Source organism: Anopheles arabiensis, chromosome X (genome assembly GCF_016920715.1).
Source record: "Anopheles arabiensis isolate DONGOLA chromosome X, AaraD3, whole genome shotgun sequence".
Classification (NCBI taxonomy): domain Eukaryota; kingdom Metazoa; phylum Arthropoda; class Insecta; order Diptera; family Culicidae; genus Anopheles; species Anopheles arabiensis.
In genome coordinates, this window is record NC_053519.1 from 16,406,321 (window position 1) to 16,517,500 (window position 111,180).

At 46.0% G+C, this 111,180-nt stretch overlaps 4 protein-coding genes and 1 long non-coding RNA gene across 12 annotated transcripts; 3 read left to right on the plus strand and 2 right to left on the minus strand.

The window, feature by feature from the left end:
- The first annotated feature begins 2,224 nt into the window (after nucleotides 1-2,224).
- Nucleotides 2,225-3,082, plus strand: LOC120906631 (HIG1 domain family member 2A, mitochondrial). The gene is made up of 2 exons (XM_040318440.1): nucleotides 2,225-2,348; nucleotides 2,444-3,082. The coding sequence occupies exon 2, from the start codon at nucleotides 2,526-2,528 to the stop codon at nucleotides 2,856-2,858; it is 333 nt and encodes a 110-aa protein (XP_040174374.1). The 5' UTR covers nucleotides 2,225-2,348; nucleotides 2,444-2,525; the 3' UTR covers nucleotides 2,859-3,082.
- Nucleotides 3,067-4,089, minus strand: LOC120906630. The gene is made up of 2 exons (XM_040318439.1): nucleotides 3,543-4,089; nucleotides 3,067-3,469 (listed from the first exon to the last, which is right to left on the minus strand). Exons 1-2 carry the CDS (start codon nucleotides 4,081-4,083, stop codon nucleotides 3,078-3,080), a joined length of 933 nt encoding a protein of 310 aa, XP_040174373.1. The 5' UTR covers nucleotides 4,084-4,089; the 3' UTR covers nucleotides 3,067-3,077.
- Nucleotides 4,090-6,756: 2,667 nt separating this feature from the next.
- Nucleotides 6,757-47,948, plus strand: LOC120905504 (ephrin type-B receptor 4b). 8 transcript variants are annotated; one of them, XM_040316350.1, is made up of 12 exons: nucleotides 6,757-6,984; nucleotides 10,600-12,358; nucleotides 28,893-28,972; nucleotides 33,796-35,156; nucleotides 35,237-35,511; nucleotides 35,627-35,698; nucleotides 37,230-37,334; nucleotides 37,999-38,016; nucleotides 40,135-40,263; nucleotides 40,352-40,818; nucleotides 43,219-44,007; nucleotides 44,085-47,948. In XM_040316350.1, the coding sequence occupies exons 2-12, from the start codon at nucleotides 12,283-12,285 to the stop codon at nucleotides 44,187-44,189; spliced, it is 3,477 nt and encodes a 1,158-aa protein (XP_040172284.1). In that variant the 5' UTR covers nucleotides 6,757-6,984; nucleotides 10,600-12,282; the 3' UTR covers nucleotides 44,190-47,948. The 8 variants fall into 8 exon arrangements, with proteins under 8 accessions (XP_040172284.1, XP_040172278.1, XP_040172282.1 ...); XM_040316344.1 differs by lacking the exon at nucleotides 37,999-38,016 and adding an exon at nucleotides 38,709-38,756 and having other exon boundaries at nucleotides 40,090-40,263; XM_040316348.1 differs by lacking the exon at nucleotides 37,999-38,016 and adding an exon at nucleotides 38,709-38,756.
- Nucleotides 47,949-75,320: 27,372 nt separating this feature from the next.
- On the plus strand, nucleotides 75,321-98,975 carry LOC120906653 (homeobox protein Hmx-like). Its single transcript, XM_040318487.1, has 4 exons — nucleotides 75,321-77,194; nucleotides 95,141-95,256; nucleotides 96,826-97,207; nucleotides 97,314-98,975. The coding sequence occupies exons 1-4, from the start codon at nucleotides 76,215-76,217 to the stop codon at nucleotides 97,624-97,626; spliced, it is 1,791 nt and encodes a 596-aa protein (XP_040174421.1). The 5' UTR covers nucleotides 75,321-76,214; the 3' UTR covers nucleotides 97,627-98,975.
- Nucleotides 87,162-90,453, minus strand: LOC120906654. Its single transcript, XR_005740129.1, has 3 exons — nucleotides 90,337-90,453; nucleotides 88,658-89,343; nucleotides 87,162-88,531 (listed from the first exon to the last, which is right to left on the minus strand). It is a non-coding gene; the product is annotated as an uncharacterized LOC120906654 (long non-coding RNA).
- Nucleotides 98,976-111,180: the final 12,205 nt, after the last annotated feature.

Genomic DNA, 111,180 nt, shown 5'->3' on the forward strand with positions numbered 1-111,180 from the left:
TTTCAGAGCTTCTACACACACCGGCGAGAGAAACCGATTGTCAATACTCTCACAGCCATCTATCACCAGCAGTCTTGGTGTATGTAGAAACGCTCAAACAGAAAAAGAGTAGAAGAATTATTTTTCACAAACTCGCACTAAACTAAAACTATCTCGCTCACAAACTGCTCGAATTTGCTTGGCGGATAGCTACACTGCCGGCACAAGTTGTTTTAAAGTCTACAACAATTATCCGCAGTACGTGACACTCGATATACGCGAATTCGCAGTATGCGAATCCTCTAAGTTTCATGTGGTTTTTGCAAATACTTTAATCCTTTGAACTATTTTATGCTCTTTTTGAATTTCTGTAATGTTCTTTATGCATTTTGCATTAAATTTTTGAAAAAGATGCCTGTTTTATAACAAAAAACTTAAATGCAAAACTCTGTGGCGATATTTTTCAACCCTCGAACCGATAGTGTAAACTATTTTTCCATAGGAATCCGCTATACGCGAAAACGAGATACGCTATTGCGCTCGGTCCCGTACGATAGCGTATATCGGATAATGACTGTATTCCAGAGTTATGCGGTTATCGACTTTCGTGGTTTTCTAAATTTGACAGATCAAATGTCAAATCAGTATACCCAGTAAGACAGCCTTCTGTTAATTTACCCATTCGAGCAGTTTTGTGTCTGTCATAACAGTAATTTAAGAGCAATTTAGCGGTACGAGGTGTTGTTGTTTGTTGTCAGTAAAAAGATATAAATTAGACCAAAATGAGTATTGTTTTAATGATATTTTAGTGGAAGAAGACGTCGGCGGTGTGTTTAAAACTGTAAAATGTAAAAAACAGCCGAGAAATAGTGTTTATTAGTGCTATTTGTGCACCACCTTCTCCGGGTGAAGTGGCTGTTCAAGTCGAGTTTGCTATAAAAAATTCATTGTAACCGTTTGTAAAAGTTAAGGAAAATGATCGAATATAACCAGTAAACTGTAATATAATAAATTTCGTGTTATTTATTAACAATTTAGCCGAAAAACATATAAACAAAATAGAGGAAGGAATAGGATCTGTCAAAACTGCTCGAATGGGTAAATTAACGACTGCTAATTTACCATTAAATTACTCTTAAATTACCGCTAATTTAGCGGTAAGATAGGGGTAAATTAAGTCCGATTTGTCTGACTGGGTAAATTGCTTCAGAGCGTTTCTACATACACCGAGAATGCGGCTGAGAAATTAACTGACAGCATGCTTTGACAGCGACTGACAGCATTTTCGGTGAGAGAATTCTCCTCGGCATGCAAAGAACGATGGAACTGAGAAAAAATTGAATTGGCAGTTTATAGCGATCGATCAATTATAGTTTGCATTTTTGCCGTCTAATAATCGTAGAAATATTATTAAAACTTTTTTGATTTCATTTTAGCGATTAAAATGGATTTTTTGAACATCATTTTAAAAAGCTCATCTCGGCGCTTTTCAGAGCTTCTACACACACCAGCGTGAGAAACCGGTTGTCAATTCTCTCACAGCCATCTCTCAGCTGCAGTCTCGGTGTATGTAGAAACGCTCTCAAAATCTGTCCACTGCAGTAAAAAATACATTTTTGCTAATAAATTTTATGTGCTAGAATATTCTGCATGAATCGCATTTATTAGTGATAAAGTGTATAAAAGTACTAAATTGAACACACATTCCGAGTATCCAATTGTATTTTGGTCGAAAACCGTGAAATTCGACCTGCGCGGATATTCGAGATAGGCCCGTGTCTGTGCTCCATCGCATGCGATTTTATCGCACGTGCCGTCAAACGCTTTTTCGTATAATATTACGATTATTTGGATGATTTTAATAACATAACGACTATGAAAAATTAAGTTGAGATTGTTCCTACAAAACACCACACATTTAGTTTGACAGATAAAATCGGATGCGGCGTCCGACGAAATCAAATTTTTTTTATTCCATCGTACGACGAAATCGCACTTCCGACGTTATCTGTCAAATCTCATATAAAATTTTGACAGGCCTTCCGATAAAATCGCATCCGATGGAGCACAGACACGGGCCTTACGCGGATTCCTCGGGAACGCACAAACCGCGTATCGCGGGCACATACTGCACTAACCGGATAATCGAGGCGGAGCTGCACCTGTGACGTCACGGTATGCGCTACAAAACCGGCGAGTTCGTATGACAGATACAGTGATGCACACAGCAGGCGAAATTGTCCAACCCACTTGACGGCGGCCGCCTACAGCCAAAACAATCCGCTGTCAAAACCACACACACACACACACACACACACAGACACGCTCACAGGTGATTTCGTGTTGATGCGAAATTAGTGCAACTTTATGTAAGCTCGTCGTTCCAGTGCGGCGTTTTTATTTGCAATTTTGTACTCACTATCGTTGACCCTACCATTCCCCGTTTCCTGCTCTCTCGCCGTAGTCAGCCGGAACCGAAACGCAGCGCAGATCAAACCCACTCACCAACGCCCATCAACACCGCAAACGCAGCAGCACATCGAACGATGGCACCAGCAGCAACGGCCGCCCCGGTCGTCGATCTGTCGACGGAGGAGCTGGACTGGATACAGATGCGGAAGGACTTTTCCGGCGTGCACGCGGAAACGACCAAGGAGAAGATGGCGCGCAAGATCAACGAGAACCCGCTGGTGCCGATCGGGTGCGCCGCCACGCTGACCGCGCTCGGCTTCGGGCTGTGGAACTTCCGCCAGGGCCGGTCCCAGATGTCGCAGTACATGATGCGGGCGCGCATCCTGGCCCAGGGCTTCACCGTGATTGCGCTCATCATTGGCGTGGGCATGACGTACGGTAGCAAGGAGCCGGCGGCAAAGAAGTAGACTCCCGGATTTGTTTGTTTTGTACCAAAATTTGTTCGCTTGTAATTTTAATCTGATTGGAATAGAGATGCGGGTGGGAGCAGGGTGCAGGGTGGTGATGGGGCGAGCGGTGGCCCAATGCATTTGCACCACCTCGTAGGTGACCGTTCGGCCCCATCCCCCACCCCCCTCTTTCTCTCCCCCGCTTATGCAACCCGCAGTCGGCGGGGCCAGGGCTAGCTAAATTGAGCCGAGTCTGTCTTCCGTCACTTCGTCGTAGGTGTCGATGTGCGGTGGGTCCGGCGGCCCGAACCCGTCGCCGTCGGCCGGCTTGAGCCACACCAGCCCGTCCGCACCGAGCCGCATACATTCGAAATGCAGTATCAGCAGCGGGTTGGCCCACACGCGCGCCTCCACGTCCAGGCAGAGGTGCAGGTTCTGGCGGGGCGTGTAGACGTCGAACAGGCGCAGGCAGAGGTTCGCGTTCAGCGGCACGTACGGGATCGGCACCGGCAGACAGAGCGGGGGCGGATTCTTGGCCGACAGGGAGCTGCGGTAGATCGGTTCCGCGTCCATCAGCACCTCCAGATCGATCGCGAACTCGTACGGCACGTACGTGAAGGCGGAACAGACTGGGCGGGAGAGGGAAAAAGAGACCGAATAATGGTGCTAAAAAAAAACAATGCCATGGTTCAGCATACTTACACAGCCGATCGAACTCCAGCCGCTCCATGCGCAGCCCGGCGCAGCACGTGCACGTGAGGTCGGCGCACTCGCACCGATTGTCCCGGATCGCGAACTTGGGCCGGTTCGGGCCAAACGTGCCCAGCGAAACGGTCGGATATTTGAACGTGCGGTTGGTGCGCACGCTGTAAAACTCGACGTCGATGCGGCGGCTCTCGTTGGCGGGCAGGGCCACGTGCGACCCGACCCCTAGCGCACCGATCAGCAGGATGGCGATACACCCGCACCGGCTCATTCTTCCAACACTTCGAATGGATTCGAACACCCAAACACCGCCGAACCTGTTCGCTGTTGCAGCAAGACGACGGTACGCAGTGCGGCTTGGTTCAGGAAGCAAATAGCTAAAAGACACGAGACGCTCGTTTTTGTCCGCCCAACTGTCGTGCAGGGTGTTCTTTTGTTGCTGTTGTTGTTGTCTCTCTCGTTTGGTTTTTGGTTTCGATAATGGTATGCATGGAGAGTCGGGTGAATAATTGAATTTCATATTAGGCTGAGCCCGCATGCACAAGCACCGCGGCATCATTCGGGGGAAGATAAACCGGTAATTTCGTTGTGGGTGCCTTTTTTTCTCTCTCTTTCTTCTTTACAGATCCCACGATACTGCTGTTTATGACGTATGGGCGATGTTTTTGCTACTCCCCCTTCCCAAAAAAGGCCATCTAACGAAACCTCATTAACTGGCTGCGAACACGAACCATGGAAAATAAAACTAAAATCGATTAAATATTTTGGGTCACCAGGCGGATGCATCAGGTTGGAGTTTGAACTCAAACATGAACTTGTGTTAATCAGACGCAAGTATCAACTTGATCTCTTCGAATGAAAGTATCCAATGGAATAGAGCCATCTCGAAATCTTTCTTTGTACCGATGGAAGAAACCCCATGTTAACTTTAATTGTTTGATTTTGCAACGACACTATTTAATTTGGATGGAATGGTTACAGGGCTACGCAACGAAATCTCAAATATCCCCTTTAATCTGAGGTGTGCACCAAAATGCCTAACGGATCCCAAAAAAAAAGTTCATTAGTTGACCTGTTACTGAAACTGAGTTCCTACCGGTCCTGGTACTGATGCTAAAAACCTTACCGTACCTGAAAGCGATCACGAACCCATAACGGTTCTGGAATTGAAACAGAACCTATCCCGGCTCTGCAACTGATCCTGAACCCTTATCGGCCCTTTTGACGGAGCCTGGAGCCCTTCCGACTATTGAAAGAAATTTATTCCTGCCCTGGAACCGATTCCGTTCCTATCCCGACCCATTAACTGATTCCCGTATATGTGCTGCGTAGCAATTGACGTAGAAATCAAGCGTACGAATTCTATGCAGCAAACAGCGTAGGACTTATAGATCAATTTTTAAAGAAAAATGGTTGGCGAGATATTTGTTTGGCTGGACAAACTTATTAGGTCGGTCCGTTGGTACATTGGCCCATCATGAGTTCAAACCCCGTATGGACCGTGCTTCTCCAACATACGTGCTGTCCATGCCATGGGTAAGCTTTCCTTGTGTTTACATTAGTTCCTTCGATCCTTTCAAACCCATCGAACCGAGCGAACTCCATTCCCGCTAGCAATAGAAAACTCATCCATCGAACCCAGCGAACCGTAAGCTCGATACAATTTTGACAGTAGTTCGATGGGTTCGCTACGGTGTTGAAAAAACGGATCAAACCATTCCCAAATAGCCAGCTCGAACTCCATAGCTGATTTGAGGCTGTTTAGCGAAAAATCGTTCTAATATCGAACTTTGTGGGTATTTAAGAGATGAAACGGTACTTGGTGGAACCATAAAGCTTGTTAGCAAGCACACGGTACTCTTTGAAACTTTGCGGCTGATTAGCACTATGTGTAAGGGTTGACCATGGAACTTTAAGGCTTGTTAAGAACGTATACCGAACTTGGTGGATCTTTTTAATGCATGATATCGGTACCCCAAGAGCCACAAATCCACTAAACGACCACTAAACGGCTTTTAAACGACTCAAGTTCTCTACCTAAACGGAATATAGAAAGACTTCGTTTAGCAGACGGCAAACGACTCATGCATTCTAAAAATAGCAAAAAAGCTGTTGGCGCTATCTGTTGGTGGGATACCCCAACCAGATGAGCTTCATCGCTTGGAGGAGAGCTTTCTCATTTCCTCTGTACTGTGGTATGGTTTCGCATTGAAGTTATGCATCGCTACAACTAGAACGGCGATACGATTGTTTAAATACTAAACTCCAACGGAAACCCCCAGCACTGAAGCAAGTGAGATTTGAGTAATGGTCGTTGGTGTTGATACCCACGTATCTGACCACACGACCATTCATATAGATTTTTGTTCGGAAAGTTAGAAGGCTATATAGGTCATGATAAGATGAAACTTGTCGAAACACATTGCAAGAAAAGGATAGCAATATAATGATGAGTTGTAATACGCCATCTATTGATGAAACCAATGAAGCTGTGGAGCTTTAATTTTGTTTCTAAGAATATTCAATTTTCCAGTCGTTTAGGCTTAATCTGTGGCACTTGGGTTGTATCTCGGGGACTACCTGTACCATAAAAAGTAATTAGTTTAAAAAATATACAGTCTGTTCCCGAGTTACGCGGTTTCTGCGTTCCCGACGAATCCGCGTAACTCGAATATCCGCGTAAGTCGAATTTCACGTTTTTTTACTGAAATTCTATTGAATACTCCGAGTTTTCGATTTAATGTAGTACTTTTATACACTTTATCATTTAATTGTTATGATTCGTGCAGAAAATTCTAATATTTCTTGCTTTTAAGCGGTTTAAATTTGTTAGCAAAAATGCAATTTATACCGATCTTGAAGCAAATTGTATTGATTTGACATTTAACCTGTCAAATTTAGAAAACCGTGTATCTCCGAATCCGCGTATGTCGAGAACCGTGTAACTCGGGAATAGACTGTATATTTCGTTCATTTCAAGTTCGCGAACCGCGTCCAAGTTCGCCCGGTGTAAACGCGGCTCCTGCGGCGGCTGACAGCGATGCGATCCGATCCGATCCCCATGGAACCGAACCGTTCCGACAAGGCGGCCGGATCGCATCGTACGCCATCCCGGCCAACGGGCAGAAGCAAGAAAAGGAAGAGAGCGAGAGAGAGAGAGATAGAGAGAGAAAGAGAGAGAGAGAGAGAGAGAGATAGCAGAGCAAAACCGTCGCTCCGAAATCGTTCCAGGAATCTCAAGATGGCGATCTGCCGTGACGGGTAACAGAAGCGGTGCCGTGTGCGTTGTCGTCGTGTGCTTAGCTCCGCAGCCACTTGCCCAAGGAAACAGCAAAACGGTTCATTTTCCCACCCGGCCGCCCTAGTGCGTGGGCCCCAGAGTGCAGAGTCCAGCGGTTCACGAAGCGGTGTGTTTCCACTAGCAAAAGCGTTTTCCGTCGTGAGTGTGTCCCTATTTTTTGTATTTTCGTTTTAATGTGCTGACTGGTGCGCGGGGTGCGATGAGAAGCTGCACGTGTAATTTAACGCTTCGCCGTGCGAACGAACGTGCTCAGTAGGAAAGGAAGGGAGAGGTAGAGGGGGTGGGGAGGATATTTGAGCACTTTGGTGTTGTTTCGTGGGCCTTTTTTCTGTCCAAGGGCTGGTCGGTAGTGTAAAGTGCAACGGAATCGTGAACAGTACAGTGGATATTGTGTGCGTCTGCTGTGTGTGTGTGTGTGTATGTGCGGGAGAGAGAGTGTTTGTACGTGCGTCGTGTCCCTAAAGCTTGCGTCGGGGTTTAATCTCTGGCCCGTTTTGCTTCTCTTTTCGTAGCTTTTTTTAAATATATTTTCTTGCCTTTGAAAAAGAAAATTCCTATAAGAAAACAACAACTGCAAGCCTCAGAATCAGTCTGTATCGTCCCTTCCCTCCCCCCGCACAACACCACCCACCAAATTGGTGCTGGATTGCTGCCGCTCCTCCGCTAGTGATGATTTTGGGCTTTTTGTTGGTGTGTATTTTGGGGATTCGCACACACACACACACAGACACATCCATCCACACACCTTTGCGCAAACGTTGCGGTGTGTGAGGTTTCTTCGCCCCGCTGCTGCGGAAACTGCGGAAAATGTGCCTGGTATGTGTGCTGTGTGTGTGTCTCTGTCGTGCGTGTTGTGTTTGGCTTTTTGTGCATTTTACGACTTGTGTGGGTGGGTGAATTGTAATTTTGGCACAATGTTGCTCACTCCCCAATGGGATGCGTTTCTTTTTTTGGATGGGTTTTTGCTCGGTGCAAGTTAAAGTGTGTGCGCGTGTGTGTGTGTGCATCGCTTGTTCAATGGCTCCCGCTAATCCTTTTTGGTGGAGTTTTTTTTTATATATATTTCTTTGGTATGCACGAGAGAGAGAGAGAGAGAGAGAGAGAGAGAGAGAGAGAGAGAGAGAGAGAGAGAAATTGAACGAATGTGGAAGGTGTACAGAGAAGAAAAGGGTAGCAGAACAGGCGAGCCGTGCAATTGCAGCTCAAGCTAAAGCAAAGGAGCAACAGAGACAGCGAGACAATGGCTAGAAAGGTGTCTCTGTGTTCCTCGTGTGCGTGTGTGTGTGTGGACGAAAAATGGTTGCAAAGCAAAGTTTTTATTTTTTCAATCAAATGATAATCACGCAGCAAATGCATTCATTCAAAAAAAAAATCAGTTACAATTTCATCGACTGTGGGGGTTTCCCGTCTAGCGAGACTTCAACTCGTCGTCTCCGTTGTGTTTAATGTTCCCACAAGCTTCTCGTTACACTCGTTCTCTCTTTTCTCTCTCTCTTTTTATCCCTCTCTCCTTTCTCTCTCTCTTTCTCTCTCTCACACTTACATTTTATCTCCCTCTATCAACTACTTTCTCGCTATCTCCCTCTCCCATTCCTGCGTTATCCTTCATGATTTGAGGAGATTTCGTTTCGGTTGTGCTGCAATTTTGTGTTTGTCAAATTGTGTGAATAGAAGTAGACGCACAAAACACAAAAAAAAAAAACACACACACACACAGTTCTTGTGATGGACTTTGTGTGTTTGAAACCATTTTTCCGTTGATTGGCTTGTTGTTCGATGTTTCCACCACTGATCGATTATTGCTTTCGAGGCTGCTGGTGGGGAGATGCATCTTAACCCTTGCTTCCATCCACCCAAATCATCCGCTCAAGTGCACAGACACACACACACACAGAAGTGAGTAATTTGCATACGCTTTTGGCGAATTTTTCATTTTCAAGTGCATTCTTCAAAAAGCCAGCAAAAAAGGGAACTTCTTCCTCTCGCTCTCACCCACACGCCCCCTCATCTTCACACACATCACCTGCCTGTAAGGAATGTGCACACACACACAGCACTGTCCGGTTCCATTGGTGGATTTCGATGATGCATGTGTGTCTGTGTGTGTTTCTCGATTAATTAAAAAAAACAAATCAATTGTCAGAATTGTTTCACCCAAAAATGTCAGTAAATCGTAATTTTGTGTCTAATAAAAAAAACTAAACTCTCGTTCTTGCTGCTAAAATGAAATCCCTTTTGACCGATGTGTGTGTGTGTGTGCATTGATTCGCTGATTTCAAATGTTCAATAGCGTGTATGGTGGGTGTGTATTGGCTGGTCGGTCAGTTCCATTTCTGCCCCCCCCCCCCCCCCTAAGCTTTATCCATCCAGAAGCGTCTTTTATGTTCGTTATTCCACCATTCTCTCTCTCTCTCTCTCTCTCTCTCTCTCCAGTTTTTTTTTGTGTCCACCCCTGTTTTCCCAAATGGACAAACACCTTCACACACACAGGTCCACACGAAAGTATTTTTTCTCTTCTCAACACTTCTTCTCCTTCTTCTTCTGCTTCTGGTTCATTGTCTTCTTGCTTTTGCCGTGCCTTTGTAGGTATGTGTGTGTGTGTGTGTGTGTGTGCGTGTCTCGCCATGAGCATGAGCAGTTTCTGTCTCTTCCCATTTTGTTTCATCACTCCAGCACCACACACACACACACACATACACACAGAGAAACGTATAGAGCGGAAAAAAAACACAACACCTGAAGGAGTGGGAAAAGGAAAGGAAAGGCAAGATATAGCGCAAATGGCAAGCAAAAGACGGAGAGACCGAGAACAGGGGACCGACAAAAAGGGAAGAGAGAGAGAGAGAGAGAGAGAGAGAGAGAGAGAGAGAGAGAGAGAGAGAGAGAGAGAGAGAGAGAGCGATAAAGTGATTTTTGGGATGCTGCGATTTCCCGGAGACGGAGATTCAATTTCCATTAGATTCCAGCGCCCTTCACCCTTCCCCCCGTCCCATCCCAGCCCGTAAAAAGGAATGGCTGGCTGCGTGGCGCTCTCCTATACCTGTGTGTGTGTCTTGGGTTGGAAAGAACGTGTCGATGTACGAAGAAATTGGTTTGGCTGGAGAGAGAGAAAGAGAGACAGAGAGAGAGAGGGATGGTGGTGCTGGACACAGAAGACAACCTTTCCACCACCATCATCCCGGCGGGGCTTTATCTCAGCAAGCATCCATCGTGCTTTTCTGTGTGCGTGTGTATGTGTGTGTTGCTGCTCAGAGAATGCTTTTTAACGTAGGAATTTTTCCGCCTCCGAACACCAACCACCCCGGACGATCTTGTCCTCCCTGCCCTTTGGGAACTGGGTGTTCTTTCTCTGGGACATAGAGAGGGATAGAGTAAGAGAAAGAGAGAGAATGAGAGAGAGGGCCAAAATTTTAACCTATATGAAGCAAGTCAAACGAAAGGTTAATTTTGATGAAAATGATTTGTCATGATTTTGTCGCGGAAAAAAGGCGAGAAAGAGACAAGGCTCTGCAAAACTGTTTTGTAGCAATTGACAGATTTTGCACACCTTTTTTGAAGCAAAAACACACATACACACTTCAATGAAAAGCTGTCTGCTGTCGAAACTGTCTGACACAACAACGGAATTTTTGTTTGCAAACGAATCGTGCGTTTGTGTTTGTGTGCTTTCTTCTTCTTCTACGCTTTTCAAAACCCACATGCCTGCCTGTTTTTCGATTTGTGATTCCCTTCTGTTTTTTTGTTTAATTTTAGGCTAAAACGCACAGTGCACGCGACAGACAACGAATCTCTTCCAATCAACCTCGATAGAGAGAGAGAGAGAGAGCGAGAGAGAGAGAGAGAGAGAGCGAGTGAGACTCAGCCCGTGAGAAGGGGCTAGAGATTGAGAAACAAACAGAACAAAAAAAAGACACGAGAAAGAAACGGAAAACTGGGAAAGAATAAGAAGCACCCGTCCCGTGGAGCCCCGTTTGGATCGTTCAAGTCGTCAAGCAAGGGATTGTAAACGCGTGCCCGCAGCAGCAGCAGCAGCAGCCCCATTTGCGCGGTGTCCTGTCAAAACGACTGAAAACATACCTAAGTACACACACCCAGTCACAGCACACTCTCAATCACGTCCCAAAACCAGCGTGTGTGTGCGTGTGTGTGGTGTTGTGGGTGTCCCGGGAGGAGGGAGGCGCGTGCGCACACCAAACCCTGCCGCCGTGCTCCCCGTCGTTCGTGTGGCGGTGTTGTCCTCCGAAAAGAGAGAAGCGACACACACACGGGTGTGTAGGTGCGTGTGTGTGTGTGTGTGTGGTCCCGGTTTTTCACAATCAAACAGCAAGGCAAACCCTGTCCGCGATCAATCAAAGAGCCACACAGCCATCGGCGGTGCCAGTCGCGATCAACAACACACAGGACGACCGCGTTCCCGAAAAGGAGCCCACACCCCTCCACTCGCACTCATCCACCCACCCCCAACCCCCAAGTTTGCAGCTATCTGTGCGTGTGTACGTGTGTGTGAGTAGTGTGTACGTGTGACAAGCACAGGATGTGTTAGGCTTGGAATTGGTGCGTTGTTTGCCGCTTCAGTGTCCGTCATTACAGTGATTGTGTGATTAAGTGCTTGTGTGTGTGTGTGTGTGACGATGATCACACGGGAAGTGGCGGTGGAAGTGGTTGCTCGGTAAAGCAAAAAAAAATCCCCAAAAAAAAGAAAGAAGAAGCGAAACGGTGGTGTGTGTCCGCTGGGCGGCGGATTCTCCGTCGTGGGGTCAGTGTGTGCGTTGCGCGTGTGAAGAAAAGGTGGTGGGAGCGTTTTTTTGCCACAGCATCATGGCACCGGTGTCGCCGTGTGCAGCAGCGGCAGCAACATCCACACCATCGCGACCATACCGTTACTGTGGCTGGGCCCGTGCCGCTACCAGTGTTGCTGCTGTCTCGCTGCCGTGCCGCAGCAGTAAGACCTTGCGCCCGTCCTGTTGTTGAGCGGTGCTGATCTGCCACCCACACCCACCTCACTCCCACGAAATTTCGCCCTCCCACCTCACCCCACCCCTTGGCTGGGTGGCGGCTGCTCCACGGGAGTGTGTGTGTGCGTGCGTGTGCGTGAGTTTAGTGAGTGTGAGCAGGAGGGAGAGAAAGAGAGAGAGAGAGAGAGAGAGTGTGTGAAAGCATCAATCAAACATTCGGTGAGACGCCGTCCGAAAAGAAACCATTCTTTGAGTAGACACACACGCACCTACAAGGACTAATTTTGTGTGTGTGTGTGTGACCCCAGAGCGGAAGATCACATACCCTGTGACGTGGTGTGGTCCCGGTCGAGTGATCCATCCCGGGAAAGCGAAAAGCAAGAGCCGGGCGGGCAACAGGACGACGACGAGCCACAGTAGTTACCCGTGAACGCCGCGTGCGCGTGTGTGCTCGAACCGCCCCGCCCCTGGAACACGAAATATGGAGCGGTTTCTGTCGCTGCTACTGCTGTGCTACGCTCTGTACCAGAAGTTCGATGGCGTCGTCAGCGATCAGGGTGAGTTGACCATCACAGCCCCGTACAGACACAGTCACCGGTATTGTCCCCGAGGGAGGGGGGAAGGATAATCTCTTTAAATGTTTAAATTTTCTCTTCTTCTTGAGGCTGCGGCAGTGAAGAGGTGATTCGCCACTGACAAAGCACAGAAAGTACGTGAAGCCTTTTCTTTTGCATTTTCTCGTTGCGATGTGGCGATTTTCGTCCGTGGAAGGAGATCTGTGGCGTCTGTGGAAGGACAATACTACAGACCGTTGCCGCCAAAAATTCAAACCTATTCGAATAGGTTGAATGTCATCCGAAACCTGAAATTGGTTCTAGCGTGCATTTCTGACTCAACCAAAACAACGCCTCCAAAGAGTCAACTCTGGGAATCGTAATTTGCTCCAGAAATGGAATCAGAATTGACTCCAGCATTGGAATTAGCTCTGGAATGCGACAATCAGTTCTTGAAATTAAATGAGAAGTTTCAGAGGTGAAACCAGTCCTGGAATTCCCATGAGAATGGATCGTTTACTAGTCAATTTTGAATTCTTTGATACGAAACATAGCATCATTGAACTCTAAAGCCTATACTTCAGAAGTTACCGCAACTGAAGCTTATTCTGATTTCGGAGCCAATTATGATTCCAGAGCCGAGTTGGATTCCGGACCCGATACCGATTCCGAAACCGATTTCGATTCCGGAGCCGATTCTGGAGTTGACTCCTGCTCTGGAATGCTCCGTAAACGGAATCAGAATTGACTCCAGAACTGGAATTTGCTCCGCAATGAAAATCAGTTCTTGGATGGAAATAAGAAACTATAGGAGCGAAATTATTTCGAGAATCTTCATGAGAATGGATCGTTTATTAGTAAAATTTGAATTCTTTGCAGCTATCAATGTGTAGCATCATTGGATCCAACCGCCGATTCCGGAACCAATTTTGGAGTCGATTCCGGAACCAATTTCGGTGCAGATTTGGGACACCTACTGTCCGGAATTGATTACAGAAAACTTCGGAGCTAGCCGGAATTGATTCCGATGAAAACTTTATTTTTTCCCTTCATCACTATACTGGATGATCGAAAAGCATTGCAGAAGGTCATCTGTGTTACGGTCAAGAATGTTCATTATGAGGAAAGAGTCGCAAGACCAAAGGTCTGCGCCAGGGGGACGGGCTTGCTTGGCTTCTATTCCTTTTTCGTATTGCGAACCATCTTCTATACGAGTTTTAACCCATATAGGTCTTGTATTGCAGACGTTAACGTTCAAAATGGTCAAAATGTCACCTATATCTCAGGGTCAAATGCCATGAAAAAGCTGAGTGGCGCGCAAGGATGTTGGCTCCCAACAATTCCAAGGCATTCTATATCTTAAGAGAGCAGTTAATCACTTAAAAAAACCTGTCACGACGGAAGAATTTTAAACTAGCTCGTACCTTTACTGTACCAGTACTCACATAAGCCTCTGCTTGAGACATGGACGCTCATGGAGCGCGTTCGCGAGGAAAGATGCCCCAGAAGGATTTGTGTTTGAAAAGGCAAGCTGTGTCATCAAACGTATCTCGTGCCAGCGACGTAAGAAGATACAATTTGTGCTGTAATCTATTCACGCAAGCATTTTATAGATTTCCTACTGTAAACAAATCTAGAAAAAAGGGTCAGATTGCAGCAGTTGCATTGTGTGATTGGTGATAATTTCGAAAATGTGCGTCCATTTAGTGTCCAAGAAGGATCGGATCCTCTTTCTACGTTCAGCATCAAGCTCTAACGGAGGGTCACCATTGTGTGTGTGAGAGAGAGAGTTAGAGAGGGTGTAAGCCGATCTGTTTTGCATCTGCCCTACTGCCCACACCTTCTCCGCGCCCCGGAACCTTTTTGGAGTTCGATCGGGTCCAGTGCGCATCCACAATTTGTAGAAAACGTGCACAGCGAGTGGAAATTGGGATGTGAGGTAAAGTAATGCCATTTTCCACGGTTCGGTAGCGCTGGAAGGGAAAAGAAGATCACACACGCCTGTCAGCAGCAAGCAAAGCGGTAGTGTGCGCTCGCTGTGGCCGGCATCAGTTTTCATAACGGTGTCAGTTCTCAGATCGTCCTCCCCTTCCAAGCGCGAACCGGAGACTTCCTGCGCGTGCCTTTTCATTTTTCACCTCCTGCAGCGGTGCGCGCGATCGTTTGTTTGCGGTTGCGGTTCGATGGCTTTGTCGGTTGCGTCCTAGGATCTTCTTTCTTTCCCTGGAGATGTGGTCTGAGCAAAAAAAAAAGGAAAAAAATAAGCAAAAATTCATTTGGCACGTATGCAAATTGCCACCAAACGGAGTGGCAAAGAGAGAGTGTATGTGCCTCTAGCTGTATTGAAGAAGCCTCAAATGTTTTTTGGACCTGAAAAGTATGGAAATTCATGTTCGCTCTTTTTTTTCTTTTTTTCTTTTTTTTTGAGGGTCAGTTTCATTGTTGCATACAGCGCTGCAAAATGTCACTGTCAATGTCATAAAAAAATCTGACTGAACCAAATCCATGTCAGCGTCACGTACTCATGTGTGATAATCAGTGGTGATACTCTAAAGGATTGGTGTGACCAATGCATGCTTCGTGACATTTTTGCGACCAACGCGTGGTCAGTCATTACATCATGACTTTTTTTTACTGTGATCAGTTTTGCAAAATGTCACTGACATAGTCATGACAAATTCTGGCTGAAACATAATAATGTCAGCATCATGAGCTCTACTGTGATGATCAGAGGTGAGACTCAAACAGTTGGTGCGACCATCACATGCTTGGTGACATTGTGTGCAACCAACTCTTGGTCAGTCACTTGGTCGTGACATTTTCAGCCGATGATCATCACGATAGTCATGGGAAATATGCGGTCCGTGCGAGTGGTGATAAGCAACAAAATGAGGGTCCCAAACACCGACCGAAAATGTCATGACCAAGTGAGTGACCAAGAGATGGGTGCTTAATAAAATGTCACCAAGCATGTGATTGGTCTACCAACTGTTTGAGTCTCATTCCTGGACATCACAGTTGTGTACGTGGGCTGCCTTCGTGGTGAACATCTCGTGATGCTTATGACATTTTGCAGGTCCCTTTTCGCCCGCTTTCCTTTTTTGAATCCAACAAACACGTGAATCAATTGTCTCGTCGCTATTCGCCGCCCTGTACAATAGAGTTGTCCTTGTCAACTGTGTGTGTGTGTTCATTACAATGAAGTCATCTGCCGGTTTTGTGCACCCCAGGAGGCGACCCGGATCAGAGAAAGGTCCCCTAGGGTCTTGGACAGGAAGATACGCGCATGCAGTCTAATGCCTCTATATGCACACCCACGTACACTGGTCCCTTGTAACACGTGTGTGTGTGTGCGTGTGGTTGGGTTTTTGGGAGGACGCGCAATAAGAAGGTGCAAAGTGATTTATCGTTTGCAATAGTAATTGTAGGGAATAAGTGTTTTCAAAAAAAGGGATTTCAACGCACAGCTTTTACTTTCCGGTCGCATTTTTTCCTTCTAATTTCTATTTTGCTGCTTTGAAGCATTGCTGGTTCGCTTCCATTGTTGTGCGTCCCATGGTGTGTGTGTCCCTATGGTGGTAAGGGTCTCGGGATACACAGATATTTCAGAACGTGAGATCGCTTGCCTGTTCAAGGATTAAATGGAGTCGATTGTATAAATAAAGCATTGTTGAAGCACGATGGTGAGAATAGAAAAAGAAATTAATATTATTATAAGAAGAAGAAGAAGCAGTCGTAGAACAATAATGGATGCACACGATCATCATTATTGAAGAAAGGAAAATGCGCTTTTAACGGATTTTTCATGTTGAAACATTAGAATTAAATTTTATTTTAACGTTTTTTTCACTTTTTGCTTTTTAGCCGATCGTGTGTGTGTGCGTATGTTTGTGCATGTGGGTGGAGAATTCCAACCCCCCTAAAATTTAAAATAAAAGAAAAAATAACTCTGGAATGCCGAACGGACGCTCCAAGATGAAGGAATGAACCCCCCCCCCCTCTTCTTGGGTGGACTTGCACACGCCACATGCTCTTACAGGGTTTTCCAAGGGTTCTCATGGTTGTGCGGCACTTCCTCGACTCTTTCCTATAGGAAGTGAACTTCGTATGTTGGAAATTGGACTCTATGGCATCCTTGTTAGACAGGCTCCTTGGAAATTCCTATTAGATTGGTCCAACAAGGGTGCTATAGAGTCCAATTCGCATTACATAAAGTTCATATCACGTATGAAAGAGTCAATAAAAGGTTCCACAGCTATGAGAACTCCTGGAAAACCCTGTAAACAAAAACTCGACATTTTTCTTATGAAGTATGTGTGTGCACTATCTTCACCACCCACAATGCAGAGAAGGAACAAAAAAAAAAACAAAAAAACACATAAACAGTGCGCACTGGAAGAGATGGGGCCGAACGTGTGCCAGTAATTAACGACAGCCGGACGTAGTTTTATTATTGTTATTTTTCTGACACCTCCCACCAGCCACAGGCACTTTCCCTCGCTGCTTGTGTGTGTTTACGATCATTTTTGGAGCATTTTTAAACTATGCGCGCGCCACTGCTGCTCATTCTTTGCCTTGCCGTGCGTGCGTGCTTTCAGTTAATTCGGGTTTCTTTTTCGTTGCTTTTCAGCTTGAAGTATACGTGTGGGTGGGTGGGGTGGGGGTGAGTTGGATGGTTAGGTACCATTTCTAGGATGGCCCTAAACCCTTAACCCAACCCGAGCTCCTCCGCTCCAGGTTTTATTTTTGGGATTTTCGATGCTATTGCTACTGGTTACTGGAAGTAGCCGGGTGGTGTATCGTTGGGGAGAGTTTTTGTCTTTGTTTGTTTTGCCTTACTCGACGAGAGCGATTCATTCGATTTCTGTTTTTTCCCTTTTTTTGATAATTTTTTTAAAAGTTTATTATCCACCGTGGTTTTGTCGCTCGCTGGACAAAACCAGCAAACCCAGCAGTGCGAGAGTTAGAAATATGTGTGATGAAATATTGATTTAATAAAACCCCTTCTTGGCCGTTCTTGGGTGGCCAGCTGTGCTGTGCAACTCAAACATTATAGAAACAAAAAGAAGAAAAAAAAACTAAATATTTCACAAAAGCGATCCGCCTTTTTTGGACCCCCGGCCATGTCTGTCCAGCTGCTGGTGTGTAATGGCAAGGTTGTGCATGTTTGCACACCGCCTTCACAGTTGGCAGTTTTGAACAAATGTCGGGATAAAATTATTCAGACACTCAAAATAGAGATGCGACAAATGAAGTTTTTGTCGGAATCGATTCCGGCTAGCTCTGCAGTTTTCTGGAATCGATTCCGGATAGTAGGTTCGGAATCAGTTTTCGGAATCGATTCCGGAATCGGCTCCGAAATCGGAATCGACTCCAGAAATGGTTCCGGAATCGGATCCAGAATTGATTCCGGAATCGACTCCGGAATCGGAATCGGTTCTGGAATCGGTTCGGAATCGGTTTCGGAATCGGTTTCGGAATCGGTTCCGGAATCTGGAATCGGAATTAGTTCCGGAAACGGAATAAGTTCCGGAATCGACACCGGAATCGAAGTCGGTTCCGGAATCTAAATCGGCACTCGAATTGGAATTGGCTCCTTAATTAGAATCGGCTTCCAAACGGAATCAGTTTTGGCATCGCCATAAAAATGGGCGCTTGGGTCCAATCATACTACGTATTGATAACCCAAAAAAAAAAATTATTGAAGATGCATTCTCATGAAGATTCCCGGACTGATTTTGCTTCTAGAACTTCTTCTATTTTTTAAAATTTTGACTTTATCTTAGTTTGGCCCTACAGATTGAGAAAAGTATAGTAGTGTTAAGCAAATGCGAACTTTTTGTTTTCAATTTTATCCCGGCAAATGCCCATTGTGCGCGCCGGTAGAGCGAATTAGTTGTGTGCGGCACCGGCTTGAAGCAAATTTTTTGGCTTGACAAAACACTGCCGAGCGCTCCCCACTTTTGCTTTACCTCCGTTGCATCGTTTTGTTTTGCAATGTGTGTGGGTGTGTGTGTGTAGCAAGTAACAAAGCGATGTAAAAAGGATGTGCATAGAGTAGGCAAAGGCAAATATGCTATGCGCACCGAATTTTTCATTATTCATTAGACACAGAGACTGTGTGCCAATTTTTTTTCATCTTCTTCTAAGCACAAAGCATTCTGTGTGTCATTTTGGAAGAAATTGCTGACATTTTTTGTTTGCAGTTCAACATGTTTATAGCACTGCAATTCTACACATTGAAGGTTAAATATTGAATATTTAGCAATGGAAAAATGTTTTCAATTCATACAATTTTCTTGCTTGCTTGATTGGTAGGCTGTACGAAAATGAAAAATAATAATAATAATAAGAAGAAGAAATTTAAAAAAAATCAAATGTCATCCGTTGTGTGTTGACAACCGGTTATGTCCTTCGATTTAGAGTTTCAAATACAATCCGTGGGTCGATGAGTGGCATGGGTGTTTTCGGGAGACATACCGGCCCCCCTCCCCTTCCTGCGTGACCTTACTGCTCATTAAGCGCATTTCAAGTGCTCCTTTTATAAACAAAAAAGGAGCGAAAACGAGCAGAAATTGGGCAGGAAAGTCACGACGATGCTGACGGACGCACACCACCCACATGTGGACCGCCATTTACAGGTGCTTCCCTCCCTCCCCCCCTCCCCCTTCTCTCTGGCACGATCGGAGCTTTTGCGCTCTCAAGTGTTCTTATGCACCAAAAGAAAACAAAAAAAGAAAATGCAAGTGAAAGCGCCGGAAGGATATTTTCGGTTGCTTCCCCTCCCCCAACTACAACCACCCTCAACACTCCTCGCCCTTTGGTTCAACTGATTGAAAGTAATGGTGGGGGGGGGGGGTGCTCAGTTCGTTCAACTCGACGCAACCAAAAAACCATCATGGTGGGAGTGGGTGGTGAGGGGGTTGGGAGGGGGGGGCGGTGGTGTTAAAGTATAAGAAGGCAAAGAAATGCAGACACATACACACATCGACGCGGGCTTTTATTGAGTAAATGCTGTCATTGGGTTGGGGGGGGGGGGGGGTAGGAGGTATGCTTTCGCTTTTGGTGGTGTGCATGCTATTAAATCAAAGGACAATGCTACACTAAACACTGCCCTGGTTTCACCTGGTGGTTCGGTGCGCTTTTCTTCGCTTTTCAGAGGGGGAGGGGGGGGGGAGGCAGTGGGAGAATCATTTTCCATCCTGTTGACATCGAACTTACGGCGGGATGGGGTTTGCTGATGGTAGCAACCCACTTCTTATATACCCTTCCCTCCCTTACTCCCTCTCCCCCTTTTCCAGTCCTCCCCATCCCGACCACCACAACTAATCAGTGCTGGTTTTTTGGTTCGTTGTTTGAGATCTTGATGTTCTGAGTCTCCCGTTTTGGGTTGTGATGGGCTGTGAGGGGAAGGGGAAGGGGAAGAAGGGGGAAAGTTCATTGTAACCCTTGAGCTATTTCTGCTATTTCTCCACGTGCATGTGTGCGTGTCTGTGTGTGCATGCTTATGGTTCGTGCGATAAAAGGGGTTGATTCACCTTTTTTTTGCTTTTTGTGTTTTGGGGCTTGATGACGTCTTTTTGTGCTCGCTTGTGTGTGTTTTTTTTCTCTTCATTTCCCCCCCTATTTTTCGTTGCGCAAAACAAGATCAACAACCCGCAAAAAAAAAAACATATTTTTTGATGATGAAAGTAAGAGCATGTCCTGTCTCCACCCATGCACCTCTCCCCCTTCTAACCCCGTTTCAGTTGCCAGTGAAAGTGAGGCGTCCCCCCCCCCTCCACCAATGAAGCTCTCCCGAAGGGGTGAAGGCACTCGCCGCTTCAACTGCTTGTTGCATTTTGTTGCCCGAGCACGAAGGAAACCTTTAAGTAGCACTCTGCACCAGATCCCGCCCCAAGACTCTCCCCAAAGTATGTTGGAGTTTGGGGGATGATACCTCCCTCCCCACGAAAATATATATATTTCTACATAATATACCTCTCCAGAGGTCGTCGAACACAAGAGGTGAACGAAACTGCGTAATATTTTGCTGCACCAAAAACACTCAACCGCTCTCTCCCTCCCTCTCTCTCTCTCTCTCTCTCTCTCTCTCTCTCTCTCTCTCTCTCTCTCTCTTCACTCCCTGCTGCTCCGTGCAGTCAGTTTTGGCCGTAAGAAAGCTTGCGAGAAAATACGTCTGGACGAATTTTCGGGGGTGGTCCTTTTCACTTTTATTTCAGAAGGGTGGGAAGGGAGTTGGGGGAGAGGTCAAGGGGAAATGAAGGATGCTTTTAGGTAATCGCAAAAGGGTGCTTTCCAGCAAAAGATTGGGGGTTTTTTTTTTTTGAAGCGCTGGCAATACTCTGGATGCTTCTTCGATGTTTGCTTGACTGAAGTGGGTGGTATTCTTGTGTTTTTTGGGTGAGAGGCTTCCAAACAACGAATGTTAATTAGTGAATACTTCTCCGATAGGATGTCTACAACAATTTTAAAAGCTACCAAAAGGCCGCCTCGAATATGTCCTTCATCGACTCGGATTTGCCCAGGATGCTGTCTGTATAATGTGCTCAAATTCATGTATGGAGGTGTGTGTGTGTGTATGTGGAATGTTCTAAACAGTGAATCCCGAGGAACAGTTCCTCAAACAAATGCTACCAAGAATAGAAGTATCATTACTTATAGTTCTGGAGTTCATCGAAATCTTGCAAACAGTACTGGAATTAATGCTGGACGTATTCTAAGCCCAGGACTGATCTCGAACCAGTCCCGATACTGGGATTCCAAATCGAATTCATATCAGATCCTGGATCTCATTTTCTACATAGCGTTGGAAGTCATCCAAAGTTTTCTATAGTCTTCTAGATGACCTTGGAACTGATCTCGAAGCTAGGTCGACCTAGGAATGGATCCAGAATTTACTTCAAACATATCCTAGTTGGGAATATTATATAGTAGTATTCCCCATCGTATGTGGACATTGGAACTGGCCCAGAGCATGCTACGAACTAGAAATTAATTTCTGTCCTAAACATTTGAACTGGTAATGAGTCTGTATTGACTGCTTCGTCTAGGTCCTGGATCGATTCTTCTACCAATATTTGGTCTGGAGCAGGACTCAAACCTATTCAGGTCTTGGAACTGATCCCCAACTTATGTCGACCTTGGAAGTGGTTCAGAACCTGTTCCAAGCTAGGAACTCATCTCCAACCTAAATCAACATTGGAACTGTCCTCAAACTGCTTCGTCTAGATCCTGAAACTATTATTCTATCAATATTAGGTCTGGAACTGATCTCAAACCTATCCAGGCCCTAGAACTGATCCCTTACCTATGTTGATCTTGGAATTGGTCCAGAATCTGTTACGAGCAGTTCCTAGCTCGTTCAATCTAAATCAACATTGGAAATGACCATTCCCTACTAGCAATGAGAATGAAAAAGTGTATGACTTTCAGGCGAGGGGCATGTAGAAGCATGGGGAGACGGTTGGAAATTCGCGGAATTGCTCGGAGGCGCGAGCGTGTTTTGGTTTCTACACAGTTTTTGCACTCACACAATTACACATGTGTGAATGTGTGCGTTCACTTTCAGCCTGCGCGCTCAGTTTGGTTTTCTCGCAGCGGCATGCGGGTATCGGTGTCTCGCTCGCACTAGTGCAGCGAGTGTTCCTCTGTGCGCTCCCCTTCTTGCCACCACACGAAATCGTCAGTTCAGCTCAAGCGTTCGCCGTGAAAGGCTGTGCGCGTGTTAGCCTAAGTCCCGGGCGATCGAAGTTTCGCTAAGTGTTGAAGTGTTGTGCACATTGAAATGAAGCTGCGCTTTTCTTTCACCATTTATCTTAAATGTGTGATATGCGCTGCTTAATTTCAATGTTTATTTTTGCTGTATCGAACATCAACAACGAGATCCACGCAGTTTGACGGCTCTTTGAAATACGACGATTTTTTTATATTAAGAATTTGTGTGATTTTGTGGCAAGATTGTGTGAAGCTATGTGTGAAAATGCCCCTTTATTTGCAATAAAAGTGATAAAATATAAACCAAGTTTGATGTGTTCAAGTTTTTGTTTTGATTCGGGTGTACCAAGTCCGAATGAAGGAAAGCGCACAGCGCGCTACGAAAGAAACGAGCGGGAGGGGTGTCAGTCCAGCGCAGCGCAATTCGCTGGAATCAAGTGGGAGGGTGTACCAGTTCAGCGCTGCGCAAGCCAAAAGAAACGGGAAGGAAGGGGTATGAGGAAAATCCCGACAGACAAAGAGAACGAAATTTTCAGGCGAGGGGTAGGTAGAAACACGCGGTGGGGGTCCGGCCCAAGCACGGATCCGAAGTCCGTTGTTTTGGGCTGAGAATTAAAAATGGCGGATGGAGCGCTACCACGGAGAGAATGCGCTCTCTTGCTTGCCTTTAAAATACACGAGGCGCTCTCGCTGTAAAGAACGCTCGCTCGCGCTGTTTCATAGTATTTTCCTCATACCCCTTCCTTCCCGTTTCTTTTGGCTTGCGCAGCGCTGAACTGGTACACCCTCCCACTTGATTCCAGCGAATTGCGCTGCGCTGGACTGACACCCCCTCCCGCTCGTTTCTTTCGTAGCGCGCTGTGCGCTTTCCTTCATTCGGACTTGGTACACCCGAATCAAAACAAAAACTTGAACACATCAAACTTGGTTTATATTTTATCACTTTTATTGCAAATAAAGGGGCATTTTCACACATAGCTTCACACAATCTTGCCACAAAATCACACAAATTCTTAATATAAAAAAATCGTCGTATTTCAAAGAGCCGTCAAACTGCGTGGATCTCGTTGTTGATGTTCGATACAGCAAAAATAAACATTGAAATTAAGCAGCGCATATCACACATTTAAGATAAATGGTGAAAGAAAAGCGCAGCTTCATTTCAATGTGCACAACACTTCAACACTTAGCGAAACTTCGATCGCCCGGGACTTAGGCTAACACGCGCACAGCCTTTCACGGCGAACGCTTGAGCTGAACTGACGATTTCGTGTGGTGGCAAGAAGGGGAGCGCAGGAACACTCGCTGCACTAGTGCGAGCGAGACACCGATACCCGCATGCCGCTGCGAGAAAACCAAACTGAGCGCGCAGGCTGAAAGTGAACGCACACATTCACACATGTGTAATTGTGTGAGTGCAAAAACTGTGTAGAAACCAAAACACGCTCGCGCCTCCGAGCAATTCCGCGAATTTCCAACCGTCTCCCCATGCTTCTACATGCCCCTCGCCTGAAAGTCATACACTTTTTCATTCTCATTGCTAGTAGGGATACTATGAAACAGCGCGAGCGAGCGTTCTTTACAGCGAGAGCGCCTCGTGTATTTTAAAGGCAAGCAAGAGAGCGCATTCTCTCCGTGGTAGCGCTCCATCCGCCATTTTTAATTCTCAGCCCAAAACAACGGACTTCGGATCCGTGCTTGGGCCGGACCCCCACCGCGTGTTTCTACCTACCCCTCGCCTGAAAATTTCGTTCTCTTTGTCTGTCGGGTTAACTTGCTCCAAACTAGGAATTGATCCCTAACCTATGTCGACCTTGGATCTCGTCCAGAATCTGTTCCAAGCTAGGAACTGATTCCTAATCTTAAACAAAATTGGAACTGGTCATGAACCAGCTCCGAATTAGGAATTGTTTTCCAACGTTATTTGACCTTGGAACTGGTTCATAATCTGGTACGGTTTCTAGGTACTGTTCCTCAAGGTAAGGTCGACTTTGAGACAAGTCATGAACCTGTTCCGGTCCTGAAACTGCTTTGGCTAGGTCCTGGAACTTTTCTACTATCAATATTAGGTCTGGAACTGACCTTGAACCTATCCAGGTCCAGGGTCTGATACCCAACCTATGTCGACTTTGGAACTCGTCCAGAGTCTTGTCCGAGCTAGGAACTGATCTCCAACCTAAATCAACATTGGAACTGGTCATGAACATGCTTGGATTTAGGGACTGTTATGCAACGTCATTTGACCTTGGAACTGATCCAGAACCTAATATTGTTTCTTGGGACTGATTCCCAACCTAAATCAACAATGGAACTGGGCATGAACTTGTCCCGGTCGATATCGAGATTGATCTCAAACCTATACCGGATCCGGGAAGTGATCCCAAATCCATCGCGAAATGATTTCAAAACCAATATTGGTCCTGCAACTGCTGGACTCCAGGATCTACTGGTTTATTGACAGCTGAAAGTTACATTGCAATCTTTGCAATCGATAGCCCCAGACAAACCCAGAAAACCCCTAGCAGCTGCTTTCTTTGTCGAACCTTTGCTCCTCTCCCTTCTTCAGCTCGAGAATGCTTTGAATTATCCAAAAAGTGTAAAAAGAATATTCGGCTAAGCCACAAATGCTGTGCGTTCGCTCTGTGTCAAACGATTTCCCGCAACACAGGGATATGAACTTTGCAAACCAGAGCACAGTTTGAAGGTTCCTACCAAGGCACAGTGCTTGCTGCTGTTGTAATGATTTCTTGGCGCTGCTTCTTCTTTGCCTGCTTGTGTGTGTGTGTGTGTGTGTGTGTGTAAAGGACGTCCGGTAAGATATTGCAGTGGCAGACACCGTAGGACCGAAGTGTGGTGTTGGTAGGTCGGCCAAGCTCCTGCCCCGTTGGAGCCACACAAAACGACGGCGACACAAAACGAAAAAAAACTGGCACTTCAGTCTCTCTCTCTCTCTCTCTCTTTCCACGCGCGCACACAATCCTTTGCAGATTCTTCCCAGTTTTCTTCCCACTCAAAAGGAAACACACACACACATTCCCATGGTCGCAGCAGACAGCAAGTACCGTGCAGCTCTTGGCTGCTTGGGAAAGGGCCACAAAACACGAAAAAAGAAGCGTGCTTTCGGGGGGAGGGTTTGTGGAGATGCCTGAGTCCTTTTGAGTGTCTTCGTCTAGCTTGGAGCTCTCGCTCGCTCGCTTATACTCTCTTTTACTCTCTCTCTCTTTCTTTCTGATAAACACTGACATTCCTTTGACTTTCCTTTCCAAGAAGCAGACGACGGCCAGTAACTTCCCAGCCCCTGCCTCCCCCCCCCACCACTCCATTTCTTTTTTCTCTTTTGGAGAGGATGATTTACCGTCGATTCATCGAAATTTCCTCGCATTTGTTTTTCAATTCGGGGATTAAGGGTTTTATACAACTCTCCTAGAGGTTTTCGCCTTCTTTGTCCCATCGCGATGTGGCAGGGGGGAGTGGAAGCGCGGTTGATGTTTTATTTTCCTTCATTCGTGTTGGCTCGCCGTGTTTTGCGCGCGAAGTGATGAAGGGGAGAGGAGAGAGAATGTTGTGGTTAGAATGCACCAGGAAGTGGAGGGGATGGGGTGGGATGCTCCTTACAAACCACACATAAAAAAGAAAAACTTTTTTAAATTTATTTATTTTTTAAATCCTGTACATAGAAAGCAACAGAACTTTGTCATCAACCTAATGATGATGATGATGATGACGGTTTTGCTACGTGTGCCTGATGGTGTGTTGCACCAACAACCATCCTCCTCCCTTTGGTTTTCTTTCCTTTTCAATGCTTTGCATCATTAGAAGAAGAAAAAAAATACACTCACTCACACACAGACACACAGAAACATGCTTTTCCGATTTTTTTGTTTGTAATTATTTTCTTGAACCCCCTCGAGGAGCCTTTTGTCCGCGTCCGCTACTCCCGCTCATTCGCGCCCACCCCGCCCACGAAAAGGACACCTCTTGCTCCTTTGAGGGGGGGGGGGGAGGGGGTGAGGGGGAACGGTGTGCTTGGAAAGGAGATGGGGGAGGGTTACCAACCGACATGACATTCCCACACATTTGCACAATCCTTTTAGTTGCATGGGGTGAAGAAGGGAGAGGTGGAAGGAAGGGGTGGCTAAAAATTTGCGACAGAAAATGGGTGTGTGTGTGCGTACAGTGGGGCTGGTGTTTGCTTTCGTCGTGTTTGGTACTGTGAGCGGGTGTGGGTTGGTGGGTGGGTGGCGGAGTGGGGTGGGGAGGGATTTACTTCTTTACAGGCGTGGAGGAGGGCGCAATTTCGGAGCGTTCGGGTAGACAGACAGGCGGAGAAGAGAAATGGTAAAGGAAAATCAACCCACTTCGCCTCGGGCGGCGGGTTTGCTTGTGCCTGCTGCTTGTGTGTGTATGTGTTTGTATGCATGTGTATGTGGGGGGAGCAAGTGCATTTTTGTAGCACAAAAAATAAAACGGGCGACTGATTTTTCGTGATTTTTCCTTCGGTTTTTTAGAGTTTCGAAATTTCCCGAAACTCTCTTCTTCTCTCTCTCTCTCTCTCTCTGTCTCTCTCTCTCTCTCTCTCTCTCTCTTCAAATCCAGTTTTTATAGCCGTTCTTACCCATGCCTTTGGGGCGGCGGGCGAAGCGCTCCTCGGCCAAGCCAGCGAGAGATGTGTAGTACTGCCGAGGTCAACGAACGCCGCGGAAAGGATTTTAGGCGACAAGTACCATTGTCAGTTACACTGGCCCTGGCCAGTGGTTGAGGGAGGCTAGTTTTGCCAGACTGTTGTACAGGGCTGACACACATATATCGAGTGACCCTGCGGGGAGAGAGAGGCGTTTGGAAAATTAAGTTCGACGCTTACCGTCGCCAAAAATGTACTACGATTACATTTAGGATTTTTTAAAAATACGTTTTTGTTTTTGCAGAAGCTGTATTGCTCGCTATTATACGTTTAACGTTTAACTTACTGTACGTACGTACTTTTAGAGCATCAATTGGTGCCAAATAGCGACGTTTTGTGCAGCGGTTTGCATACATTTGGGCGCATTCATTAAACTGATTGCGATTGGTAGCCAGAGCTATCACCAAAAACTCCCACATGGACATATCTTGCGAGCAAATATGTAATTCTTTTTTGGAGGTTTGTGTTTTAAACTGGTTTTTAAAGGTGTTATACGTTGCTCAACATGCACCGCAAAACACATTGCATTCTTTTGGGCGTTTTAACATTAAAAAAAATCAGTTTATTGCAGTTCATTGAACCATTTAGTCCAACACACTCATGTACGCCATTACAGCATGAGTTTAATGAATGCGCCCAAATGTATGCAAACCGCTGCACAAAACGTCGCTATGTTGCACCAATTCGTGCAAAAAAAAAAAAAATATATAAAAAAATAAAGAGAGATAAACGAGTTCCTCTAGCTTCCTGTATCCCTGGTGCGTGTGTGTGTGTCTGCTACCCTTTGGAACATTTGAAAATGGCTTTAAAAAATAATAATAAGAAGAAGAACTGCACTATCATCGGTTGGCGGCGGTCACACAGTTGCGAGTGCGTCGACGAGAATGAATGCAGTTTGTGCACCGAGAAATGAAATTAAAACCTTAACGCAAGCCCCAGCGTCTGTCGCAACGCATCTCATTAGCGCCGTTGTGGGCAGAAGGGGGGGTTTGGGAGGGCTGGATAGTGCAACGGAAGTGAGGTAGAGCAGCGGACGGCAACCTCGCGTGTTTCCATTAATAAAAACTGCCAGAACCCCTAAACAAAGCGTACATAAACATGTACACACACAGACACGCGGAGGACATACACACGTGCACATTGCGACTGTGTTGTAGTGATGGGAAACATGAAGTTTTTGTCGGAATCGATTCCGGATAGTAGGTCCGGGATCAGTTTCCGGAATCGATTCCGGAATCGGCTCCGAAATCGGAAACGACTCCGGAATTGATTTCGGAACTAGTTACAGAATCGGAATCGGCTCCATAATTGATTCCGGAATTGGCTCCGGAATCGGAATCGGCTCCGAAATCGGCTCTGGAATCGGCTCCGGAATCGGCTCCGGAATCTATTCCGGAATCGGTTCCGGAGTCGACTCCGGAATCGGCACCGGAATCGACTCCGGAACATCGGCTCAACGGATTCGACCGGGCTTTTGATAAATTATCTAAATGACCCGCATACACTGCAGCCGGAGCGCGAGCTACATCCAGCACGGCTTGCCTGTCCCGTACGTGTGCGTGAATCCCTTTTAGTGGATTCACAAACACGCACACCAGGTGTACGTCCTGCTGGAGGTAGAGTTGAAGTGTGCATTTACTAGATTTGTTTAGCGGTTAACTCGACGAAGCGTGAAAAGCGCACACAACACGGATGACTCCGGGCTGCTGCTGCTGATCGTTTTGATTTCAACCACGAATGTGGGATGACGCACGGTCCCACGGAGGGAGGTGGTGGGAGGGGTGAGTGCAACCGATGCACTTCAGGGAAGGCAAACGAGGTATGAGAAGCTTTAAACCTCGAGCCAAAAGCAGCAAGCACCACCATATGCCCCCATAGTGCGTCGACTTTAAAAAAGGCATATGGGAAAACACGTCACGTCAAAGAGACACACACGGGGTTTACAATCGATCGTAAAAAAAACAGGACGGCCGCTTGGATTTGTTAACAAAAAATCCACTTCCCGTCATTGTTTTTTCTGCTAACCAAAAAAAACCCAAAGTGTCTAAATTTAGGAAATTTGTGTTAACAATTTTTGGTTTGGCTTGTTTTGCGCAATCACTTATTCGTTTTTTTCTCTATCTTTTATTCTTCTTGCAGTGGTATTGCTGGACACTACGAAGGAGGCGACGCTGGAGTGGACCCGCTACCCTTACGGACCGCAGGCACAAACGCCCGGGGTGAGTAGCTTCATGCATGGAGGTTTCTAAGTTGTACTGTCGCTACGATTAGACTTTAGGACTTTGGAGCTACGATTATATACAAGAACAATGGGCGCTATAGGCATCCTTAACATCCGACATGACAGCACGAGAACAAAGCCAAACCCGAGTGCATATTGGATTGTGACAGATGACTGCAATGGGATTCGTAATTATTTTGGAAAAATTAGGAAAAATTAGCTTGGATTTGGATTGGACGCTGGGAATGAGGGAAATGACAGAAGTAAAAAATGATTACAAATAACCATACAGTGAAATCGCCCTTGAGGGGTGAATCTTCACCAGAATATGACGGGTCGGTTAAAATGTTCAGCGCAAAGTAACAATTCACCTTGAAGAGACCCCATCTTATAGAGCTTTCACTGTATATAAGGCTATTATTTGGTCCTTCGAACCGGATTCATCGGATATGTGACGCATTTTTGAAATGGGTCGGTAATGAATCTTTGAAATGATTCAATGGATCTGAATCTTGGCAGAAAAGATTCATCAATCTATAAGATTCACGAATCTCTAGTGATTGATGAATGTCGGACGCTCATAAACCTCGAACGATTCACGAATCTCTACATGGTGGTCGTGCCAGCTTACAGAGGCTTTCGAGACTTCTTTTGATTCTGATTCATGAATTGGAATTAATCTTTTTAATGATTCAATGGATCTGAATCTCGGTTGGAAAGATACATAAATATCAAGAATTCATAAAATTTAAAAGATTCTCAGGGGATTCGGCAAGATCCCAATAGGAGGTGTGCAAATTCTTCAAATGCCGTTGTTGTTGGCGCTCTCTCGGAATTGATGTATGCAAATTAAAGAATAGGCACGAACAAAGCAAACGCGTTAGAAAATGGTGTATGGGGAGGGGTAGAACGAATGAATTGGCTCAAGTTTACGCCACCGTGAAGGCGGCCGGCCGCGCGGTGGCTGTTCTGCAAACTCGATGAAAGATAGCCGGCGACGACAGCGCCACTCTATTTAGAATTAGTTGAGGCCGACCCCTGGAGTATGATGGGGTTGCCCGACACGGGGTAGGGGTTTTACTGCTCTCGCTTCTTTCTTTAACATCGAAATGCAATCCCTTCGAAGTGTGTGTGCGTGCAATAAAGGTAAAACAAAGCAAAATGCCTCTCGGCTTGTGTTTCCTTTTTAAATAAGGGGTGCCTCCCCCGTAAGGTCCAAGAACGGCGGTTCGTCTTCTGCTGGTCGTTAATACATGCTCCGGAATCTTCAGAAATGGCGCCATGAAGGCAGGGCTCCTGTGTGGGTTTGAGGCTATCAGCAGCATAATTTGACTCTTAAAAGTTAACCCGCTACACTCCATTCTTCCTTTTTTTTGACACCCGCTTGATCCGATGCTTCGGGTCGGTGATCCGGTCGGTGATCTCCAGCGCTTTTTCCCCATAAAGGAAACCAAATTATAAGCAATAAAATATTGAAATAAAGAACGTACGAGAGAGAGAAAGAAAGAGAGTAAGAGTTCGGTCGTCGTTTTAAAAGACGACCTCCCAAACGGCCACATTTTGTGCCTTTTTTGTGTTGGTTAAATCTTGTGGCCAACCGGCGGGGGAAAGAAAATGCGTCAACAAAGAGGAAGGTGAGCATACAACGAAGCAAAACATGTGTGTGTGTGTGTGCTCGCGCATCTTGATTTGAGCCTTTAGGCATCATTAGGCTTAGGCCTTGTTCGCTTCTTGCTGTGGAGTTAATTCTAACCTCTCCAATGACGGCTCCAGTGACGGAATTTGGCGAGAAACGATGAAAAAGGGCAAACCAACAGGTGCATATGTTGCGGGCGCAGAGCGTGTTGGGTTCGATTTTATAGCTCCTCTTGTGAACGGTCTTTTCCCTCGCCACATTTCTCGTTTGGCCAATTGCCACGAATGCTGCTCGCAGGTCTTTCTCGCATTCCTCTCTGCCTGCTGCTGCTAATACTCCAGCGGGCCATCACATAACCTGTTTTGTGTCGCTCGTGGCACGACAGCAGCGGCGAACACTCTGCCCCTCGCTCACTCTCTCTCTCTCAGTCTTTCTGCATCGCTTTTTTTAATGGACGTTAAGATCATGTGAGCGTCTGCGGCTTGAAAATCGGAAACATTAGAAGGCTCCGGTCTCGTCTGTGCGTGTCCGGTCTGTGTTGTCGTCTGTGTGGTGGTGACATCGGGTGAAACCCCAAAATTATCGGGCGCGCGCAAAGCCGTCAGGCCTCTTTTACTGGACGCCGCTAAAGCTAGTGGCACGCTTTAATGTGTCGTCGTGGTGGGGATGCGCAGCAGTTTTATAGACTTTTGGAGAGCGCGGCGAGCGGATTAGAAACTGCCCGATGTCATCAATCCGCCCCGGCGGAAAGGTTACCAACACGCGCTACCAACGGTGGCACTCCAGGCGGCGGCACTCGTTTGGTTTATCTTTTAGTTTTTTAGAGTTACTATTTTTCCTTTTATTGGTTAGATTGAGAGCTTAAGCGATTTGGAGTGACTGGCAGCCGTTTAAAATTGTGGAGAAATTAATTATGTCATTTGGTAAAGCTGTCGGAATATTGCCTATCACAAGTTGGGAAGCCTGTGTTGTATCGGTTGGTCTTTTTTTATTTCAAAATTCCTCCAGTAAAACCAAAATTTAACGAAAACACTCAGTTACGGTGTTTATGGATAAACCCCCCTCCCCAAAAGTGGACGGATGATTACTGAAGCAATTTTCATAAATTTTGATTGCGGGACAGATGGGTTAAATTTCAATGCCATTGTTATTCCTTGGAGTACACGGTACTTGGACTGAAAATTTCACATAACCCGCGACCCGATGGTATACCGAACATTGCAGCGAAAAGATGCGCTGACGGGGATATTTCCTGTGCTGTGGAATTTCTTATGGATAACTATCATAAAAAAGTGCCTAAGCATGATGCTACAAACTATATCTTTGCACCTTTGCAAAAAGCTTTGAAATCGCAATCTACGACGTTCTGGTAATGCCTTGTATGTATAACTGAAGGACAAGAATGTATTCTGCAAGAATAGCGAACGTCACTTCGAAACCATTCACCAAATTTTCTGGAGTTCCCCAAGGTAGCAACTTGGAGCCTTTTATGTACACTCTATATACACGATGTGACTCATATTCTCTCAAAACATTCTGTCTACTTCATGCTGATGTTATTAAACTTGTTTTTGTAGATATCAGGTTTTAATTTGATTGTTTCGCGCTCTAGAACCTATGCAGCACTTGGTGTTCGGCAAACCAACTAACGCTCCTTGAGACATCACTATCCTTTCGCTACTCTATAGCTAGCAAAGCCAACAGGATATGTTAGGATTTGTAATCAGGCAAATATTTGAGATAAAAGATCCAATATGTCTGAATGTATTGTGTTCCGGCATTGGAGCGATCCATTCTAGAGTTTAACTTAGTTCTTTTTCTTCCCATACTGCGATGTCTAGGACGACTAGGATAGAAGTGATGTGCTCTTTGGAGCGCTCCCACGACTCCTATCCGACTCTTGCTATTGTCCGATTCCAACTCCGGCAAAATCCGAACCACTAGTTCCGCCCGGAGTCGTTCGGAGTCGTCCCGAGTTGTTCAGAGTCGTCCGGAGACATTCGGAGTCGAAGTCGGAGTCGTTCGGAGTTGTGTGGAGTCGTCCGGAGTCGTCCGGAGTAGTTTTGAGTCGAGGTCATCTAGAGTCGACCGAAGCAGAGTCGGAGTCGTCCAGATTCGATCGGAGTCGACAGCAATCCGTTTACTTCATGGAGTTTTGCAGTGTTGGTGCTTTCATTTTCAAAAGTAATTTGTATTTATTTGCCAAAAATATTTCCCTGAAATGAACTTTAAACAATTTAATTTCAACAGAATGAACATCAAAGAACCACCGAACCCGGGTAATATAAACGTATATTAATATTGGGGAAAGCTTTTTGAAAAATGCTCAGAAAGACATCAGAATTTCATTGGGCCGTCAAATGTTTACTATTAGTTGAACAATGTTCAAAAGCAGCTTAATTTTGTTGACTTAGGATCGAAAAAGGTTTAAGTAAGTGCCCCTGCAAACCAATGCAATACACTTAATGGCTAATAAACAATAATAAGTTTAATAAACCTAGTGTACTTCTATACATAGAGCAATGAATAATTGTATCATTTCTGGTCAAATGTCATATTTAATGCTCTCCCAATTCTTTGTTGAGTGCATTAAGGTTGTTCATAACAAAATGGCAATAAATAATCGCCTAAAGATATACCATCCGCATCACACAAACGCTGGTCTGCTACAAATTGAGCGCTAATTAACGAACGACCAGTAAAATGAAGTAATCTCTTCATTATCCACTTCCAGCTGTCAAAACTATTAAAAAAAACCACAACGGACGATGATAGCGGAATGAAAACGAAAAGGTTTATGGCGAGCCCGTTAAATGTGCATTTTAAAATCATAAAAATCAATTAAACACACCCCAGCCGGTGCAGCATTAATTGAAAAGAGGTTTTAATGAGACAGATCGATCGCTTGGTTGGGTCGCTTGGGGTTTGTTAAACTGTTGCCTAGAAACAATGGGGTAGTGCGTGTGTGATATCGTTTCGCCCAATTGCCGGTAGGCGCGTACAATAGATCCAATTAGACGATCGAAGAAATTAATTGATACGCACACTGCGTAAGAAGAAGTAATGCTCTGGGGGGAACGTGTTGACAGTATGCTTTTGAACACTTCATATACGAGGGGACGATGGGGTGGCCGGCTGCTAATGACGTTGCGTACTAATGCATTGTTTTTTTTTTTCCTTTCCAGTGGGTGGAAGAGTCGTTTACCAACTTCGTGAAGGGTATCAACTGGCGCAGCTACGTGGTGTGCGACGTGGCGTACAACAACGTGAACAACTGGCTGTGGTCGCCGTTCATCGACCGCGGCCCGGCCAACCGGCTGTACATCGAGATCCACTTCACCATCCGCGACTGCTCGCTCTTTCCCGGCAACGCGCTGTCGTGCAAGGAAACGTTCAGCCTGCTGTTCTACGAGTTCGATGCGGCGACGCGCGAACCGCCGCCCTGGCAGCCGGAAAGCTACAAGCTGATCGGGCGGATCGCGGCGGGCGAGGGCCGCTTCAACCAGAACTCGGACGTGGACATCAACGTGGAGGTGAAGAGCATCGCGGTGACGAAGAAGGGCGTGTACTTTGCGTTCCGCGACCAGGGCGCCTGCATCAGCGTGCTGGCGGTGAAGGTGTACTACATCACCTGCCCGGCGGTGACGGTCAACTTTGCGCACTTCAACGAGACGCCGACCGGGCGCGAGGTGACGATCATCGAGCAGCAGATGGGCGTGTGCGTGGAGAACGCGGAAGCGTACGAAACGCCGACCTACCTGTGCAAGGGCGACGGCAAGTGGACGATCCTGACCGGCGGGTGCCGGTGCAAGGTCGGGTACGAGCCGGACGCGGAGAAGCAGACGTGCAACGTCTGCCCGGTCGGCAAGTTCCGGTCGGCGGAGGTGCGCACCTGCACGATCTGCCCGCTCAACTCGAAGACGAACAAGGTCGGGTCGCCGTACTGTCCGTGCCTGAGCGGGCACTATCGGCATCCGCGCGACGGCAAGCACATGCCGTGCTACAAGCCGCCCGGCCCGCCCACCAACCTGACGCTGCTGTTCATCGACCAGACGAGCGCGATCCTGTCGTGGAACGCGCCGCAGCGGGCCGCCGACGAGCAGCTGGACAGCAAGTTCCGGAGCGACATCGTGTTCCGGGTGCGGTGCGCCGCCTGCACGTCCAACGTCGTCTTCAACCCGTCGAGCGAAACGTTCAACGATACGAAGCTGACGCTCACCAACCTGGAACCAGTCACGACCTACACGGTGCAGGTGCACTCGCAGCACGGCGTCTCCTACCCGATCGTCGCCCCGGACCTGGGGGCGGGCGGCGGTTTGCACGGCGGTGGTGCGGGTGGCGCCGCCGGACTGTACGAGAACGGCAGTGCGGTGGTGGCGGGCGGCGGCAGCGGGTATCATGCGACCGAGCCGCCGATGGTGGTGATGGTCAATGCACGGGCCGGCGGGCCCGGCTCGTCGTCCGATCTGGACGACATCAAGACGGAGTTTGCCGAAATCACGTTCACCACCGAGTCGGCCATCCTGAGCACGGTGTTTAACGTCAAGTAAGGCGTCTCGCGCGTCTTTGCGTGGTGCGAACAATCAGTAATTGCTGCTTTTTCTTCCCTGTGCTTTGTTTCCACAGAGTGGTGCAGATCACGAACAAGGAGGTCGACCTGGTGTGGGACAAGCCGATCCACAGCGACTCGCCGATCGAGTACTACGAGGTGCGGTGGTTCCCCAAGTCGGAGGTGGACGCGATGAACAAGTCCGTGCTGAGCACCAAGGAGTCGAAGGTGCACATCGGCGACCTGCTGGAAAACACCGAGTACGGGTTCCAGGTCCGGTGCAAAACGCTCAACGGCTGGGGCACGTTCAGCAACATCGTCTACGCCCAGACGCACCAGAGCGTCAGTCCGGGTAGGTGATGGGACCCCTCCCAAAAGGGCCCCATAGCTGTATTGTGCTGGTTGATCGATTCTTTCTCTAACCATGTGTATGTCATTTTTTCTTTCTATTCCACCCACCCGAACAGTGTACGATGACTCGTTCCAGATGCGTATCGTAGCGGGCACTACTGTGACCGTCGTGTTCATTTTGGTGTTGGGTAAGTGGTGCAGCCAAATTGCGGCTCGGATGTAGTACTAGGTGTAAACCAAAATAGTACAACGTTAAACGATTTTGTCATTGTAGTGGTTAAAGTAAAGCCCTAAAAGTACAAACACATAATTGCATATGACTTGATGAGATAAAATTACAGAATTAAAAGAGCATTTGCTATGTTCAATTGCAAATTGTACGTTTGATTTCACTACTATTGAGCAACATTAGAGACGTTTGCATCGTTTTAATTTTTGTACTATTTTCTTGAATTATAATCGTTCATCGGATTTGGTTAATAAGTTAAGTTATTACTCGACATTGCCAATGTACAGAGAACTTCGATATTTCGCTCTATAAGACTGCTTTCGACAAAGCTGAGATATATCGTCCATTTTTGGTCCTTATGGACGCTTTTCGTGGATTTTGCTAGACACTACTGGAGGTATCGCGTTCCAGTACATCCTCACTTAGCTCGATCTGACTAAATTAAAAGTATAATTGGGTTCTCAAAGTACCTAAGGAAGCGATTCCAATTTTTATTGAAGGTTTCATTTTTACACACGTGCGAGTTTTCATTCTCATAGTTGGGTTTTAGTTGATTTGTCAACTAATACAAATATAAATACAATTTGCAAAAAAAAAAAAGATCACAAATATCTCCAATTATTTGTTTTGCTCCCTGAAAATCAAGACTTTTTGTTGATTTATACAACGGTTATTATTGGAAAACATAATTTAATTGTAAATACTCGAGTGGATGTTATGTATTTCGTACATAATCTATAAGATTCATGAATCCATTAAGTGTTATAAATCTCCAGGAATTCATGAAATCTTTAGAGATGTATGATTTAAAAAATATTGATTTGGAGCGATCCCGTGGTACAGTGGATAACTCGCACGACTTAACAATATATGTCCGTCGTGGGTTCAAGCCTCGCATGGACCATCTCTTCGTAGCAAAACAAAAACTTTCCGGCTGCGTGGTACTTGCCAAGAAGTCTCGAAAGCCTGTATAGGCCGGCATGATCACGTAGGTTGTTTCTTCAAGGAGAAGGATAACAAGAAGCTTAAGCTTTGAAGCTTTTCTTTTTTTTTTCTTTTTTTCGAGAATCATGAATCTTTCTAGAAGAATGAATCTTTCGAGAAAAAAGTATCTTTCAAAATTCATGAATCTTTCAAGAAACCTGAATCTTTCAAGAAACATGAATATTTCGAGATTCATGAATCTTTCGAGAAACATGAAGCATTCGAGAAACATGAATCTTGCCAATCGTGATTCTGATTCATTGAATCATTTGAAAGATTCATTCGGATTCATGAATCAGAATCAGATTTACCCTACACTAGTACCGAGGTCAAATTGGAAAATGGTATGTGAAAACGTGTACTTTAAATTTACTCCGAGACTCCAATCGATAGTCTCGTCTAGAGTTGGTTGCAAACGAACGGAATTGCTGCTAAATTCCTTGTTCCTCTTGCTTTACACTACGCTTTACTAATTCGTTTGTTTTCCATTCTTCTGTTTTTTTTAGTGATCGTTATAACGGTCGTGTTCCTGCGCTCGAAGAATCACGACGAGATAGACAAGAAAACGAACAACCATCTGCCCTTGCCGATGGATTACGCGAGCAACGAAGGTACTGGGACCGTTACCGTGCGGCCGTTGTCGATAAACACCCACCATCCATCCTGCTGTGTCCCCTCCGGTGTCCCATTCCCCCCACCGCCTCTTGAACAAACTGTGAAACCGGCCCTATCCTTTTTTCCCCACATCCTGTTTCCCTTCCAATATAACTTCATCGTATAACTCCTGTGTGAGTGTGTGTATAGATATACGTGTGTGTGTGTGTGTTGCATGTGTTGCGCTCTAATCTGAAGGACGCGCGATGGGAAGAAGCTGCGCTGGCGGCGGAACGTCGCGAAACGGTTTTCCGTTTCCATTTGCTCTTTCCCGCGCAAGGCTCCGGCCGCTGTCGACAACAAAGGCAAAGCATATTATAGTCGGCGCCCGGTTTGCGTTTGGTGCGCCCCTGTAGGCAATATGGAGCTGCGCGAGAGCCCTACCCGCGCGGCGCAAACAACGTTTCGCGCCCCGAAAACGAGGAGAATAACTTTTAACACTTACTTAAACGAACGAACGATTAAGCTACAGTTTCATGTGTTTTCTCTCTCTCTCTCTCTCTCTCTCTCTTCCTTTCTTTGTCTTCAATTTGGCATACACACCATCATTGCAAAAAATTACATCACGCCCATCACGCGCAACTGAATCGAAAACCAAACAAAATACAAAAATACAAAAAGGACTCGTAGTTACCTATAGTAAGTGTTAAAGTTTTTGCGCAATTTTTTTATTCTTCGGCGCTCAACTCTCTACCATTTTCTGGTTTGCTTGTGTTGCAAAATCGTAGACCTTTGCTCGTTTCGACCACCTTGTTTTGGTTGGCACCTTTGTATGGTTGTCGCGCTAAGCAGTTAAAAGTGTTGTAATCGCTCTCTTGTTTCGCATTTTTTTTAGAATCTGTATTCTGTATTTTTTGGTTTTAAAAGCAGCAAAATATTCGTTTCCATATCAAATAAGCTTCATAATTTGAGTAGCGAGATGTTTTAGCGCTGCGCTACTGTATCCCACCGTTGTTTAGTTGTCTCAAAGCGTTATCATGAGTGTGTGTGTGTGTTTATGCGTGTGTTAGTTTTACTGTTTTTGTGTATTAGCTTTTTCAAGTAAAACTTGTGCTAAAATGTTTGTTTTTGTTTCAATAATGATGCACCCATCGCTGTTTACCGTTCGCTCTCTTTTATTCTCTCTCTCTCTATATATCTCTCTACGTCTGCTCTTATTTATGTTTATGTGTGTGTGCGTGTGTTACTGTCTACTCATTTTGTAACAGTATTTGTTGTTTTCATCCCTATCCCAAATTACACCATGTATGCTCTACCACCCACACATTTGTGCGCTTTTATTATTTGTTTTTATTTTTTGATCCAACAAAACCACCTTCCTTTTGTTTTAGTTCACGCAATGGACACGACCCCGATAGTCAAAACGATGAAGAGCAATGGTAAAGATCGACCTCTTCGTTATTTTTTGCGTTGCTAGTATTCTAAAGGCCTTTTCGGTTGATTTCAAATAACTCTTCCAAATAACGCATAGAACAGAACGTTGTCCGGTTGGGTCCCGTAGGGTCTCTGTCTGTTTTGCTTTTTTGCCATGCTAATGGTGCTATTTTATTTAGCTCTCAAAATGGTTGAAAATGGTTCTAAGGTCAAGTAACGATGTCACCTCTCGACGCTCTGTCCCTTCATGCGGCGGGGGTTTGTTGTTGTTTCTTTTGCTCTTACTCACAATTAACATGTTAATGGAGAAGGTTTCTAACTGCGACCGTTGAAGATAATTAATTACGCACTGCCCCATCACACTATCGAGGAAAGCAAGAAGAAAAGCTGGGTCCGCTTTTTCTGTATGATCAACTCTAGTTTTTTTTTTAATTTCATTTCACTTTGCGTGCTTCTCCTCCTGGCTCTGGCTCTTTTCATCCTTACACCTGCGCTAGCCTAGTTTCACGCTTAAATTTAGTTTAGTTGCGTCCTGGCCTGCCATTTCCTGTAGGTCTTGTTCCGAATCTGACTGCGCTTGCTCCTCGCCATTAACCCCATTACCAAGCCAAACCACCACCCGGTCCCCAAATAACACCAATCCCTTTCTCACACCCGAGAATACCACAGAAAAAAAAAAACAAAAACAAAAAACCAAACCACCAAACGCTTTGTAACTAATTTGCTTTCTTTATTTTTCTTTTTTTCTTTTCTTTTCACCAATATTTTTGGCTGTGTGTGTGTCTGTTTGTGTATGCTTCTTCGTGTATGATTTAAAAACTGCCTGCCTCTACTACGTTCTGTGCCTAAAATTGCCTAAAACCTTTAAAATAAACCCAAAAACAAATGCTTCCTGCAATCAAAACTCGCTCACTCGTCTAAAAATTGGGGGAAAACCAAACACTTTAAAACACTAAAATATGCAACCTTTTATCACGGCACAAACCCCTCATTCTCTTGCTGTATTCTGCTTTTTTGCGTATTGCTTTGAGTACCATTTATTTGCTGCTGCGTTTGCTGTTTACACCCACACCTTTCTTATTGCTTTCTGTGCTACGTTTGTGCCCTTTGCCTTCTACTGCCGTATGTGTGTATTGCTTGCTGCTGTGGTGGGGGTACTTACGCGTTACCTAATTTGGCCCTGTTTGTTTGGCTGTGTGTTTTATGCTTTATACGCTTCCGAACGCTAACCCACGGTGGTGGTGTCGGTTTGCTATTTCTTTGGTGCATTCGCGTTGCGCCGCAAACAACGAACATAAACGAAAAAAAAACAAAAAAAAAAAACAAATCAAAACAAAGGTGGCTCATACGGGTATTACCGTCAACGTCGTAATAATTTTGCAGTGACCACGCCGCTGTTCGGTACCAGCCGGAGCTACGTCGATCCGCACACGTACGAGGACCCGAACCAGGCGATACGCGAGTTTGCCCGCGAGATAGACGCGAGCTACATCACGATCGAGGCCATCATCGGTACGTACGCGCGCTGACCCTTAAAATTGCGAATGTCTTTTTAAAACATGCTCCCTTCGTTTTGCTCCTCCCTTCCGTGTTTCGGCAGGTGGCGGCGAGTTTGGGGACGTGTGCCGCGGCCGGCTGAAGGTGCCGCCGAACTTTGTGCAGGAGATAGACGTCGCGATCAAGACGCTCAAGCCGGGCTCGTCGGAGAAGGCGCGCTGCGACTTCCTGACCGAGGCGTCCATCATGGGCCAGTTCGAGCACCCGAACGTGATCTTCCTGCAGGGCGTGGTGACGCGCTCGAACCCGGTGATGATCATCACCGAGTACATGGAGAACGGCAGCCTGGACACGTTTCTGCGCGCGAACGACGGCAAGTTCCAGACGATACAGCTGATCGGCATGCTGCGCGGCATCGCGGCCGGCATGACCTACCTGAGCGACATGAACTACGTGCACCGGGATCTGGCGGCGCGGAACGTGCTGGTCAACTCGCTGCTGGTGTGCAAGATCGCCGACTTCGGGCTGTCGCGCGAGATCGAAAACGCGAGCGACGCGTACACGACACGGGTAGGTGTTTTTGTTGTTGCTTTGTTTGTAGCGAAATTTGGGGCAAGTGTACCGCACCCTTAAGCAGTTCATGTTATAACTCGTTAAAAGCTGTTTATCAAAAATCGATTTAACTCGCATAGCTATTTTCAGTGGAAATAGAGCAAACAGAAATAGAGCAAGAGTGCCACTCGTCATGACGGCCACACACTACAGACTGACTCCTAATATTCTCAGTCATTTTGTGACTCAGGGTATTTTTGGAGTATTTGGAAACTACGTATTTCAACTCCCCAAAGTCAAAGTGCTTAAAGAACTGTTCAGGAAGGCTCAAAGTTAGCACATATCTAGCAATGGGGCCCTTCACGATTCTAGTCAGCTGTTTTATATGGAATTTGACAGTTGAATTGGAATTTGAATTTGATTGAAATGACATGTCAACACTCCATACAAAACCACACACAAAACTAGCCTGTGAATTTCAGCCTAGATTATTTTAGCCTCAAAGCTAGAATTAGATTCGAGCACCTGCTGGAAAAATGGCAAAACAAGGGTTTTTTTTTAATTATGTCAATGTGCATTACTGTCACTGGCAACCAAAAAAACATCATATTCCAGGCAACCGGGCTACCCGGGTAGCCAGCGACTTTGGAGGCTTATAAATTTTGAATGCGTAATCCAATATTGGTGCAATATTCTGATGAAATTTAGATAAACTAATGCAATTTCTAATACTCAGCCGTACCAGCGAACTCGTTCGACGAGAAACATTCGTCGCTCATGAGTGGACAGGGTTGTACCACTAGGTTGGCCAGTACAAAGTCTATACGGTTTTCTAATTTTTGATCTAGAGCTATGAAATGAGTGAAAATGAGCGTCGCGGCGAACGTTCCCAGGAACGAACGAGTTCGCCGGTATGGCTGACTGTGTATAGATTGGTTCAACTCGCTGCCGTTTTTTAGTTATAGCTTTTCAAAGTTGACAGGATTTTTTTTGAAAAAAAAAAACCAAATGTAAAAAATTTATTTTTCAGTACTTTACAAAATTTTCACAGCATAATGACTCTAGCAGTTTAGAGAACTGTATGTTGCAAGTCTTATATATTTTTTTTAGATTTTTTCTATGAGTCATAAAAAAGATAAAGGAGTTTTGATTTGAATAAAAACCGTTACATCACACCTGTCATAATAATTTTGTAAAATGCACATCTGCGACAAATGCAAAAACTTCATAAAATTGTCTCTGTTGGTATCTTATGTTGATTATACATTGTAAAGAGACTGAATTTAAACATTGTGTGTGAAATTTATTTGATGTTGGTGTCTTTCTACCAGCATCGATCATAACGTAACGGTTTTTATTCAAATGGAAACTCCTATATATTTTTAATTCCTAGTAAAAAAAATCTGAAAAATTTATAAGAGACGTGCAACATAAAGTTCTCCAAACTACTAGAGTCATTTTGCTGTGAAAATTTTGTAAAGTACTGAAAAAATATTTTTTTTACATATTGTATTTTTTTTCCAAAAAATTCTGTCAAGTTTGAATAGCTATAACTAAAAAACGGTAGCGAGTTGAACCAATCTATGCACAGTTATAGAAACTGCATTAGTTTGTTTAATTTTCATCGCAATATTGCATTGATATTGGAATGCGCATTCGAAAGTTATAAGCTTCCAAAGTCGCTGGCTACCCGGGTAGCCCGGTTGGCTGGAATAGGGGTATTGGAAAATTTAATTCTAAAAATCAGGTTAATTATACTCAAAAAAATCTGCGAAAAGTTCCAGTGAAAGATGGCTGTGGATTACACACATTTTCCGAATTTCAAGTCAATCAGATTCCTAGAATCAGAGAAATGAGCAATCAAAATCGATTTGGCTACCCGGGTAGCCGGTTGCCTGGAATAGGGTTAAAGAGATCAGGTGGTGGAATCTACAATCAAAGTGTATGTAGTCCAGGTGGTCTCATGGCATGTTTTTATAACCAAATTGGTCACTTTTTGACAAGACGGGTGAAATCTTTTGCTCAAACAGGCTTCCTGGTAGCTTGACGAATATACAAAACTCACAAAAATCAGCCTTCAAAATACATACACCTTGCGATAGGCCCACCTGTATACTATACCCACTATGATAGCTGCTCGAAAACTGCTATACAATAGGTGACCGCTAACTGGATGTGTTTTACTGGAGTATTCTTTAACTGGAAGTTCGCTAACTAAAATGATTCTCAGTTAAAAAACACAAAAATGTCAAAACATGAATCATCCGGTATCTTACGAAGAGAAACTCGCAAAATAGCAAATGTGCATTTTTCTCACAAATACGCTTGGAAAGAGGCGTTGTGGCAATTGGCCTTTTCCATTTCCAAGTTACTTGAGTATTGTTTTACTTATTTTCCCCCATTTCTCCTCGCTTGCAGGGTGGCAAGATACCGGTGCGCTGGACGGCGCCAGAAGCGATCGCGTTCCGCAAGTTCACCTCCGCGTCGGACGTGTGGTCGTACGGCGTGGTACTGTGGGAGGTGATGTCGTTCGGCGAGCGACCGTACTGGAACTGGTCGAACCAGGACGTGATCAAGAGCATCGAGAAGGGGTACCGGTTGCCGGCCCCGATGGACTGCCCAGAGGCGCTCTACCAGCTGATGCTCGACTGCTGGCAGAAGCAGCGGACGCACCGGCCCACCTTCGCCAGCATCACGCAGACGCTCGATAATCTCGCGCGGCAGCCGCAGGTCCTGCTGACGACGCGCAACTCGCCGGACAACCCGGTCGCCCGCATGGGCACGGCGGCCGGCGGCGTCGGCGACGATCTCACGCAGGAAATGCTGGCGGCGGCGGCGGCGGCAGCTGCCGCAGCAGCAGCAGCGGCCGCCGGTAGCGGCGGTATGGTCGGCGTGATGGGTGGCAGCTCCCAGCAGCAGCAGCAGCTACAGCAGCAGCAACAGCAGCAGCAGCGAGCCGCCACACTGATGATGGGTGGCGGCAGTGGCACCAGCGAGCGCGTGCTCAACACCGGCAGCAGCATGACGAACGTGCCCGGCTCGATGGGCACGCTCGGCTCGACGGTGGGCGGGCTGAGCAACACCGGCACGATGTCCGGGCCCGGCAATCCGGGCATCTTCATCAGCACCGACCTGTGGCTGGAGGGCATCAAGATGTCGCGCTACTCGCAACACTTTAAGGAGGCAGGTCTCGTCACGGCCCAGCAGGTTAGTTGATGGTGGCACCACCGGTTCATTGCGGATTTATTAATTTTTTCCTTCCTTCTTCCCTCCTTGTGGTGCAGCTTTCGCGGCTAACGGCTCAGCAGCTCAGCGACATGGGCATCACGCTGGTCGGGCACCAGAAGAAAATACTCCACCAGGCCCGGCAGATCGATACCATCATCTAAAGGCGCGCATCCAGCAAACCGTTACACACCACCACACACAAACACACACACACAAACACAGTTCCAGACCGATCATTCCGTGCCCGCGCGCGCACACACACACACACAGAACCCAACGGGGGAAGAGCAAACCGCAGTAAAGCGGGCGACGGGACGGAGCACCACGTTCACAGGGACTCAAGCACACTCATAGGACGTTGTTAAAATAGGGTCGCTGCAAGCAAGTGCACAGCGCGCATGGAATCCATTTTCTATCAAAGCGATGTTAATTTTTGCAAATTCCATGAACTCTTTAGTGGAGCTGCTCTATGCTGTTTTATGCTTTTATTTTATGCGAAGCTCGAATTTTAGCGTTACCTTATTGTGTGGTCGGATACCCAAAGGTTCTACTCATGGATGTCTGTAGCATTTGTATTTTTTGAGTAATATTTTTGCTTCTTCATATTGATTGAAGTTCTTAAATTTGTATTACGAAAATTAATTGCCGTTTATTTAATCAAAGTGTAAATGTTAAACGTATTATGAAGTTGAAAAAAATTCTGCGTATCCATGACAGTACCATTAAAAAAAGAAGAAAAAAAAATCATTTTATTCATGATCCAAATCAACCTTCCAATACAGGGTTTTCCATGAGTTCTAATAGTTGTGGGACACTTCCTAGACTCTTTCTTATAGGAAGTGAACTTCATATGATGGAAATTGGACTATATGGCACCCTGTTTGAAATTCCTATTGGATTTGTCGGACAAGGGTGCTATAGATTCCACTTCACCTTAGATTAAGTTCATTTCAAGTAAGAAGGAGCCAACAAAGTATCCCACAGCTATGAGAACCCCTGGAAAAGCCTGTAAGTACATTAAGTAGAGAAACATCAACACGGCAGCAGCCGCCAGCAGAGCAATCAGGGAAGTAGGTGTAGGTAACATCGTTTTGATAAGAAGATTCGATTGTCATCCGCCAGGGGAACGCGCAATTTTGGCGCGAACGAATACTCACATCATCCAACGACACGAATACTCACAAACCTCAGCTCTCAGCAGGATCGGCGACCCAAACAAGGCGCCCATCCTGTTTCTAGCCATATATATAAATGTGTATAAAATAAGAACGACGACTGCGAGCCAGCGATCGTGGTGTGATTGTGCCCTACTTAACCCCCCCCCTCCCTCCGCGCCCGCAGCCTACTTCAAAATGCGGGCGGCAAAGTGGTGGTGCGTGTGTGCGGGCGGCTTAGTTTTGTTTTCCATTTTAATGTTTTATCTTACACGGGATTGTTTCTTTTTCTCTGTCCACTCCGTTACAAACGGCCGCCAGGGCCAACCGCATTTATAGTTACGGAAAAATAGCTACGCCGAGCCCCGACAAGCGTATTTCGCATTTAATATGAAACATAAAGAAGAAGGAGAAGAAGAAGAAAAACAAAAAAAAAAACTGATAGACAAGTGAGAGTCGTAGCAGGTAGCATCCCTCGACCGCTCGATGCACAGGCCCGATGGGGGAGGACGTTTAAGTTTTTTTTTTTTAACACAAAGCGAAAAGGCTGCTGCTGTCCTTTGTCTTGTTCTGTGTTCTTTCGTTTTTCTTTCTTTTTTTTCTCTTTGTTTTAGTTTTTGTTCAAACTAGTACGTGCTCTCAGTGAACTTGTGTTACTTAAGCGTTGGCATTTTTTTATTTTAAATTATACCTACTTATACATATATATATATATATATACATATACATACACATATACATATTAGCTGGTATTCGAAGTCCTTTTGCAATAGCAAAAAAACAAACAAACAAACAAAAACCCATTGCGGACAGAGACTGACTTCACTGACTGAGGGGAAGGTGTAGAAGAAGACGATGGAACGATGGGGAAGCGTGTGTACTATATTTTTTAGTAGTGGAGTGGAATAACAGGCTGGAAACGAAGAAGGGAAGGGAAAGAAGTTGTGCGAGAGAGTAGTTTTAGCCTGCGAGGTGGGGTGCAACCGGTGAGAGCAGATATGAACAGTAACAGTATGACAACGTGGACGTGTGTGACTGGAGGAAGGAAGGAGTAGAGGGAAGCCATGTTATCAGAGAGAGAGAGAGAGAGAGAGAGGGAGAGAATGATAGAGAGAGAAAGAGAGCGAGAGGGGAAGGTGGTTACATCAACAATGTGATTTTTATACTCTGTAGTAATTAGGTAGTCGGCTTTTAATTTCAGAATATTATTTTTTGTTTTTTATTTTAAATGTTAGTTTCGTAAGCGCCCGCCGAACAACAAACAAGCAAAACAAGAAGAACAGAATGGTGTGTCGCCTCTCACACCCCACCCCCTGTGCGCTTTCGGGTGGTCTCGGGAGCGCTACATCAGTGACCAGTGATTGCCAGGGTTGTCGCCCAGGACCCACACCCCGTGTTTGTTTTGTTTTCTTTGCTCACACGCTCACAATGCTGTGTCGATGAGGTTTCTGGCGCGTTTGAACAGCGCCCGACATCTTGGAGAGGGGAGAAAAATGAAATTTGGGGGAAAAAACAACCAATCCCGCACAGGGGGCGATGGGAGCGCCTTCCCATTTGCGCATTTTCGTTGTGTATAGAAGCATATGTGCATGTATTTTAACACCCCTTTTTTAAACTGTATTTTTTATACGCATTTTAAATATAAATATATGTAATTCCAGGCAAAGAAATGCTGCCACTGCGCGAGAATAGGGGGAAGGGACGCATCTCGATTACACACATTCAAACAATCTGTTTTACACCGAATCAGTGAGAAACACGATCATCTAGGCGGATGGGGTTAAGGGTAGGAGTAAAGTGGGTAAAGTGGGTGGTTTTTGCTACACGCGAGACGTTGCTTGTGGGGTTTCTTGTCGTGTAAGGAATAGCTTAATTGTTCATTTGTGGACCCCCCACGCCTCTGTGGGAGCGAGAAAGAGAGGATTCCAAACGGGAGGACAAACTGTTACCTTCCGAACAGTTGCTCGTTTGGTACCACCGACCCCTCCATTCCCCCCACCTCTTTCGCAATCCAATTCAGTGATTATGCCCAACAATCGTAGCGTACGCAACACATATCTCCGGAAGTTAAATGGTCCGCATTGGTTTATATGTTTGTTCGTTTCGGTTCGGGAGGAGCAAAGAAACACAGCAAAACTGAGAGGAAGAGGGGATGGCGGGCGTGTCGAACGATGCTGCGAATTTCGGTACAGGAAATATTTAATTTAAAAAGACCCGCCGAGGAGGGAAATCACGGTCAGAGGCAGTAGACGTGCGTAGGAAAAAGAAGAAGAAAATCACACAACAAACACACAGGTGAAACAAAAGGAAGAAGAAAAAAAGACACTCACACATACACGCATTTAATGGTAAAACGAACGAACTGCGCAATAGTGTAAAATAACAATCATAATAGTGGTTTCGTTAATGACGTCAGATAAGATTGAATATTAATATAAAGGATAGCAAAAAAACGAGTAAAGGCAGAAGAGAGAGACAGACACAGAGACGGCACAGATTTGGACCTATATATATATCCCCCGGATGCTGGTAGCGTTGGGAAACGGGCCAAGCAAGCGAAACAAATAAACAACAACCCAAACAAAAAACAAATATATACCGAACACATAAACACAGACAAACTACAGCAAAAACGAATAGCCTGTAAATAAGGAATAGTAATACAAGAACGAGAAGAACAACAAAACAAAACAATGAATCTGTATTTGAATTAGTCGTTAAACATGACAGCAAAAATAAACAAAATCAGAGCATAAGAAAGATAAAGTATATATGTGTGTGTGCGTGTTTGTGAAAGACAGAGAGAAAGAGAGAGAGAGAGAGAGAGAGAGAGAGAGAGAGAGAGAGAGAGAGAAAGAGAGCCGAACGGTGAAACGATGAATAGCAACAAAACACAGAAATCGTACAAAAGACACACACACACACTGAGATGGTCATGGAAAAAAGAGCAGCAAATCGTTTGGTTGCTCTCCCTTTTCCCTCCCTGTCCCTCACCCCCTCCTCCCACTGGTGTGGAGTGGGTGGGGGAAAAACAAAGGAGAAGAACGGTGGCAAAAGAGCAATGTGGAATGCAATTAAAGAACAATAATGTGTTTCGTCCATAGCGAGTCAAGTTTTTTCCTCATATCGTGTAACGTTAGAAACCATTGTGCAAATCAGAAAGTGTGAAAGAAACCACCATTACTACTACCGCCACCACCACCACCACAACGGGATAAAATGGTTCCCCTCGTTTGAAGCGTCTCCAGAGAGAGAGAGAGAGAGAGAGAGAGAATATTTATCTCTTTTGAAAAAAAAATGAAAACAAGTAAACAAATAAATAAAATAAGTGGGGCGACAGAAGAGGACCCACTGGAGCGAAAATAGTGGATCGAGCTTGGCAGCAATTGCAAAACAAAACAAACTTATCTAATTCGTTAAGGTGTGGATGCGTGTGTGTGTATGTGGTAGTTACATCATCCTTTGCCGTTCGCGTGCTTTTGAATTGCGCTTTCCCCCTTTTCTGTCGCCAGGACTGGTGTCGTATTTAGTGTATTTTCTGTTTCTTTTAAATGCACCTGGTTTCGGTTTAAAATAATTCATCAAAAATCGAACGGGCAAACATGCTGGAAGATGGTACACGAACCCAGCAGCAAAATCTCCACTCAACACACACAAGTGTCTGATAGGAAGGACGTCCCTTGTGTTCCCTCTCGCGCGCGCCCATATGTTCCAGTATTCGATGTGTCCCAGTTTGCCTATTGTTTTCTGCGTTTTTTTTGTTGTTGTTGTTGTGGTTGGTTTGATTTGAGAAGGTTCGACTTAGGTTAGGAAGTTGAAACAAAATCCCCCATCGCCTCCCCTCCCGCTCTGTGTATTCTTCTCCGCGAAGTGTAAATGCCGCTGTGTGCGGGGATCCATTGAGAACAAAAACAAAAAAACAAACAACCCGCACCAACCGACACATGTGCGCAGGAAGAAGGATGTGCGAAGGATGCAAAAAAGAGAGAGAGAGAGAGAGAAAAAAATACGCCAATATATGATAAGACTGTAATTTATAGCAATACCGAATCCCCCCCTTTGTCTGTAGTGTGTTGGGCTAACGTTGAGGTTTAAAAAAATTTAGAGCAAGAAAGAAATAGTAAAAGAGAGAGTAAAAAAGCGCTAGCGAGAGAGGATAACATCACAAAATCAACCAATAAAATACGAAACTCACAAGTGAACGTGGCGCTTTATTTGTTTGCAAAAACAAAACAACAGAGCTCTCTTTCTTCACTCTAGCTAGAACTGGTTTTATAAGCGAATGTTTTATGTTTTTTTTTTTTTGAAAATCAAGCAGCAGGAAAAGTGTAGCACTCCTTCGCCGCCCCTCCGTTCCGCCCCTGCCTGCCTTGCCTGTTCGTTTGCTTTCCCCGTTCCCGGTTATTGTAAATTTGTTCCAACAAAAATGAAGCCAATCTTTGTCACGCGCTGTATTGCCTTCCGAGGATTGCCATCCCAGAGCTTATGGTTCTCAATTCCTGCACATTATTGCTACAATCGAGGGCGAGAGGGTGGGGCTGTACCCTTAGCATGGGGGGGGAGGGGGGGGGGGTGGGGGGCGATGCTGAGAAGTTTTTAAAAGTAGGACAAAAGCTGACGGTGGAGAATAAATGAAAAACCAAAACAAAAAAAAAAAAACATCCCAAGCGTTAGAGTAAAGAAAGTTATAACTGAACACAACGCAAAACGGGGATAAGAAAACGAAGACGAAGTATTAAATTTACTTACAATTTTGAAGATATAAACAGGACAAAAAAACACAAGCACACACACACACATACAAAAAGAGAAACATGCGTATAAGGAGTGTAGCAATCAGAATGATTCATCCATTCGTGGGGCGGGGTAAATGCACTAATGATACAACACACTACTTACACATCGAACGGAGCGCGAAGCAGAAACAGAAGAAAAAAGAACGAACACGAAGAAAAAAAGGGTGGAAAAAATATTGAAAATTTATAGAGGAGGAAGGTAAGGGGTGTATGGAAGAGCAGAGAGTATTTCTATATTAAATTACTAGGCAATTAAACACATTGACGAACCACAATTCATACGTACATGAAGTTAAGGAATAACATTAAAAGCAACGAGGGGGGAAAGCGAAATATGCATTCACAGAAACACAGAACAAACCAATAAAAAGAAAGAGAAGAATAAGGAGAAGAAATAACTGGTTATAAAAGAAAAAAGAAAAACAAAATTTGAAGTAAGCGAAAACACAACAACATGCAAAACATCAAGTCCCTCCCTCCGATTTAGCGAAAAAACAAAAAAAAAACAACAAAGATGCATGTAAGAGAGAGAGAGAGAGAGAGAAAAACAACATACGCATACAGAAAGCTAAAAAAAAAAATATTTCAGTGTTGCCACACAATTGATTCCTTTGATCGCTATTTGATGCATTCCGGTGTCCAGAGAGAGAGAGAGAGATAAAAACAATGCGGGACCCCGACCTCTTCCAGTAATAGTGCAGTTAATGGTCTGCTTTCACGTTGCAAAAAGGGAGGTAGCTGGCAACAGTTGAAAAACAGGACGTTACTGCAAAAAAAAGGAAGCAGCAAAAGTGTCCCCAGAAGCTGGATGGACGCAACTTTATAACAATATAAATGACACAAAAAACACAATCATCGTTTTAAAGCAAACAAATAATGTGAATTATAGTAAAACGGTGGGGGAAAAAACATGAAAAAAGGTGAAAGCAGATGAAGAAATGAAGCAGAAAGTAATAAAAAAAAAACGAAACAAATATGCGCAATTTTCTCAGTGTAAAAGGTGTAAACGTTTGTTGGGCAAAACGAAAATAAGGAAAAAAAAAACAAAACAGATTCATTTTAGCACGCATAGGATTAAGAGAACGAGAGAGAGCGAGATAGTGAAAAAAACAATAGAAAAGAAAAGCAATTTGTTGGTGAAACGAAAGGACAAACACACATTCAAAGAGAAACAAATTTAATCAAAGGCAGCAGGGGCAGTGCGTGGCCGAGCGGGGTCGCCCCTGTTGTGCCGCGGAGCAAGCTGGAGACGCACCCCCTTCTTCTTCCTTGTGGAATCGAAGCTCATCATCATCCCCACAATAAGCCCTGCAGCAGTTAACAAGAGAGACACACACAAACAAAGCAAAAAACAAACACAAAAACAACAATAATTCGCAAATAGGCGCGCACACCCCTCGAAACACAGCACCACTCGACAGGTGTCGCGGAGCGCGGAAAGGAAAATCGGAAGAAAAGGCAGCAGAGCAGACGACGAACCTCCACCACGGCACAAGTAACGCTCGTTCTCTTCGAGCATCCCAAGGTGTTCCTTCACGTTTTGTTTTACAATAGCTGCTATACAACACACACACACAGACGGGGGTTAGGGGCAGGTCGATAGCTGCTGTGTACCGTAATATCCTAACATCACTCAAACTCGAACGAAATCACATTTTACATTTTAAAACTGGTTCGTCGGTTTGTTTGCCACTTTTGTGCCGATGATTTTCCATTGCCGTGTGCTGCACATGTGTGTGTGTGTGTGTGTGCAACAGTAAAAAAACCAACCCAGCTGCAGAGCCATGCAAACAAATGAATAGAAAAGCAAACACAAGTCTTTGAAACAACAGCCTGAAAAAGGCAAATTAAACAGGATAATTAGCAAACCAACCACCCCTACACAAAACACACACAAACACACACGCATACACCTCAGCAAGGAATGCGCATGTGTGTATGAGAGTGGGTGGTGGTGCATTGGGCTGGGTTACGGTTTATCTGTAAATATATGTATAAACAAGCTAATGAAATAGAATCGACACAAAACCGGCGGGGGGATAATGCGTTTAAGGAATGGGGAACTAGTGGAAAAAAAACTAGTGGAGCTAAATATAGGGAAGGAAGTGTAAAAAAAAAAACAATGAAGGGGAATGAAGCTTTGAATGGATGAGTAAAAAAAAGCAACAGGAGAGAGAGAGAAAAAAAAAATAAACAGATCTAATAAACAAAACGAACAGAAAACACTTCGAAGAGCATAAGCAAAACACGTGTGTGTGTGTATGTGTTAGCAGAAAAGAGGGGCAGACAGGACAAAAAACGAAACGGGGATAGAGACAACAGGAGGAGCGCAAGATGGGAAGAGTTTTTAAGCGGAGATGAAGCAAAGCAGGAACAAAAAAAGACGATCGTTTAACAACAATTATGGAATAGCGAGGAACGAACCGAGTGGGTTAAGAACAAAACAAATAGTATTTATATAAATAAATCCATGAAGCAAAAAAAGAAAAACAAAAATCAACACATAAAAATGGTAGCGGCAATTTCTTTCGGCTTTGGCAGTTGCGCCATCTAGCGGAAGGTAGCGCAGGCTAGCGGCTGCCATCTGTGCGGTCGGCGTTGAAAGCGTTCGCGTAGCGATGTCAACCCGACCCTAGAGGGCGCGAAATCATCCGAAAGTGGGTCCTGGTTCTAGTGGTTGTGTTCTAATTCCAGCAGGTTCAGAGTGGTTCAACGAATGCAGTTGTTTTCACTTATATTTTCTGTTCGCCAAATTTGAATAAAATGTTTTTGATGCAAAGTGTTCGCGAGTGACATCTGCTATCTGATCGTTTCTCACTTTCTCTGTTGTTATATTGGTTCATATTACAATTTTAGTTATGACAAGGGACTGAGTAGCAACGAGGTCCTGTAATGTAGAACGATTTGACAAGTAGCCAAACGTTGCTTTGCAGGCTGTTTAACATCTGAAAGCCTTCAAATTTATTCCATTCATATTTTCGATTGTTCGATTAAAATTTTAAATGTGATTCTAATGATTAATCCGTCTGGAGAAGAACATTGTTAATAGGTTTTTGAGTTTGCCAGCCAATGTATTTATTCCTCTCGTAGTAATACTTGTTTAATTTTTGAATTAATTTGTCGACCTTATACTGTCAAATGGCATCCAAGATAGCCAAACCGACTTTGGCTGATATTTAACCTCGACCCTACACAAGCCAGGGTTATGACTTCCTCACCTACTTCAACATTTTCCGTAAAGAAATGAATTATTTTCGAAAATTCCTACTTTTCGAATATGACAAAAACCAATTGGAAACTAATTATTGATAACTACTCTGCTAACATCAAATGGCTCTGAAGGCGTATAGAAATCATTTTTGGGCCTTAGTCGCATTACAAGGCAAATACGGATTTCATCCGAAGCTTTCACGTCTGTATTGCGCGGGGCTCCGTCGATGAGGGGGCTCCGTGTATCTTTAGTCCAGGATTGATAGAGTTTTTTATTTATTTTTATAGAGACTTTGAGCCAATTGGCCTTATTCGTTTCTTTCAATCTGTAGATTAATTCTTAGCTTAAAATCTAACATTCTTCTTTGCAAGCCATTTGTGGTTACAGTTATCTTACAAGGTTTAGACGATTTATTTGAAACACTCTTTTGTATTGTTTTAATAAAACAACATTGGTTGATTTCAGTATTTTTTGGTGCGTTCCCACGATTTTTTGGTCGTTTCCCAGATTTTTTTGGTTCAATTGTATTGATATCCAATCGGACGATACCAATACATTATGGGAACAATTAAAAATCTATGGGATACGATGAAAAAATCGTCAGACGAGCCCAAAAAATTATTGTTATTATTTTTAAAAAGTATTATCCGTTTGTGATTGATAGAGTTGATAGAGTATGGTCCTGTATTAGGAAGGAGGGCCCCGTACTTGACACAAAAAAAAAAAAAATATCAGGATTGGTGAAATATCCCATTTCACAAATACCTTTTTTTCCAATGCCATCAAAATGAGTTGATACATCAAATTAACACCTTTTATTCTATTTAAGATCGGTATAATGCAGTCCATCTTAAATAAAGTGAAATAGCTCACAGCTTAACGCAATAGAACAATTACGTTCGGATCGTCCTTTCGATTCCAACACACATCACTGGGAAATTTTCCTATTAAAAATTCAAATTTGAATGAAAAGTTAAATATGAAATTTTTCACTGAAATATATCAATACACATTTCATTACCGTCAAATCCACTGCTAAATCGCCTTCAATTCGCCGGCGCTTAGAAGGCTTTTAATGGAAATTTCCCGGTAGGGTAGTAGCTCATGAAAATGAAACCGTTTCGTTACTTTTTGTGTTCAAAATTCCCATCCTAAATGCCAACCGATTTGTTCCTGGCTGCATCAATTACAAGGAACGAAACGATTTATATGTTTATTAAAAAAAAAAATGAAGTGGGGTTCGTGTCTTAGCGACGAAAGTCTTCGCGCTTCGTTCGAATAAACTCTGTAATAATGTAGACAATTTCTCAATAAGTGTATATTGGTCCACCTAATAGTACTCGTAGAGAGTGTACTGATTCGATCTGGTTCTATGCAGCTGGATTATTTTTAGAGACGAGGGTTGATTATTTTTCCAAACTCTAAAACTAAGTCAAAATAGCAAAAAAAACACCCCCACTAATCAGAACGAAAACCTGAAAATGTAGCCCACGAATGCCAGTGCATCAAAGATCCCAAAAGCGGATGCAACGGGCGCAAATTAGAGGCGATTTTTTAAGCGTGTCCTTTCGCTGAAAGCAGCGCCCACTAATGAAAAATCTATTCCAAACGTGGAGCTCAATCTTTTGTCATTTTGCTCCCCATAACGCCCTGCTGTGAATGTGTGCGAGTGTGTTGAGTTTCAAGAATTCATCATTACATTGGCGACAGTTTGGGAACGAGCGGAATGGCGTCGTCCATTGCAACAGCAAAGCTTAGAGTGCGTTCTGGGGTTCGCCCAGGTGCAGAGCATTAATTAACAGAACTAGCGTGTGCGCGCGCGTGTGTTTGCAAAGCCTTCGAGCGGTAGCACAGCTGGCAACGGGGAGCAACGAATGGCAAACGAATGCCGAGGTAAAGGCAGCCGAGTTTAATTAACGCCGCGAAACCGAACACGCGAAGAAATGTGCACCGGACAATGTTAAGGGTTAGTCGGAAATCATCAGAAACGGCCTGCGAGCGCAACAAAAAAGTGCGTTGTTTTTGGGGAAAACTTTTTTTTTTGCTACGGCCGAACATGGCTCCCATGGCTCCCCAAAATCCGTTGCAGTGTACGTTCGAGAGGGAGACACAAAAAATCCCCCTAGTCGTAGCGAAAGTCGGGAAGCCAGCACCACCAACCTAACGTACCAAAGGCGCGTTTCGATAACACACATTGTGGGCCCGGCGGCAGACTTTGATTGAATCAAAGCATGTGTGTGTGTGTGTGTGCTTAGCAAAAAGTTACAAAATTCACACATTATTCACACGGCGTGCCGGAATTCGTTGGTGCGTAATTAGATATCCTGGCCGTGCTAGAGGAGGTCGAGTGTATAGAAAGCGTGCTTTTCGAAGAAAACAGGCGCACCAAAAACACCAAAAAAAGAAAGACAACTTCTAACCTATACAGTGTCACTCGGGGGTTGAAGGGGAAGGGGTCAAATGTGCCTGAAGCAAATGTGTGAGCAATTCCGTCCATTAAGGCCTACCGAGTGACAATTTTACACAAAACCGGCCTAATATGCCACACAACGCTGTGCACGATCCGGTTCGAAGGACCAAAGTTGGAAAAGTGCGCTAAAAATCTGCGGTGCGGAAATGTTACGGGAAGGACAATCTCGATCGAATACTTCTGCCATGTGCAAAAAAAAAAAAAAAAAAAACAAATTGTAAAAAAACAATCAGATAGACGCCCAACCTTACCATCGATACGCGCGTTGGCGGCCATTAGCATTGCCGAACGTACGTAACGTATGGCGCGTATAATCCTATGCTCCAGCTACTAGGTTTTTACTCCATTCAAATTATGTGCCATCAGTTGTTTGGTTGAAAAATGTTACGAAATAGTAATAAGAAGACCAGCATCAGACAACAACAAAAAAAGAACAACTCCGTACGGAACACACGAACAAGAGACCATTTATAAAATTAAATCCATTTTTGTTTTTGTTTTTGTTTGGCGCGTGTTGTTTACTCTTTTTTCCTCTCTTTCTCACCGTAACGTAGTACAGAGGAGAAAATGTAAATTTTTCGCTTCCATTTTTTTCTTGTCTTTTCCATTGCTCCCCCCTACCCTCGCCGCCTTCCAATAATGTCACTGGAATTCGTTTTTATTTCACCTTCCCGAATGATAAGGATTAATCACGAAGGCAGGCTTGTGGTGTGCCTTCCCGGGTGAATGTTGTTGCTGCTGCTGCTGCTGCTGCGAGAGAGACCTTGCAGGATGGGCTTGATGCGTCAGGCTCACAGTTTCGTGAGGGCATTAGCTGTGAGGTTTTGCCCCCCGTTCCCCACTGCTCGATGAGCCGTCCGATGGTTGGCCAACAGTGTGTACGGGGTGGACGATAGAACGGCCCCATCACTCATGTCATAATGGAGCGCTAACATCTCGTGCTGGTGTGTCTGTACTCTTTTTTTTTTGGTACTTCATTTTCCTTTTCCTGTGTGTGTGTGAGAGAGTGTGTGTAACATCGAGGGAAGCGAAAATCGGTGCGAGAAAAAAAAATCATAGCATTAGAACCCATTAACCCATTGGTGAGTAAGAAAAGTGGCTGGTGCCGTGACCAGGATCAATGACGTATTTTTGCAATTATGAAAAACTTCTCATTCGATGATACTTTTCTTACACTAATCTCTAATCATACTGTAAGGCAGCATCCAGTATCCAGTGGGTTTTAGAGTTTGCCCGGTCGCTTCAAGGGTTACCACCGACGCAAACCGACGCCACAAAGAAAGAATCCGCATCCGAGCACGCCCGCTATCGGAACCACGGGGATGGGAAATCAAAGCTCCGCACGGGCGTGATGAACGGGCTCTCGCACTGATGATGATAGAAATCTTGTTAGCGTTGACGAACTGCTGGTGCACACATGCGGATGCATCAACACTAAGCGGAATAGGCAATAGGCAGCAACCAAAAAAAAAACAAAAATAGCCCGGACTATAAAGAAAAACTGCGTGGAAATGGGCGTGAAGGAGGCACAAAAAAAACTGCCCCAAAGCCCAGATTCCGATACGTTCGGGCAACACTACCGAGGCAAGAATCGGCTGGCTGCATGAATAATGGATTATGTGAGCAGCAAAAATTGCACCATCAAAAGGCAGCCGTCCCTGGTGGGCCGGCAGGCGAGCGGGGCCAGAAATGGGGAGGTTGAAGCGCGTTGACCATTCGTTTCAATTACTAGCGGCGACCAAGTGCACTGATGGATGGCGCTCGAACCGTGTGTGCGTCGTACGCCAATCCCCGCCAAAAAACCCGCTGATGGCACGACGTGATGGCCAAACGATGTCACGGCCAGGCCGGCCGGGTGGGGGTTTTTGCAGCGCGGTGTGTGTAGCCGCCGGCAGGCATCACGGGATCAATTAGAAGAAACATTTGCATTCTCGCAGTAATGGGTTTCGGGCAGGGAATGCTTTTAGAAGCTGCATGGCCCGGGATTGGTTTGACGCAGTGCCGAGCGCGTGTAAGTCGAGCAGACGTTGGAGCTGTGTTTTTGCACGGGTCACTCGGTGCTGCAGAGTTCCTGGACGCTGGCAATGCAACATTGGAGCAGCCGTCGAGCCGAATTTGCCGGGGAAGAATTAAGTAATGAAATAAATAAAAGAACGAAAAAAAGTCCACACTCGCACTTGCAAAGCCGTTGCAAAGCTCCAAAGACTATTCGGCAGTCTTCTTGGGAGGTGCACATGCGTTCGCCTAAGGCCGCCTCGGCACAAACGGAATTATCATGTACGCAATTAGCGAGCCGCTCAGGAATCGGATTGTGCCGATACCGATCGCGACACGGCGCGCCGTCGATCGGACCGAGATACCGGCCGTACAGGAGGCTTTTGCCAATTAACACCGCCGCACACTCGGGTGAAGGAAGGACGGCTTCTGAGCTTGCCGGGCTGAACCGGGCCCGATTTGTGCCAGAGAAATAGCTTGAAGAAGGAAACACACACGCACACACAAAAAAGGTGCCGGTAATAGGATTACCGGGTGGCAATTGGCCAGCGCATCGAGCGGTTTCAAAATGGTGTGAGCGAATGGCAGTTTTCACTCCTTTTTTTGCTGTTGTTGCTCCCAGGTACGCTCTGGGCTGAGCAGCCCGAGATAATTAGATTTTCGACCACTTGACCACGCTGCGGGGGCAACGGCATCCGGATCAGGCGCTGGCGCCAGTCGGAGTTTGCCTGTCCAATCCGTTCCGAGCCGGGAGATGGCCGGATTTTTCTCTTCTGGCCTGCCCTTGTGCCAGCGAATAGCAGATTAGCACCGGGCCCGGGAGCGTTTGGGCCAATTTGATCGCCTATACCCGGTGCGTGCTGCTCGGGGGAAGCAACGATTAAGGTAAGCGGCACTGGAACAGTGTCGGAAGTAGCAATTCGGTTCAGAACCACTTACCAACTCGTGTGCCAGTGTAACGTTTCAGGATCGGTTTCGGTGAATATACGATCAATTAGTTGTTGGAAGATGATTCCAAGCGGTAGAAAGGACAGAAAAGACTAGCTTACTGAAGCGAGATATTGGGCGAAAGTAAACAGTTAACCCTTAATGGCCATGCTGAAGCATCTGCCGTTAGGGAATATGATACTTTGTCGTTGGGTTTTCCTTGTTTTGTTAGAAAAATAAATTGGGATTTTTAATCAAAATGTTCAATGAATTTGCTCCAAGGCGGACCTCGATTTCTATAAATTTCTCCTCAGTTTTTGAGACAAAATTTTTGGAGTAGAGCTTTTGCCTCATGTTGATCTTTTTTGGATAATCTCGATGGTACTCAGTTGGGGGATGTTGGACTGGTTCGGTGACTCGCGTCTCACATCGAAATTCCACTGAAATTTGCTTGGAATGATCGTATTGAGTTTAGGCGTCTTCAGTGGACTCAATTTCTGCTTCCTGATATGTTTGTTCATGTTTCTCAGGAACTATTTATCTGTTTGGCCTGTTGCATCGAATTCCCGACCAAGCGACTGCAGCTTTGTTGCGACTGTTCCCTAGGTCTTCAGCTTACATTGAAAATTCCAAGTCGCTCAAGGTCGTCGGCCATTCGGAACCGGACTTTTCATTCGATGCTCTGATTGTTGTTTAATAGTACCAAGATGTAGTAGATGCCAGAACAGGCTTGTACAACGTCCACAAACTCCCGCACTAGAGCTTTCAAATGTGGGCTACTGACTCATCAGATACTATTATTGTTTTGTATTGCGTTTCGCTTGTGCATGTGAACAGATATCCTTGGAAAATCGACATTTTCTGTTCTGTTGTATGGTCCAGAGCATTTCTTATATTTGTTAAAATTAGGACAAAATGTGAAAATGGAAAGCAATGGCACTATTTATTCACGACAAGATGATCCAACAATGTTTTGGAACAACAGCTTCTTTTATGGAGACACGTTGCTGTGGTGTTTCCGGAATGTCTTACCAATGTCGTCACATTGACAGCTTAGTAAACAATAATAGTGTCAAGGGTTTCGCTAAAGCTTGTCAATTTCAATTGCTTGGTTTTGTTTGTCCCAGCAGGGCCTAAATCTTATAAATACATGATAAATGTAATAATCGAATAACTCAGTAATGTAACATCCAAACTGATCGTAGGACAACTGGAACTGACACTAAAGTTCAAGTTTCAATTGGTGATGAACAGATGTCTTCAAATATCTTAAGTAAGTGTAAGTAAGTAAAAAACACTGGTCGTAGTAGCCACGTCACTGATGAGGTACTTCCCGAAACCCAATATGTTGCACACGATTTGGTCCACTTTAATCAATTAAAAGAATAGGCATTGATGCAACATAATTCAGTAGTAGATAAGACCTTCTATGGGATTTCAAAGAATTTTGACTTGGTACAAACTTGGGACCTAAATGACCTATTCACAAGTCTACCAAACTTGCTAGGATCGCCGACTTGAACAATTTTCTAAGGGGATGTCGTGAACTGTTTTTTCTGTTATCTGAAGTTCGATGTTTCAATAATGTCTTAGAATCTGCATGCTACAATTAGTTGGAAGCGACGCTTATAATTCCATAACCCAACATATCAAAGCTGTTTGAAATATTATTACCCAAATATTTCAAAACTTCACTTAAAATTGATTGATTGAGATTGAGAATTGATAACTAAAACATAAAATTTGACAGAAACTTGAGAGTTTCAAAGCATTTTCTGATAACAGATGAGAGTAACATAAGGTCTGCACATTTTCAAGGTCGTTGTATTTATACATCCTTCGATTTGTTTACATTTTCCTTAATGTGTCCGTCCGTCCGCTACCGAGAAGGTAGCTAAATTCTCCTACTAGTTAGTCTTTGGATTCTGCTACAAAAAAGTTTCGTAGTCTTAAGGACACTATCTAAGCGTAATCAGAATGTCTGTCTCAATATCAATTATAAGCTCTATCCCATGCCTTTACCCTTGCTTTTGAACATTGCCCTAACGCTACTACTGCAGGCGTTACGCTAAGCGTTAGAATAAGCGTCACATCCCTCCATTCCACCTCTGATGCCGTACATCCACCATACGACAGACAAAGGCTGCCGATGCATTTCAGCAAATTGTTCGCCATTAAAACCGTTTGCCGGCGAGTCCCAATCCAATGCCAATCAATCGACGCATCAACAGACACAGCCACAACACGGCGGCTGACCGGCAGCAAGGCAGGGGCAGAACCGTAAAAGTGTGCAGCGCGCAGAGTGCAGGAACCAACAAACCGAAACGCAACGCAAACGAACAAAAGCAACCAGCGATACAAACCCGGCACACAGCAACGGCACAAGAAAAACGGCCCGACAATTGGGACGCGGCATTTGGGAACGAAATTGCATTTGTTGCAGTTCGGCATGTTCCCGGGGCTGTCCCCGTTTGCTACGGAGGCGCGCGCGAGGGCTCCCTGGTTTTCGCGAGCGCGCCCAGCGGGTGGCTCCCTTTTCTTTCTCTTTGCCGGAGCGGGGCTCAGGGCTTGCCAACCGTACCGGAACGATTTTTCCCATTCCCGCCGGGGTAGGGCGCGTTTTGTTTGATGATTTTTCGTTGTTTGCACCTCAAAAGAAGACAAGCGATAGAGACAGAGAGAGAGAGAGAGAGAGAGAGAGAGAGAGAGCGAAAGCGAACAAAAAAGGAAGATCCCGAAACGGTAAAGCTAATCGTTCAACAATGGCCCGTGGGACGGTAATTACTTACCGGTGCTACCGCTCGAGAGAAGTTATACAAACATCTCACCCATGAGGGAGGGAGAGAGCAGGGGCCTTTTCCGCCTCCCTCCCTCTCATCGTCTGTTTATCCTTTTTTTGCACAATTTGTTGGATGATCCTTGCAGAGAGGTTCCATAGAGCAGCACGAAGCAGATAGCCGTGGCGTACCTCCTCCAGGGGTGGTCCGTGAAATTGTAGTCAACGCACAGCTCGAGAGAGCACTCACACACACACACACACACACACACACACACACACACACACACACACACACACACACACACACACTCAAGCTCCTGCCCCCGCTGTCTGCATTGTTGTTTGATGGGTCGGGCCGGTTTTCTTTCTTTGCAGTTGGTTCGGCATGACCTCCTTAGATCCTGCCTCCGAGGCGGGAGATCATCTTCTCTGGGCGATGGCAATCGAGCCAGCAGAGCGCGTAGATTAAACGCGGTAATCGAAACTCGATTCGAAGGACATTGAAGAGATTGGATGATGAAAAGAGCGAGAGAGAGAGAGAGTGAAGAGATGGAAGCTCTCCAATTACTGGCAGACTCACTTTACTGCAACGCCGACTGGGCAGATCCGAGCGGCCAGATAGTGTCATTGCCATCGTATTTGCGCCATTGTTTACATCTGGCGTCTCGAGATGTTGTGCTTCAGCCTCTACTCCACAGTGACAGGTATAATAGTTCCGACGAGGAATCTTTTTTTTTAACGTAACGCCAACACGTAACGCACTTGGTCGCTATTCGCCTAAAGATATGCAATCGACATCACGCATCAACACTAACAGCGCTCTAATTACACAGCTTTAAGCCGTTTTTTTGTCATTGGGGTACACATTTGGGTTTCAAAAGAGAAACTTTTCATCAAATCCACCCAAGAAGACACAGAGGACGTGTAGGGCGCAGCTTCCCGCTACGCAGAAACAAAAACTTTCTGGCTCATTAGTGCCACCGGCTAGTCCTCGGCTCACATGTCGCTCACACTATGTGTGTGTTTGTTTTCTTCTTTCTCTTCTTCCGCAGCGCACTGGTGGAAGCGATTTGCCGCAATGGCCAGCTTAATTAAACAGAGGACAGGGGTCCTTGCACGCGGGTATGAAATTGATCCCGTGCGCGCGCGCTCATCCTTTCCCCGGGGCTAGAAGAGTTAGAGCCGCGGTGCCGCACATACACAGAGGAAGCAATTTTTTGGGTCGGTTACGTACGTTACACTGTTTTTTTTTCTTTCGTTCTACCTGTTCCCTTCTTTGTTTTGTCACGCTCCAAAGTTGCGCTAATGAGCGCGCGGCAGCGACGGTAAGCAAACGCGAATGGTAGGGGAAAGCGGGGCAAACTCGAGCATCCTTTAGTTTAAGCATTTGCTCACAGGAAGGCAAAATCCCAAGGCTCAAAATGTAATCGTTGGAGTGTTTCTATAAACAGCATGTGAGTTGAATAATTCTTAATTCAAAAATGACCGAGAAAATTTCAAACTAAGATTTAGTGTCAGATTGATGTATTTTATACCACTTTCAAGTCACTTTCAAATGTGCATATAATTATTCACCGCATCCAAGATGTTTTTGAGCAGCTGTCAAATGGTGTATTTGCTTCAAAATGAAATTTCAGTTTTTAGGCATGATTTTCAACGCATAACAAATAACTGTCAAACTCAACACAGCTTGAATCGTGTTGAAAATCATGATGAAGAAATTAAACATTATTATGATGAAAATGAAATATAAGATTTATGTGCATTAACATGTTGCTCGCGGTGAATAACAATGTTTACATTCGAAAGTGACTTGGAAAACCATGTAAGCTTTAATATGTCACAGGGATGCGTAGAAGTTTTGCATGGTATATTTTTTGGATTTTTTGTTTCTACACAATTCGTCTGAGGAAACAAGGCAATTGAATGCATAGTTTTATAAAATATATTAAAATGCTTCACGTGGGGCAAAATGGGCAGTCATGCTTGAGACAAACAAGGGACAGATACTTTTGACAGACTTGGGGTGAGGGTATTTTTTCCACACAATAATGCTCTCAGGAACAGCTGCAAAATATTCGGCTTCGTGGATTGAAACGTGTAAAAAGTGATCTAGTTTTAATAATAGATTTTTGGAAAAAAAAAATTAAACGGCTTTGCTTAACAGCAAAAGAACAAGGTGGGAAGAGAAAACATGTCAAAAGCTTTGGCAGCATTATCTAAGTGCTGTTGTTGTGGCCCGTATTTATTTATTTTATTTATTTATTTATTTCGACAATTTTAGGGTCTGGAACTACATACATACCCTTGTCACTTAAATATATATGTTAAAAATAAGCCTGCCTGTTACCGAGTGAGTACGAATCTAATATCTTTGTTTTAAAGCTCTGCGAAGTCAATTGGAAGTCAAAAGATTCAAAATGAGTATTGAACTGTCTACGCATTGTCAATTGAGGGTCGTCGTAGGAGGCTAAAGTTCTCCTGTACTCATTTTGTAGAAATGCACGTTGTCTATGAGTTCTTGCTGGTGTGTACATGGGGATATTTCGGCGATGTTCGAAAGACTGCAGCCCAAGCAACACACATCGCGTGCGGAAGTCAGGCATATTAAAATTTCCCCTCCAAGGGAAGCAACGCACCGCGACTCTAGTAAATCTACGCTGCACAGATTCAAGTTTCGCACAGAGCCCTATAGTTTGAGGGCACCACGCTACACAGCTGAACTCAAAGATAGATCGCACTAGACAATTATTCAATGACTTTAAACACAAAGGATCTCTAAATTCAGTGGATTGTCGGATAACCAAACCTAACATTTTGTTTGCTCTGACAGTAATGTTCTCAATATACGTCCTGAAGGTGAGTTTCTCGTCCAGTTCAACGCCCAGATCCCTTGCTGTAGTACAGCGTTGTAATTCTGTTTCGTTAATATACGTTTTGGCGAACTTTTATGTTACACTTTTTCCATATGTTTACGCTTTTTTCATGCTATTTTGCAAATTTTACCTATAGATAAATGATGGAAGCATATAACAACGTTTAAAAGATTGTATTTAGTGGAAAATTCAAAGCAATATTCATTCAACTGCCTAACATGCCCATTTTGTCCCGCTTTGCCATAAATATGTAGATGTGTACTAGCACCGATACACATTTTTCGGGCCAAAGTAATTCGAGCCTGATTTGTGCGAGCACCTTGTGCCTGGTCCTGTGCATGTACGTGCAAATCATTGTATGGGTGGGTGTGTGTGTGTGTGAATTTGTGTGTGTGTTTCACGCTTCAGGTCCTCGGGTTAGGACGATGAATTTTAATGGTTTAACGTCCTTCAAACTGAGCTTGTTTTATCTTGTCTTTTTCATATTAATCATATTCTTTAATTACTAGTTTTACTTTATTCCTTTGTTTTATGTGTTTATCCATTTTGTTATTGTTTTGTTCAATAGCTTTTTATTACTCCATCTTATGTTTGTTCTTTCCTTTCCTAGTTTAGAAGACAGTTGTTTGTTATCTTTTCATTACTTTATTAACCACTTATGTATGTTGTCGCTGCTACTTGTTTTTTTTTTTAATTTATTTTATTTGTATGTTCATATTTGTCTGTACATGATTTTTTTGTTTTTAAAATTGTTTGTTGTTTCCTATTTCTCTAACAACTCCTCTCCACTTCCACCACCCACAATGTTCACACAAGTGTGTGTGTGTGTGTGTGTGTGTGTGTGTGTGTGTTGCTCTTCTCCATACTTTTCTCCCCCTTTTAATTGGCATTGCTTTACATTGCTGTCATGCGAGCTGGAAGGTTTAATCTAACTTCTTGCTCCTCCCTCCCCTCCCCCCATCCCCATTCCACCCCTTTGTTACCAATTTCTTAACGCTCCCTTTTCCACACACACACACACACTCACACACATGGACGACGCCCACGTTACACCATGTTTTGCCCGAAAAACTTTTCACTAAACGAAAGAAACAAAAAACAACATACGGAAAATAAAATGTCCTCCATTATGGTACATGTGTGTGTGTGTGTGCACGCTCGGCAAGGAAAGTTTCGCAGCGACGGGTTTTCTTTTCCATCACGTTTCCATCACGGCGCTTTGGCGGGGGGGGGGGTGGGTAACGTTCCTTAAACGGGGCGTGTAATTTTCGAATCCGTGTATGTAAATGCCTGCCACCGGGGGGGCGGCGGCGGGCGGTAAAAAGGTTGAGTGCTCGTGCGCCTTCTCAGCCCTTCTTGGCGCTTCGCGCGCCCCATCACCGCCACCGTGGTCGTCGTTGTCGTCAAATTAGATAAAAGTTTATTAGCATTACCTGGTAGCAGCCTCCGGTTTCGTTTGCTTTCACCCAATAAACCACGGCTCGCGCACCAAGAAGTGGGACAGGAAGGCACGGGGTGAGCGGCGGCGGCGGCAAGAAGCAAGGCAAGAAATTAAGTAGTTTTTATTAGCAGCATCATAATGAGCCAACATCTTCCAGCGGTTGTACTTTCTCCGTCTTGTAATTTTAACATTTTCCTCCCTCTTCTCCTCTCACTCTCACACACACAGACACTCTGTCCTGCTCGATCCCGTTTCATCCCTGCACGCTTTCTCAGCAAACGTTCTTTTTTATACGTCCTTAGTGCTTGGCCCCGGTGTAACGTCGCCCCGAACCACGCGATGGCAAGTCGAAGTTGCTTCCTTCGCGGCAGAATGTGTGTGTGTGTTTGTATTTAAAATTCATAAGAAGCACAGAGCACAAGAAAGCTCATATAAATGGTAATGATACCGGGTGCTTTCCCACTGAAACGGGGGATTCGTACCTTGGGCGTGTAATGGTGCAGTATCGGCTTTTATTTTGCATGCCATAAAGTTGCGAACTGCACGAGTTTGATGGGTTTTGGGTACGTGTGCAGGTGTCTATCTCGTACCACGGGCACGTCTGCCTGACGGGTGCCTGAACCATTACGAGCGTGGAGTAGGGATGCCGCTTCTCGTTCGGTTGGAAAAGATTAATTTAAACGCGCACCATTTTTATAGACCTCGCCCCTGTTTTGCGAACGACGCCCATCACGGCGGATGATTGGACCAAGTTTTATGCCACCTACTCAGCTACTTATCCGCTGCCTTGCAGGAATGTGTATGGGGGGGGGGGGGCGTTTGAAGAACGTTTCGTGCCCTCTGAGGTGAGATATATTAATGCGGAAAGTGGTTTTCATCGTTCCCGGCGCCCGCGGGTGCTGTTTTTGGCCGTGTTTCATGATTAAACGCAGAGCTTCCCCCCCCCGGGGAGGTGGAAAAGATGGCTGTAAGAAAAGCACCCCCGCAGCCTCCCCCTCTAGCTGGCCTAATGGCAGGAGGGGCGTTTCCTATTGCATCCCGACGTGATTGTAGCAATTTCACGCAGCGAGGTGCGCTTTACGCTTAAAACGCCTAAAAGTATGCAGCGCGCAGAGCAATATTGCAATAACAAGTTGGTATTAGCCGCTTCAGTTGCTTTGCTGTTTGTTCTTTACGGTACTTTATGATAGAGGAGAAAATTAAAACAAGAAACTTAAAAGGAAACGAATGCGTGGGCAAGAAACGAATCAACAAAAAAAAAAGAAATAATTTTGTAATTCAACCCCGCTTCTTCGACCGTCTACAAGTCAGTCAGGGTAGGGTTAAATCAATCTCAGTTGGTGAACTGCTTGACAAGACATGCAAAGTGAAGCAATAACCCTTCGCCTCTTCTCGCACTGTCCTACCGGTGGTAATATTTACGAGCTGTCGGGTTCAATTCGGTTCTTCCGCCTCGGTGCGCTCGCTCAACAGCTTCCATGCATTACATAGTTTACGTAATGGCGTAAAAAATTGAGATGTTTCAATCCAGGCCTTCCAGGCGGGCAGCACTTCTGGAAAACTCCGTTGCCGGTATTTTAATTATGGGCTTAATGTAGAATGCTCGAGTTGATCTGATCGTTTAACTGTTTCACATACAGCTGATTATATGGAACTGAAAGATGTAGAAAAATATATTTATTTTAGGAAAGGAAATATGCTCTGAGGGTATTGGTGCATCTCGTATACATCAATATGACGCATACTCCATCTTTCGCAAGTCACATTTTATAATCCATTATGTCTCACTCTTTTTCTTAAGGTGGAACGTTACACAATTAATGGATGCGCCCTATTTTGCGAACATAAAAAAAAATGAAATAAATTTTGAACATGATTCTTTTTTTACGTTACACGGATGAGGCTGCTCCAATGGCTGTGTGTACGGATAGAAGCTAGTAGAATGTTCCTTTTTCTAATTGATTTTCCTTTCAAATAGCTTTGTCAGTCAATATCGCAGAGAAACACTCATTAAAATGACGTTTTTCTTAAACTCTTAGCAGCTTCTGTTTTAAATTAAATTATTTTCAAAATTGGCTTTTGATAAAACAGTTGCCAAGAGTTTGATACAGTTGCCTTCCGCCCGCTAAAGGACCTGTGCCACAGTGATTTTCCGCAGTGCAATGACTTGTCGTCACTGTACCAAAACATTGAAACGGAAAGTGTGGCAAAATATTAGATGATTTTTAACACTTGAAGGTCTGAAAAACAGGCGAGTTTGTATGAGAACTGCAAGCGAAAGAGTAAAGAAACGAGGGAAAACTGTTCCAACTTAAATGATTATAGCATGAAAAGGAGTACCTAGGGGCAGTTGATATTTTCAGGAAATGTTAACAACATATTGATTCAATAATCTGTTAAGTTTCGTATGCAGGAGATCACAGGGAAAATAATGCGAAGTCTCTAAACATTTAATGAACTGAAAGTACCTACATAAACATATTTTATAAAAAGCTCGATTTATAGCTATTCAAACAAAATGTTCAGCTAAACTGCGTGAAATAAGAGGAAAACCCTTGTAATATAAAGCTATGTTGCCGACCATCAGGGAGGTTTGATTTGGTATAATTAAAACTGAAGCAAAAACACTCGCAACTATGTCATCGGCAAACACATTTTTTAAGTTCACAATCGTCATAGTGCTCAAATTAATGGACAAAAATGAGTGAAACTGTGGGTTAAGCAACCATCCTACTATCAGTAAACCCTGCTTGGATATGAAGGATTGCAAAAAAAAAAAACATTTTGAAGCCTAATGTCCGCCCACGAGACCGCTGTGTGTAGTATTTTCCCATGTTTTGCCTACATGCAGGCGTGTTGTGATGTTGCACTCTCGCTCGCTTGTCACAGCAAAAGCTACTTAATAATGAGTTGGTAGGTGGCTTAAAAATCGTACATACACACACACACACACACATACACATATGAACCTAAAAAAACAGTATAAACTGTGACGTCTGCTGTTCCATTATTGCCTTTGCCCTCCGCGCTGCCGCAGCTATACAGGATCATCTGCTAACATTAGTCTTGGCACTTTGCTCCCTCTAGGCCAACGTTTAGCCGGCTGAGGCGCAGCGCTAAAGTGAAGAGATACTGCATACTCACGCTCACACACAGGCGCGATTTAATCCTGCGCTTTGCCGTGTGTGTCCCAATAATGGGTGCCATTAGTGTTGGCGGGCGGCTAAATGGAAAGCATTCCATCGCCATCGGATACCACAACACAACAATGGAACTGCCTGGGACTAGCCCGCATACAAAGCTGCACCCAGAAGAGCGTATGTGTGTGTGTGTGTGTGTGTGTGGGGGAGAGATGGAGAGAGAGATAGAGAAAGCGAGTGCATTATCGAAGCACTTTGAAGAATGCAGCCGGCCCGGGAAGAAAATTGGCTCCCGCGCCGAGTAAGAAGGTTTCTTTATTTTTTTTTGCAACACTCTTGAAGGATGCGAACCCCTCTCCTGCTGCTGATGCTGGTGCAGGAGGCCGGCATTGTTGGGTCGGTTGGCGGCGGCCTCTCTAGCCGGTAAGCGATATGGTTCCGTGAAATAACATAAACATATCACCTACACGAGATTATCGGTGGCGAGGAACTGATTTTGTTCATTTGTTCGGGGTTCCCTTTCATTGATCCCGTGCGCCCGTTCACACATCACGCACCGACACACACACACACACACAGATGGGCGCGGACACACACAAAAGGATGAGCTGGGTGTGTTAAATGTTTGCTCTGTCCGTGTTCACACAACAACAAAGCCAACAACGGGCAGCCCACTTGTGTTCCGCATTCTCGAGGTAACGCAAATCCCTACACATGGGCATCAAAGAGAGCGACACACACACACACCGCGGAAAAAGGACCCGGTATGCATATGTGGTCGGTCCGGGTTTGCTTAGCTGGGCCGTTAAGGAGGGCTCAGCCCAAAGAAAAAAGAAAAACAAAGGACAATCGGATGATGCGCGTATTACAGTCTTGACACCGTTGCTGCTGCTTGTGTGCGATGCGGCCTGGTAGAACAAAACGCGGATGAGCCGGCGTGACTGTGCCGCTCCCGGGGAAGATGCCGTGTCTTGTGCCACGGCCTGGTGGTAAATATTTTGCCTATGTCGAACAAACAATTGCATTATCGCGAATGCGCGCCACAAAAAGGAAAGGGAAGCGGTGGAACGTCTTACCGTTTGGGCAGGAACAGTGTGCCGGGAAGGAAGTATGCATTTAATCCTAATCCATGATTGAAGGCCTGGCGGAGGAGTGGAGGATGCAGTAGCCATGATTCCTCCATGGTCCGGTCAGCAGAAAAGCGATTACCAGTGTGTGATGTGGTAATGCGTTTTTTGTTGGTTGGTTGAGGCAATTCGAGGGAAGTTTAAAACACGTGCTGAGTGTGTTTGTGTGTGCCTCGTAGAGTGCATCATTAACGATGGGAGATGCTCCACGCTGAGTGGCTGGGAGTTGGGTTTGGTGAGCTAAACTCTTTAGTGAGTTATGAAAACTTGGGCCAAACGATGTTGAGTTTGAGAGGTGTGGACTTAAAAATACTCCTCTTTTCCAGATTAAATCCTTGATAGAGTTGATGAATTCACGAGTGAAGAGAGCTGAGTTGAACTCTAGAAAGAGTTATTTTACTCACAAGTCATCTCATCCAACAAGCGAGAGCTACTAGTCGATGTGGAGAATCAAAACTTAGCTCTCGGAAGAGTTGTTTTAAGCTTAATGATGAGTTATTTGCTGAATAGTGCGCAGAGCGCTCAGGGACACTCATCTAAAAAAAGCATGTCAAAGTCACGAGTGGTTTATTGCATTGTGTGTCTATAGATACCAGTCAGAGTGAAGAGTGGAGTCACTTCATCATACATCTTCTTTTTTGCTCTCTCCGAAGAGCTATCTAATGTAATGTGGAGAGATACCTCTTTTATCAACAGATAATTCTTGAGTACCTCTATGCGTGAGTTGCTGTTTTATCACTCTTCAATATTTAACTCTTGAGAGAAAGTATTTTCCACTCTTTAGTCATTGAATGTGGCGTAAGTGAGTTTCCGGTGATGGTGCGAAGAGTTAATATATTGATAGAGTTTCTGAGCATTATATGCAGCTCACGAGTGATTTAATTCCGCAAGAGATTTAATTAAATATTCGGGGAACGTTGAAGCACCTGAAAACAGTTAGTGAGCTCTTGATATACGTACTTTATGGATGATAAAGAGGTGAAGCGTCACTTTGTGGAACTATGACGCTCTTTGGAACTTTGCGGTTGATTAGCACTATGTGTAGGGTTCATGATAGAACTTGAAGGCTTGTTAAGAATGTGTACCAAAGTTGGTGGAACTTTATAGCTTTTTAATGCATGACATCGGTACAAGGTGGCTCTTGTCAAACTGTGAATGACAGACGCCTTCCCGTGTTTTGTGCTCCAGTTATATTAGTTATTTGAAGCAGAAATGATTTTGAGTAAATTTTGATTTAACTGTAAATTATTTAAAATTCTGTGAACGTTATGACCATTTAAAGTTCACAAACAAACATGCACAATTTATTGAGTTTATTTCAATGTTGACGTCTTGCTTGAAAATAAAACACAAAGAAAAATAATCCCCTTCAATGTAACATCAGGAAGCAGCTTAGGCGCTATTTGGAAGGACCACCTGAGACTTTGATGCTGTTTTATCTACTGCAAAAGGCGAACACAATAACTTTTTACGGTTGTTATATTAAACTCACTGCACCGCAGTAATTTACTCCACTAGTACACAAATAGCTCCAGCAACTTAACTAATGTTGTGTACTCTGGTTGCTCTATAACAGTTACTCGGTTACTCGAATAACAGTTCCGTGTGTGTGTGTGTGTGTGTTGTCCTCCCATAACCTCCGGGCTCACGATCCACCTCACCGTCCGGATGTTTCGCATCTTCCGCTGTCGGTCCTGATTGTGCTAATTACTCACGATTGTAGCCTTCCAAAGCCCGTCCTACCCACAATTGTGCCACAACCCTCAACAGCTCAGCACCATCGCGAAACCATCCGCCCCACACACCGGGCCCACACAAATCGGGTACACAATTTAGGCAACTGTCCGAAATGCTTCGCTCCATTAGTCGTATTGGGCTGAGTGTTCTAGCCGGGCGCCCGTCCGCTGGGACCAGGGAAGGACGTCCACCATCCGCCAAGAGCGGCTTCAGCTTCAGGAATCAAATGTCTTCCTTTTTGTTGTTCGTTCTATTTCGTTCGCTCTCGCTTCCCATTTGCCGTTTGTGCCTTGCTATACCTGTCTGCCTGCCGCTACTAGCACCCTGGTGCCGTGGGTAGGGAGAGCTATTAGTGCGAAAGAAAGCAGTGCCCCAGCAAAGCAACTCTTCTTCGGCTCTCCAGGACTTTTTGCTGAGTTTCTTTATCGCCCTTCCCATCCCATTACCATCCCCTCCAATGATTGAACCGTTCTCGGTGGGGGCTGCAACCGGAACCAACCTATCGAAAGCCGCAGCGCGTACGCGTACCAGCAACACGCTCACGGTCCGTTTAATGGCTGGATCTGGTTGTGTGCCGAGTGTGGAATCGATCGAGCTTTTCGTGCAGTGCGCAAACGGTGCCAGACCGGAGGGAGGGCGAGCTGCCCGATACGGAAAGTGAAAGGATGGCTCGATGTGTGGCACACGGGCCTTTCCACGGGCAGGCAAAACACACCAATCGATAACTCGGCGCGCACGGGACGTCGGGCAAGCATCGGCGTTTGGAGTTCGACTGCTGTCCGTGCTGCTGTAATGCCCAAAACTCGCCCCCGTTTTTGTGCGCTAGGATGGATGCTGCCCTTTCCCCCCCCCCCCCTTCCCTCTCGTACGGTTATTTCGGTTTTCAGAGGTTTGTTCAGGTTGTGAAAACGCTTTGTGCTCGGAATTGATCCCCCCGCTCGTGCCATGCGCCCTGCCCCGCGAAGCTGCAGGATTAAATGGAAGAGTGGGCGATGGGGGGAAGAGCAAAGAGGGCTGTTTTGTTAAGCATTATTCCCCCCCACCCCCCGCGCTGGACCGGTACGAACGGTGCGTGCTGTTAGTAGAGTTTCATTTAATCGTGAAACACAATGAAACGCACATGAGCCATCCGCCGCTGGTGGGGTGGTATTGGTTGTTTTTTTTTGCCTTCGTTTTCTTTCCTCTTCTGTGCCGAGGATTTGCCTTTTGGGAGGCACAATATGTTTGTGTGTGCGAACGCAATGGCAACATTCGAGAGGAAAAGCGCAGCATACTGGATGAGCGTTTCAGGATTCGGATCAATACAAAGATGGAGGCGTAGGCTGGCTTTGGGATCAAACAGCGATGCGAATAACAAAAAAATGAAGGGGGTGGAGGGGAGAGTGGAGCGAGGGGGAAAGTGCCTTTGATTTTCACACTGTGCGATTGTTGCGAGCCGTTGTGTCTTGCTGGTGTAAGAATGGTGTGTAAGAATGAGGTACAAGAGCTCAGCAAACGATGGATACTTGTTGGAGCTCTTGAGATATTTGCCATGTTTTTTCCTGATGTTATATACACAAAATATTACGGATATATTTAATGCAGTTTAACTGAGTGATTATTGCAATAAATTATTTTAAACAAGTGTGAAACAAAACGTAAACTTCATCGCAAAACAATTAAAGTAATACTTATTTAAAGCCATTCCGCACAAATCAGCGCCATAATACATAATTTATAATAGGCTTTTTTCACCACTATCACAGAACTATCTCGTAGTGCTGCGACAACCGGTTGGGCTAGTGTCTTGCCTGTCGTGGGTTCAATGCTTATCAGCGCCGTGAATACAAGGAAGTTATATTGCAATAGTGTATTACAGCGTTGTTACCAAGGATTATAGGTATCTTCTTTGGAGTGTTTTACCAAGCAAAAGAAGAAGAAGAAGAAGATAATATCATTAGGCCCCGTAGTGTTTTTTGTGTACACGAATTATGCATTCTTCTCAAACAACTAAGCTATATTCGTTTGCTATCAAAGACTTTGCAAATATTCTGACAATGAGGTACACAATCAAGAATGCTTTTTTTCCTCTGTATGAAGTAAGCTACTGCTTAATCGGTTGTCAGTTGTAGGAGTAGATTCGTGCACTGCCAAGGATCCAAATGAGATTAGACATCCTTTCGGTCGTACAAGATATATCCTTCCTTTAGTATCATCATGCCTCTAGAGTCGCACAACTTGCACAAACAAGAAAGTAGCACAACAACCAACTGTGTGTATAGTGTACATTTTGTGTGTGTGTGTGTGTGTGTGTGTGTGTGTGTGTGTGTGTGTGTGTGTGTGTGTGTGTGTGTGTGTGTGTGTGTGTGTGTGTGCTTTGAGGAAATCAAACAAACAAAAAAACTATTGCAAGCCATAAAAACAGGGATGCTCAATGCATTTCGAAAACTGAATTTTCACCGAAACTTTCCAAGGGTCCCGGTACACCATTTACCCTTTGGCTGGCGGATAAATGTAGTGCGAAAGCAGAAAACCCCCCGCACAAAAACACAATCTACAACCAAAAGTGTGTGTGTGTGTGTATGTGTGTGTGAGAGAGACAGGAAAGCTGCGGCGCTTCTTTGTTGTGCCACTCTTCCTCTTCATTGCAAGCCGTGAAAATCGCAAAGAAGTCCGAGAGTGCCATAATAAAACGCTTACAAATTGTTCCGGTACATAATTCCCTCGGCCACTGCGTTGATGGGGAAGCAGAGGGCGGGGGGGGGGTTGGTAGTATACATATATATGCACACATACGCGGTTGCCCGAGCTGCTATATCTTAACCGTGCCAGAAGGATCCGCCAGAAGGACCGCGCGTGTTGTGCCTTTGCCCTCCTCCAGATTATGTGTGTGCACAAACGGTGGATGTATGTGGGCAGTGTGTGTTTTGTGCTTTTTTGTGGGAAACAGGAAGAAGATGTCTAAGGAAAATTTTGGGTCCACTAGGGGGACCCTGACACTTACGGGAAATTCACGCGTGACTGTTGTAAGTAGCGACGGGGCTGTGCCGGATCGATTGCATGCCTGCATCTTGCAGTGATGGAGCGCAAAAAGAAAGAGCGAGAGAGAGAGAGAGAGAGAGAGAGAGAGGGAGGGAGGGAGAGAGAGAGAGCTCTGATTCTACTATAATCTTAGCGGCAGCAAATCGCCGCAATCAAGTGCCGGACGCCGGACGCCGAAACGGATTAATTGACAAGATGATGTACTTTAAATTTGTTTTTGATTTTGGTGCGGTCCTCTTGCACCCCCTGCACACTACTGGACAAGGGGGGAGAAATTTTACGCCTTAGCCGCGTAGCAAAGGCAAAAAAAAACACGCGTGTAAAGTGTTTTCCGCAGGGCAGGGCAAACGAAATAGAGAGAGCGAGAGAGCGCGTTGAGCATGTTTGCAGTGTAAATACAGCTCACCTTGGCTTGGCTGAACCGGTACAGCACGCTGTTGCGCCTGCCGGAGCCTGTCCTGCCAGCCGCTCGTTCGCCCAGAGCAGCCCTGATTGGACGCGCGCCCCGTAGCTCCGCCCCCTGTACCGGAAGCGCAAGGATAACGGCGAAAGGACGGCCCCGGGTTGGCGAGCGAGCGAAACGGCACGAGCGAAACGGCAGCACTCGGGCACGGTCGTCCGAACGCACCGTTGCGGGTGCCCTTGGTTGGGCTTTGGGCGAATCCTTGCCGTTCATTCGCGCACCGCTAGGCGAAAGAAAAACAAAGCTGCCTCGCGGGCACTTCAGCACAAACCAGACACTGGAGCTCGCACAGCAAACCGTCAAGAGCACTCGGAGCACGTTTCCTACTTTCTCGGGCCCGTTCAGCTGGGCTCACACGCAGCGGTTGTTGTTGTTGCTTTTGTTCGTGTGTGTGATTTTCGTTTCAGCTGGTTTTTGTGTGTGTGTGTCTTTTTATGTGTTTTGTGCAGGAACATCGTACCGTGTGCGGAAGCCGGGTGAATCCTCAACCTCTCGACGCATACCGTCGGTGCGAAAGTCGGTAGTCTTACGTGCAGTGCGGTTGTTGTCACACCGGAGACGCGCACCCGAGCGAGCGAGCGAGCGAGCGAACGAGAGAGAGAAAAGGAGAAAAGGCTTAAAAAAGGGGAGCCACAGTGTGAAGGAGCGCCGAAGCGACAAGGTGTATACGTGTAGGCGCGCGCTCCATATGTGCGGACGTGTGTTTGTGTGTGTTTGCCAGGGGTGTTCGCAGCAGCGTTCGAGCAGTGTGTGCGTAGCGTGCGGTCGGTCGCTGGTGTCCTGCGCCTGAAAGGTTGGCATTGCGCTCGACGCGCTGATTGACGCGGGCCGACTCTGAGTCAGAGTGTAGACGACCCACCGACAAGAGGAACAGTTTTGGTCTCCCCGTTGCGCCCCAAAGTTATGCAGCGTGCGTAACGGCGCCGTGCTGCAAAGTGTGTACGAGAGTTCGTCGCGTGTGTTTTTTCCTTTGCTCGTAGGTCTCGCAAGACTCCGACAGCGTGATTGATAGTGAGCCGCGCGCGTGCTGAAGTGTGTGTGTGCCAGTGATGAACCTGGAAGCGAACATGTCCTCGCCCGAGGTGGACATTGACGTGAACGTTGTGTCGAGCCCGGAGCCGAGCCCGCGGCCGCTCGACAGCCCGCCGCCGGGGCAGCCGGGCAGTGACGACGAGCAGCGCTCGTCGCCCGACACTCAACACCACAACCAGTCGGGCTACTCCGCACCATCTCAACAACAACCACCACCATCACTACCACCACCACTACCGCAACAATTAAAAGCGACGCACTCGCCAACGCTGCAGCAGCAGCAGCAGCCCCACCACAACCACCACCAACACCACCAGAGCCACCTGAGCCCGCACAGCGGTGGGCACGGGGCAGTGCTGCAGCACCATTCGGCCATGGTGGCGGCTGCGGCGGCCGCCGCCGCCCTGCACCACCAGGCGGCCCAGGCTGCGGCGGCACAGGCGGCCGGCCAGCACGGTTGCGGTTCCTACCACGTAGTGGGCTCGCCGGCCGCGGCCATCCCGGCGGCTATCCCGGCGGCCAGCAGCAACAGCAGCGCCATCAACAGCACCAACAGCTCCAGCACGAACAGCTTCAACCACAGTCCCGACTCCCGCTTAAGTCCGCCGAAAACGCCGCCGGAAAGCCAACACCAGCACCAGCATCACCATGCGCAGCAGCATCATCAGCACCCTGCTCATCAGCATCCGCCGCACCATACCCACACGCATATCAATCAACTATCGCATCAAACGCAACAGCAGCAGCAGCAGCAGCAGTCGCCGACGGTCGGCAAAACGGCGACCAATCCGGGCTACACCAGCTTCTCCATCTCGAGCATACTGAGCCGCACCGAGCCGGTGGCGAAGAAGGGCCTGGGCGTGATCACGCCCGTACCGTCGCTGCCGCTGTCCGCGGCGGCGGCGGCTGCAGCGGCCGCCGCGTCCGTCTCGAACGGTACGGTCAGCCTCGGGTCGAACGGGACGCCCAGCACGCAGGACGCCGCCATGCTGTCAAGGTAGGTTTGATTGGGGGTGCTTTTGTTGCTGTGTACTCTTGCGAAATAGCTTGGAAAGATGTGCTGTCAGATTTCTTCACTTGGAGGCCCCGAAATCTTGGTTTGATTGCTCCAATATGTTAAGAATGATGCTCTAGGATGTTTCGGAATGTTTGGTATGTATCTTGAAAAAGATTCCATATCAATGTCTTCGCTTGGAAATCAGAAATAGGTTGTTTGATTGCTCCAAGGTATTGCCATTGACGAGATGTGTGACTCTGTGTGGCTGAGGAATGTCCCAACGTGTTTTGGAGAAAGAAATATATGGGAGACATATTGGTTTGGAGGTCATAAATAAGAGGTTTGGTTGCTCCAAGATATCAAGATTTGTGTCTCTGTGCGACTGAGTAATGCTCCAACGTAGTTTGGAGAAGTCTAAAGAGATGTTTGGGAGATATGTTGGAAAGATCTTCTGTTAATGGCTCGCTTTGGTGGGTGAGGAATAGGATGTTTGATTACTCGAAGATATCAAGACCAAGGGTGTCTCGGCTGAGCTGGGGAATGTTCCAACATGGTGTGGAGGAATCATCCAGGCATTGTTGACAAATATCTTAGAAAGATCTTCCACTGATATCGCTTGACTTGCAGTAGTGCAACCGTGCATCCTAAAGACATCCAGGAAATCGTCCGTACGTCCAATCCAATCAACTCGAGTACCCATTCGACAAGGTACTAAAGCGCAAGCGATAAGACGGGACGCTCTGGGTGTTTCAGTCGTGTCGTTCGCTCCAAACCACAGCAGCAAACCGTGTCGCCCAGCCGTTCTGGATCCTTCCGGTGTGGCGTCTCGTGTGAAAGATAGCGAGTAATTACTTGCCCGCGATGTCACTGTCGATAGTGTTGATGTTTGCGTCGCGTTGGTGGTTTGCTGCCAGACGTTGGAACCCATTACCCTTTTCTGTATCGTGTTCTGATTTGTCGGGTTGCGATAGAATCTGCAGTCACAGTGGTGCTTCTGTTTATCATGTTGAAAGCATGTACCAAGTGTGTGTGTGTGTGTGTGCATGTGTTCTAGCTCGTGAAAATCTGTGCTCTGTGAGGAGAAGGAGCCATTGAGCAAATGGGGATTGAGCTGACATGAAGGAAGCAATTAAGATTATGCTTTGTGTGTTATACACTGCTGCACCACTGATGTCAGAAGGTTGTGTTAAACCTAAAAACACACACACACACACTCCGACATGAGGCGCAGAGGCGATGAGGATCGTCTTTGGTCGTGTTCTGACGGTGAATCCTCATCCGCTGTCCCTGTGAGGAAGAACCAATCCGGGCCACCCGTCGTGTCATCCCAAAGTACCGAAAAGATGGGACGGCTAACCCCTGGGATGATCCGCTCGCCTGCTCTCTCTCTCTTTCATGGCATTGTTCATTCGAGGACCTAGAGACCCAGAAGCCCGGGAGAAGGTTTTGTTTGCTGGCTAGTACCCGGCGCTACAAAAAAAAAACCCCGCTCCGAAATTGCGTAAGTTTTCGGTTGGACTAATTGGTGATAATTCGCATATAATGGTTGGCCGGGCAGCCAGGGATGGGAAAGTGTGTTCGACAGCGTGACAGATGTACGGACGCCTGCCTACCTGATCCCGTGTTTGTGCCCCGCAACCACAGCGCTTCACAACAAAACACAAGCGCAAACGGTTCGCAAAGATTGAGTGCCCTGCCCCGGCGGGTGGTAAATGCTTCAATATGGTAATGCAAACAGTAGCAGGGAGGGAACAATGGTAGCCGACCTCTATCCCCACCGTAACGGTATCGTTTTTTTGCTTTCGCTATCTCCCCGTGCCCCGAGGGCGTGTGTACTGTGCAACTCGTCCAAAAAGAAACAAATCTTGCCGCCCCGTCTTTGAGTCACTCATCTAGCTACTTAGGAGCGAAGGCGTTGACATCACGGGGAATGGGAGATATTTGTTTCCTGGTTGTAAAAATTTTGGACACCCTCAGAGTCGCGGAGCAGCATTTTTTGTTGTTGCTTCTTCGATGGTTTCGGTGGCAACCGCTGGCAACGCACGCAGTGTTAAACGCGACGCTATAAACAAGCTAATGTTAAACAAGTTGGTGCCACCGAGTTTGGGGGGGGGGAAGCGAAAGCGGATTTTAAGCGCTTTCCAAGGATTCTTAATTTCGTGGCGTTGGGTGTGGTTGGCCCGTGTCTAAGACGATTCCGGCGAACGCACGCCGAGGCATCATATTTCCCTTGCAGCCGTACTCGGTGCGCGATTTATTCCGGATTATTTACGGTGAGCCATTTCTTTTTGTTTGCGTTTGTTTTCGGATGGATCCTTGCTTTGCCTGTTTTGCCTTGGGCTTAAGCCGGTGGGGCGGGGTAGGGAGAAAGCCAATTGAAATGGAGCTTGATTGTTTTACGCGTGTTTGGCGGGATTGACATTGGCATTGCCGTGGGTATAAATGGGTATCGTTAACGACAATTTTAGCTTGTAGGAGATTTCCGGACTTATAATCTGTGATAATTTTAAAGTCGTTTTGACGTCTTTTTTTTGTGTCATTTTGAAATTAAGACTGTTCATTGGTTTGTTTATTGTTTCTTGCTCAATGTATCAATTTTAAACTGTCAAATCTTCGTTTATGCATATCATCCCAAGGATGCATTTTATGCTATTACAGGGTTTTCCAAGACATTTTCGAAGGTAAACATTGTTTTTCACTGCGCGGAAGAAGTTAGTCCTCATCACTCTGATATTTCATTTTTAGCGTAATAGTTTTTAATCGCTTTAGCATGAATTTCAACACATCAACGGGTGGTGGGATCTGGCTTGAAACCCTGGCAAAAAAAACGATGACAAAAGACTGTTGATGTATTGAAAATCATATTGAAGAGATTAAAAATTATTGTGATAAAAATTAAATATCAGAGTGAAGTGGAATAACTTCTTGCACGCGGTTAAACATAATGTTTACATACGAAAGTGACTTGGAGCATCCTATAAATGTATAAATGCTTCTGTTGAATGTGCCAAATAATTTTTAATCTGCTTGCAAGTTAAACAATGTTGATGCAGTTAAATAAACCACGATATCACCATGACTTTGCCATGACTTTGGTACACTGTTAGAGATTTCACGCTAGACGAGACTTGATGAATTATACGATGCAACTGGTACTAAACCTCTAACTGAGATTGCGTATGAAATAACCAAACGGAGCAAAGAAAAAAGACCCAACAAAATGAGTTTCTTATTCTAAGGGCTCTTTTTTATGTAAACAGTAGCTCATAATTTTATACTCTGGGCAAATTTGAACATGGCGGTGAAAAGCGATTACGCTCAATCTCGCAATTTCACTATTATACGTTATACTAATGTGAAAAAAAATAAAAACAGTTGTTGCCGCTAAATTTTGACTCTAACTCACCTATTTTTGTCTTGAAGGCACCAAGTTTTGACAGCGTGTCACGATTTTTGCCTCGAAGGCATCAATTTTTGACAGTGCGCATCAATTTTTGCCTCGAAGGCATCAAGTTTTGACTGTGAATTAATCGCTTTATGTACAAAATTTTACGTAATTTCTGAAACTGTGCGTTCTGAAATGATTGAAATTAAGTTAAATAGTGAATAATTTTATTGATAAATTTTAAAATAAAACAATTGTTTTGCCGATTTTGAAATTTTTCATGGAGTGAAAAAATAGGGATGTATTTTCAGCTGTAAACAAAAGCTTTAGAATTTCTAAAATTTCATCATTTTTTTCAAGAAACAATCAATTTACACAGTTTTTGTGTGTGTTTTTTTATGAGATGTATGTTACCATTTGTTTAAAATCTGCTTAAATACCTTGTAAAATTGTCATGATTCCTACAAAAGTAAAACATGTACGACTTACAGACAAAAATAGGCGAGTTAGAGTCAAAAATTGTTGCGCACTGCCAAAAATGGGTGCCTTAGAGGCAAAAATTGATGCCTTAGAGCCAAAATTTGGCTAAAATTAACCAAATTTAGTACAAAGTTTTCCAAGTCACTCTCCATTATTTTTCATTGTTCAACACCTACAGAATGTTATTTTGAGAAGTTGTCCACATCGTATTGGCTCGGCCAGCCCTGCAATAATAATACACTGCATTTGCGTCATGGTTGCATGGCTGCATTTGCGACCTGTCATATTGCAATGATTCTAAAAATTATTTTATTTATATTAATTATTTTCTATTTTATTTCTTGTTATTGTTAACAGTTCAGTGTTCTGATTGGTTTGTTATGGTGAAAGATACTTACTTTTACTTCAATTTGTTTTGTTATTTCATTCTTCATTGGTTATTTTCATGATTAGTCTTTCGGTTAGTGTCTCTAGTAAAAAATCTTCCTTTTATACACGAGTGCTAGTATGAAACCCTACATCACTTACATGTTCCTCTTTGATTTAAGATAACGAAAAAAATGGGAAACTGTTTTCGCAGTGCCACTTACACACCAGCAGCGCGAATCTTACACACATCTGTGCACGGACAGATTCGGACTGCCCAACCTAAAAAACCCTCAAAAAACGGTCCCAGAACCGAACCGTTCAATTACGCTAGTTGCTCTCTATTGTTTTCGTTCCCGTCCCATCCCAACACCAGTGCATCAATTCATCCCATCTTCGCTCGCTGCTTTTCCCCCAACTACCCCAAACACCCGTTGCTCGGGACGTCGCGCGAGCGAGAACGATTATCCGACATGCGATATGCTCATTATTGTTCCATTTCACAAATTAGTTACAGATTAATTTGCGAAAATTAGCCCAATGTTTTTGTTTTTGTTTGCTGGTGTACTTACCTAGCCCACTCTTGTTTTACGGTTCGCTGCCGGCATGGGGCGTACCGGCAAATGGAGTGTAATGTTTGTTAGTTTGTTTATTTGTTTACTAACCGTTTGACAGTTAGTGCTGCTCCGGCACCCTGCTCCACGCGCATTTGGGATGATGATGAACGCTAATGGTGGGGTTAGTTACCTCCCCAGTTGCACTATCTCGTCATCGTTGTGCTCGGTGGCGATTTGTTAATTAAAAGTCGGGACGAATTATGAGCCGGCCAACGGCCCCGACACATCTCGAATTGAGCTTTGAGGGCAGCGAGGGACAAGAAACAGCAAGCCCCGATCGGTGTGTGTGTGTGTGTTCGGACAGGGGACCTAAGCTACTTTAGAAAGCCAATAAATTCCGGCAGACAATTGAACGTTGAATGCGCGTGCGGCAGGGTCCGTTCGTGCTTATCGGCAGCGCTCGATCTAGCCCAAGGGTTCGAATATTTTAGAGCTTTTTTTGTTGTTGGTGCGTTTTGCCTGTTTGCGCTCGGTGGGTTCGGAGGAGGGATAGAAAGCAATTACACCGGGAGGGGTGGGGGCGAGTGTTTATGCGTTCGCTCACTCGGGCACACCGATCGTTATCAATTTGTTAATCATGAAATTTCATTAGGTGTCGTGGTGTCGTCCGTGCGGCACGAGCGGTGCGGATAGCCTACCATTCGGGGGCGCCCTATCGGCAACAGTATCATCAGACTGGATCGAGCTGCTCTTGATGCCTGTGTGGTGGTTCGGGAAGGGAGTCCTTTGCCGTATGTTTGTCTTCCTCCCGAAGCGCGTACCTTGGGTAGGGAGGGTGGGAGGGAAGAAATGCGTTATTTTAAACTAATTAACAAAGTAAATATGAGTGTGGCTATCGAGCGTGGATTATGGCACCCGGAGCCCTGGGCGCATTAGGACCCGATGCGGTTTCCGCGGGCCGGCCGGGCTTATTAAACGATGGATTTGAGGGGAGAGGGGGTTGAGTAATCCTTCATCATCGCGGCCCCGGCAAACATGTGGTCCCAAGCGGCGCTGCCCAACCGTGCAAGACAGTCCCCGGCAGCGGTTATACGTTACCAAACCGTTCGGCAATCGACCCGAGGCGGTCGGGCCGCGCCGAACAGATTAAACAATTTACGCTCCTTTTTACGATCGAATATCAAGCGCAGTTTAACGCCGTGCCCCCTCCATCCCGTTGTTTGGTGACACCAATCTAACACCCGTCACTTCCGGCGTACGCGGTACGCACTGCAGAATGCCTTCCGGGCGTGTCCGGCGGGCCCGTTCCGTAACCGGTGTCGGATGCTGTTTGCGCGTCGTGGTTTAATTTCGTTAGTTTGTTGTTGTTGCCGCTGTTACTGTTACCGACCAGGCTGCCCGTGGGGGCAAACGCCTAAGCTTCCTGTGGTGAGGCTGTAGAAGGTTCGCACAACGGGTGCTTCCCAGCAGCCGTTCCGCACAGATTTGTTGCAAAGAGCCGAGAGCTGTTGTGCGCGAGTGAGCTGGGGAAGGATAATTGTGTTATTGTTTTTGAAAGCAATTTGCTGTACGCGGTTAATAGGCATATGCTAGCGTTGCTGCTGATTTTGCCGTGCGTGTTGCATACATTTGGGTGGGACGTAAATTAATTACAATCAATACATTGTTGGTGGTGGTAAATTGGAGTGATTCAGAGAGGGAATAGCGAGGGAAAACACTTATTGATTGAGTGATTTTGTACGTTGCTCGAAAATAGAATATGAAATTGTGTTGGAGCGTAGAAAATTGTGTGATGATGTTGATCGCGAATATGTATTTATTTATTCTATCAATTCTATCAAATGTGATCAATTCTATCAAATTAAGATAGAGAAAAAAGTCTCTTGAATATATATTCATTTTTAAATATATATTCAAGAGACTTTTTTCTCTATCTTAATTTGTATCTTAATTTGCTTTAAAAATGCCAGCCATACAATTAGGCGAATTTTGTCTTATCTATTGCATATATGCAGGCGACAATTTGAAAACTGAATTAACGTCATGACAACCCTACGTATAATTTTGATTTGTTAAAGTGTCACTACAGGGTTTTACAGTGTGATACACAATTGTCTACATGCTTAGTACAATACCCGATTGGAAACACCCATTTGTCTACCACTTGTCAATACATCAACCCTCTTTTTGTACACTGTCCATATGATTTCAATAATTGTCTACATGTGCCTCAGTTTGTTTTGGTTTGATACATGTATTGGCATAGAAAAAAAAAGAATTTATGGAGTTTTGTGGCTTTTACTTAAACATCAACGATTTTAGCTTTATTTTTAAGCATGTGGACAGTTTTTTTCGACTGTGAAAAGCTGTACGTGCAGCTGTAAAATGAGCCCCTTTTTATCGGCTTGCTGGTGATGCTGTGCCTATTTTGAAAGCTGTTTTTAAGTCGGTTCAGAGTATTTAAAAAAGTATTTTAAGATTTTCATTCAAAGTTTGCAAAACAACTGTTGCAATATGTTAAAATGCTCATTACAGGGGTTTTCGAGCTTATTTTCAATGTCTCAAACATTTTTCATTGCTTGCGTGTTAATTTTCAACAGTGGTCAAATGTTGCACTACAATGTTTTTTTTTTACTTCTTCTACAATATTTTCAACATCTCTTAAGCTCGATTGAGTTTGACAGCTCTTTGTAATGTGTTGAAAATCATGTGTAAGAATTAGAAGTTTATTATGATGCAAATGCACAATTTGACGGCTATTGAAAAACATCTTGGAGGCGATGAATAATGGTGTGCACATTCGAAAGTGAGTTGAAAAACCCTGTATTTTGCTCATTACTATAATAAAGTATTGCACTGCTCACCAGAAGTACACTCAGCTCTCTGCAAGCTAATTGAGCTGGTTTTGCCATGTGTATTACATACATGTAGGCGCTACGCGATTGAAGGAGATGATTGCGGTGCAAACATCGTTGCAGTTCGATTTTCCGTTAATGGTTTTGCTAGATGGTGAACTGTTGCCCACATTTAAAAATCCTTCAATCTTTCCAATTAACCTCATTTTGCACTGCGAGTTGCATAACTGTGGGCGTAGATCATTTACTTCTCATTACCCCCCACCAACACACACACACAAACTAGTTGTTAATTATGTGTTTGTGTTTTATGAAAAAAAAGCTTTACATGCAAGTTTAATTAGTGAACTATCTCTCCGCTCCAGGGATTGAGCCGATTTGTGGTTAAAAAAAGTAGCAAAAAACGTGAAACAAACTTTCGCAGAAAATACATAAAAAAAACCAATTAAGTGTACACTGTAATGGATACGTTTGCTATTAATAGGCATAATTTGTGGCTTCATCATACACCCTCTGCGCACCTCTGTATCCCCCCCAACCCCCCCCCCATTGAAAGGTACAAAATGTCAATTGAACGTTAATCATGATGACGGTTAATTTATATTTACACTAATTGTCGTGTACGGTCGGTTTCGGTAGCAGGGAAGCTAGCAACAACAAACGCGCAAACCGCACAGCAAAACAACGGAAAGAACAGCAGCAACACAAAAAAAAACTGGAAGACAAACCGACCACAAAACAAAGCCATTCTGTTGCACCGAGCAGGAACAGAAATGAGCAGCAGCAGCAGCAGCGGCACATCTTTACAGCCCGCTTTTAATTTCTTCAACCGGTCAAATGAGTCGTGAGAAGCGCACCAAGGGGAAAAGCCGGGGCGCTTGGTGGAAATGGGAAATGATGATTTTTCCAAGCGGTTTTTAGCCCACGGGTGGCAGGCAGAAAACAAAAGGGCTCGCGCAACCCGTCGCCCGTTGCCGTGTGCGCGCGGCAAATTGGCGAATGAAACAAGCGATAAGTTAACAACAAACGCGCGCGCGACCACTGTCGGCGGAGCGGCGGCGGGCGGATTTTACACCCAGCTGGAACGGTCTGCCCGGGCGGAAAATGTGCTCCCCTCCCCCCCTCCGGCCACCCAGAGCGACCCGAAAGGGGGAAACAAACCCATTCCTCTGCCCGGAAATGTTGGGCGCTGTTTCGCGTTTTTGACGAGCATAATTTCGCTCGTGGGCTGCGCTACTACTTGCTGCCTGGTCACAACTGCACATCCAGGTTTGTTTTGTGTGTGTGTGTGTGTGCATGTGTGACTTTGTGCAACGCAAAAGCAGTCAAAGCTGTGTTCACTTTTCAGGTCTCTCTCTGCACTCCCTTCGAAAGTAACCACACAATGCTGTTGGGGGAGGGTGGGCTGGCTGGGGGCTTTACAACACGCAAGTATACATACACACACAATGAATCCCGGAGGCCTAAATCTTAAAAAAAGAAGATCAATCAACATAATTGAAAAAAAGCAACGGTGAGAGAGATAGAGGGGGAAGGAGTGAGCGAGGGAAGTCGCTGGGATTGCGCCTAATGGTTATGTTATTTTCGGTCTTTAAAGGAAATTGAAAAGACACGCAAGATTATGACACCCGGCCGCAGCCGAGGCCTGAAACGATAAAAAAAACTGATGCTGCTGCTGTTTTGAATAGAGTGTGTTTTGGTTGTGTGAGAGAGAGAGAGAAAGAGAGAACAACTAAAAAGGAGGATTTCGGCTTGCAAATCGAGATCGGGACAGGAGGGGGGCGACACACAAAAGCCGCTCCCTATAGGAATACCCGCAAGTGATCTCATTCAATTGCAATCTGCAGTCTCGCTCTTCGGCGCAGGAGGAGGACGAGCAGGAAGGGGAAGCTAAATGAAAATCGTAAACGAGCGAGGGAGCGGGCAGGGCAGGGTAAATTTAGAAAAGAATGATTGAAATCCAGCAAAAATTAAGTGAGCACTTACGACTGTTAGCGTCAATGAAAAAAAAGAAGAACCCCGAGCAGATGTTGACGAATGAATCGGATCACAGGGGGGAATAGGATAGCGGGTGGAGGAGGAAGAGGGGTAGGAAGAAAAGAAAAGGCCTGTCGGATTGCCATCTACCCAGTGTGTCCACGCGCGTGTGTGTGTGTGCACCTGCAGTGCGCCACGCAAACGCCGATCCAATCACACAAATGCGTGTGCTCGTCCGCCCGAATGGTAGGCAACACGCGCGGCACGCCCAGCAACTGTGGAGTAAAAGCGCAGTAAAGTATGCAATGGAAGGTTTTTTATTTTATTTTTTATTTACAACTACCACCACACTTGGAGCAGGTGATTGATTTTCTTTCCCTGGTACAACACTCAAACTGGCATAGTGTGTGTGTATCGAATATTTCATTTTCCGACTTCACTCCTGTGAAGGTGTCGACATTATGATGATGATGCGTTTCCAGTATCCATCGTGCGGGATCAATGCTTTTGCACCGTACGTTTGCTGATGTCTCGGTCGATCCAGTGTCAAAGACACTGTTGTACCTTGTTTCCCTTTCACCCACACACTCTCTTTCTCTCTTTTCTCTCTCTCTCTCTCTATCTTTCGACATACTCGTACACAACACTGGAGGCTGGAGGCGCTCTTGTGTTGCGCAATTAGTCGTAGTACAATGTCAATCTGCATCTGCCGGTGCACACTTACATGATTGCTCTGATTGCTCTCTGGCTGCAACATACACACACACTCACACACACACACACACATACACACACACACATGCAGGTCTATTCATCGGGCACAATTACCGCGATTCCATTTGTGCATCCGAGGCTGTACAGGGAGTTGCTGGGATGTAGTGGTGGACCCCCTGCAGCAGCGATTAATCGATGTCAGACCTATATGATGACAAACTCATCACAAAAACACACACACACAGAGTCAGTGTGTCAGGTTGGGTGTAGGATGGGGTGTGCGTGGTGCGGGTCTTGCAGGCATTCAACTGAGTCAGTCATGTACGGTACTACGTAGCTGCGTCTGCTCGGTCAGTGACGACTCCAGTGCAGCCAAGCACTACTGGGCGATGTCAGGCCGGGGTCAGGCCGGTACAGCCAGCAGCTACACAATGGAGCCGATCGATCGACAATGCCGGGCAGACAAAGGCGGTCTTGTCTGTGCGGCAAGCTGACTTTGCAAGGGGGCTCCGACACAGGTTTACATCGGTACAATGCCGCCCGCCGAACATTGGCGAGGTGTGCGAGCTGATAACGAGCGAGAGAGATAGAGAGAGAGAGAGATAGAGGGAGAGATCGATTGAAAGGCTGTTTCGAATGCGTTGTGTTCGCAATGCGATGATGGGCTTAGTGCGATTGCCTGTCAGCTTCCGGGGCCAGTCTGGCTCGATTCGCGTCCTCTGAATACTCGTTTGCCTCTGTGTGTGTGTGTGTGTTGCTCGATGAATGACATGTCATCTGTCTCCTAACGGGAGATCCCCTCGCCTTTTTGTTTTTGTTTCGCGCACACCGTAATCGACGACAATTAGCGTTTTTAAAAAGCTGTGCATCCGTCGGCGACCGATTTTAACCGATTGTGCCGGGGTACGTGGGGCCCACAACCATTGCGATCCTTCCGATAGAACATGATGTGTTACACACGCACACACACACACACACTATGTCCACCATTTGCGCCCGTCGGCTGTAATAATGTTGCGAATCGAAACCGATTCAAATTATTGTCAAAGCATAGCACGATTCACGCGGTGCCAACAATGTGCCGGCGGGTTTTTGCCGTGCTCCTGTGCTGGCCCGCCATATCACTCACCTCCCGGGTCCTGGCGGGTTCGACCGATAATTTATTTCCACCTCGGTTTCAGCGAGTTCCCGCGAGCAGGCACGATTAAAAGTATGCGTTTTTGTGCTGTTCCTTGCTGCTGCTACTGCTGCTACTGTACAAAAACACAGCACACACTGCGACCGATTTACGGCGGCCGGGCTCCCGACGGCTATTGTGACACATTGGTTTTTCCGCGTGAATGGAGGTGCAATTCACATTTACCGGCGGTTGTTTTTGTTGTTATCGTTGCCGCACCGATTGTACTAGCTGCTGCTGGCGAGATTTATGTTTTACACGGCTCGCACAATTGTGAAACACGCACCCGAGGTTTTGTTTGCTCTGCTTCAAGGACATTAGCGGAGTTGCAGTTGGAATGTTGTGATCGTCACCTCTTTCTCTCGGCGGCACCTTTTGTAGAGATATTTGTTACCAAATTCTAACTTCTTCTTTTTTGGCTCAACATCCGTTGTCGGTCAAGGCTTGCCTGCACCACTTGTTGGGCTTGGCTTTCAGTGACTCATAAGATGTCTAGCTAGATTGCTATTATTAGCACAGCATCGGTGTGATGTCCTGCAGACCGCGAAGAAATATCTCTGATGTTGATGACTTCCGACTGTACTGACTCTTCTGTCTAAAGACGAAGCCACGATCCGTGTCTAAAGACTACGAGTCTTCTGAAGATGCAAAGTTTTACAGATATCTTTGATATTGCAACAGGGTTTTTTTTCAGATTCTTTGAAAATTGAAAACATACATAAAAAAGAGTACTAATCTAAAGACTATGCGCCTTCTTAAGATGTAATCCATCACAGATATTTTCGATTCTCACAAAATAATCTCTTGAAGAAACGTATGTTCTTGAAGCTCTTGAAAACAAATGTCTTCTATCATATATTGTCATGATTCCGCAAATGTTTCTGCCCACTCTATGGTACGTAGAGTAACTACATGCATCTCCAAAAATGGAATTAGTCACCATGAGCAAACCAAACGGTAAACAGCGTTCGTTTTGTTGCATCAATATCATTCGGCTTGGTCAAATGGCCAAGCGGTATGAACTAAGAAATATCTTATGGAAAACGCAGTTCACACAATAGGTTTACAAAAAAATGAAGTACCCCTGAACCCTGAACAATTCAGCTTTAATTGTAGAAGTTTTGCTACAAAAGCTCTGAAATCATTTCATGGGTCTTGTGAAGTTTTAGATGAAGTAAACGAACATCTGTCCTCTTCAGATTTATACTAGATCTAAATATCTTCCAGAAAATAGATATCTATTATCCGTGAATGCTCCTAAAACGGCTCCAAAAACTAACACTCCCTAAGTAATATATTTAGCATTGGCTCTTTGTTGTGCCTGCTAAATTATAATATATGTGTCCAACTCCTGAAGATCCCAACACAAATCTCCAAACATTCGCTTCTTCGCCCAGTTCACGCTCGCGTACATCTGCACCTAATCTACATCTACATGCACAGATGTGCCGAATAAAATGGCGCCGACGGTATGTATCCCATTCCCCACACACACACACACACACACACACACACACACACACACACACAGACACGCGAGAGACTTCCTAGGGGTGGAACCGGTCCCCTAGCACTCGGAGTCAATTAAACGACAACGTCTTCCATTTAAACGCCATTAATGGTACACTTACACGCACTTTTACCGAGCCTAATTCAATAAATTATCACCAGGCCTGGCTGGCGGAGGGTGCGCGTGCTTCCGTGCATGTCAAGCGTATACCCACCACTACCACCAGAAAGCCACGATACATCCGGGCCACTCAGGAGTCGGCAGGGTTTTGCCGAGGTTTTAGTGGTTTCTCACGGCACACGGCCCCCCGTCTATGGAGCAGTGGTAGTAGCGACGTGTTTTAAGGGATGGGTCTCCGTTCTCCCTCTTTTATACACACACAGACACATGTACACACACCCACAAAGCAAACTCGAGTACGGTACGAAGCGGAAATAGTCAATTGCGATGTAACCACTGTTTTATGGAGCTATCTGGACAACATAATTAAATCGTTACGTTACGGCTGACCGTTTAGGGGCCGCATTTGTGCCTGTGTGCGTGTGTGTGAGGGAGGTGGTGACGGAGGGCTGTCTCGTTTGCGGTTTCGTTCCGTGCGCACTCGGACGCCCACAGCTCCTCAGTCTACCGCTTTTTGGCGCTTTTTTAATTTATTAATCTTTGCGTCGGTTTTTGCGGTGACGGTGATGGGTAGCCAGAGTGAGACAGAGTCGTTCGTGTGTGTGTGTGTGATGGCTAATGAGTGCATGCATGATTTATGATGACGCGTGCAAGGGGGCCCCTTGGGTTTGAACAGAGCCGGCACGGTTGCTCGTCTGTGCCCAGCTGTACCAACACAGAACAAATGATGAAATGTGCTTAATAATGGGTCGAGGATTAACGAAATTATACTGCTTCGAGTGCGCTCCAGATCCGGCAAAAACTCCTGGCAACTCTTGGCAGAAGGAAAATTAGTAATGCTAGACTACAAAACCGAACAGGCGGTGGCCAGAGAGCAGGCAAAACCAGGCAGCAACGAAACAATTAATAGTACCGTGCTGGTACCAGCCGGAGGTACCACCGTGCCCACAACGCTCAGTTAGGTCCCCTCCCCAACCAAGAATTCCAGACGTAGCACCTCAAGTGAGCGAGCTGAACTTTGACAGGCGACTTGCGTCAACACTTGAACCCTGCGGGGCATTAGCAAAACGTCTCGATTATGGTTGCGAGCTGGATGTGGATGTACACTCGCATGTCCACCGTGTGCGTGTGTGAGTGTGTGGTAATCCGGAGCAGCCTTGGGGGGGGGGGGGGGGGAGCCTTCGGACACGCTACATTAGCAGGGCTCGCTCCAAAAAGGCGCAACAAAGCGGCTAAAGCCTCCCGCGCGCGCACACTGCAAGTTGTTTCGGTTGACCTTTTTTTGTGTTTTTAGTTTCTTTTTTTAATTCCACACTACAAAAAACAACTGCACACACACACTTACAGACATGTGGGACTCTTCTAACCTCATTTTAGCGTTACCGACGGGGCAGCCAAGCTAGGGCACTTGGCGGGCGGTATCAGTTGTTGGGTTTCACAATCAATACAAGAGCCGAGCAAAGCGACACCGGGCGAGCACAGGGCTTGACGCTTCTGGTGCTCCCAACATTGTACGCTTTTGTGTTGTTTTACCTTTTCGAGCACACTACTATCGGTATGGCCGGATGGTTAATCCCGGCCAGTTTTGCATTTGCGGCCAGCATTAATGCGCGTTACCGGGAGCGCGCTGCAACCTCTTAAAAACGAAAATTCCACGCGATCACGCGCCTTTTGCCACACCCCATGTAAGCATCGGCAACGTTCACGGCGGAATTAATGCGGCACCAGGTTGTTGCGCACGAGGTGCGAGGTACGCATCAATGCAGCGCTAATTGTTAATGCGATTAGCGTTAATAGTCTCAATAGTCGCAGCGCACCGGTGTGCCGGGTCGCAGCTCACGGAGTGGCGTGCTGGATGTGTGCTGGTGCTTCTTCCGGATTTTCCCGAAAGCTTTTGGGGTTCATAATGATCCTGCCAGATAATGGTTGCAGCCAAGCTCCCGTCGGGTAGCTTCCAGCTAGCCCAACCCAGCAAGCAAGAATAGAGCATCGAGCAGGTGGATGCAATTCGGCGAATGTAGCAACATTTCACATCACCCAATCCGAGGCAATAAAAGCGTTTCTCATCAACAGTAAACCAGCCCCCGAGGTACAGCACACATGACCGCCGTGCCGGAGCGTCCTGGTAGAACCATTTCTTAATAGTCAATTAAGCACGGCATCACAATGGCAAATAAAGTATGCCATCACTATCGAATGGCCAAATGGCTCCACTAGATAAGCCACTACCGATGTACGCGAGATGGCCAGCAAATAAAAGAGGCAGGCAAACGTACAGCAACAGTGCCGCAAGAAAAACCGCACAAAAACCCGCAACAGCAAATTGCCAAGCTGCCGCCTACAGACTGTCCCGGTGATTAGCTTTTTGTTGCTGTTGTTGCTTCTGCTGCTGCTGTTATTGCACTACCGGAACAACTAGGGAGCCAAACGAGCTGGATAAAAGAAGCCCAAGCCCAAGCCCCCGATGCGAGATCGATAAATGAACGTTTCCAATTCGAGTGCGAAAGAGAGAGAGAAAGAGCATCATCCATTTCGGCTTGCTCTTTTTCTGTTGCTTCCTCCCCCCCCCCCTCCCTTCTCAAGGGAGCAGTTTTTGCTGCGGCGGTGAATTGAAAGTTTTTATTTTTCAATCCAAGCATTCGATCCCCCAGGATACACGGGCGGGCGCGGCCAGCGCGGGAGCCACAAAACGGGCACTCAATAGTAATGATAGCGCTTGGGGCAGGCTATTTAGTGCTAGCTAGACGGTGGAGGAGTGGGTGAAATAGTAGCAGCAATTGGAATGAAGGGGAGCTACAACAACAACAACAAACTACCAACATGGCGCCATTGTTGTGTTGCACTAAACTCGTGTCGTACCGAGTGTTTGGCCTTCCGATATAAGTATTTATTATCTTTCTCTCTCTTTCTCTTTTGCTTCCCATGAGTGGACGCAGCTCGATTCACATCCCGAAATACACACACACCAACAAAAAAATTCCACTAAAATTGGATCCATAAAATGGAGTGTGAAGTGGTAAAAATTGGTACTCTTTGTGTTGAGATTTGTGGGTATGTAAATGTGTGTTTTTTTTTCTGCACAAAACAAGCAAACCTATCGCGCGTAAATCGACGATATTTTATCAAATGTGTTTCACTTTGTTGTTAGACGCCCCACACCCCCAGCACCACCATAATCGCTCGATCGCTCGCGAGAGTAAAGATGGCGTCGTTTTGAGCGTCGTTTTGAGCGTCGCTTTTGCTGCTTTTTGGGGGCAGAGAGGAAATGTTTTGCATACTGGCAATCCAAAACAACCAGATTCACGATTCATTGAAAGTTTGTGTTTTTTGAATAGTGGCCGACATGCCTACCCCCCCCCCCTTCCTCTTGTGTGCCAATTCACGCTTTACAAATGTTTGCGAAATGCGACTTTGTATATGGACGATACCCCTCAATTGAGTTTCGATGCTTTGCGGCAATGTAAGTACCCTCCGTGGGTGCGTGGCAAAGTGGCAATACAGCAAACTATAGCGGCGAATAACATGCCCTAACAAGGCTCAACAAACAGCAACAACTACAAGGGGTTAGTACTTTATTTAAATGGACTTTGCTAAAGGATCTTCTCATTACAATCGCATAATTTATTGGACAAACCGTTGCTCGACATTGAGCGTGAGCTTTGTTAGAGGCCTGCCTGCCATGTTTCCACCTGTCCCCCCTCCGACCCTCCCTGTCCGTCCAGCCCTTCACCGATGGTTGATGAGAATGGATGTGTGGTCGTGTTGTCGGAAGGTGCTGTCGGTCGGGCCAAACCGTAACCATTTATCTTCATTCCAGCCCGTGGCCATGTTCTTGGGCAAACTGTATTTCTCCCATTACACACACACACACACACGCGCGTACACAAAAACGATTGGCATAGCAACCGGAGCCGTAAGCCTGTAAGCCAACACGGCGTTGCGATTGTTGTGATCCTGCAGGGGGCCGCGCTGCAAAACTGAGCGTGTGCACAGAGTGTGGAAAAGCGAAGTAGCAGAAGCAGCGAACTCAACGGAATGCTCCTGGTTGGCAACGGGGACTGGCGCGGTGGGGGGGAGCGGTACGGCCGGGAGCGTAAGCCAAGGATAATCACACGTCAACAAGTTCCCGAACCCCTTCGGGGTATCCTGACGTCCTGTCAGGGGAGAGAAAAAGGGGTATGCTCTCGCTTTTTGATGGCGGTCGATGATGTGCAACATCATCCGCTCTGTGTGTGTGTTTTCTTCTTGCCCATGTTTTTGGATTTGTTGTTGGTCTGGATCGTTTGTAACCTCCCGGAGTCAATGCGCGTTACACTCTGCGGCAGGGCAGCAGATTCATCTATGTACAAATCCCATGTACATAGGGCGCTCACCCATTCGCAGCAGGCACCCGTCGAACAGGATATGACGTTCACAAACACATACGCAGGACGTGAATGCCGCTTGCTCTCGACATTCTCGGGTCGTCCTGACCGAGCTGAAGGCATAATTGAAGTCGAGAGCCCCCTGGAGCAATTGGCTCAACAAAAGTGTACCGAGATGTATCGGGAAATTGGCAAACAGGCAAACAGCATCCCTGCCCTCCCTGCTAACCTCAATTATCAATGCCCGGGCCCAGCGTGTCAAGTAGCAGCAGCAGCAGCAGCAACATCACCAAGGATTGTCTAGGGGACATCCGAACAATCTTTCCAATTTCCGATTTCCAATCAACAATCAGATTTCCTCGGAGAAGAAGGTTTCCATTCATAACCCTTTCTTTTTCTCTCTCTCTCTCCCTCTCTTGCTGTGTCCCTTTTTATTCACAGGTTGGGATTCATGTCACAGTGGAGCGCGATTGCTAATCGGTATGCGGCCCTCTGCCCGCCCGGCTGGCCCTGGCCACCCACGTCCCATCGGATGCCTTTCCATAGCCCCACCAACGGTAAGTACTTTTATTTGCTAAACAAACAAACAAACCTACAGCCAGAGCATAAAAGGGGCTTTTCGTACCGTTTTGCTAACCGTTTTGTTGTAAGTTTTCCCGGGGAAGGCGATGCGAGGCGACAGAAGCTCGCTCAAGGGTCACACTATCCTCAGGGCCTTCTTTAAAAAAAAGAAAGAATGAAAGCAAAACATATGCAATATCTTCTCCATTGCGTCCTGCGTCGTACCCGCTGACGGTGTTCTGACAGTCTCCAATGTTTCCGTCGGGGCGGTACAATCAATTTAGCTGAGCTTCACGGCCTAACGGCAAGGCTGACAGCGGCAGCAGCAGCGGCTAGAAGTGTGGGCGCGGTAGAAATAGTATCAGAATGCTCACATCGCACCGACTCGCATCGTTGAGTGTTCACACACACACACACACACACACACACACACACACACATACACACACACACACACACACACACACTTGGGCAGAGTCAGGTGTTGTTGCTAAGCAGAGGGAAAATAGAGAGAGAGGCAAACTATTTGCAAAACTATTGAGCAGAACAGTTTTTAAGAGGCTTAAGAGGCACACAAGCCGCCGCCACCACCCTGACCTGGTTCGGGACTGGCTGGGTCCACGCCTCCACGTATGGCTTCTCGCATAGTTTTCGACCCCTTGGAGAGCTGTTGCAAAGTGTTAAATCTCTTCCGAAAACAAAAGCAAAAAAAGAGAGACAAAACCTTTTGGAGAACCTTGGCAGTAGGTGAACACGTGGAGTAGGACGCCATGACTATGGCTTCCACGGTGACTCCACCGCCGAGGGTTTGTATCGACCTTGCGTTCCGTGCATCGTTTTGGAGTTGGTGTTATTTTGTGCTCCTACTCTTCTTCTTCTTCTTGGTTCGAGTAATGTCCGGAAGTGGTGCCTCAGGTGAAATGAAACCGTGAAGCCACATTTCGGTTGTTTTTGTTTGAGGCGCGTCGGGGCCGGGAGAGGGCAGTTAGCGGTAAATTAAAGGGTAATGGAAGGTAAGTACACACACACACACACACACTCATATGGGGATGTCTTTTTTGTCTCATGTGTGTGTGTGTGCTCCTCAGTAAAGTAGCGGTGAAACCTGAAGCAACAAAGGGCCTTGGCGAAACTAAAGTACTACCGGCGCAGGCTAGGTTAACGCTAGTTTAACCTAATACACATATGACAGGTAGAGCGTAAGTTTTGCACTGCGGCAACTTTGTCGTCTGCTGGACGTATCTGCACTGTCCTGGGGTTGGGGACCGCTAGGAAATTGGAGCTGCTCACGGTATGCGCTCCCTGGGCAGGTTCAGGGCATTCGAAGAGCTTGGACACTGTCTGGATGTGCCTGATGATGATGACTCCTCTCAGGTACGCTTAGGTGCACTGTTGGAATGTCGCAGGGGAGTCTTTTTTTTGTTCATTCTGCCTTATTCCATTCCTCCAACAAGCTTGTGAGGTGTCACTAAGCCTCAACAGATGACTTTGGAATTTCAGGAAAAAAAAACACGTTTAATTCTACAACCCCATTCCATTATGTTCTCTCCTTCGCTCTCCTCCAGACAACTCGACGAACGCGATGGAAAACCAGTCACCGTCGCTTACGCCGCCCCCATCCCAGCAGTCCAAGTCCCCGTCGCCCCATCCCGCCTTTCTGGGCGGCCGGGCAAGCGGGTGTGGTCCGGGCGGGCCGGGCGGCATGGGCGGCCCAGGGTCCGGGGTCGGTCCGGGCGGGCCGGGCGGTCTCGGCCCCGGCGACGACTGCGAGTCGGACGACGACGGGCAGGAGATCATCGAGGAGGACGACGAGAGCGACCGGCCGTCCGATTCGGCCTCACCCAACTCCAACGGCAGTGCAATGCAGGCGAAGCGCAAGAAGAAAACGCGGACGGTGTTTTCCCGCGCCCAGGTCTTCCAGCTCGAGTCGACGTTCGATCTGAAACGGTAGGTACCGCCCGGGGTTGATCTGTTCCCTCTGGAGTATGCTGTTGGGAAGTCATCACTAACTGGAACTTGGAACTTTTCCACCAAACGCCCATCCTCTTTGCAGCTACCTTAGCTCCTCGGAACGGGCCGGACTGGCGGCATCGCTGCGGCTGACCGAGACGCAGGTCAAGATCTGGTTCCAGAACCGGCGGAACAAGTGGAAGCGCCAGCTGGCGGCCGAGCTGGAGGCGGCTAACATGGCGAACATGGCGCACGCCGCCCAGCGGCTCGTACGCGTCCCGGTGCTGTACCACGAGGGGGCCACCGGTGGGTTCGTGCCGCCACCGCCCCATCCACACTCCCAGCAGCTGTACTACACGACCTCGGCTGGCCGTGCCGGTTCGCCGCCCCGACCACCCCTCTCCTCGCTGGTGTAATGGAGGCTGCCGGGAGCCGACGTTGGACAGCTCGGCTAGTTGGGGCGCTACGGGAGTCTTCAGCAGTCTTCCACCAGAGCGCCTAGCCACTAGGGCCGCACCTTCGGACTTCCTTGCAAACATGTGTGTGAGATGACAGAACCGGCACACACACACACACAAACAGAGATACAAACACAACATAGAGATACAGACAGAGACATAAACAGATCAGGCAAACTAAGATCCAACCAACGGGTTTCGTGTAGTCAGCGCGAGTCTTCGTGAGGTATTTGTCGAAGAATGCAGGCGTACCTCGTACCCGGCCTCTTGAACAGCAAATTTAGGGTTGGGGAAAGCGGGAGGAAAACAAGAACCTAGAACCTAGAAAATGATATATATATATATATAACGACCTAAAGTAGTAAATTAAATAAGCTTTTTTGAAGAAGTGAGAAGAAGTATCTGGATAGTGGGAGGGGGTGGGGTAGGAAGAGCAAAGATTAAAGATGTCGCACGCACGCCTATTATCCTCTTCAGTAGTGTTCGAACGCAACTTCCGTGTGTAAATAGTATGCAAATGTATGCGCGCAGTGCCCGGGCGCCCGTCGGCCAACAACCGTATTAAAACAAAAAAAAAACAAAACAGTACATTGCTAATCACAAATAAAAACAAGCAAACAAGCAAAATTAAAGCAAAAACCTAACATCTGCTAAAACAAATTGGACCTTTCATTCTACTGTTGCTTGCGACCTTGGGCTAGGTGCTTCCTGTAGTTGAGCTCGGCTTCATCCGAAATTCGTCCCGATTGATGCTCCCGTTATCGAACCGTGGCCGTGTCAATGGCCGACGGGCTTGTTCCTGGTGAACAATAACTGGATAGATTTTTTTCCGCACAACTACCTGGGAACTGCAAATGCTAAACTTGCGAGGACGCAACGGAATGGTTTAGTGTGAGTTTTTTTTTGTGTGAACGGGCGTGTTGCAGAGCTCTGTTAGTCGAAGCAGGAGGCAATCTTGATAGTGTCTACTGCTGCGTTAATGTTATTGACACTTTCCACACACATGTCCAGACGAGCAGGATGAGCGCAACAGTGTACTGCTACTGCTGTTTGTGTGTGTGAAGCTGCTGCATTAAGCGAACGAACGCGACGAGTTTTGTGGTCGTGGAATCCTTTCACTAAATTTACGGGTGCTGCAAACGCAAACCTAATTGGTGGAGCTTGAGTGCACAGGCGAAAGTTACACATACAGTGTATATAACCTAGCACACATTCAAAGATGGTTTGTGAAATGTTGGGCTCGGAGAACAAGGGAACGGCATGTAAACGCGTGAAGTAAACAAACACGTACGGTGAACGAAACTGAGCGCAATCGAGTTTGCTGTTTCATTGCTTGGGTTTTGTTTGATTGGTTTTGGTACGAGTTGAGAAACAATGCTGCTTACAATGCAGGGAGCGATGCTGAGAGTCTGCTAGGTGGCATCCAACGATAACGTGACGGTACAAAATGGAGATATTCCGCCTGATCACGGTACTCGCCTACCAACTATTGGAAGCTTTTTAGCAGTCTTATATAGTCTTATATTTTCTGTGTTACTTTTCTATCGACTACCGCGATCAAGCGGATTGTAATAAACTTTCATCAAAGTTTAAATAAGGCTCGTCCTTTTGGAATTACGTATTCGATTTGACGGAAAAAATGCCATATTCCTTGCTACTGCATTGAAAAATCAACTGAAAGCTAGTCAATACAACGTATCAAAGCAGAAGGAAGGCAAGAAAACAGAAAAATCATCGTCAGTCGCTTACTTGTAGTTTAGAATTTTATTTTGTAATTTGATAAACACCGCAAACAACTCAACAAGGAAGTATTTATTCGAATTATATATTCCTCAAATAAATATAATTTTATGAATTGTATTGCTTACAGCTCTCTGCAGCATCTTTGATTGCATCTAGCCGTAAAGCACCTAAAGGATTGTATACTAAAGCTACGAGAATTACGTAATAAATGGATGTTACCTTAGCAGTACAATAAGAGTCAGAGTAATTTGGCTGGGAAATAGAATACACAGGGTAGTATTCTGCCAATTCGTTACTTTCCATCCTTTCCAGATGGAGCCACAGAGCCAATAGCTTTAGCTTGAGATATTAATGACGTCTTGCTCCTAGCTATATCACACAGAAATCAAAGCAAAAGCCTCAAAATAGCATTATTCTCTTACCGGTGGGCTCTTTTTTATATTTTCGATTGTTGTGATCGAATTGTTGATGTTGCGTTTCGCCAGGAACGCCTTTCGCTAGCTCTTAACTGCCTCCACTGCGATTAAGCTTGTGCAGTGGGTTGTGCAAAAAGCGCTTGAAAGACAGCGGGCTTGGGGAGCGCCCGCCAGTAATTAGTAGCACAATTTACCTATTAATCAACCGTGCCACAGCGTCTTCCTAAGGGCGGCAATGCAATGCACAATGCACAGCACCAGAATGGTGAACCAGGAGCTCACAAAGAGGGAGGAAGAAGAAGAAGAAGAAGAAGAAAGAAACACACTGAAAACCAATAAAAGACAAAATATGTACGACAAACCGAACCCGGAGCGATAGTTCCCGGATTGTCCGGATGGAATAGTCTCCGGAGAAAACCCCTCCTGCCCCGAAGGAAGCCGAAAGGAGCGGGGGTAAAAGCTTTACGCGGAGCGCGGAGCTCCGCCATCCCGGGGCCGATTCGTGTGTATGTGTGTCGATGGTTACTATGTATCCGGTTCGCCGGGCGGTCGTTGGAAAGCATGGGCCCGGCAACGGAAGCGGGAAGGTTGGGATTGGTTCGCGCAGCCGTGCAGTGCGATGGCGTGTCGTACGGGCTGCCTACCATTCGAGCGCACAGTGGCAAACGTGGAAACTCCGAGGGGGGGGGGGGATGGAAGGAGAGAGCAGGTTCGCAATCGCTTTTTAAGAGCCACTTTTCGCTGTACTGCTGTTTTTGTGTATCTGTTCCGGGAACTCAACCCCCTCTACCTGCCCAACACCTCCCCCCCCCTTCATTTTGGAGTCTACGCTATTTGTTGCTTTCCACAACCCACCCTTCCCGTCCGGTGCAGGTCTCATCGAACTCTCCTGAGGACAGCCCTTTAACTTTGCCGCTGCCACCACCGTTACCATCACCAGCGCCCACCACGGTGGAGAAATCTGGCAAATGGCGTACGGGCTGCCTACCATTCAGGCGCACTTTTGCAACGTGAACCGCAAGTGCGCACGCTCCCTTTCTTGGTATCGTTTGTTCAGGCTCTCTCTCTCTCTCTCTCTCTCTCTCTCTCTCTCTCTCTCTCGTTCGGGCTGGCTGTCTCGTTCGTTCGCTCCATCGTGCTGCCGCACAACAATTTTCCTGATTTCTTCTCGCTTGCACCCAGCTCCTCCTCTCGCTCGGTACGAGCACCTTCTCCACCCCTTGCCCCATTCCAGTGGCACATTTTCGGGCATATAACCGTGGTCCTTTACGATTTTGCATCCCAGTGTCGCCGTACGCGGTTATTTACTTGCCTGCCGCTTGCTTTACAACCATCCCCTCTCCCCTCCTGCCGCCTCTCAGAGTGTGCGTGTGTGTGTTTGTGCGAATGCAGCAAACCTCATCGGCGTTAACAGTTTGCAATCGCTGTCAAAGATATAAATATTCCAAATGTAATCACATAAATATTGCTTTAATCTTGCGCCATTCTCCGGGAATCAGTCGTCCCTTCCCTTCCGCGGGGGACTCTCCTTCCCGAGTGTGTGTGTGCGCGCGCGCGCTCTGTCTCGCTCTTGGGGAGGGAAGAAAATTGCTTCCGCTTTTCCACCTTTCCGTAAACCACCCTTCAGCCCACACACACACACAGACAGAGAGAGAGAGAGACTATTAGACGAACCAATAGACATTTCCAGGTGCCATTTAGATGTAATGAAGTTCCACCGCTTCAAAACTTGACGCACTCTCTGGCCGCGCCTCTCGCTTCGCAATTTGCGGTTTAAGCGTCTCCGCCGCCGCCCCGCATATCGCTTTCCCTTTCTCGCTGCATCGTTTGTTTTGCTGCTTGGGTCGGATGTAGCTGCTTGTATCGTGTTCGTGTTTGTGTGAAGCGCTCGTTTACGGAACAAAGCTGTGTTTGTATGTGTGTGTATCTGCCGTAGCAATATTAACCATAATAGGCACGGCACGAATTACGCGACCGAGCTAGTCTTTTATGAAGATGGATTGACCAACAAAATGCCTGCCCTCCACCCTCAATGAAAGGACTTGCCGGGGCACGCAAGAGGACATGGGGAAAAATGGATAATGCCCAGCATACTTGCAGATATTCACTGCTCACGGCTTTGAGCGTGAATACCTGTAAGCACACACACACACACATAAAGCATAGTGCGAGAATTCTCCGAAACCATCTGCCCCGATGGCGGCTCGATTGTTGTGAAGATTGATAAGTAAGCTGATTGGACGATCGCATTGAAGCGAAATAAATCGATCGCTGCGCGCCATGCATATGATTATTTCCATGAAATTAACTACCGGTTTTTGTATGCGAAATAGTTCTAGGAAACCGCTCGTCCTTTTGATTGGTTTGCCGACGAGGCGCCAGCCGCTACCGTTTTGTGTGGGGTTATTTACATTTACTCTGTGCATGATCGATCGATTGCCAGGACCGCATTGGAATGCTTTTGTTCGGTAGACAGTCAATCAATGCCATCATTCTGGATGCTGGCGGGAGTTGATGTTGGGTTGGGCAGAAACAATTTAGCAACTTCCAACATGCCGGAGTTTCCAGAATTAACCTAAAAAAACCCCGTACGTGCTTATCGGGACATGTGTACCACATGCGATGCTCATGCAAACAAGTTCCAAGGCAAGTGTTCAGCTTGCAGCAGCATGATGTGCACGATACTCCTGGGGTACAAAAAAAAAACCCAAAAGCCATGCTAGGCCCGTGTTTTTGCACGTTAGCCCAAGCACCAGCATCCATCTTCCGGGGCGAAAAAAGACGCATTATCCTTTGGCAGGTTGGCAGACGCCAAAGCTGAAGATACGCGCGGCAGAATGGTCCTTCGAGCACGATTTCTGTTTCAAGCGGGCAGGGGTCCCGTAACCCCATGCAGTAAAGTGTTACATTTAATGCTTTTACCGCATCTTTCCATCTCTCCGGGTATGTGTGTGTTTAGGTCCTGTGTTTTCGTGTACAGTTTTAGCGCTACGGATCGGTTAGTGTGTTGCGTCCAGTTTGGCCAAACGAGTGCGTCCAGTTTGGTGGATGTAAAAAGTAAGCGTCGGTTGCACATCCCGACGAAGAGCAGGAGGAGAATGTAAGAGAATGGAAAGGTAAATTGCAATCTGCGGAAACGATGCGGAACATGCTACTGAATGGCAGGAAATTCAAACAGATCCCCTCCCCCACACACACAAAGGGAGATGGGATAACATAAACATAACAATTAATAGTGGTGGCAGCTCTATTTGCAGCGGCGACTGGCCTCGTTCGGGCAGAAAGTGAGCCCGCTAGTGGTTTGTTGCGCTCGCAATTGACGGGCGACAAGTATTACTATTGTTTATAGCTGCCATAACCATCACCGATGACACCGCCATCGAGCAGATCGTGTGGACGCGTAAATGGAACTGGTTCCGATGCGCGCAACCACTTGATGGCGAGCATAATGGGTTGTAACTGACTTCATTGCTCAAAGCTTGTTGCCAGTCGGGCGTAATACTACATCCGTATTAGAATGTACTTGCTCTTCTGCCCCCCATTTTGCTGCGCACGTACAGTGTCATGTTGAGGTTGAGTTGTGAATTTCTCGAGCCTTAGGAACTTGACTTTCCATTTAAAAAAACGCTACATCTCAGCACTCAGGAAGATCCGCAAAACCAAAAACGGTTTTTGGAGAAAATAAAAAACAAAGAATAAACAGCCACGGCAGGTCAACCAACAAACCTCGGCAAAAGTAACGGAAGGCTTGCCGCAATCCGTCGTTAGTCTTTTGGAATGATCTGAAGTATGCTCCTTCCCAAACATCCGAACTTCTATGCAATTAGTTGCTTCGGCATTCGTCAGGATAGTATAGGCGCATTGGGGAGCAATAAGTTGCTACACTACGAACCAGCGATGAACACATAAAGTGAAAAACCAAAAATGTACACAAACGAATCTCACGAACACGTGCAGAGAATGACTGCAAGGTTTCAGCAGCTAGTAGCCGTCGGGTTCGTCGCCAGCGGGAGCAACACGGACCTGGTGAAGTCCGTCCGCACTCCGAAGTAAAAACGATAGTAAGAAAATGGTGCTGCCATCCGGGAGCTGTGTGTATGTGTGGGGCGTTGTAAAGAGAAACTTCAAACGAAACATTCACATTTAATTTTCCATCCCGACGTTTTGGCCGCTACACTGAAGAAGGTTCTGACCAGTCAGCAGATTAGATTGACACAGCTCGAGCAGCAATCAGGATGGTCGTACGAGGGTGGATGGGGGGGGGGGGAAATTGTCATGCCATAATGGGCGCTGGTATGCCTGCGAGCTAATGACAGCGGCCAGCGTTGAGAGGATTGGGGATGGAGGAGAGGGAGTGAAAAGCACAGCGACGACGCCCTTGTTTCTTTGATTATTAGAGTCACGATCAAAGGCGGAGTCGGCGGCGGCTACGGCGTTGACAGTTTTCGTAGCCTCAGTCCCGGGTCCCGCAGGCCACGGGTGTTTCGGCGACGGCCAAGCGACCGTGTAAGTCAAGGGCGGTAGAGTACAAAACAATAATAACACTAATAAGCATGAACTACTTACAGATTTGGGAAGAGCTGCGAAGAGGAGAAGAGAGATAATGTGGCGAGGCAATGGTTTGCAATTTGTTTTCTGCAAATGAGCATGAAACAAGTGCGCTACTTCCAATGTACTGACGCTGACGTCAAACGGTCAAGCAAGGGATGGGCACAGATGGGCCAGAAATAATACCGAGTGGAAATGTTGTCAACTTGTGCGGTAACGCTGCAGTGCACTTTCAAAGAAAGGTTTTTGTTCTGTGTGGAAAGAAGCGAAAACACTAAATGAACGTTGTCAAAATGAATCCCACGCGGGAGTAAACGAAGCAAAGGCGTCTAATTGGATGCTTTGTGCAGGAGATTTAGTAAAGAGTCGAGAGTGTTAGGAGTATGAGTAACTTTTATTATTATTATAACTTATTATTTGTAGTCACCACAGCCTGTTTAGTTTCAAGATAGTTCATCAACTGTAAGGAATACATTTTTATTTGCAATTTATTGATATAATTTGAGTTTCATGAGTTATTTTAGATAACACTTCCGAAAGCACAACCTAACAGAGAATAGTTGGGCTACTTAGTTATTTTCAAGACACTAAGTACACTTTTTCGTCTTGATGTAATGTTATGTCCTAGACATAGATTCGATGGTTTTGAGAAAGAACTGTTTTGAGCTCAAGTACTGTAGACTGCGCTGTTGGACTTCCTTGGCGTTACCACGGTGAGATCATCAAACATCAAACTGGATTATAGCAACATCGTCAAATCTGGACTCTCTCCAGGCTCTGAGACTATGTGATGGACCTTACCGTCTGCTATGTAAGGCTTCAATTTCTCACGGTTCAAAGATGCTACGAAGACGGATGGCTTGCAATACAATGAAGTGATAGCGATGGAATTCCTGCTATTCTGGGATAGTTTTATCCTCATACAACCACAAAAACACAACGAAATCAAGTGCTACCAACATCCAAGATATCTACAAGATATCGTTACTGTATATGTCCCTCATTGATGAATCCAGTGGACTGCTACAGCCAAAAAGCAGAATAGGTTTGGATTAGTGTTTCATGTGCTTTATGAATCTTTGGTTTACATTCTTTCATATACGTTCTCATACATGTACCTTTAAAGATTTATACATTTATACTTAACCTAGTTATTCCTAAATAACTAACTTACATATACCAGCTCTGCTTTGTTACATGGGATATTTGAGACAGCATCGTAAACCGCTAGGCACTTTAAATTGAGTGTCAAAGTGCTTTATACAACAACAATCTTGCTATTTGTATGGGAGTCACAAAATACCAATTGAATTAAGTAAAGTGTAACATCTGAAAATGTTTTAAGTCTTAAACCCTATTCGCATGCCACCATAAAGATAGAAACTTATATTTGTATCTAATAACTCAGAATATTTATGAATCTTACAAAATCACAAGAAGTACAGGCTTACGAGATTTATTTAGTACCACGCAGACGAATAAGTCAATCCTTGCTACTTGGGCCGGGTCCATACGAGCTTTGAACTCACGACGGGCATGATGTTAAGCCGCGTTATGCACGAGTTGACGACTGCTCCACGGGACGACTGCTCCACGAGACCGTGAATCTCGATATAGCTATGAAACTAAGAGAGTCAGTAATAACTCCCCTGCAGCTGTTATCATGAATTTCTAGTCCCTACTTCTATTTATTTAGCGCAACGTCCTACGCGGATATGCCGACCTATACAGGCTGCAGAGACTTTATTCATTATCACGCAGCCGGATAGTCAATCCATGCTACGGGAGGACGGTCCATTCTAGGCTTGAACCCACGACGGGCATGTTATTGAGTCGTTCGAGTTGACAACTGTACCATGGGAACGCTTGGTACAGTGTCTCCGTATCTCTAGTCCCTGTAGATCAGAAATATCTAAAAATTCATGAATTTCTCAATGATCTTCAGAGTTTTATGAGTCTTCACATATTTGGAGAATCATGAATCTTGAGAGTGATAAATTAATCTTTAAGGATTTATTAATCTATGGAGATTCAGATTTATTAATTTATTTAAAAGATTCGTTCAGATTCATGCATCTGAATCAGTGTTACCCATGTTTTGTTAAGGCCCAAAAATATGTCCTGAACTTTTCTTCAGATATAAACTCTGATAAAACTGATGCAGTGTTCAGGACATGAAGTTGCAAAACTAAACAACAAAATTGATAGATGTCACTGTGAAGCAGTAAAGCAAGAGTGTATCTGTGTTGCTGCAAATGAGAATGATTAAATAGCATCAAGGAGGCGTCGAAATAAACGTTAAATGTACAAACCAAGCAAGCCCTTTTTTTCGTACAGTTGTACATTTTAATAGAACCGGCGAAATGTATGTCTTTAACACCCGGTAACCAGCGGCACACTTCGCTAACGCTGCTTCTTCATTCCTGACCCCTTAATGAGGGTAATTTGTTTGGAAGAACCATGAAGTAAAAAAATGTTAAAACAAAACCCCCAAAACAAGCCCGCTTTGACAGCTCGCCGTGTCAAACAGCGCCACCCAATTGTGGTCTATTTGTAAACATTTCTTTTCGCCTGCCAGGCCCTAGTATTTCTTACCGCTGTATTACTTCCCCGGTTGTTCCTAACATCTGTTCGGCTTCAAAAATGGCTTGGCTACTTAAAAAAAGTTCCGCCTATGCTCCAAAAACCCGCCCCATCCCCTCGTACCACCCTCGGGGATAATTAGTCCCGGCCTGCTTTTGGCGTGCTCTTGGTCCTTTTCCCTTCTCCTCGTCCGTCCCCGCGGACGGCCTTAAAGACTAATTACCTTACTTTTTATCCATCACCTGAATGCGCTGTTGGTGTTGTTATGGAGTCCCGGTGGCTGTCCTGCTCGGGATGGGCCATTATCACCTCTCTTTCTCTTTCTCTATTTCTCTCTCTCTCTCTCTCTCTCTCTCTCTCTTACTCTCAGGTATCTGGCAGCAGTGACATCTGCTAATGGTCTGATCCGCGGCCGGTTTTGGCGGTGCCATCGGCAATCGCAACTTATCACCTCGAGCGCGCGCCGACCGGACAGGAGTCGTCCTTCCTTCCCATCCTCCCCACTTGCCCGCGTCCTCCGGGGGGAACCGCAGTGCCCGGAAACATCAAAACGCATCAATCAAATTAAAAGTTGGTCCACCCTGGTACGCCCCTTTGGCGGAACGCACTCACCATTCACGCGGGCGGATGTGTTCACGTCGGCTGCGAGGGGGCACCGAACGAGGCGACACCACGCGCCTGTTTTCCGTGTGTTTGTTTGTTTGTTTGTTGTTTTTCTATTTTCCCCCTTTCCGGCATACTTCATGCGGAAACGCGTATGTGTGTGTGAGAGAGAGAGAGAGACAGAGAGGGAGAGAGGAAGAAAGGCGTAGAATTAAACGATCGCCTAATCACTGGTGTCCGTTGCCGTGGCAGGGGCATGGAACGAATGACCGAACGAGCATTTAAATCGAGATAAGCATCGCGGACAGCCGCGCAGTGCCGGCAGCATATGCGGACGGTGCCCCTGTGTCCGACGGTTCCTCATGACGTTGCCAAGGATTAGAGCGCGCAGAACGGTGGCACAACACTTTCGAGAATGAAGCACCTACAAAATGCTGATACCATCGGGCGGCTGGTAGGGTCCGGTAGGTACTGTAGATGGGCAGTTTTGACCTCCGAACAACCGCTCCGTTTATGGACGAGCTGTAGGCTTCGGTAGTTGGTTCAAACATTAACAAGCCTTGTTTTGAAGAGCTGCTGCAGGTACATCCAGCGTACGTCGGCATGGCTGTTGGAGAACCCAGGAAACTCCAGGAATTCCTGGATGCTCCAACAGATCGTTTCGCAAATGACATGGGCGCGTGACAGATACTGAGCTGGACAGCTTGCATCCTTTCCAATATCAAGACAAAAAGGGACCGATAGCCTGGTAGCTGAGGCATCCTATCAACCGTTGCCACCGCGGACAACTGTTGTCACTGTCCGGATGTACCCGATTTGCCTATTAGCGTTCGCATCAATCTATTCGACGCGTAGTGCTACTCCAAATGCAGCCGACAAAAGGGATAAAGGCGGGGGGGAATGCATTTGTCTACGGGTCGGCGGGCTAAAGTCATTTACAACTTACTGCTTTGCCGCTCGTGCGCGACCCACTGATACATGGAGTGTTAATTCCGTTGCCGTAAGCTGTGGTTCTAGAAGCGCGCGGCTCGCGTTTTCTCCCCACGTGGTCCTGAAACGCTATTCCCTTTTGTTGGCTCTCTCTCTCTCTCTCTATCTCTTTCTCGCTGTAACTCATTTAAAAAACACACGAAAAAACCAACACACACACACCGCTGGGGAAGAGTGGTTGCGCACCGTAACAGCCGGAACCGGGGCGGAATAATGAAAACAATAACGATAATCGTAGATTTCCGGCCACCGATAAGTTGGCACAGGGGCGCACGGGCCAGCGCAACCGCGAAGGTTAAATGCGCCCCAACCCGCTGCCCTCCGCTCTCCTCCCCTGCGGAGTTCCTTATCAACATCCCTGCGGACCATGTTTGTAGGTTAAGTTGCACCGTTCGACTTCCGTTACGAGCGATTGATGTCATTTTCCTGTGCGTTTTGTGCCCGCAGCGGGGGCAGCGGACGGCAAAGGGAAGAAGTTAATTTAATTAACAACTTAAGGTCTCGTTTGCGATGCGTTCGATGCGTTTTCCGTTGAGGGAAAAGGCGGGAATTCGGTGAAAGAGCAAGCGGAGTAATTATACTAATTCGCTCGCAGAGCGCGAAAGAAAACCTCACCGACAGATAGACACAGAAACCAGGGTGGAAAAGGAGGAAGAAGCGAAATTGGAGGGGGGGAGAGGGGATGCAGAGGTTGTGAAATTGGAGGTGTTAATTTGATGAGGACACGTCCTACCATGCCCTGCAATCCTGGCGCCTCACCGTGGCGGGGCGAAACAAATTAGACCGCAGGCCTACCCGGAACGAATCTAGCCGTGATTAGGCGGCACTGATCCAAGCGACAGCCGCTCCCCCCGACCGGCTTTGCTGCGGATCGATTAATTAGCTGTATCGAATTCGGCGAAAACCTGTCGGGGCCGTCAGCGGGATGTTAGCGGATGTCCCAGCCCCTATGGCGTCCGAAAACGAATACGCTTTTAACGATAATTGCACAGGGAGTGATCAAAGGTGTGCGGATGTGAGCGTTTTGCTGGACCTGACAGAAGAGGGTGTTGTGATGCAATGCTCAAAAGAATGTTGTTGAATTACATTTTACAACGATAACGATAGAAAGTGCTTTACATTCGGGGAGGCTACCCGGGAGCGAGGTATAAGTATTGGATGTTTAAGGAGTAGCATTTAGGGGATCTGATACACCTGGAACGGTATATAGCTGTTTGAGGCTCAGTAGAATTACACGCACAGTTATGGAATCAGAGATAACAAATATCCTACTGCTACACCTGATGGTATATTTAGCTCAAAACGATAAGCTCCAAGCACATCAACCATCCGATTGCGTAGCTTTGGAGCTAGGGACTGTCTGGAAGGTTACTGTGGAAGGTTTTAGCAATGATGATATTGGCCCTGATGACATGAGAGTACGGTATTAGTCACACATTCAAATGGCGGCTGGCTGAGTACTGTGAAGATGTCTCTTTACCTGCAGGAACCTTGAAAACAGCAGACATTTTTAGACGATAGTCTCTCAGAATGTAACGAGAACCCTAAAAGATACATTGGGGCAGTACAGAGCTTCTGCAAGCACAACGCATCTTTCACAACGGAAGGTTTGAGCAATGAAGATATTCATTCTGATGGTAGATGTCTCTTTACCAGCAGGAAACTTAAAAAAAGCTTTCCAGTAAGTTGTTATACAGCGGATTTTAAAAATATCTTCTTCTTCTTCTTTGGCTCAACAACCGATGTCGGTCAAGGCCTGCCTGTACCCACTTGTGGGCTTGGCTTTCAGTGACTGATTGATTCCCCCCCATAGCAGGATAGTCAGTCCTACTTATGGCGGCGCGGTCTATTTGGGGATTGAACCCATGACGGGCATGTTGTTAAGTCGTACGAGTTTACGACGGTACTACGAGACCGGCCGGCTTTTAAAAATATAGTCCTCCAAAAAGCATAGAGAATTCCAAAAGATACTTTGGGTAAGTACAGAGCTTCTTCAGGCACAACGGATCTTTCACAACGGTTTTAGCGTTTTAGCAATGAAGATATTGATCCTGAAGGCATGAAAGTATGATAGTGGTCACAATCGCAACCGTCTTAGTACTGTGTAGTTGTCTCTTTACTAGGAGGAGCCTTTGAAGAATGCATTCCAACGGATTGATATACTAGCAGTGCAAAGGATTTTAAGAAGATAGTTAACCAGAATACAGCGAGCCTTCCAAGAGATACATAGGACAAGTACAGATTTACATCAGCCTCAACTAATCTTTTGTATCAATACAGCAAGTGGCCAATGTAAGGGAAGGCCACAAGTAGACAGACTCGTCTGGCTAGAGGAGGTGTGATCTCGTTAGTATACTAATGTCTTACTAGAATTGGGTTTGCGGACGACTATCCCAGGCATATTCGATTCGAGCACCTCGCAATCAACACTCGGAAGATCCTGTGACCTAAATCTGGAATGAGCTGGCCGGCAAGCATCCGGAAGTTTGATCAGCAAAAGTGCCCGACCCCCAACTCCAAGCACGCTCTAATTGCGATATGGCAATCACTGTGTTAGTACCTCTCTTACCACCGTACGATGAGGCCCTCTCCGCCCGCCCAGCAGAAGACTTGTAGGATGGGGGTACTA

Bases quoted from the DNA above. Each gene is read 5' to 3' on its own strand.
- LOC120906631 (XM_040318440.1), top strand. From the start codon at position 2,526: ATGGCACCAGCAGCAACGGCCGCCCCGGTCGTCGATCTGTCGACGGAG.
- LOC120906630 (XM_040318439.1), bottom strand. From the start codon at position 4,083: ATGCGGGCTCAGCCTAATATGAAATTCAATTATTCACCCGACTCTCCA. The intron at 3,470-3,542 runs GTAAGTATGCTG...TCTCCCGCCCAG, and splicing joins GCTGGAGTTCGATCGGCTGT to TCTGTTCCGCCTTCACGTAC.
- LOC120905504 (XM_040316344.1), top strand. From the start codon at position 12,283: ATGGAGCGGTTTCTGTCGCTGCTACTGCTGTGCTACGCTCTGTACCAG. The intron at 35,512-35,626 runs GTAGGTGATGGG...CCACCCGAACAG, and splicing joins GCACCAGAGCGTCAGTCCGG to TGTACGATGACTCGTTCCAG. The intron at 38,757-40,089 runs GTAAAGATCGAC...ATCAAAACAAAG, and splicing joins CAAAACGATGAAGAGCAATG to GTGGCTCATACGGGTATTAC.
- LOC120906653 (XM_040318487.1), top strand. From the start codon at position 76,215: ATGAACCTGGAAGCGAACATGTCCTCGCCCGAGGTGGACATTGACGTG. The intron at 77,195-95,140 runs GTAGGTTTGATT...TTTTATTCACAG, and splicing joins GACGCCGCCATGCTGTCAAG to GTTGGGATTCATGTCACAGT. The intron at 97,208-97,313 runs GTAGGTACCGCC...TCCTCTTTGCAG, and splicing joins TCGACGTTCGATCTGAAACG to CTACCTTAGCTCCTCGGAAC.